This window comes from Schistocerca americana, chromosome 8, assembly GCF_021461395.2.
Source record: "Schistocerca americana isolate TAMUIC-IGC-003095 chromosome 8, iqSchAmer2.1, whole genome shotgun sequence".
NCBI classification, from domain to species: Eukaryota; Metazoa; Arthropoda; class Insecta; order Orthoptera; family Acrididae; genus Schistocerca; species Schistocerca americana.
Genome location: NC_060126.1, coordinates 43,761,920 through 43,894,058, shown reverse-complemented (window position 1 = coordinate 43,894,058; position 132,139 = coordinate 43,761,920). Strand labels below are relative to the sequence as shown.

The 132,139-nt window shown below is 43.6% G+C and overlaps 1 protein-coding gene and 1 long non-coding RNA gene across 2 annotated transcripts; both read right to left on the bottom strand.

Moving 5' to 3' along the window:
- Positions 1-34,162: 34,162 nt before the first annotated feature.
- Positions 34,163-34,549, bottom strand: LOC124545513 (cytochrome P450 6k1-like). The gene is made up of 2 exons (XM_047124459.1): positions 34,531-34,549; positions 34,163-34,470 (listed from the first exon to the last, which is right to left on the bottom strand). The coding sequence occupies exons 1-2, from the start codon at positions 34,547-34,549 to the stop codon at positions 34,163-34,165; spliced, it is 327 nt and encodes a 108-aa protein (XP_046980415.1).
- Positions 34,550-79,614: 45,065 nt separating this feature from the next.
- LOC124544604 lies at positions 79,615-125,660 on the bottom strand. The gene is made up of 3 exons (XR_006967549.1): positions 125,574-125,660; positions 108,018-108,128; positions 79,615-79,635 (listed from the first exon to the last, which is right to left on the bottom strand). It is a non-coding gene; the product is annotated as an uncharacterized LOC124544604 (long non-coding RNA).
- Between the last annotated feature and the right edge of the window lie 6,479 nt (positions 125,661-132,139).

Below are 132,139 nucleotides of genomic sequence, written 5' to 3'. Positions count from 1 at the left end.
TTGACCATCGCAAAGACTCCCGTCTGGACAACATAGTAGTAAGCATCCCTGGCGCAGAGATACAACTGATAACTGAAAGAGTTGAAAACAAATAAGCCGTCATGTCAAGACGGAATCCCAGTTCGATTTTACGAAGAGAACTCTGTTGCCCTGGCCGCTTACTTAGCTTGCACTTATCGCAAATCTCTCGCCGAGCGCGATGTCCCGAGCGAATGAAAAAAAAAATGCAGGTGACTCTGCTGTGTATACGAAGCGTAAAAGAACAATGGTTCAAATGGCTCTGAGGACTATGGGACTTGACATCTGATGTCATTACTCCCCTGGAACTAACCTAAGGACATCACACACATCCATGCCCGAGGCAGGATTCGAACCTGCGACCGTAGAGGCAGTTCGGCTCCAGACTGTAGCGCCTAGAACCGCTCGGCCAACCCGGCCGGCCTGCCATCTGCAGCTCCCTCTAGTACTATGGAAGTCATTCCCTCATGTCTTAACAGATGTCCTATCATCCTGTCCCTTCTCTTTGTCAGTGTTCTCCACATATTCCTTTCCTCTCCGATTCTGCGCAGAACCTCGTCATTCCTTACCTTATCAGTCCACTTAATTTTCAACATTCGCCTGTAGCACTACGTCTCAAATGCGTCGATTCCCTTCTGTTCCGGTTTTCCCACAGTCCGCGTTTCACTACCATACAATGGTGTACTCCAGTCGTACATTCTCAGAAATTTCTTCCTCAAATTATGGCCGATATTTGATATTAGCAGACTTCTCTTGGCCAGGAATGCCCTTTTTGCCAATGCTAGTCTTCTTTTGATGTCCTCCTTGCTCCGTCCATCATTGGTTATTTTACTGCCTAGGTAGGAGAATTCCTTAACTTCATCTAGTTCGTGACCATCAAACCTGATGTTAAATTTCTCGCTGCTCTCATTTCTGCTACGGAGGTATGAGGTTTATCTTCGATTTACTCTCAATCCATACTCTGCACACATCAGAGTGTACATTCCGTCCAACAGATCATGTAATTCTTCTTCACTTTCACTCAAGATAGCAATGTCATCAGCTAATCGTATCATTGATATCCTTTCACCTTGAATTTTAATTCCACTCCTGAACCTTTCTTTCATTTCCATCACTGCTTCCTCGTTGTACAGATTGAAGAGTAGGGGCGAAAGGCTACAACCTTGTCTTACACCCTTTTTAATATGAGCACTTCGTTCTTGAACGTCCACTCTTATTATTCCCTCTTGGCTGTTGTACATATTGTATATGACCCGTCTCTCCCTATAGCTTACCCCTACTTTTTTCAGAATCTCGAACATCTTGCACCATTTTACATTTTCTAACGCTTTTTCCGGGTCGACAAATCCTATGAAGGTATCTTGATCTTTCTTTAGTCTTGCTTCCATTTTTAACAGCAACGTCAGAATTGCCTTTCCCGTGCTTTTACCTTTCGTAAAGCCAATCTGATCGACATCTAGCGCATCCTCAAATTCCTTTTCCATCCTTCTGTATATTATTCCTGTAAGAAACTTGGATACATGAGCTGTTAAGCTGATTGTGCGATAATTCTCACACGTGTCAGCTCTTGCCGTCTTCGGAATTGTGTGCATGATGCATTTCCGAAAGTCAGATGGTATATCGCCAGACTCATATATTCTACACAATACCGTGAATAGTCGTTTTTTTGCCACTTCCTCCAATGATTTTAGAAATTCTGATTGAATGTTATTCATCGCCTCGGCCTCATTTGATCTTAAGTCCCCCAAAACTCTCTTAAATTCTGATTCTAATACTGGATCCCCTATCTCTTCTAAATCGACTCCTGTTTCTTCTTCTATTACATCAAACAAATCTTCCCCGTCATAGAGGCTTTCAATGTATTCTTTCCATCTATCATCTCCCTCCTCTGCATTTAACAGTGTAATTCCCGTTGCACTCTTAATGTTATCGCCCTTGCATTTAGTGTCACCGAAGGTTGTTTTGACTTTCCTGTGAGCTGAATTTGTCCTGCCGACAATCATTTCTTTTTGAATTTCTTCATATTTTCTCTGCACGCATTTACTCTTAGGTTCCCCTTACTTCCTATTTATTTCATTCCTCAGCGACTTGTATTTATGTATTCCCGTGTTTCCCGGAAAAATTTTATACTTCCTCCTTTCATCGATCAATTGAAGTATTTCTTCTGTTACACACGGTTTCTTCGCATTTACTTTCTTTGTACCTACGTTTTCCGTCGCAGCTTCTGTGATGGCCCTTTTTAGAGACGTCCATTCCTCTTCAAATGTACTGCCTACTGAGCTATTCCTTATTGCTCTATCTATAGCCTCAGAGAACTTCAAGCGTATCTCGTAATTCCTTAGTACTTCCGTATCCCACTTCCTTGCGTATTGATTCTTCCTGACTAAGGTCTTAAACTTCAGCCTACTCTTTATCACTACTGTACTGAGATCTGATTATATATCTGCTCCTGGGTATCTGATTTCGGAATCTCTGTCTGACCATGATGTAATCTAACTGAAATCTTCCCGTATCACTCGTCCTTTTCCAGGTATATCTCTTCCTCTTGTGATTCTTGAACAGAGTATTCGCTGTTACTAGCTAGAACTTGTTACAGAACTCAATTTCTCCTCTCTCATTCCTTGTCTCAAGCCCACATTCTCCTGTAACCTTTTCTTCTACTCCTTCCCCTACAACTGCAATCCAGTCACCCATGATTTTCATCTCCCTTTACACACTGCATTATCCTTTCAATATCCTCGTACACTTTCTCTATCTCTTCGTCTTCACCTTGCGACATGTATACCTGATCTATCGTTGTCGGTGTTGGTTTGCTTTCGATTCTGATAAGAACAACCCTATCATTCAACTGTTCACAGTAACACATTCTCTGCCCTACATTCCTATTCATAACGAATCCTACTCCCGTTATATGATTTTCTGCTGTTTTTGATATTACCCTACACTCATCTGGCCAGAAACCCTTCTCTTCTTCCCACTTCACTTCACTGACTTCTACTAGACTGAGCCATTGCATTTCCCTTTTAAAATTTTCTAGTTTCCCTACCACGTTCAAGCTTATGACATTCCACTCTCCGACTCGTAGCACGTTATCCTTTCGATGGTTATTAAGTCTTTTTCTCATGGTAACCTCCCCCTTGGCATTCCCCTCCCGGAGATCCGATTGGGGGACTATTCCGGAATCCATTGCCAACGGCGAAATCGTCATGACAAAAAAATGGTTCAAATGGCTCTGAGCACTATGGGACTAAACATCTGTGGTCATCAGTCCCCTAGAACTTAGAACTACTTAAACGTAACTAACCTAAGGACATCACACACATCCATGCCCGAGGCAGGATTCGAACCTGCGACCGTAGCAGTCGCGCGGTTCCGGACTGAGCGCCTAGAACCGCTAGACCACCGCGGCCGGCCTCGTCATGATACTTCTTCAGTTACAGGCCACATGTCCTGTGGATACACGTTACGCGTCTTTAATGCCGTGATTTCCATTGCCGTCTGCATCCTCATGTCGTTGATCATTGCTGGTTCTTCCGCCTTTAGGGGCAATTTCCCACGCCTAAGACAAGAGAGTGCCCTGAACCTCTGTCCGCTCCTCCGCCCTCTTTGACAAGGCCGTTGGCAGAATGAGGGTGACTTCTTATGTCGGCAGTCTTCGGCCGCCAATGCTGATTATTAATCAAAATTTAAGCAGTGGCGGGATTCGAACCCTGACCGAAAGTCGTTTTTTCAATAAGAATCAAAGACGGGTGCAGACTACTGTCTCACCAATATGAAAACGAAGGTATCACCATCCCCTTTGCTCACAAAGAAGTTCCACTGACAACACACAAAATAAAAAACAAAATGTCTCCTGGCCCTGATGGCATCCACCCCGTAACCGTCAAACAAGCTGCTCCACTTATCGTACCATACCTGACAGACTTACTGATTGATGCTCTCCTAGAAGGACGAATACCGAACATATGGAAGATGGCAAATGCAGTTATAATAAAGAAAACGGAGGACAAAGACCCGACTAAGACATACAGACCAATAGGCCACATCAGTTTGGTTTTCGAGCACATAAATCCATCGACGAGGCAGTAAATAGGGTCATAGAAATGACACAGACAATACAAGACAAATACATAGTAGTAATCCTAATTGACTCATACTATGAGATCAAAAGTATCCGGACACCCCAAAAACATACGTTTTTCATATTAGGTGCATAATGCTGCCACCTACTTCTAGGTACTAAATATCAGCGACCTCAGTAGACATCGTGAGAGAGCAAAATGGGGCGCTCCGCGGAACTAACGGACTTCGACTGTGGTTAGGTAATTGGGTGTCACTTGTGTCATACGCCTGTACGCGAGATTTCCACACTCCTAAACATCCCTAGGTCCTCTGCTTCCGGTGTGATGGTGAAGTGGAAGCGTGAAGGAACACGTACAGCACAAAAGCGTACAGGCCGACCTCGTCTGTTGACTGACAGAGACCGCCGACAGTTGAAAGGGTCGTAATGTGTAATAGCCAGACATCTATCCAGACCGTCATACAGAATTCCAAACTGCATCAGGATCCACTGCAAGTACTATGACAGGTAGGCGGGAGGTGAGAAAACTTGGATTTCATGGTCGAGCGGCTGCTCATACGCCACATATCACGCCGGCAAATGCCAAACTACGCCTCGCTTTGTGTAAGGAGCGTAAACATTGGACGATTGAACAGTGTGGAGTGACGAATCACGGTACACAATGTGGCGATCCGAAGGCAGGGTGTGTGTATGGCGTTCACCCTAAAATGGTTCAAATGGCTCTGAGCACTATTGGACTTAACTTCGGAGGTCATCAGTCCCCTAGAACTTAGAACTACTTAAACCTAACTAACCTAAGGAGATAACACACATCCATGCCCCAGTCAGGATTCGAACCTGCGACCATAGCAGTCGCGCGGTTCCCGACTGAAGCGCCTAGAACCACTCGGCCACCGCGGCCGGCGGCGAATGCCCGGTGATCGTCATCTGCCAGCGTGTAAAATTTGGAGCCGGTGTTGTTATAATTTTGTCGGGTTCTTCATGGAAGGGGCTTGCTCCTCTTGTTGTTTTGCGTGGCACTATCACAGCAAGGCCTACATTGATTTTTTAAACACCTTCCCAATTTTGTAGAGCAATTCGGGGATGGCGACTGCATCTTTCAACACGATCGAGCACCTGTTCATAATGCACGGCCTGTGGTGGAGTGGTTACACAACAATAAAATCCCTTTAATGCACTGACCTGCACTGAGTTCTGTGGAGCACTCCGTGAAGAATTGGCTGCCATTCCCCAAGAAACCCTCCAGCTCCAGATTGAACGTATGCCTGCGAGAGTGAAAGCCGCCATCAAGGCTAAGGGTGGGCCTGCACCATATTGAATTCCCATATTACCGATGGAGGGCGGCACAAACTTGTAAGTCTTTTCAACCAGGTGTCCGGATGCTTTGATCACACAGCGTAGGTGGTGCTTTCGACAACCTTTGGTGGACGGCGCTCTTTGGAAGACTTAGAGAGATGAGTCTTCCACTGACTCTGTACAATAGCCCCACAGATTATTGTAAAAACATAATAGTGAATTGGAAGACTGGTTGTCAAAAGGTTATAAAGAAGGTAACAAAATGTTTTCCGCAAGGATCAACATTCGGACCGATTTCCTGGGACATAGCCACACAACCACTACTGAATGCACTGGAAGACAACGACATGTCTAGCGGGCTGACCGCGTACGCTGATAACCCTACGGTCATAGTATCGGCAACCTCCAGGTCCCAACTAGAATGTAAAGCCACGCAGCTCCTCGCTTGCATCGGGGAATGGTACATGAACCACAAACTCACAATAGCAACAAACGAAACTCTTTACCTACCTACCTAAGAGGTATGCTGAAAGGAAATGCAGTTATGAATTTAAAGAACATATCTATAAAAAGAAAAGCTGTGACAAGATACCTTGGCGAACATTTGCACTTTAACGAACATGCCAGACTGACAATTAACAGAGAGACGAAACTCATGCATAAAATTGCATGACTGAACACTGTAAGATGCAGACTACCCCTTCAGACAATGAGGACATATTACACAGCACTCTTTGAGACAGCAACTTGTTTTCCGGCTAGTGCTTGGGCACATCGATTGTGCTTAGGTACGCATAAAACCACTGTGAGGCGCAGCCAGAGGAGTGTTCTACTTCAGAATCTCGGGATTTTTCGGCACTACCTCGATTGAGGCACTGTGCTTGGTACTGGGAGTTTTCCCTATAGACATTACAATTCAACACGGAGCAGCTGTATACTGGCTGAAGAGGGGAAGACGCGACAAAATAAGAGAAATAACTGGGCAAGACATAACCGACAAGCGAAAATTAAACAAGTGGAGAATTGATACATGGCAGATAGAATGGGACACAACTGATAAGGGAGGGTGAGTCTACTCTTTCTTCCCTACTATATGAGAGCGGATGAATCCAACAGGGGAATGGTGCACTTTCTCACGGGCCATAGCCCGTATTCTGTGCATGTCCACAGGTTTGAAATAAAACAGACTCACACTTGTGCCTGTGGTGGGAATAGGACATCTGGACACGTAGTGCTCATCTGTGATGCCCTAGTGCACGTAACACCGTGTTTCGGAAACTAGGACATACGACTGTTAATACGCAGACAAGGTGACTGGAACTCTAGAAATAACATCGCAGACGAAGTATCGCGAGCACTGTATGAGTCATACAAACAGCAGAGACCATACGCTAGAGTAAGGCAGGTTTCGCATCGGACAGATCAACAGTACCTGGTAAACTCCACAGACACAAGTACAGACATGGGATGGGATGCTCTATCACACACAGGAAGTGAAGACAACATATGCATACAAACATAGCAAAAGTAATCGGAGGTTCTACAACACTAAACCGAATCAGTCTGAAAATGTAACTCCCTATGTAACTGTTTGTTGTATAATTTCATAGTATGTAATACTATCTGAAAATTTGACATTTCTTCTTCTTTCTCTGCATCAAGTGTGACTGGCTCGAAGTTTTGCCGACCCCTCGCACATGATGTAGCTGACTATGACGTTTTAAATCTACTCCAAATCCCCACTGCTACCGCAAGCTCGGGAATAAATTATGACCTAACTAATCAATATAGTGAACTGAGCTTTACCACTACTAAGACAACGTGTGTAACAGATGTAACCATACACGCAGAAGGTATAAAGGGAAAAACTGTTGGATCATATCCAAGTCAAACTGCTATCTCCTGTTCCTTCCATTAAATACACGTTTAATAAATTTAAAATACATCCACAACCTATTATGTATCTTATTTATTATCATAATCTAAGTTAGCACAAGTTTAAACAGAATTGTGTATATGCATTTGTACTTATTTTACATAAATATTTTTTCTGTTTTTTTTTAATTTGTCCTTTTGTAAAATTTTCATCAAAAAATGTACTAGTAATGAAGCTGAATTTGTATCACATAACATGTAAAATCACACGATGTACGAACTGCTATATAAAACGAGCAGCATGTCTTTACTTGAGAAATAAATAAATAATAAATAAATAACCCCCGTCCCCCCCAGACGATTCATCGCTTCTCTAAAGACACCATGTGGCGTCAAACGCAGTGAACATGATCTGATGCACACGAACTTCTAAGCTGTGGCGGGCTTTTTTTTTTAAAACAGCCCTAGGTACGTGTCAGAGGGTACGTCCCACTTTACCACTTATTAGGGTTTCGTCCCGTTCCATTCACGTACAGAGCGCGGGAAGAATGATGGTCTGAATTCCTCTATGCGAGCACTAATTATTGTAATCATCTTCTCACGATCCCTAAATGAGATACTTAGGAGAATGTAGTATATTCCTAGAGTCATCATTTAAAGCCGGTTCTTAAAGCTTTGTTAAAAGCCTTGTAGTATATTCCTAGAATCGTCATTTAAGCCGGTTCTTGAAACTTTGTTAACAGGAGTTCTCGGGACAGTTTACGTCTACTTTGAAGAGTCTTCCAGTTCAGTTTCTTCAGTTTCTCTGTGACACTCTTCCATGGATCAAATAAACCTGTGACCATTCGTGCTACCCTCCTCCGTATACGTTCAATATAACCTTTTAGTTCTATTGGTAAGAGATCCACACGCCTGAGCAATATTCTAGAAGCGGTCGCACTAGTGATTTGTATGGAATTTGGAATCTCCTCTGTAGACAGATTACACTTCCCCAGTATTCTACCAATATACCGATGTCTACCTCCCTCTTTACCCACGCCTAAGCCCATGTTGCCATTCTATTTCATATCCCTGCAATGTGTTACACTCAGGTATTTGTATGAGTTGGCCGATTTCAACAGTGACTCATTGATATTACAGTCATTGGATGCTATGCTTTTTTGTTTTTTTTTTCGTTGTACGAAGTACACAGTTTTATATTTCTGGACATTGGAAGCAAGTTGCCAATCTTTGCACTCAAGATCAGATTCAACATTTATGCAGCTTCTTTCACATAATACTTCATTGTAGATAACTGCATCATCTGCGAAAAGTCAGAGGTTATTATCAATATTGTCTACAAGTTCATTAATTTACAACATGAACAGCAGTGGCCTCAAACACTTCCTCGGGGCACACCTGAAGTTATTTCTACATCTGCTGGCAATGCTCCACCCGAAACAATATGCTTGGTCCTCTGTATCAAAAAACCCTCAATCCAGTCATATTCCGTATAATGTAGCGATGCGTCTCTTTTGTGTCCTTAAATTCGCTAAATGTAGTCAGTCGTGACTGTTCAGAGACTATTGCGAACGAAGTATCACATAAAACAATTTCACGTAAAAGGTGCAACAGACGAAACAATCAATGGTTGGTAGAGACCGGCCGCTTATGTGGTGCGAAGAAATCAGATCGCAGGCAGAGAAGGTGCTGCGTGTGGCCTGCATCGGCTAATGGAAGAAGACGGTTTTCCACAGAAATGGGTTTCCGGTATCGTCGCCAAGTTTCATCCGTCCGGAAGAGTGAATCGCCATGACGAGCTTTCTTTCAGACACATAACACATTCGTGATTTATCTAAAGTTAACATCTTCCGTTCTCTGTCCTATTCAAACATTTACGGACCATTTTTTCTTTGCGGAGATACTTCTGGCTGTTTCGTGCACATGAACATGCTGCAGCAGTGGATAGTGCGAGAAATACAGCAAGGTAGTGGATACTTCGTTTCACAACAAGAGGGTCTCCACCATAGTTTCTCACAGACGCTAGTGATTATCTTATTGCTGAACTGGCTCACTGTTGGTTTGGACGAACTTCCTATTGTGACTTTCCTTTTCCTAGGTTGCCTCCACCGTCACCTTGTAGTGTAACGACGTAAGTTTTTTTTATTATAACTGATTTTCTTTGGACATATGACCATGTGCAGACTTCGTCACCTACGTCAGTTACAACCCATATGCTTTTTAAATTGTCATAGAATGGTTCTTGAACGAAACTGTAAAACATCAGTTGAGTCGTATGCAAAGAATTACATCACTTGGGCCAATTGGTTTTCGTAAACTTTTTCGATTTAAATTTCGTTTTTTTTCTCCTCAGAAATTATATTGACACACGTTATCTTGATCTAATCGATATCAGAATCACACATTAAATAAACTTTTGAGATTCAAAGTTTCGATGAACGCTGTCAGAATCAATAATCTTGTCAAATATATTATTAATCCGTTCACATAATTCTTCATAAATAAATCTTCAAGACACGTGTTTCAACTTTAGTAGCATACACTATTTTATTAGCTTCCTACACACACAGATGTGAACTTGACCGTTGACAGACAGAGACTGATTTTTCAATAAGATTAAGCTCTATATGACGTCATTGTTGTACAAAAAGAATATAAAAAATTCATTTTTAATTTTTAGAAGCACGACGCAACAACTCGGTTCCAGGATCTTCTGTTGCTCCTTGGCTGTCGACCCGCGAGGTATAGCGGCCAGCAATTTCCTCTCTGGTCGCGGCAACGAAGATGCTGTCTCCGTTCGTTGCGCCGCCCTCTCCGTACATGAAACACATAAAAAAATTACAAAACTTTTAGATAATTCACAGCTATTACAAATACTAAGAAAAATACATAAACAAAACTAAATTAAACTAATAGTCACCTGCAAACTGGGCTGACATTGGTGGATGGGTGACGCTTAATTTCGTCCCACTACATACCCCACCCACAAGCTCAGTTTGTCAGGTTTTAACCGAAAATAAAACTTTTCAATATACAATATTTAAATGTTAATACGTTTTCCTCACATTTTACGTAATCTAGAGTCCTTGCTCTTGGATAGATTTAATCCTTTTAATACGATATTGTTGTGGCTATTTGTCATTTACTCTTTATTGTGCTATTATGGTAATTCATAACCGAATATATGGAGATTACTCCTCTTCATTTAATAGTTGCTAATAAATACTAACTTAGTACGTTCTTTAACGTTGTCACATTAGGACAGAGCGTTCAAATTACGATAAATTAGTTTCAGTTTTATTCACTTACTAGAGTTATTCTTTCCAAAATTGTATATTACTAATAAGTTTCTCACAATAACTAATGGTACTATTTACTATACGTCATTCTTTTCCCTAATCCCTTATTTATGCCTGAGGTCGAGAAGAAATCAAGCAAAACTTTCTTAGAATCTCGGCACGGCTTTCTTTACCTTCGTACACCTTGTTGGGTAATGCCAATTTATTTAGGAGAAACGAGCGAGAGAGCCCCGTTTGGTGTGTTCTATATTAACACTATTACAAACCTCTATTAAAGGCACTCTGCTATGTTCTCGTGAGCCATATAGCTCTGGACGCCCACGGTCCCTAAAGTTATTAACCATCCCCTTTGGTTCCTACTATCCGAGTAAATTTAAAATATATAAAATTCCTTTTGACCTAATAGCAAAATTTCTTCCATATAAATCCCCCTTTTGGTTATCTTTCTCCTTTTGAAGTACCAGTAGATTATTGTAGAACACTTGTTTAAGCTTTCTGTTTCATTCTTTAAAATAATACATGACTATCACGAAAAACTTCACATGAATAAACTATGAACGCTCTTCCGTGTGTAATATATACTAAATATTAACTTATTTAGGAATGAAGGGTTTCATTTGATCAACACTATATAATCCTTTAATTACACCTGATGAATGTTCCATAAGAAGTAATGCTTTGGGAAGTACAATCTTATGTACAACATATGGACCTTCGAAGATAAAGAAGAATTTTCTACATTCCTTATCGATCTTAGAACTTTTAGGATGAGATCGTACTAACACAAGATCTCCTACCTGAAATGAGGGTTCTATAGCCTGTTGATTATAACTTTTAATTCTCCGTTCGGCATTTTTTACAATCTGTTCGCAAACTTTTTCGTCTGGAATGCATTGCTGGATCTCATTTACCGGTGGCCGAGGTAGAGCAGCTAGTAAAGGCTCACCTATAATTCGTTGCCTAAAATTTCTATAGCTGATAATCCCGTCGTTAGGTGAGGCAATTCATTTAATATCTTTTCGAATTCAGGCATTAGTTTGGCCCACCGAGTATGTTTATGTGCACAATAAGTTCCACATAATCGTCCTAATTCTTTCATGACTCTTTCTACTAAATTACTTTGAGGGTGATATTTCGAAATTAAGATATGTTTGATTCCATATTGTTTTATCATATCTTGAAATCTTTGACTAATAAAGGCACTACCGTTGTCAGACATAAGTCGTTTAGGAATGCCCCAGTTAACAAAGTAATTTCGGGTGAGGCAGCGTATAACGCTTGCTGTATTTGCGCGTTTCAAAGTATATAGCTTCACATGTTTGGACCAACATTCCATTACAACAAACACATAAGTTAATCCTCCTGAACTACGAGGCAGAGGGCCGAAAAAATCTAATGACAGTAGATCCCACAAACCTCGAGGAATTACAGCATATAATTTATAACGCTTAGATTTGTTATTAACTTTAACCTTTTGACAGGTTTCACAAGCCCTAATAATACTTCTCACAGTACGGGACAAATTTTTGAAATAATAATACTTCATTAGATGTTTAATACATTTATGAATTCCAAAATGCCCGTAACCTTCATGAATATATGTAATTAACTCGTACACAACAGTTTTCGGAATGCAGATTTTCCATCTTTGGTGTTCCCTCTGTGCTTTCCAATACAACAAGTCGTTAAAATATAACCACACGCCCCGGGTGTTAATTGTTTCGTCCCCATTATTAAGGTTTTGTTAAAGAATGGTTTTTGATCTTTAATCTTAAGTTTACAAACGTAATCTTTAATTCTCCCCGGTTCATCTGAGAAGACGGCTCTAAATTCTAACAACAAAGATTCCAATCTTCCTTTTCTTGCTCGGATAGACAATTCGTAGAATAACATTTTTCTTTCCTTTATGTAATACGGTGACCTACTAATTAGGACTCGTATTAGATGACTTTCAATAATTGGTTCTTCAATTAATTGAGCACAGTTTAGATTCCATTTGAAATAATTCCTATAACCCCCCCCCCCCCCCCCCCACCGTTTAGAATATGGAGGAGGGTCTAACAATTCTAAAGTTAAGTGTTGTTGTTTTCCTCTTGACCAATAATTTTGTTTAAACTGCTTAACAAAATCATCCCAGTCCCTAAATACAGTTCTATGCAGTACTGCCCATTCCGCAGCTTCTGCTTCTAAATGTCCTATTACAAATTGAATGCGTTTTTCATTACTCCATTTAGGAGATAATGATGTTTCAAAAGCTTTTATAAAGATTATAGGGTGAAGTTCGCCTCCTGGTTTGAATACAGGAAATCGACTTGCTACATTTGAATTTGTCGTTATGTCATCCAAACATTCTGCAAGAGAAATAGTCGGATTTTGTTTAGATTGCAGAGACGGAGTTGCATCGGATTGGCTTGCCGTGATTTCTTTATTCATATTGTTGTCGTCCGAGCTAGCAAATTCTATACGACTGTTGTCTCTGATTACGTTATTGCTTCTACTACTTGAAATGTTTCCATTATTATCTAATTCCGATAACCGTTTAGTAATTTCCTGTATTCGCATTTCTGTATTGGATACGCGATTAGCTAATATCGATTCTTCACTGTGTTCACGATGTGAACGCTCTGTACCTTCGTCAATGTTATTATCTTTGGCAGTCTCAAGGTTACTGCATATTTCAGTAATTAAAAATTTCATGTTTTCGATTTCGGTATGATCCTTTTCTACTTGATGAGTTAATGTCTCTAATTCTACATTATCTATTGAAGAAATCTCTACCGGTTTGGTAGAGACCTCTTTAATAGATTCCAATAATTCTCTACGAACAGTTTCTGTTTGCATAGAAAATTCATCTCGTAACATATCGTTATTTTTCTGTATTTCATTTACAACTAAGATAGTGACACTATCTAGTCTCTCGGTTAAGTCAGTAATATCGTTTCGCATGCGAGCTTTTTCCTCGCGCGATTCCTGGATACGTTCTTCTAACCTTTTACAATCATCAGCAATCTTATTACTAAGTCCTACTAATTTTTCCTGCATTTCAACTTTAGAAGACTCTATTTTATCACTTAATTCTCGACTGGTTTCATTAAGATGTTCCTGTAACCTGTCTGCAGATTTTTCTAGCTCCCCTTTTAATCTAGCAGTAGATTCCTCGTTAGACTGTTTTAATTCCTGTTTTAGTGCCTCTTTCAATCTAGCAGAAGATTCTTCGTTAGACTGTTTTAATTCCTGTTTTAGTTCCTCTTTTAATCTAGCAGTAGATTCTTCGTTAGACTGTTTTAATCTAGCAGTAGATTCTTCGTTAGACTGTTTTAATTCCTGTTTTAGTTCCTCTTTTAATCTAGCAGCAGATTCTTCGTTAGACTGTTTTAATTCAGCTAGAAAATCCCCGTTAGATTGTTTTAATTTAGCGATCGCCCTAAAAAGGGATCTCATGCTCCTATTGAACATAGAGTGCTCTTCGTCTGACATTTCACTTCCCGACATTATTGTAAGAAATTAACTATTTACACACGCAGACTTGTAATCAACAATCCTGTAAAAGCACACTCCCTATGTACAACACTCCACTTCCAACTTGAAACAAACTCACCGGGCACTAATATTGTAATTTGTAGATCTCGATGATCAGTGTGCTGCTATGGGCTGCAGATGTAACAGCCGTCGATGCAGCCGCTGAGATGCTCCGACCCCGCTTCCGCAACCGGCAGGACGCTGAGTCGAACACCGGAGACGTCACTAGCTGCAACCACGCCCGGCACCGCCGTAGACAGGCGAAGCCCTCAGCAACACCTCTAATACCAGCCGGAGGAACACCCCGCAGCTGACGTACTGGGCCTATTAGCTTAGGGAGAAAAAAGGTTGTTGGGGTTTGCAGCGTTCAGCTGCTGCCCAACAGATGCGCCTTCTCGTGGAACAACTGCGTGACCGTACTGCTTGGCTGCGCTCCGTCAGATGCCCACACCCGCGAAGTCCCCGCTGGCTGGTGAAGGCTCCACGAAAACTCGCGTTGACTTTCGAAGGACTCTTGATGTTTTGTTTCGTACCTGTGTGCCTTAGTTGCACACAAGTCCTGTTTCTAAGGTCGCCACGGTGTAGTGTAACGACGTAAGTTTTTTTATTATAACTGATTTTCTTTGGACATATGACCATGTGCAGACTTCGTCACCTACGTCAGTTACAACCCACTTCAAAATGATTCATATGCTTTTTAAATTGTCATAGAATGGTTCTTGAACGAAACTGTAAAACATCAGTTGAGTCGTATGCAAAGAATTACATCACTTGGGCCAATTGGTTTTCGTAAACTTTTTCGATTTAAATTTCGTTTTTTTTCTCCTCAGAAATTATATTGACACACGTTATCTTGATCTAATCGATATCAGAATCACACATTAAATAAACTTTTGAGATTCAAAGTTTCGATGAACGCTGTCAGAATCAATAATCTTGTCAAATATATTATTAATCCGTTCACGTAATTCTTCATAAATAAATCCTCAGAACACGTGTTTTAACTTTAGTAGCATACACTATTTTATTAGCTTCCTACACATACAGATGTGAACTTAACCGTTGACAGACAGAGACTGACTTTTCAATAAGATTAAGCTCTATATGACGTCATTGTTGTACAAAAAGAATATAAAAAATTCATTTTTAATTTTTAGAAGCACGACGCAACAACTCGGTTCCAGAATCTTTTGTTGCTCCTTGGCTGTCGACCCGCGACGTATAGCGGCCAGCAATTTCCTCTCTGGTCGCGGCAACGAAGATGCTGTCTCCGTTCGTTGCGCCGCCCTCTCCGTACATGAAACACATAAAAAAAAACTTTTAGATAATTCACAGCTATTACAAATATTAAGAAAAATACATAAACAAAACTAAATTAAACTAATAGTCACCTGCAAACTGGGCTGCCATTGGTGGATGGGTGACGCTTAATTTCGTCCCACTACAACCTGACGTATGTGCACATGAGCTTATGTCTGAGATAGTGCATTTCTGCCTCCACTGCAACTTAATAAGAAAGAGTCGCAAGGAAGGATAGTGGAGCAGTCTCTAATGTCGACCGTGTCAAAAATTTGACTATCGCATTGACATCTGTATTGTCACAAAAGGTGTCCTTGATCGCCTGTAACTTGAGTTAAAAACTGTATCCACAGACATGTGTCTATTTTCTGCTTGTCTTGCAGTTTTTGGGCAGAGGTCTTGTGAAAAACGTGGAGGTGCGGCAAAACTGAAATCTTATCTACTTGATACCACCCTCTGAACCATTTACATTGCCGTTGGTGGGGCGGCTTTCGTGCCTCAGCGATACAGATAGCCGTACCGTAGGTGCAACCACAACGGAGGGGTATCTGTTGAGAGGCCAGACAAACGTGTGGTTCCTGAAGAGGGGCAGCAGCCTTTTCAGTAGTTGCAGGGGCAACAGTCTGGATGATTGACTGATCTGGCCTTGTAACACTAACCAAAACGGCCTTGCTTTTGTGGTACTGCGAACGGCTGAAAGCAAGGGGAAACTACAGCCGTAATTTTTCCCGAGGGCATCCAGCTCTACTGTATGGTTAGATATAATAATTCCAATCCCAAAGAAAGCAGATGTTGACGGGTGTGAAAATTACCGAACTATCAGTTTAACAAGTCTGGTTGCAAAATACTAACACGAATTCCTTACAAACGAATGGAAAAACCGGTAGAAGCCGACCTCGGGGAAGATCGGTTTAGATTCCATAGAAATGTTGGAACACGCGATGCAATACTGACCCTATGAGTTATCTTACAAGATAGCAGACAGAACAAGGTTGCTATAAACCAATTTCAGTATCATCTCATTTCGACACATCCTGTCTCTCTCCCGGGAAGCCAGAATCTACAAGCTTCCAAAGAGCTGTAGGTTCACAAGAGAGCTAAACATTGGTGAATTGAGTTGACATAGTAACAATAAGTTCCCATGCTTACGGGTTCTACTATTATTCAAAAATTATCAGTGCAATCTATCATTAACAACCGATATTGACACTGCAACAACCTTTCTACAAGCCTAGTAATTTAGCTCTTTTACTTTCAGTTTAGTTAAGTGACATAAATAAAAAATATAAATAAATACATTGTTTAATTCATAGAACATGTCTTCAGTATTTCGATTAACTACCACAGTAGCACAGTAAAGTCAAAAAATTTAAGCCGGCTGATACTGCACGATTCTCCCCTAAATCTGATTCCTGATGACTTACAGGGAAGGGGAGTTCCCCATAAGATTATGAAAATTTAAGAAAAACTGTATCACGTAGCAGAAACATCGTATTGCAGAAAGATTACTCAGGGTGGACCAGTAAGGACGAAAATATGACAATATGGGTACTGCATCACACATGGATATATGTACTACAGGTTCATATAAACTACGAAAGAAACTATTACCATAAAGCAACGAACAAACGAATCAGCCACTGAGGTAAGAACATAACACTGGGTGTTGTGTGATGTCCTTAGGTTAGTTAGGTTTGAGTAGTTCTAAGTTCTAGGGGACTGATGACCATAGAAGTTAAGTCCCATAGTGCTCAGAGCCATTTTAACAGAACGTAACCATTTAATAGGTGGACAAAGGAATGCAATTATGGAGTATAGCCTTGACACAGGTGGATGGACATGTGAAAATATAACACTCACATTTATAACAAAAATGGCTCTGAGCACTATGGGCCTTTACATCCGTGGTCATCAGTCCCCTAGAACTTAGAACTACTTAAACCTAACTAACCTAAGGACATCACACACATCCATGCCCGAGGCAGGATTCGAACCGGCGACCGTAGCAGTCCGGCGGTTCCAGACTGAGCGCCTGAACCGCTAGACCACCGCGGCCGGCGAAAATATAACATGAAACTCTATTGCGGATACGGCCAATGACTGAGGGAATGATTGGAGGTTAAAGAACGAACCAAAAAAATTAAGTACAGACCCCAGAAGAATTACAAAGAAGCGTAATGGAAGTAACTAGTTGGCTGTTAATGGTAAAACTGTGCAACAAAACCTGTTGACAAGTCTTGGTTGCCCCTCGATTCTGTGATCTCATTACCTTCTCTTACCACTCCTATACGGTATTAATGTGAAAGACGGAGGCGGTATTGGCTGGAAATTATGAGTGCTGGTCGACTTCTGTGCTCAGTTCTAATATGGAGACATCCATCTGCGAGATCCCTAAGCAGCAATAGTGCACTCTCTTCGACCATCTGGTAGCAAGGATTTACCCATCAATGGTCTGGCATCGAGTGGCTTCTGACAACTCTCTGAAATTGCGCTGTTTCTGCCAGCGTAGGAATCTCACTGGCCAATTGGAATAGACCTTGCGAATTCAGAACAATAATAATTATCTAAATAAGCTGAACTCCTACTTTCACGGACCCTTTCTCATGGTTAACCAGTAGTGGTCTGACGTGAGTAGGAAGCCATAAAATCTCTACCACTCCACGATAGCTTTCGAACCATGGCCATTTGAGGAACTTATATGTAGACACGTGCGGGAAAGCGTGCCTTCTACAGAAAAAACTATTGTGAGCCAAACAGAGTGCTCTTTACTAAGATTTTAAGCGAACATTCTTTCATGGCACGATCAGTGGTCAATGGCCAGTCTTACGTTTCCCCCGCTCTGGTGCCTACAGGTAGATTCATATGTTGTCCTTTCCAAAAGGATTCGTAGTGTCTCACACAATAGAGTTTTGTTACAGACAGGCTGCCCTACATTGGCTGCTCTGCTGAGATGGGTCGTAGTGAATTCTGCATCTTCTCCTGCTCAGGAAGACAGCTTTCAGCCATGAGCACGTTTATGACATCTCCTAGTCCTTTTAAGTAACATATCGTGTTGTATGGGCCTGCTAGAAAGAGCTCCAAGGCTGCAGAAAATAACAGGTTCCTCTCACTGTCATAAAAGATGAGGGAAGATAAAAAGTAATTAGATGTGCAATCACTGGCCATATTAAATATTGGCTGCAGTTATGATGCAGTGTTAAAGGACTGACTACTCTGACTATTGGAGTGCACGTGTTACGTCATACAGTTTGTTGCAGATTGTTTGGTCATAAACAGCTATGTAAAGTCGGTGCCACGTTTTGCGCTGTATATACCCTACAAATATAATCATATACTCTTCCTACTAAAGTGTACATGCATAAAATTAAAATTTAGGTATTTCCCGTCAAAACTGACTTTACAGTTTCAGTGGCCGGCAGTTTATCATCCAAACGTGGTAAGTTGTTAAGCAGGTCAGCCTGCCACTGCATATACTTCTATGAGCCCGATTACTCAATTTTACTACATATTTCATCCATTTACACTTGAATAATATGTTTACAATTGTTATCTACATCTATACTCCGCGAGCCACCTTACGGTGTGTGGCGGAGGGTACTTATTGTACCACTATCTGATCCCCCCTTCCCTGTTCCATTCACGAATTGTGCGTGGGAAGAACGACTGCTTGTAAGTGACCGTATTTGCTCTAATTTCTCTGATCTTTTCGTTGTGATCATTACGCGAGATATATGTGGGCGGTAGTAATATGTTGGCCATCTCTTCCCGGAATGTGCTCTCTCGTAATTTCGATAATAAACCTCTCCGTATTGCGTAACGCCTTTCTTGAAGTGTCCGCCACTGGAGCTTGTTCAGCATCTCCGTAACGCTCTCGCGCTGACTAAATGTCCCCATGACGAATCGCGCTGCTTTTCGCTGGATCATGTCTATCTCTTCTATTAATCCAACCTGGTAAGGGTCCCATACTGATGAGCAATACTCAAGAATCGGACGAACAAGCGTTTTGTAAGCTACTTCTTTCGTCGATGAGTCACATTTTCTTAGAATTCTTCCTATGAATCTCAACCTGGCGCCTGCTTTTCCCACTATTTGTTTTATGTGATCATTCCACTTCAGATCGCTCCGGATAGTAACTCCTAAGTATTTTACGGTCGTTACCGCTTCCAATGATTTACCACCTATGGCATAATCGTACTGGAATGGATTTCTGCCCCTATGTATGCGCATTATATTACATTTATCTACGTTTAGGGAAAGCTGCCAGCTGTCGCACCATGCATTAATCCTCTGCAGGTCCTCCTGGAGTACGTACGAGTCTTCTGATGTTGCTACTTTCTTGTAGACAACCGTGTCATCTGCAAATAGCCTCACGGAGCTACCGATGTTGTCAACTAAGTCATTTATGTATACTGTAAACAATAAAGGTCCTATCACGCTTCCCTGCGGTACTCCCGAAATTACCTCTACATCTTCAGATTTTGAACCGTTAAGAATGACATGTTGTGTTCTTTCTTCTAGAAAATCCTGAATCCAATCACAAACCTGATCCGATATTCCGTAAGCTCGTATTTTTTTCACTAAACGTAAGTGCGGAACCGTATCAAATGCCTTCCTGAAGTCCAGGAATACGGCATCAATCTGCTCGCCAGTGTCTACGGCACTGTGAATTTCTTGGGCAAATAGGGCGAGCTGAGTTTCACATGATCTCTGTTTGCGGAATCCATGTTGGTTATGATGAAGGAGATTTGTATTATCTAAGAACGTCATAATACGAGAACACAAGACATGTTCCATTATTCTACAACAGATTGACGTAAGCGAAATAGGCCTATAATTATTCGCATCTGATTTATGACCCTTCTTGAAAATGGGAACGACCTGCGCTTTCTTCCAGTCGCTAGGTACTTTACGTTCTTCCAGCGATCTACGATAAATTGCTGATAGAAAGGGGGCAAGTTCTTTAGCATAATCACTGTAGAATCTTAACGGTATCTCGTCTGGTCCGGATGCTTTTCCGCTACTAAGTGATAGCAGTTGTTTTTCAATTCCGATATCGTTTATTTCAATATTTTCCATTTTGGCGTCCGTGCGACGGCTGAAGTCAGGGACCGTGTTACGATTTTCCGCAGTGAAAAAGTTTCGGAACACTGAATTCAGTATTTCTGCCTTTCTTCGGTCGTCCTCTGTTTCGGTTATGTATACTTACCACACTGTCTTGCACTGGCATGGCAAAACCCTCAATATTATTATTATTATTATTATTATTATTATTATTATTGTTATTATTATTATCTTTCCTTTCTCAGACGTTATGTCTGGTTAAAAATGGAAAGTGATGCAGACCTTGATCAAGCGTGACTTCCTCTTAACTGTATCTTATATGTTACATTGCATTTAAGAACTTTCGGGTAACTGAACATGTATCAATAATTACAGACATCTGTAGTTGTATATATACGTTTGGATGTAGCTGTATTGCGTTGATGTACTGGTGGATATTGTGTGGTATGACTCCTGTAGTTGATAGTATAATTGGTATAATGTCAACTTTATCCTGATGCCACATGTCCTTGACTTCCTCAGCCAGTTGGATATATTTTTCAATTTTTTCTCCTGTTTTCTTCTGTATATTTGTTGTATTGGGTATGGATATTTCGATTAGTTGTGTTAATTTCTTCTTTTTATTGGTGAGTATGATGTCAGGTTTGTTATGTGGTGTTGTTTTATCTGTTATAATGGTTCTGTTCCAGTATAATTTGTATTCATCATTCTCCAGTACATTTTGTGGTGCATACTTGTATGTGGGAACGTGTTGTTTTATTAGTTTATGTTGTATGGCAAGTTGTTGATGTATTATTTTTGCTCCATTGTCATGCCTTCTGGTGTATTCTGTCTTTGCTAGTATTGTACATCCGCTTGTGATGAAATCTACTCTTTCTATTTGTTGTTTGTAAAGTCTAGTTTTATCTGTCGTGGTATTGGGATCTTTAATAATATGCTTGCTGTAATATCTGGTGTTTATTGTTTCATCCTGTATTGCAATCATGAATCCTTCCATCTCACTGTATATATTGCCTTTTCTTGGCCCTGTGTTGGATGCGTCTTGATAGATGTGTGGCTGTGTTAGATCATACGGGCGCTTGCCATGTAGTGTTTTCTTTTTCCAATTTACTTTCTTCGTATCTGTTGATGTTATATGATCCATAGGGTTGTAGAAGTGGTTATGAAATTGCAGTGGTGTAGCCGATGAATTTATATAAGTGATTGCTTTGTGTATTTTGCTAGTTTCTGCTCGTTCTATAAAGAATTTTCTTAAATTGTCTACCTGTCCATAATGTAGGGTTTTTATGTCGATAAATCCCCTTCCTCCTTCCTTTCTGCTTAATGTGACTCTTTCTGTTGCTGAATGTATGTGATGTATTCTATATTTGTGGCATTGTGATCGTGTAAGTGTATTGAGTGCTTCTAGGTCTGTGATACTCCATTTCACTACTCCAAATGAGTAGGTCAATATTGGTATAGCATAAGTATTTGTAGCTTTTGTCTTGTTTCTTGCTGTCAATTCTGTTTTCAATTTTTTTGTTAGTCTTTGCCTATATTTTTTTTAGTTCTTCTTTAATATTTGTATTATCTATTAATATTTTTGTTTATATCCTAGATATTTATAGGCATCTGTTTTTCCATCGCTTCTATGCAGTCGCTGTGGTTATCCAATTTGTAACCTTCTTGTTTAGTGTGTTTTCCCTTGACTATGCTATTTTTCTTACATTTGTCTGTTCCAAAAGCCATACTTATATCATTGCTGAATCCTTCTGTTATCTTTAGTAATTGGTTGAGTTGTTGATTTGTTGCTGCCAGTAGTTTTAGATCATCCATGTATAGAAAATATGTGATTTTGTGTTGGTATGTTCCAGTAATATTATATCCATTATTTGTATTATTTAGCATGTTGGATAGTGGGTTCAGGGCAAGGCAGAACCAGAATGGACTTAATGAGTCTCCTTGATATATTCCACACTTAATCTGTATTGGCTGTGATGTGATGATATTTGAATTTGTTGGGATATTAAGTGTGGTTCTCCAATTTTTCATTACTACTTTTAGGAACTGTATCAATTTAGGATCTACTTTGTATATTTGCAATATTTGTAGTAACAATGAGTGGGGTACACTATCAAAAGCGTTTTGGTATTCAATGTATGCGTAGTGTAGCGACCTTTCTTTAGTTTTAGATTGATATGTGACCTCTGCATCTATTATCAGTTGCTCTTTACATCCTCGTGCTCCTTTGCAGCAGCCTGTTTGTTCTTCATTTATAATTTTGTTCTGTATTGTATGTGTCATTAATTTCTGTGTAATGACTGCAGTTAATATTTTGTATATTGTTGGAAGTCATTTTATGGGGAGATATTTTGCTGGGTTTGCTGTGTCTGCTTGATCTTTAGGTTTCAGATAAGTTATTCCTTGTGTAAATGTATCAGAGAATGTGTATGGGTCTGTAATGTAACTGTTAAATAATTTAGTTAGATGTGAATGTGTTGAGGTGAACTTCTTTAGCCAGAAATTTGCTATTTTATCTTTTCTAGAGGCATTCCAATTGTGTGTAGAATTAATTGGTCAGGTGACTTCATGTTGCAAAATTATCACTTCAGGCATTTGTGGTATCATCTTGTATGTGTCTGTTTCTGCTTGTATCTACCGTGCATGTGTGTTATGTTGCACTGGGTTTGACCATATGTTGCTCCAGAAGTTTTCTATGTGTGTAATGTTTGGTGGATTGTCTATTTTAATGTGTTTGTTATCTATTCTCTGGTAAAACATCTTTTGGTTTGTGTTGAATGTTTGGTTTTGTTTCCTTCTATTTTCACTTGTTTTGTATCTTCTAAGTCGTTTGGCCAATGCTTGTAATTTCTGCTTCTTTTCATCTAATAACTCTATTGCTTCTTGTTGTGAAATTTTACCTAGCCTTTTTCGTTTTTTGTCTGATATTTCATTTCTTATAAATTGTGTTAGCTGTCCGATGTCTTTTCTCAGTTTCTCTATTCTGATCTGTAGTCTGTGTTACCATGCTAGTTTTGTGAGTTTCTTCTGTGTGTTGGTTGGTTCTGATCTCTGCCTATTGTGTATATTTAGTGTTGTGAGTGCTCCTATATAAACCACTAGTTGCAACTCTTCCATAGTTGTATTTTCAATTATTTTGTTGTGTATGATTGTGTTGATAGTTATTATTGTTGTTTAGACTTGTGGGTTATTTGGTGGTCTATGCAAGAATGATCTAATGTCTGTATTTGTGTCTTTGTATTCTATATATGTCAGCTATAATTTTTCTTCTATATCTAACATGCGTGTCACTTCGTGTTCTACACTCCTGGAAATTGAAATAAGAACACCATGAATTCATTGTCCCAGGAAGGGGAAACTTTATTGACACATTCCTGGGGTCAGATACATCACATGATCACACTGACAGAACCACAGGCACATAGACGCAGGCAACAGAGCATGCACAATGTCGGTACTAGTACAGTGTATATCCACCTTTCGCAGCAATGCAGGCTGCTATTCTCCCATGGAGACGATCGTAGAGATGCTGGATGTAGTCCTGTGGAACGGCTTGCCATGCCATTTCCACCTGGCGCCTCAGTTGGACCAGCGTTCGTGCTGGATGTGCAGACCGCGTGAGACGACGCTTCATCCAGTCCCAAACATGCTCAATGGGGGACAGATCCGGAGATCTTGCTGGCCAGGGTAGTTGACTTACACCTTCTAGAGCACGTTGGGTGGCACGGGATACATGCGGACGTGCATTGTCCTGTTGGAACAGCAGGTTCCCTTGCCGGTCTAGGAATGGTAGATCGATGGGTTCGATGACGGTTTGGATGTACCGTGCACTATTCAGTGTCCCCTCGACGATCACCAGTGGTGTACGGCCAGTGTAGGAGATCGCTCCCCACACCATGATGCCGGGTGTTGGCCCTTTGTGCCTCGGTCGTATGCAGTCCTGATTGTGGCGCTCACCTGCACGGCGCCAAACACGCATACGACCATCATTGGCACCAAGGCAGAAGCGACTCTCATCGCTGAAGACGACACGTCTCCATTCGTCCCTCCATTCACGCCTGTCGCGACACCACTGGAGGCGGGCTGCACGATGTTGGGGCGTGAGCGGAAGACGGCCTAACGGTGTGCGGGACCGTAGCCCAGCTTCATGGAGACGGTTGCGAATGGTCCTCGCCGATACCCCAGGAGCAACAGTGTCCCTAATTTGCTGGGAAGTGGCGGTGCGGTCCCCTATGGCACTGCGTAGGATCCTACGGTCTTGGTGTGCATGCGTGCGTCGCTGCGGTCCGGTCCCAGGTCGACGGGCACGTGCACCTTCCGCCGACCACTGGCGACAACATCGATGTACTGTGGAGACATCACGCCCCACGTGTTGAGCAATTCGGCGGTACGTCCACCCGGCCTCCCGCATGCCCACTATACGCCCTCGCTCAAAGTCCGTCAACTGCACATACGGTTCACGTCCACGCTGTCGCGGCATGCTACCAGTGTTAAAGACTGCGATGGAGCTCCGTATGCCACGGCAAACTGGCTGACACTGACGGCGGCGGTGCACAAATGCTGCGCAGCTAGCGCCATTCGACGGCCAACACCGCGGTTCCTGGTGTGTCCGCTGTGCCGTGCGTGTGATCATTGCTTGTACAGCCCCCTCGCAGTGTCCGGAGCAAGTATGGTGGGTCTGACACACTGGTGTCAATGTGTTCTTTTTTCCATTTCCAGGAGTGTATTTGTGCTTGTTCTGGTGGCTGTCTTAAGATTTCGTTTTCCTCTAATTGTTTAATTGATGTGTGTTGTTCTTTGTCTGTTTGTTCTGGGATGTTTGAGTCCATTACTGTATTTTCTTCTTCTTCTGATTGCACATTATTTTGTTCCAGTATTTGTTGTACTTGTTGTTTGATGTTTTCTAATTCTGGGGTATCCTGTTATTTTTGATTATTACACGGGTCTGATCAACTAGTCATTGTTCTGTTAAAAATGTTAATTCTGGGTATCTGGTAATAAATGTTGTGTATACTTGTGATCTGTATCCAGTTGTGTTGGTTCCTAAGTTTGTTGCTTGGTAATAACAGAACATGATGCGTCGGTTAACTTCATCTGACCATCTCATCCTCTGTCTTTGTTTTCCTTCTAGAGTGGTTGCAGGAAGGATATCCTACAAAACATCTCTGTTTGGATTTAAATCATTTTCCGTGTTGTTACCATTGTGGATGCGCATAGGGTTCAAGTGTTGTCCCCGACCATGACAGTGCTTGTCCGAGGCTTCATTAGTTCTGTCCTGAACCAACTAATCACACTAAAAGGGGGGTTAGCCCTATTAGTGGTTTGTTCTTTTCGTCGCCTTTTACGACTGGCACAACATACCGGAGGCCTATTCTTTTCCCGGGCCTCCACGGGGTTTATTATTATTATTATTATTATTATTACTATGCCTTTTATGGTTATTACTTTAATTATAACCAATATTATTGTAAATGTCACACATATTTTACTGAATAGCAGGTATTTATAAAAATCAGATGGCTTCAGATGCTAAATTGAATAATGACCACAAAGTGTAATGTTATGTAGATAATTACACCAATAGATAACATACCATAAATAACTGCCAGTAGACGCATAAATGGGTTGAAAACATGGTATGCAAATTGTAAGAGCGGCAGGGTTTTTGTTTCCAGAGTGACATGATGGAAGCAGCCGGAAAGTTCAGTGTTCATAAAACGAGGGGCTTTCCTGTGATGAGAGCTGTGTAGTTATCACTGTGAATTTTGGCAATACTCTGTCCATAGTGCGAGGAAGGAAGTAAATGTGTGAAAAATAGATTCCTAAGTATTATAACTTTATTATTACAAAATGAAACAATCATATGTTACTACCGCACAATAGGCAGGCGATTAAGCCATGTACAGTCTTTAAAGATCCTCTTTATGTCATGTTAGCGCGCTAGTGAATCTCCTAGCATCGTTCCACAAATTGCAGCTCGATTTCCTTTGTGGGCAGCAGCAGTACATTTCTGGTGTTGTAGGTGACATGCCTGGTTGTGTTCTTCATGGTCGCACGCAACACTTGGACAGGATGTTCGCAAGACCCACTTTGGTCTGCAGCAAGCCGAGTCTCATACCTGCAAATCGAAAAGAGGGTGTCACCCTGATTATCAAAAACTTTATTACAGCAGATCAAGATTCCATGGGGTTTCACAGTGAAGCACTTCAGATTGCACATTTCGCCTTTGTTTAACATTCTGAAAAGTGTAAAATATTTAAGAACATTAATGTTTCTGAAAATGCGGAACTAAGAAGACTAAATGTGAGTGAAGTACACTTGACATCAGGAAGTAGGTACAGGGAAAAACTAGTTATTAGAGTTACACAACTGTTCATGATCCGTGATTTTGGGAATTCATTACCGTACGAAGAACTCTCGCTGTACTGTACTTCTTAACCACAGTGCACGTCAAGAGGTTCTGATGACATTCCCGGTGATTTTTTTCGCCGTCTGGTTTGTGTGCAAGTTCAGGAACATTCTAGCGCTGTTACTGGAGGATAAAACTTTTGATGGAATACAGTAGCTCAATGAAGATACACTAAAATGAAGGTCGACGGAGAGAATGTTAAAATACTAAATTTAATCTTCAGAAATTGAGTAGTCGACAAAAATTATAGTGAGATGATCATTCGCCGGTGAGAAGCAAGGGTAGGATCGTCATGATCCCACTGACAACACCTGTCGTTTCCCACAACAGATTGTCTCCACAATCTGCTGGGCAGCGCCCCGAGGGCAAGCGGGATGGGGTTTCGGCGTCCTCCTACCCCGCCACTGTGCGAAGTGGCATAGCGGTAAGACACTGTACTCACATATGGGAGGACGGTAGTTCAAATACAGATGTGCACATCCAGATTTATGTCTTCCAAGGTCTCCCCAAATATCTTTGGTCCAATGCTTCTTGTGAAATATAGTTAGACTACTTGTCACACCATCTCCTTTTCCTTGCCTTCCGAGAGGCATTCGTCACAGTTCTGCAGTGTCGTTTAGCGATCATAACACGAGCCTACCAACACTCAGACCATATTAGTGGCTAGATTCGGAGATTCGTTGCAAAGAGATCACTACATGTCGTTCTTAACGGAACAAAATGTACAAATGTGACTGTAAATTTGGGAGTACATCTAGCGAGTGTTAAGGGTCGTTACTGTTTTACAATGTAATCCCACCAGACTAGATGTTTGGCGCCCACACAAAACAGCGCACTGCCCGTTTTGGAGTGCTGTAGGCCGGATACCTGGCAGTCATGTGACCCTCGACCCACGACATAAGTAATGGTAGTGGTGTGATGTGTACGTTAGAGCCGCTTTTCTGGATTAGAGCACAACCAAGGAACCTCTTGAGTGCGAAGTAGCAAGCTCAATCTTCGGTAAGTGTCATTTGAAATTGTTGTGTTAACAGTTATGACAGGAAAAATATTAGCTGACAATGACTCACCATGTGCATCGTGAGGGCGACAGAAAATGAGTGTCCAGGAGGTGCAGAGATCAACCTTCTACGGGATATATGTACCACACTTCACAACATGGACATAGTTGACACTTAAGAAATCTTCGAAACAAATCATTAGCTTGCACCATGAACGCGGAATGAAGTCACATGCTACAGTGATCACAAAGGTTCGCACCATCAGATTCGAAGGCGATCTCCTTGGGAGTTACAAACCGAGGAGGACTTTCAGCCAGGTGTCCACTCTTAAAGAATGCATATAGAATCATACTGGTGTAACAGGGTGACGAGAACTGATGGAATGTGATGACATGCAACGGAATACGAAACGGCTTGTAGTGTATCATGAAACTGGCTATCTTTTAAGGCGCAGCTGCAGACAATGCGATAATGTGCTTTATAGGTGCGGAAAAAACAGACATCCAGAGGCTGAATTTATCAAGTGGTGCCAGGTGTATGAATTGCAATGTCACACACTTTTCAGGAAGGATAGTTTGCTCTTAAGGAGTATGATTTTTATATGCAGACCAGGATTCAAGCAGAAGCAAGTTATTTTGACCAATTACGGGTCAGAGACAGTGGTCATACCATAGTTGTAGTTCTCTTACGCCCATTTTCCCACTCTTGCTTGCTGTGACGTAAATATTCCCTAATGCCCTTGCAAGCTCACGTACACGAGAATGAATCGTAGGGGCAGAGCACCACCAACCTCTCTCAACACAATAAATAACTTTGCAGTCAATTTACCACCCAGATTAACAGTCAGCATAATTGTATGCGAGTGCTTTGTGGCATTGATGTTAAACGATCTTCATACAACTCTCTTGTACCTCTTATTTCCAGGGCTCCTTTCATATGCATTTCCTCTTCAAATCCCAATTCGTCAGAGTTGAAAACTTTTTCCTTATGATCAATGGGATAAATTTGTTTATCTCTTCAACAAATTTTTGGGGTGATTCCGCAGTTTGTTGTGCATCGTCAAATTGACGCTTTTTTTGAAGTTTCTTGATGTTACGTCTTTCCATTCTGTAGCTCTGTTTGAAGTTATGCAACCATTCACTGCTTCCTTTGAAATCATTACACTCAGTGACGCGCGCAGTCTGATGTCCATAAAGTTGTAGATTACTAACACACACATCCTGTAAGCTGTATCAAGCATCCCTGAAAAGCGGAAACACTGGGTTTCGTAAGACGTGCATCTTGTCCTCGCTTGAATATCGGTAGTTTTTCTTTCATACTACACGATGATACTGCTGCTGACTTACTCGAAAACTACTCCTTTTTTTTTCTATGCAGCGGATGATCTTCCATGTACGTGATTACATTTAGTACTCGCTGCTTGGACACTGATGCCGGCCGGAGTGGCCGAGCGGTTCTAGGCGCTACAGTCTGGAACCGCGCGACCGCTACGCTCGCAGGTTCGAATCCTGCCTCAGGCATGGATGTGTGTGATGTCCTTAGGTTAGTTAGGTTTAAGTCGTTCTAAGTTCTAGGGGATTGGTGACCTCAGATGTTAAGTCCCTTAGTGCTCAGAGCCATTTGAACCATTTGATGAACTACCTGTTTCAACACCACTCTCACTTAAGCACGTACCGTCATCATTGTACTCCTCATGTACATTGTCCCCACAGTCGATTATATACGATACCACACATTTCACTGATTCATTTTACATATACGCTAATCTTTCATCTGCTACTTCTTTCTCACTCTGCGTTTCCTCAGGTTCCTTTGTGACGAAATGTCAATTTCGGCAACTGTTATTACAGATAAAATGCAATGTTTGCTTTGTTTATCGTTTCCATTGCTCTGCTTTGTACGAACAGCACTAGCACTGTGAGGTACTCGCCTCATGCTGCGCTCACTATTGGATTCCTTCAGTACCGCCCCTTTTGCCATTAGCTGTCAATATTGTGATCGCGTAGTAGTCAATACGTGGGGCGTCGCATGCCGTAAATATTGTTGGCCTTTTACGACCTCACAGCCAAGAAGTTCCTTGTAAATCGACACAGAGAGATACACAGTGACAGAGAAGAGCTATCGTGCTTTGACGTGATCGCGACCACACCGTGTATACGGTTGCCCGATTTGTTGGTAGCTCAGCGCGGACGGTGGAACCTGTCTACAATGAATGATGTACCAGACACAGAATATGCAGACGGCGTCAGAATAGTGGTCGTGAGAACATCCTAACAGATAGAGACAGGAGGTGAATGTCACGCCTTGTCAATGACAATCGGTCGCAGAACTGTAACGTTTCCATCTCAAACAGCTTACGAACGGACAACACGTCATCATCAGGGGTAGTCCGGTGTTACACGGTATTACAGCGCGACGTCTCTGAGGGGGTGACTGATCTTTTGCCCAGCGTCCTTGTTGCATAAAATATTTCTAACAAATGATATTATTACTGTGCCAGTTCTCACCGTTGGAATTCACACTCACGTAAATTCGCAGAGCGGCGCACGAAATGTGTTACCAATTGTTTCTTTCACAATTTACGACACACATCAGATATCCCTCTTGGAGCTCTACAGTAGTACCAGTAGAGCTTAGTAAAACAAATGAGTTACGAAACGTAATTCACGACACTGCCGCTAGGAGACTAGTAAGCAGCAATGGCTGACAATCGAAGACTGACGACACAGCAACGATCGGTAATTGTGTTACTTTTTCATGAAACGAAAAGCCTTGTTGTGACTGTTTTCGACAACACGATGGGTCATTTGCAAGAAGACCATCCACAGATTGTGCGACAAATTTGTACAGGAAGGAACAGTATTGGAAGCGAAGCGACCTCGGCCTAAGACCGTTTGTTCGCCGCCGAAGAATATTGAAGCGGTACGAGTTGCTGTACAGAGAAGTCCCGGGAAATCGTGCAGAAAGGCAGCCAGTGCAACTGGGAATATCCAGACGCTCCGTTCAACGCATTCTTGAAAGTGACCTTCATGTGTACCCATACAAGCTGACGTGTGCACAGAAGCTCACTGAAGAACACAAGCAGCAGAGACTACTGTTTGCTCAGTGGGCGGAGTATAGGGACGAAACTCTCAACGTTTGGTTTTCAGATGAGGCGCATTTTCATTTAGACGGTGTGGTTAACAAACAAAATGTACGCTTTTGGGCCTCTGAAAACCCACAAGTGCTTCATGAACGACAACATTATACTCCGTGGATTACAGCGTGGGCAGCAATTTCCAGTCACGGACTTACTGGACCCTTTTTCTTTGAAGAAACTGTGAACAGCGAGCGTTATTTGAGCATGCTTCGCAATAGCTTCATTCCACAGCTTCTTGCTACTGCCTTGCCCTTCAGCACGCAGTGGTTCATGCAAGATGGAGCAAGGACACATACTGCAAACACTGTGTTGGAGTTTTTACACGAACATTTCGACATGCGGATCATTTCACTCAGGTTTCCAGGTCGCTTCAACGACGGACAAAATTCGCCCCCCAATAGTCCAGACTTCAATCAATGTGACTTTTTTTCTTTGGGGGTACCTAAAGGAAAAAAATTTCCCGAAACGTCCACGTGATTTAATGGAGCTCATAAGACTTATTCTTCAAGCTTGCAGTGAAATTACGGAAGTCATGTGCCATAGGGTAATCACTAACTTCCGTGTTCGTTTGAAGGAAGTTAGGAAACGAAATGGTGGACATATTGAGCATGTGCTGAGTTAGAACAAATCTCCATGGACGGCTCATCATTGCAGTATATATTCCTTTCAGATAGTATTGACAACAGAGTTTATATTCAGAAACAAAATGGTAACACATTTGTGCGCCACCCTGTATGATCTCTTTTAAAAATTACGGTATTATATCCTCTGTCGTAACGTTGGAAGTGGTTTACTTCTCATCACAAACAATGATAAGTGGGCCTGAATACAGCCGTGTAAGTAGCAATCAAGTAGGCTAATGAAAGTAACGCATTGTAAAGTGTATTAAGTCGTGTCTCCCTACCACTTTCGCGCAACGACGCTCTGAGCCTGTTTTTTAGGGAATTGACTAGTTTGAACCTGGGACCTGTTGCTGGTAAGGAGACGCCAGACCATACATGATATGTAGAGTTCAGAAGAGTTCAGTGAGACTAGCGATGATATAATCAAATACTTAATGATTTCAGCGTCAGCTCCACTGCACTCCCTGTAAAAGAATCTTAATACTAACTAAATTTAGTGGAAGGGGTTCAAGGCTTTCCTACTTTTAGTTAGCTGGTAAAATAACGTCGAGAAAGTAGTTAAGTTCAACATTGGAATTTTTATTCTACTCACAAAACATTGTTTATAAATTGCACTATTGATAAAAGGAAATATTTTGATACAGGATGATAAAAACCAACTGCATTCAACAAAAATGTGAACGAATATTCTCTGAATGGGTTTCCAAGTTCTATAATGGATCGAAGGATAACCTGTGCCATATCACATCTATAATCTAGGTTTAAGTTTCATAAAAGAGAAAACTATCAAAACAGTCTACAGTGACCCTCAATTATCTTCAATTACTTATTTAACTTGTCGTAAATTACGGTGGCTGATGTGGCTTCTCAATAATTATATAACAGAAAAATCATCGCGTTTCAGATTTTAACTTCTAGTAGCAAATGTGAATACCATGAGCTGTAATTGACGATCGACACTAGTATTACGCAAAAAGGGGATGTAACAGATGAGACTTCTGCAGTTCTGATTGAAGCCTTATGACTCTTATGCGGCGTCGCGTGTGTTCATTACCTTGTCGGTGGTTAGTCAGCGTCAGGGGGCGGCGGGCGGCGCAGCTCCACACACATCGCCGTCTCGGAAGCAACTCTTTCTAACTTCTCTTTACTACAATTTACTGAAGTTGGTTTAAGAAAAGCTATCTGGCTGTGTTTTCAACTGACCAATCAGGGTCTCAATGTTAACCTTAAGCTCCGCCTACAAAAATTCTGTCTATCCAATGAGAAACGTTATGCTTTTCATGGTGGGGCAATGTTTTTAATGTTTGTGTAGTGTGCGTACTGTAAGACCTTCGATACACACACCATCAGATTATTTGACTTGTCGCTCTATGCGAGTGTCAGCAATATGTCTCATGGTCTTATCGTGGTGTGTTTATCTTCCACTGTTAGGTCAGACGATAGAAATGCCACTTGCACGCATAGAGTAGCAGATTGACGGTGACCAACTTTAAACAGAACTTGATTAATTTTCACACACATTTATTAAAATAATAACAAGCCTAAAAACTACTTAACTTGGTTCTGGATGCTATTTTCAATTGACAATCGGAAGTTCCTTTGGCCTTGGCATGTTAGTCTTATTCTCACATATCTCTGATACTTGACAAAGTGTCTATTCATTTATCCTCATGACTATGTACAGGAATATGATAATCTTATTAGGCGCAGACTGAAACTTGACTATAGACTGGTACAGACTAATGCAGTCTGGCTAATCTGAGGTCTGTACACTCGTTATGATACCTTGCGGGTTCAGGTATCACTGCGCGAGTGTGATCCGCAAGGAGAAAAGGTTCTACGTTAGCAGCAATCTCATTGGCTGCATTACATATTAATATGCGGATCGGCGGAAGCAGAATTTGGTCCGTCTCTAAGGCAGCGCCATCTCGTAGTGCGGACACGGACGAGCGCTGTGCCTGCGCTGTTGTGCTTAGCGGGCCGCGCTCTAGTGGGAAAGCTGTGTACACGCTGACTACACGGAACTACGTACACAACAGTTTGCTACGTAACAGAGACGCGTATATTCTCACGCTAAAACTTGCAGCTGGTTTGGCCCTTTTAGTGTTATCGTAAGATCTATGCTGTTCTTCTGGAGGGCTCTATCTTTTAACATGGGCTGGGGGGTGGTCTTGGCGGTCGGCGGGTGATGTGAGTGTCCCTTATCGTAAGGCCTTCTAGCTTACACGACTCTGCTCTCAGCTTCTGTTCTCGTTTCTCCCCTCGGGACTGCGTCTGTTTCACGCTGGGAAGGTATGACATGCATTTAGGCGTTCTTGTGTTAGTGGTATTCCATTTGCTCACTCGTTGATCGTATGACTTTGGTTAATTTAATGTCAGGATTTATTCGGAGCTATGTCACATAGTGCCGGATTTGCCTATCATGTCAGGGTTTTCATGGAAGGTGTGGGATTTGCTTGACACCTTACAACCTAACAAACTAAACTTAATTGTAGAGTATACTTTTTCGTCCACGTTTCGTTGCCTACTCTACTCCGGCTTCTGACTATAGTTGTATGCCTATATTAATGTGTATCACGAACAGCAGTAGCCAATACAAATCTATGCAGATGTGAGGCCCGTCGCCGAACGGCAGGTACACGTAGGGGTGCCTCTCGGCCTTCTGCTCCTCGGAGAACCTCTCGGGGTCGTAGCGCTCTGGATCAGGAAAGTGCTCCGGGTCGTAGTGAAGGCCGAACAGGCTGACGACGACTGCCGTTCCTTTGTCCACGACGACGTCGCTGTCCGGGATCTTGTAGGGCTCCACGCAGTCGCGGTTCAGGAAAGGCAGCGGAGGGTACTTCCTGAGCGTCTCTGAGAGAAAGTGGGAAGAGCGGACTCAGTCTGAAGCTGCTGGAACACACCTCAGCTCACCACTGGCGTGGAAGCTCATACATGTTGGAGGACTCAACTGGATCTGGTATAGTATGGACTACGATTTATAATTATTTATACGTCAAGTTCCGTAGGACCAAATTGAGGAGCAAATCTCCAAGGTCATGGAACGTGTCAGTACATGAAATTACAACATAAAAGTAATAACAGATAAAAATAAATGTTTATTAACCCCAAAAAAGGTCAGTCAATAAGATTAAGTAAATGCAGTCAACAATTCAATAAGAATCAGCATAATATAAACGATTTGCCCTCTAGTATTAAAGGTAACTCTCAAATGTTTCTGTTTGCTGACGACACTAGCTTGGTAGCAAAGGATGTTGTGTGCAACATTGGCTCGGCTTCAAATAGTGGAGTACACGACCTAAGTTCGTGGCCTGTAGAAAATAAACGCTAAATCACAGTAAGACTCAGTTTGTACAGTTTCTAACAAACAATTCAGCAAAACCTGACGATTTAATTTCACAGAACGAGCATATGATTAGTGAACCTGAACAGTTCAAATATCTAGGTGTTCAGATAGATAGTAAGCTTTCGTGGAAAGCCCACGTTCGGTATTTTTACTGTTCGAATGATATCTGAAGTGAGTGACCGTTCGACACGAAAATTAGTCTACTTATTTTCATTCGCTTATGTCGTATGGTATTATATTTTGGGGTAATCGTCCCATTCTAAAATGATATTTTTGCCTCAGAAACGGACGGTTCGGGCAATAAGTGGTGCAAGTTCACGAACCTCTTGTCGACCCCCGTTTACGAGTCTGGGCATTTTGACATTGGCCTAATTCAAAAATTTAAGGAGGAATCCAAGCGCTTTCAAATCGAAACTGAAGAGTTTCCTCATGGGTCATTCCTTTTATTCTGTCGAGGAGTTCCTTGAAAAATCAAGCTGGTTCTTATTGTATTCATGATTGCATTTACTTAATCTTATGGACTCACTTTTTTCGGGTTCATAAATATTTATTTTTATCTGTTATTACTTTTATGATGTAATTTCATGTTCTGACACATTCCATGATTTTGGAGATTTGCTCCTGTATTTGGTCCTTCGGAACTAGATGTGTAAACAAATAAATCCGTAATTATGATTGTAAACGTTCAAAATGGTACATACATAATAATCTATTCCACAATATATTAATACACATTTTCATGAACACGACCACAATGCTGTTGGAATATCTATTATTCCGCAACTACTTTAATTAAATTTACATCATTATCCGACAGACTTTCGACTTTATAGTGACATATATCAAATGCATAATTTTTAAAAATATGGTACATATCAAGTTGATTCTTTGGTTATAAGTAGATCTGGAGTATGCCATGACATCAAATAGTCTAAAAGTCTGCCGGATGATGAAAAAAAGCTAGTGGCAGCCTATAACGTGATGATGCGTCGGTCAATCAGAACATGTGGTGGCATATTCTGTTCGTCCTACACGGTGGGACACCTTACCGCGCACCACAGCATCATCAGCAAACAACCTCAGATTGCTGCCCACTCTGCCCGCCAAATCATTTATGTATAGAGAGAACAGCAGCGGTGCTATCACACTTCCCTAGGGCACTCCTGACGATACCTTTGTCGCTGATGAACACTAGCCGTCGAGGATAACATACTGGGTTCCATTGTTTAAGAAATGTTTGAACTACTCATATATCTGTAAACTTTTTTCATATGCTCGTATCTTCGTTAACAGCCTGCAGTGACGTACTATGTCAAACACATCTGTCTGTTGCCCTTCATCCACAGTTCGCAGTATATCATGTGAGTAAAGACTGAGTTTCGCATAGCCGATGCTTTCTAAAACCATGCTGATTCGTGGACATAAGATTCTCGGTTTCAATAACATCTATTATACTCGAACTGACAACATGTTGTGGTTCTGGACCTTGATCTACCTCGCTGCATGTGGAGGATGTGTTGGGCGGCCTCGATTATTATCCAGGAAGATTCTGATCATGATTCAGGTAACGTTGGTGTCACTAGCCTAAGGCAAATTCATTCATTTATGAGTTCGTGAGTGCAGATCCATATCGTCTTTCTGGTTTCCTGTGGTTGTGGGATAAGTCATGATCAATATCGTATGACATTCATTAACTATGTCGAGAAATGTGGGTGGTTGTTTGTCTATGTAAAAATTAGTTTTATAGAGGCTTAGCGCATTTCATTTCGTGGAAGTATTTTCTGTGTGTGGAAAATCAAGGATTAGTAGAATAAGAGTTTTAAGTATATTGTTTTATTATGGTGCTTTTTCTGAAATTTGTATTTGCACATAAAGTTGTGGAGGTATATCCATTTAACTGCTTAAAGTTGTTTATTGTGACACTATGGGACTCCATGGGTATTGTTTTTTTTTTAAGGGAAGGTTTTAATGTAATAAAATATGCAATCCATTTTGAAGGAAAGCATCATACCCATCTAGACCTAGCGCTACGACCCACTTATTACGTCCCACGTACACAGTTTGATTTTTATGTAGTATAATCTAAAAAATAAGATTATATCAATATGACAGTGTAATTCAGTCAGCGACAGCAAGAGGACTTGGAAGAGCAGTTGAACGGAATGGACAGCGTCTTGACATCAACAAAAGCAACACGAGGATAATGGATTGTAGTCGAATTAAGTTGGGCGATGCTGAGGGAATTAGATTACGAAATAAGACACTTAAAGTAGTAAAGGAGTTTTGTTATTTGGGGAGCAAAATAACTGATGATTGTCGAAGTACAGAGGATATAAAATGTAGACTGGCAATGGCAAGGAAAGCGTTTCTGAAGAAGAGAAATTTGTTAACATCGAGTATAGATTTAAGTGTCAGGAAATCGTTTCTGAAAGTATTTGTATGGAGTGTAGCCATGTATTGAAGTGGAACATGGACGATAAATAGTGTGGACAAAAAGAGAATAGAAGCTTTCGAAATGTGGTGGTACCGAATAATGCTGAAGATTGCTGAAGATTAGATGGGTAGACCACATAACTAATGCGTAGGTACTGAATAGAATTGGGGAGAAGAGACATTTGTGGCACAACTTGACTATAAGAAGGGATCGGTTGGTAGGACATGTTCTGAGGCATCAAGGGATCACCAATTTAGTATTGGAGGGCAGCGTGGAGGGTAAAAATCGTAGAGGGAGAGTGCAGATTCAGAAGGATGTAGGTTGCAGTAGGTACTGGGAGATGAAGGAGCTTGCACAGGATAGAGTAGCATGGAGAGCTCCATGAAACCAATCTCTGAAGGCCACAACAACAACAAATGTGGTATATGAAAAGAGCACTACAGGTCAAAATATTTTTGGTGACTTATAACAAGTAAGAATTTGTGGATACAACAGGGTTAGGGATTTGAATATTACATCGTATTGTCGTTCTGATTATAACATGTAAAGACCAAGCACCTCTTTTGTGTATTTGACTGATTGTTCACATGGAGCGGCGCTGATAATTGTCCACAACAGCAATGAATCCCCTTTACATAACACAGTTCCTTTTGAACGGGCCTCATTTCTTCAGCTGTCTGCCTAGCAGCCAGTTCACATTCGTTTACAGTACATAGTGTCCATCTAGCATTGAGTCTGTATAGCTGATCAGATTCATACCTCCTACTGGGCCGGAAGTGGGACATTGGAATTGAAAAACGTGCTGTAATTGTAGCTCTGCATCAGAAAGGCTTTTCTAGTAGGACAACAGCACAATCTACAGTGGTGTACACATTCCAGCACTTCACGCAAACTGGTGCCAACACAAACGTTTCACCATCTGGAACACCACGAGTAACATCACACAGGAAAGGTCAGTTCAGAATAAACGTGAGAGGACTCGTACTGCACCTAAAATTCGCGACGAAGTACGAGTGTGTGAGCAGTTCCAATTAACACTGCAATGCCGTCTACCTGAACCTGGTTGAAATGGGTGCATAGAGGCCAAAAACGTTAATACGCTAACAAAATAAGGTGAAAAGATCGCAATGGGCAGAGCAACATAAAAACTGGAGAGTGCAGCAATGGTCCAAGTTGTCGTTCACGGACGAATCTAAGCCTGAAGTATCTGAAAGGCATCATCGAATGTTCGTTCGGCGACTTCGTGGATAACATATGGGTGGTCAGGGTGTGATGCAAACGGTAAAGCATCGCGGAGGGTTGGTCATGGTGTGGGGATGATTTGCCGGTAATAAAATCGATGATTTATGGAATATTTAACAAGTAAGACTATCAGAGGATACTGGTGAGCCGGCCGCTGTGGCAGTGCGGTTCTAGGCGCTTCAGTCTGGAACCGCGTGACCGCTAAGGTCGCAGATTCGAATCCTGCCTCGGGCATGGATGTGTGTGATGTCCTTAGGTTAGTTACGTTGAATTAGTTCTAAGTTCTAGGCGACTGGTGGCCTTAGAATTTAAGTCGCATAGTGCTCAGAGCCATTTGAACCATTTTGATACTGCTGAACAACGCAGTAGCACCTGGCAAGAGGCTTACTGGTAGTGAGTTTCTTCAGCTCCAGAGCAGTGATCCCAAAAACGCTTCTAAGCTGCACAAAGGGTACGTCAATAGGAAAATAAATGTCGAAAACTGAAGAATATTATTTGGCCAAGTCAGTCACCTGACTTATATCCCACTAAACTCTTGGACTGCAGCATCTGCAAGAAGACTACAAAATCTTATCTCCAGAACTCCAAGAGTTTGTGCCGTTGCTCTGAGGGCAAAGGATGACTACTAAGACCGAGATAGGTGGCGCAGTGGTTAGCACACTGGACTCGCATTCGGGAGGAAGACGGTTCAATTCCGCTTCCGGCCATCCTGGTTTAGGTTTTCCGTGATTTCCCTACATCGCTTCAGGCAAATGCTTGGATGGCCGACTTCTTTCCCCGCCCTATGCCGGGATGGCCGACTTCTTTCCCCGTCCTTCCCTAATCCGATGAGACCGATGACCGTGCTGTCTGGTCTCCTCCTCCACAACAACCAAGTACTTGGTTCGAAGACATGTCAAAGCGGTAGGTGGATCAAAACAAAATGTCCAGACACTCTGTGACCAAAATCGTACTGAAACAGAGGATGACAGACTAAAGGCCGAAATACTAAATGTCTTTTTCCAAAGCTGTTTCACAGAGGAACACTGAACTGTAGTTCCTTCTCTAGATTGGCGCACAGATGACAAAATGGTAGATATCGAAATAGACGACAGAGGGATAAAGAAACAATTAAAATCGCTCAAAAGAGGAAAAGCCGCTGGACCTGATGGGATACCAGTTCGATTTTACACAGAGTACGCGAAGGAACTTGCCCCCCTTCTTGCAGCGGTGTACCGAAGGTCTCTATAAGAGCGTAGCGTTCAAAAGGATTGGAAAAGAGCACAGGTCATCCCCGTTTTCAAGAAGGGACATCAAACAGATGTGCAGAACTGTAGACCTATATTTCTAACGTCGATCAGTTGTAGAATTTTGAAACACGTATTATGTTCGAGTATAATGACTTTTCTGGAGACTAGAAATCTACTCTGTAGGAATCAGCATGGGTTTCGAAAAAGACGATCGTGTGAAACCCAGCTCGCGCTATTCGTCCACGAGACTCAGAGAGCCATAGACACGGGTTCCCAGGTAGATGCCGTGTTTCTTGACTTCCACAAGGCGTTTGATACAGTTCCCCACAGTCGTTTAATGAACAAAGTAAGAGCGTATGGACTATCAGACCAATTGTGTGATTGGATTGAAGAGTTCCTAGATAACAGAACGCAGCATGTCATTGTCAATGGAGAGAAGTCTTCCGAAGTAAGGTGTGGCACAGGGGAGTGTCGTAGGACCGTTGCTATTCACAATATGCATAAATGACCTTGTGGATGACATCGGAAGTTCACTGAGGCTTTTTGCGGATGACGCTGTAGTATATCGAGAGGTTGTAACAATGGAAAATTGTACTGAAATGCAGGAGGATCTGCAGCGAATTGACGCATGGTGCAGGGAATGGCAATTGAATCTCAATGTAGACAAGTGTAATTTGCTGCGAATACATAGAAAGAAAGATCCCTTATCATTTAGCTACAATATAGCAGGTCAGCAACTGGAAGCAGTTAATTCCATAAATTATCTGGGAGTACGCATTAGGAGTGATTTAAAATGGAATGATCATATAAAGTTGATCGTTGGTAAAGCAGATGTCAGACTGAGATTCGTTGGAAGAATCCTAAGGAGATGCAATCCGAAAACAAAGGAAGTAGGTTACAGTACGCTTGTTCGCCCACTGCTTGAGTACTGCTCAGCAGTGTGGGATCCGTACCAGATAGGGTCGATAGAAGAGATAGAGAAGATCCAACGGAGAGCAGCGCGCTTCGTTACAGGATCATTTAGTAATCGCGAAAGCGTTACGGAGATGATAGATAAACTCCAGTGGAAGAGTCTGCAGGAGAGACGATCAGTAGCTCGGTACGGGCTTTAGTTGAAGTTTCGAGAACATACCTTCACCGAGGAGTCAAGCAGTATATTGCTCCCTCCTACGTATATCTCGCGAAGAGACCATGAGCATAAAATCAGAGAGATTAGAGCCCACACAGAGGCATACCGACAATCCTTCTTTCCGCGAACAATACGAGACTGGAATAGAAGGGAGAACCGATAGAGGTACTGAGGGTACCCTCCGCCACACACCGTCAAGTGGCTTGCGGAGTACGGATGTAGATGTAGATGTCTAGACCACGAAATAACGCCTGATATGAACCCGATGGACCCCTTCTGGTAGACTTCATCTCCACACCCACGTTCCACCTGTCCGTAACTTACCGAATTGCGTGATCTGTCCGTAGACAACTGGTGCCACAGACCTTCGGACTTGTCGAGATGCTGCGATGCAAATTTACCATTCTACTGCGTTCCAGAGATGGAATAACACGGTATTAAGCAGGTGCTCATTGTGATGCAAAATAAATTGACGAATAATGAAAAATTTTACCAAGACTGGCATTAGAACGCAGACCTGCGCCTCAGGAGGCAGATGCGCTAACCAGTACACCACCTTGGCGAAGCGGCTTTTCATAACTGCATGGACTACCCTAGCACCGCGTCCTCCTCAATTCAAACAGCTACTCACGCCTCAGCCATAAACTCTAAAAGGATCGCTGAAGCTCTCCAGCTGTATCCGGACCTTGGTACGAATTTTCATTCATCACTTCAAACTGCATATCATAGTTGTTTGAGACTCTGGAACCATATAATTACATATGATTTAAAGCACCTATGCCTGGGCTTCAGGGTCCGGCCGGGGTGGCCGAGCGCTTCTAGGCGCTACAGTCAGGAACCGCGCGACCGCTACGGTCACAGGTTCGAATCCTGCCTCGGGCGTGGACGTGTGTGATGTCCTTAGGTTAGCTAGGTTTAAGTAGTGATAAGTTATAGGGGACTGATGACCTCAGATGATAAGTCCCATAGTGCTCAGGGCCATTTGAACCATTTGAACCTGTGTTTCAGGAAGGATCTCCCATTTTCGTTCGATGGTGTTCCAATACAATTGGATAGTTTCTGTTATACTGTTTGAGTATTGGAGGAGTACCAATTGGAGTGAGGTGTGAATGGGAATTTGCACTGACGAGTGAGGCGTGCTAGATTCGTCCGGTTAGCACCTGTGTTCGATTCCTGGCCTTGGTGCAAATTTTTATTCGTCGCTTCAGTCTGCTTATGTACATCATAGATGTTTGAGACTTGAAAAAGTCTCTCGAATCATATGGTTCAAAATGGTTCAAATGGCTCTATGGGAATTCACTGCAGAGGCCATCAGTCCCCTAGAACTTAGAACTACTTAAACCTAAGTAACCTAAGGACATCACACACATCCATGCCCGAGGCAGGATTCGAACCTGCGACCATAGCGGTCGCGCGGTTCCAGACTGTAGTGCCTAGAACCGCACGGCCACTCCGGCCGGCTCTCGAATCATTTCATTTGAGTGATCATTATGTTTTGTCCCATCAGTGCATGTTCAGTGTTTCCTCTGAGACAACTATTGCTTCTGCAATGGCAGCGGACAAGCGACCACGTCCACACTCAGCGACCGTGCGGGACAGTAGTTACCTCACACGAACGGGGCTCCTTCTCGGTTTTTGTTCCTCGTCTTATTAGAGCTGTTGATGTTTGAGGGAAGCTCGAGTGTACTGACAAAAGAAAGCAAGAAGGTAGTCCACAGTTGCAGTTCCAGCCACCTCTGAAAGGAATACTTTTGATGGTGACTACACATACGTTTCCGAGTAGCCTGAGTTTTGTTCCCTCTCCAACAAGAGTCAAGGCCACTGGTTTTCTGCTCTTTTTAGCTGCTGTGTCATCGACATCAGAACCTTGAAACCCTCCTGGAAACTCGGATTTCACGCAGAAGTCGTTACCGCCGCTATACTAATTGAGAGTGTACCGGATGTGGTGATTGCAGGCAGTAGTTACAAGAAACCTTTTTGAGTGCTGCTGAATACATAAGTTTATTAGGGAGACGATTAAAAGCCCATAAACCGTGACGCTGTTTTTTTTTTATGCTGTACTCCTCAGCTTCCATAATAATCGTAAATCCTCCAACACAATACGAGAACGGAAAATTCCGGGAGCATCGCGAGTGAGATAACAATGTTGCCCTCGAGCTGAGCACAGCCTGGCTTCCTAAGCGTTCGCTGTGAGCTGCAGTCGGCGCCGCTTGCTGGTGTGCTTGTCACCGTGTGAAGTCCAGCTGGATAAACCTTAACTTGCAACTCTCCACCAAGCGCCTCGTTTGTACTTTTTCGCTGTGGGGATATAACGCTTCAAGGCAATCAACAATTTTCTCTCTGGTCGTTAAAGAACACAATTTCTTGCTCCTAAAACCGAGTCGATACAACCTCTCATTGTTGGGTTTAACAGTCGCATAGAACATTTTAAAGGAGATCTCATTCGCCGTTGAGTGTAAAGATGATTTATTTCACAATTACAATCTCGGCTTTAAGGTCATTATCAAGTGGTACTGCAAAACCTAATAATCGAAAAATGAAGGAAGAGTGTGCAAATACAACTGCACGCACATACCATGTACACAGTACCACATTTTGCTTCAATAAATGTCAAACTTTTAAAACTTCGGACGTGTATACATATCTTCGCCAGAACTGCCTCTTTGCACTGTAATAATACAGCAGCATTGCAGGAGAGCTACGTTCCGTACATAGTCAGATGATAAAATTTCATAAAAAATTGCATTAACGCAGCCTGTAGCTATTACGGCGCCTTCGATTACTACCACAAGTCCCACGGAAGATCAGGTGAATGTCCCCCACTGCCACAGCCGACCTCTGCCAGTGGCGTGATACACGTATTGAGCACATGTCCGCGTGGAGGGGGTCATCTGCTGTTGAACTCCATGTTCAACGGTGCGGGCTGCATGGTGTGCTACGAAACACTCGTGCCTGCACCAGCACTGTGCTCTGCCATAGATCGCCCTCCGTCCTGCTTTACGAGGGGGACAAGCCTCCGATCCCCGCGATGAGGCGTCGTCTCACCTTCCTTCAGCCATTTCCCACAGACGTTCCTGGCAGTCGCATGCAAGCACCCAACCGGTTTCTCTTCTCCCGAGATGCTTGTCCTCCTTTTTTTTTTTTCTTTATTGTATTTCAATTCCCCATCGGGGCGGGCTGACAGCAGCATATGCGCTGCTCTTCAGCCGAAAGACATAGAACAAACAATAGAAGTTAAAATTATACAAAGGAGAGAATATGATGAACATAGATATAAAAAAGGGGGAACATCATGGAAAGCAATAGTCAAAAAAAGGGTGACTATAAAATGGAGACAAAAGCCGTAAAAAAGTAGCACACATAAAAGACCACAGACTGGAACAATTAAAAGAACACAAGGCACAGTATGACCAGAGCATAAAAGTATTGACGGATGGCGTAGTATATAACAAACACTGACAGCGAGCCTCAAGGCAGCACACAATTAAAATCACACCTCTTGACACACAGGAGAAACAGCACTAAACACAACACTGACGTGGCACACTGATGATGATCAAAATGGAGGATCTGCCAGGCACAAGGAGATGGGGGAGACTGGAAGAAGGGAGGGAGGAAGGAAGGGAGGGAGGGGAAGAAAGGGAGGAGATGGGTGGGAGGCGTACTGAAGAGGGCCAGGTAGGGAGGGATGTAGGAAGGAAAGAGGCAAGGATGAGGTGCAGGGTCTCAGGGGGGGTGGGGGGGAAGGAGGAAATCCGCTCTGGGAGAAGGAGGGGAGAGGAAAAAGGGGGGCCTGGGGAGGGGAGGAACAAGGCCGGGTTATAGTTGGAAGGAAGGAGATGGAGGGTGTGGAGGTGGAGAGGAAGGAGGAAACCAGAGGGTGGGGGGGATCAAGCCTGCGGACAATGTATAGGATGTGGAGATGTTGGAGGAATAGGAGGAGGGGGAAGAAGGGGATGAGTTCATACAGGAGCTGTGTGGGGAAGGAAGGCAGATATGGAAGGCAAGGCGAAGCACATGGCATTCAAGAATTTGGAGGGCCTTGTAAAACCGGGTGGGTGCGGAGATCCAGGCAACACTGGCATAGCAGAGGATAGGATGGATGAGGGATTTGTAGGTGTAGAGGATGGTAGAAGGATGCAATCCCCATGACCAGCCACACAGGACTTTCAGAAGGCGGAGGCGGGAATGGCGTTTCTGCTGGATGGCCTGGAGGTGAGGGGTCCAGGTGAGGCATCAGCCGAGGGTGAGGCCAAGGTATCTCAGGGTGGCGGTGAGCTGTATTGGACGACCATAAAGGGTGAGGTAGAAATCATGGAGATGAAAGGAGGAGGTGGTGCAGCCTATGACGATTGCCTGGGTTTTGGAGGGGTTGAGATGGAGGAACCACTGGTTACACCAAGTGGTGAACTGGTTAAGGTAGGTTTGGAGGGTACGTTGGGACCGTTGAAGGGTAGGACAGAGAGCCAGGACGGCGGGGGGTGGCTTGGGCATATCAGCCGTGTACAAGAGATGAAAGAGAGGGGAGAGGACAGAGCCCTGGAGGACACCAGCAGTGGCATAAAAGATACAGGAGGGTGTTGTGGAGGGTGACATAGGAAGGACGGTGCGAGAGGAAGGAGGCGACCAGATGGACAAAATTGATAGGTAGGGCATAGGTTTGGAGTTTAAAGTGGAGACCGGGATGTCATACATGGTCATAGGCATTTTGGAGGTCAAAGGAAACAGAAATGGTGGAGCAACAGGAGTTGATCTGGAGGGACAGAAGGTGTATGAGGTTAAGGAGTTGGTCTTCATCGGAGAAGGAGGGTCAGAAGCAACACTGGGTAAGGGGGAGGAGGTGGAGTTGAGTAAGGTGCTGATGGATACAGCGGGAGATACGGGCTTCGAAGACCTTAATGAAGATGGAGGTGAGGCATATGGGATGATAGGAAGAGGCGGCAGAAGGAGGCTTGTTGGGTTTGAGGAATAAGAGGACACGGGAGGTCTTCCACAGGTCAGGGTAGAAGCCAGTAGAGAGGATGACATTATAGAGATGGGCGAGGACAGTCAGGAAGGAATAGGGGCTTTCTCGATGGTGGCAGTAGGTGACACAGTCGTGACCAGGGGCCGTATTGCGTTTGGACCAGAGGATAAGTGTAACATGCTTGTCCCTTAAGCTGACACTTATCAACATCCCTCTCCCAAAGCCACCTATCTCTGTACATATTCGCATATGGAATCCGTATCGTCGTTACAACAATTTCCCTTTCTTTTCTGCTTCGCTTATACAGGGTGGGCCATTGATCGTGACCGGGCCAAATATCTCACGAAATAAGCGTCAAACGAAAAAACTACAAAGAACGAAACTCCTCTAGTTTGAAGGGAGAAAACCAGATGGCGCTATGGTTGGCCCGCTAGACGGGGCTGCCATAGGTCAAACGGATATCAACTGCGTTTTTTTTTTTTTTTTTTTTTTTTTTTAAATAGGAACCCAAATTTTTTATTACATATTCGTGTAGTACGTAAATAAATATGAATATTTTCGTTGGACTTTTTTCGCTTTGTGATAGATGGCGCTGTAATAGTCACAGCCGTATAAGTACGTGGTATCACGTAACACTCCGCCGGTGCGGACGGTATTTGCTTCGTGATACTTTACCCGTCTTGAAATGGACCGTTTACCAACTGCGGAAAAGGTCGATATCGTGTTGATGTATGGCTATTGTGATCAAAATGCCCAACGGGCGTGTGCTATGTATGCCGCTCGGTATCCTGGACGACATCATCCAAGTGTCCGGACCGTTCACCGGATAGCTACGTTATTTAAGGAAACCGGAAGTGTTCAGCCACAAGTGAAACGTCAACCACGACTTGCAACAAATTATGATGCCCAAGTAGGTGTTTTAGGTGCTGTCGCGGTTAATCCGCACATCTGTAGCAGACACATAGCGTGAGAATCGGGAATCTCAAAAACGTCGGTGCTGAGAATTCTACATCAACATCGATTGCAACCGTATCATATTTCTATGCACCAACAATTGCATGGCAACGACATTGTACGTCGTGTACAGTTCTGCCACTGGGCACAAGAGAAATTACGGGACGATGGCACGTGTTCTGTTTAGCGACGAAGCGTCATTCACCAACAGCGGTAACGTAAACCGGCATAATATGCACTATTGGGCAACGGAAAATCCACGATGGCTGCGACAAGTGGAACATCACGACCTTGGCGGGTTAATGCATGGTGCGGCATTATGGGAGAAAGGAAAATTGTCCCCCATTTTATCGATGGCAATCTAAATGGTGCAATGTATGCTGATTTCCTATGTAATGTTCTACCGATGTTACTACAAGATGTTTCACTGCCTGACAGAATGGTGGTGTACTTCCAACGTGATGATATCCGACACATAGCTCGCGTGCGGTTGAAGCGGTGTTGAATGGCATATTTCATGTCAGGTGGATTGGTGGATTGGCCCGTACGTTCACCGGATCTGACGTTCCCGGATTTCTTTCTGTTGGGAAAGTTGAAGGATATTTGCTATCGTGATCCACCGACAACGCCTGACAACTTCAGCGCATTGTAAATGGATGTGCGAACATTACGGAAGGCGAACTACTCGCTGTTGAGAGGAATGTCGTTATACGTATTTCCAAACGCATTGAGGTTGACGGACATTATTTTGAGCATTTATTGCATTAATGTGGTATTTACAGGTAATTACGCTGTAGCAGCATGCGTTCTCAGAAAGTTCACAAAGGTACATGTATCACATTGGAACAACCGAAATAAAATGTTGAAACGTACCTACGTTCTGTATTTTAATTTAAAAAACCTACCTGTTACCAACTAAATTGTGATCCATGTGTTTGTGACTATCGCAGCGCCATCTATCACAAAGCGAAAAAGGTGGTTCAGCTAAAACATTCGTATTTCTTTACATACTACACGAATATGTAATAAAACATGAGGTGTCTATTTTTAAAAAACGCAGTTGATATCCGTTTTACCTATGGCAGCGCCAACTAGAGGGCCAACCATAGCGCCATCTGGTTTCCACCTTCAAGCTAGACAAGTATCGTCGATTGTAGTTTTTTAGGTTGACGCTTATTTCGTGAGATATTTGGCCTGGTCGCGATCAATAGACCACCCTGTATACGTGGAGAATTCAGTAAGTAATTTAACACATTTTTTTCTAAAAGCAGGCTGGTTTTATGAATCATTCCAATACAACATATCATTTCCCACTCTTCTGGCATCAAAACCCTATTTTTCAACAAAGTTCAGTCCGACAACCTTACGCCACCTTTCTGAGAGGGCTTGTGTGTCGGTATTGTACCTCTCCACCGGTCGACGTCGGAGCCAATGATTTGCTGCAACAATAACCTCCCCATCATCCACGTACTGCTGCCCACGGAGTGCATCACCCACTAGGCCAAACACATGGAAATCGGGAGGTGCGAGATCCGGGCTGTAGGGTGGATGAGGAACAACATTCCGACGAAATTTTGTGAGCTCCTCTCTGGTGCATACACTTGTATGAGGCCTTGCTTTGTCATGGAGAATTTCGTTTCCATTTTTGTGGGGCCGAACACGCAGAAGTAGTTTCTTCAGTTACCTGAAGGTAGAACAGCCGAATGCGGCCGGCCGGCACGCGGGATATCTGAAAGGTCTGCGCGAAGTTGTTGTTGTGACTATAGACACCTCGCCCAACGACTCACCGTGCTTTTGTTCACTGTCAGGTCTCTTTAGACATCTTCAAGCGCCTATGGATATCTGCTGTCTGGTTTTGCGTCAAAACTCAATGACAGCGCTCTGTTCAGATCACACCTCCGGTACAGACGCCATTTTGAAGGCTACGTAAGCGCGGCCACCTAGCGATACTTCTTAAACTATAGAGGCTGAAGTGGGAGTGTTCCACGATGTCCCACAACAAATTCTGCATTTTTCTACCGAAACTGGTCGACAGGAAACAGTGCGTTCCGTTATTCAGTGAACGCCCCTCATACTTCCCCTGCCTCAGCATATGCAGTGGTCATAATGTTTTCACTCATCAGTATATATACTGCAACAGAATCATGGTTTAAAAATTTGGGTCATTGTAGAGGATCAAATTTTGAACTTTTCCATATAAGAAACATATAGATGGAAACATAAAATAAAGCTTCTACACAATCTGTCCGAGAAGTTACCACGTGAGATTGTGAGTGAACGTTTGGGCTAGAATACGTGGGGTCACTTTATTGGACCACGCACTTTACCAGATCGTTTGAACGACGAATGGTATTTGTACTTTCTGAGCAATGCATACCTGAACTTTACAGACATTCCCTTCCAGCTGTTGTTTGTGGTTTCAGAACGATGGTGCTCAAGCGCACTATGATCGTCAGGCCTGGTCATAGCGTTGTAAACTCCAGTAAGGAGCAATACCTGTGCTTACTGAGGACATCTTTACAGCATTTGATACCCTCAGAGGAGAGCGCGAGATCTTACAGAAAACAAAATGCGTCGTCCCACATCGTGTAACGAAGTTCATGGTCGCCATACTGAAGTAATGAAGTCACAGATTCGGTTTATAGTATTGGATCGTACTTTACTGTCGATAAACCTTTTCGAAATTACAATACTCTAGTATTTCGAGTAGCCGACCGAATGCATGGAAACTGCGTAGTTCTGTAAAAATTTATTTTACATTTGCGGCTATAGGTTCCTCAAAATTTCATCGCCTACAATCTTCCAGATTTTTAAAACTTCACTCTATTACACCTTGCGTAACACCATATGTCAACTCCCTTAATTGATGTTGAGTTACTTGATGTTGTCCTTAGATGATAATGCGTGGTTTATGAGATCAATCTCGTATGAGGCTGGGGTTTGCATTCAATCCTGGACAAAATATAATCACGCTGTGGCAGATAATTTTGTAATTGGCAGTAACTATGATTCTTTTGATCAAAGCACTGCATATTTCCACAAGGAAAAGCTCGCCTCGTACACATGTGCATCTACGCAGTCGTGACAGCACTGACAATTTATTACCAGTATCATTGTAGGGATGCCTAATTAGATATTCAGTGGAATTATCCGACTGGTGCCACAGGCAGCTCTTTGAAGTTCGCCGCCCAAGTAAGTGCGGCCCAGTCATCCACTTGCTGATTGATCTGTGCTTGCGGTTGGTGGCGAACTCAAAAGCGCCGCCCGTGGCGCCAGTGGGAAACTGACTCAGTGCGCCAGCTCCGGTTGCGTCCACTGGCGAGCGCCTAACAACATTGTCCAAAAAGACTCAGATATTACACTGAAGAGCCAAAGAAACTGGTACACCTGCCTAATATCGTGTAGGACCCCCGCGAGTACGCTAGAAGTGCCGCAGCACTACGTGGCATGGACTCGACTAATGTCTAAAGGGGTGCTCGTGGGAACAGACACAATGAACCTTGCAGGACTGTCCATAAATCCGTAAGAGTACGGTGGGTTTACATCTCTTCTGAACAGCACGTTGCAAGACATCCCAGGTATGCTCAATAATATTCAAGCCTGGTGAGTTTGGTGGACAACAGAAATGTGTAAAGTCAGAAGAGTGTTCCTGGAGCCACTCTGTAGCAATTCTGGACGTGTAGGTTGGTCACATTGTACTGCTGACATTGCTAAAGTCCGTCGGAATGCACGATGGGCACGAATGGATTCAGGTGATCAGACAGGGTGCTTAAGTGCGAGTCACCAGTTGTCAGAGTAGTGTCTAGACGTACCAGGTGTCCCATATCCCTCCAACTGCACACGCCCCACACCATTACAGACGCTTCGCCAGCTTGAACAGTCCCCTCCTGACATGCAAGGTCCATGGATTTATGAGGGTGTCTGTATATCCGTACACGTCCATCCGCTCGATACAATTTGAAACGAGACTCGTCCGACCAGGCAACATGTTTCCAGTCATCGACAGTCCAACATCGGTGTTGACGGGCCCAGGCAAGGCGTAAAGTGTTGTGACGTGCAGTCATCAAGGAACACAAGTGGGCTTTCGGCTCCGGAAAGCCCATATCGATGATGTTTCGTTGAAGTTTTCGCACGCTGACGCTTACTGATGGCCCAGCATTGAAATCTGCAGCAGTTTGCGGAAAGATTGCACTTCTGTCCCGTTGATCGATGCTCTTCTATAGTCGTTGGTCCCGTTCTTGCAGGATCTTCTTCCGGGCGCACTGATGTCGATGTTTTACCGGATTCCTGATATACTTGCAACATGGTCGTACGGGAAATACAGCTCATGGTGAGATACCCTTAACGAAACATAGTAAACGAGAATTTTGTGGCTGTGTCAAGTGTCTTACACGTGAATTTGTGTTGTCCATTACCTAGAGTTTTTACGTTTATTTAATGTGTTGTTAACTCATCGACTTTAGCCTTTCCGTTAATGTCACCGTGGTGAGCCGATATTTTTTAAGTACTAGACTCCAGATTCTGTGACGCTGACATTAGCAGTCACATTGTTTAACCGTTGTTGCTATGTGACTTAAGTGTGTTATCCACTATCACTGCAATTATTTTTTACCTGCATATGTGGTAACTACTTAGGTTGTCATATGCAGCGCAACTTGTAACTTTACTTCTGTATATTTTTATAACTTTTAAAATTGTAATAAGTTTACAATTATGTCTGCAGCTTTCTATAAATTACAAAATATCGTCAAACAGCAATTTATTGCTTATCAGTTTGTGGAAATTGCACCAAATTGTAAAGTAGCTTCTACATAGGCGCACTTGTGCGATATTCACCTCGTCCGTCTTATACCCGGAACTTTTTTAAAAAAGCGTGCTTGGACAGCTGGTATAGGAGACATGTAATAACCTTTCATCAAGGTATCTTGTACCACAGTTTTGTTATTACAGTGCACCTGCTATTATACTTAATTTTATCTCTGTATAATTTGATATTGTATCCATACTTACTGAAACTGGTAATCGACAATAAAGGTCGTTTACAGGCGATATTAGTTTAGAAGTTCGGCGTCTCTCAAGAAATTATTATAGATCGCCCATTACCATTCAAGATCACTAAACTAATGGGGCAGATTTTGATAGAAGATGTCATTGCATGGTGATTTTTGTTACAGTTTTGCTGTGATGTCAGTTTGTGGAGAATTTGTTATAATTTTGCTGTTATAATGTGAATTTGTTGCATTTCTGGTGTAATGTTGTTATATATTGGGCTGTTTGCTACAATTTTCATTAATGTGCTGATGTATGGAGGCTAAAGAGTCGTGTAGTCTTTATTGTGTGATAGTGTAAGCCAGCAGTATAAGCGAAAGATGAAAAACATTTTGTACTGGTGGGTGAACTAAATACCCTACCATGGGAGCCACTATAACGTTTGGCTGACTTTGATAACGGTTTTATCTTAAGTAAGTTTTTGTCAATTTTAGGCAAAGGAATGCCACTGTTTACTTTCCTAAAAAGATCAAACCGTTCTCATCAATATGTCCATTTTCAGCTGAAAGTTAGAACAGAAGCAGTGCTCATGTGTGTTTAGTAATATTGGAGATCAAATTTTTGTGTTATTTGATAAATTTAATGCATGGCACAAAGATCGAACAAAGCTCGTCGACAAGCCGACAACAAACCGATAATTCTTTCAGTAGTGCGAATAAGCACTACTATGTTGATAAGTAATACAGACAATTTAGAAGTGTTAATATTTAATTTGAGGGTCTATTGCACCTTGCAAAGCTATGTACAATAATCGAACTTCGGCTGTCGCCAGTGTACCTTAAGGTGTAAGTGTAATCAGCCAATATGCAAGCCATATGTGTTTTATATGTTACAGAACAACGAAGTTATGACAGTAGAACCATGCACGTTTTGTGCTCGAAATCTCACTATTTTGAGAAACAATTTTATTTTGGTGCAAAGAACACATTTTCATTTGATATTAGAGATATTTAATTACGTATTATGGCAAGGTACCTGTGTGTAAGTTTTTCTACTCGATATCTTTTCTTATTTTGATAAACAATTTTATTTTGGTGTAACAATCAAATTTTTGTTTGCAACCAGAGATCTGTGGTGCAAAGGAATATCAAGTGTGAAAACTTGTTCCACTATTGTCTTTGGCCATTCTGTAGTCTATACAATACAAAAGTGTTAACAACGGAATAGAGATTTCATCAAAATGCCTTCTACCCATACGTTTCTTGGTCAGGTTGTTTATCTTTGGTTATGTTGTGTGTTTACATCTCTTTTTTGGGAGCATTACAATTATGTTTTGTTATTAGGTAGTAGCTGGTTGCGAAAATACATTTTATAGATGTTTTAGAAAGCCTTGATACCATTGGGCCGATTGGTAAATGTCGCAGCCTTCAGCAAAACTTCGTTTTGTACTTTATCTCTCGTGGGGTTAGAACAAATGCCATAAAAAGTAATAACAGTCAGACAATATCATCGATTGCATTTTTGCAGCATAGAACACGAGAAGACGATACAGGCGCTGATACTTCGTTCTTCGTACCAACACTAACCTAGCCTTTGACAGGAATGCCAATTTCCTTTACGCAGTCTGACATACACTTTAGATGTGGAGATATCATTGTAACTCTTAAATGTGTGTGTGTGTGTGTGTGTGTGTGTGTGTGTGTGTGTGTGTGTGTGTCTGTGTGTGTGAATTGATGATATATTATTTATAAGATGCGAAAACAACGTTGACATAAACATTGTATTGATGTTGAAGTTTAAGTCTTCTTGCAGATATGTTAGACGTTGAATTAACATTGTAACTCTCGACAAGCATCATATGTTTTATGGAACAATATTTAATTGTACCATACATCTATATCTTCACACATACTCCACAAGCCACGATATGGTGTACGGCTGGGGGTACTACGTATCATTACTACTCATTTCCTTCCTTGTTTCCCTCGCAAATAAAGGAAGGGAAAAACGACTGCCTATATACCTCCATACGGGTTCTAATTTGCCTTATCTTGATTTTCTAATCCTTACACGAAATACACGTCAGTGGCAGTAGACATGTTGTGCAGTCCACTTCAAAAGTTTGTTCGCTAAATTTTCTTACTTTGTATCACAAAAATAACATTGTCTTCAGCATCTGTGAACCTTATTGGAGTTCATAAAGCATCTCCGTAGTACTCACATGTTGATCGAACCTACCGGTAACAAAAAAAATGGTTCTGAGCACTATGGGACTTAACATCTGTGGTCATCAGTCCCCTAGAACTTAGAACTACTTAAACCTAACTAACGTAAGGACATCACACACATCCATGCCCGAGGCAGGATTAGAACCTGCGACCGTAGCAGTTGCGTGGTTCCGGACTGCGAGCCTAGAACCGCTAGACCACCGCGGCCGGCTACCGGTAACAAATCTAGCAGCACGCCTCTGAATTGCTTCGATGTCTTCCTTTAATCCGACATGGTGGAGATACCTCGAGCAATGGGATAGATGAGCTACACGTCTCAAAAATTCTCCTAATAAACTGGAGCTGACAGTTCGCTTCCCTGCTACCGTCCTTACGTGCTCATACCATTTCATATTGCTTTGCAGCGTTACAACTAGATATTTAATCGACGTAACTACGCCAAATAGCACACTACTAATGCTGTACTCGAATATTACAGGATTGTTTTTCCTACTCATCTGCATTATCTTACATTTATCTACATTTGAAGAAAGCTCTCATTCATTACACGAAATATAAATTCTGTATCCTTCAATTGTCACTCGATAGCGATACTATTGCACATACCATGGCGTCATCTACCAAGTGTTTTGGATTGCTACTCACCCCATCCATTTGATGGAACACTTCCCTGGGACACTCCTGACGATACCCCTGTCTCAAGTTACACTGGTATTATCAGTATCTTTATGTATTTGATTAATAATAGGACTCTTTCAAACATGGCGCCAACTTAAGCAAAATTCAGGTAAAGCTTACATATTTTTGGCCTGGAAATACCGCAGTGTTATCAACATCTTTCTTTATTTTTAACATAACGCGAACTACAGACAGATGGTATAATTTCGACCAAGGTGTCATAAAGGCTGTTAGCACATGTGAGCTAGTTCAGCAATCTTGTATTTTTTCAGTTTGTTATTTTTTCCCAATTTCTCATTAGAAATACCGTGTTAGATGCTCCATCTTGAATTTTTAAATTTCCCGCCTCCAACATCTTGCTGGCATCAGGCATCCAAGGTAATTGACGACGTCATTGCCCCTGACATGTAGGCAGCCTACATGCCTCATGCTAGTCGAGTGGATCTGGCGCTGAATCACTTTTGCATTTCTTCTGCCTGATATTCGTTTCACAACATTATCTGCAAGAAAGTTTGTAGAACATTTTTCCACACGAGGAGCAAATCATTTGGGGCCGAACCTTGTACCCTCCTTCATACATTAGCTGATGTTCCTTGCGCTTTTGTTAAGGCATTTAAAAATAAAGCAAGATCTATTGGGTGTGGTACTGAGTTGGTTTCGTTACTAATCATCATCCATTTCATGTACAGATTTGGACTAGGACACCTCTGGCACTGCTCATAACTTGGCTCTCCCAATAGCTGCTTGCGTAGTTTGAGCTTGATGCCGGCCTTGTGTATCAGTGACGCAAGCTGTCGTACACTCGGCGCACAACACTCGGTGAGCATCCAGGCAGCACTCTAGTCAACCTTCCTAATCTTGATGATACTAGTTCGTCGCTGCCGTCGTTGTGGTTACAAGAAAATGCCATGTGATGGACTGAGGCGATCCGAAAAACCATTCTCGATACAAGCATTGACCAGCTCCACCATTATGTACCACACCGTGAAATGGTAGTGTTGAAAGTCATCCGATCTTTAGAATTACCCTACTGGCTATTAAAATTGCTACACCAAGAAGAAATGCAGATGATAAACGAGTATTCATTGGACACATATATTATACTAGAACTGACATGTGATTACATTTTCACGCAATTTGGGTTCATAGATCGTGAGAAATCAGTACCTAGAACATCCACCTTTGGCCGTAATAACGGCCTTGATACGCCTCGGCATTGAGTCAACAGTTTACAGGTACAACTGCCCATGCAGCGTCAACACGATACCACAGTTCATCAAGAGTAGTGACTGGCGTATTGTGACGAGCCAGTTGCTCGGCCACCATTGACCAGACGTTTTCAATTGGTGAGACATCTGGAGAATGTGCTGGCCAGGGCAGCAGTCGAACATTTTCTGTGTCCAGAAAGGCCCGTGCAGGAGCTGCAACGTGCGGTCGTGCATTATCCTGCTGAAGTATAGGGTTTCGCAGGGATCGAATGAAGGGTAGAGCCACGGGTCGTAACACATCTGAAATGTAAAACGTCCACTGTTCAAAGTGCTGTCAATGCGAACAAGAGGTGACCGAGACGTTTAACCAATGGCACCTCATACCATCAGGCCGGGTGATACGCCAGTATGGCGATGACGAATACCTGCTTCCAATGTGCGTTCACCGCGATGTCGCCAAACACGCATGCGACCATCATGATGCTGTAAACAGAACCTGGATTCATCCGAAAAAATGCCGTTTTGCCGTTCGTGCACCCACCTTCTTCGTTGACTACACCATCGCAGGCGCTCCTGTCTGTAATGCAGCGTAAGGGGTAACTGCAGCCATGGTCTCCGAGCTGATAGTCCATGCTGCTACAAACGTCTTCGAACTGTTCGTGCAGATGGTTGTTGTCTTGCAAACGTCCCCATCTGCTGACTCAGGGATCGAGACGTGGCTGAATTTCCGTTGCAGCCATGCGGATAAGATGCCTGTCATCTCGACTGCTAGTGATACCAGGCCGTTGGGATCCAGCACGGCGTTCCGTATTACCCTCGTGAACCCACCGATTCCATATTCTGCTTACAGTCATTGGATCTCTACCAACGCGAGCATCAATGTCGCGATACGATAAACTGCAATCGCGATAGGCTACAATCGGACCTTTATCAAAGTCTGAAACGTGATGGTAGGCATTTCTCCTCCTTCCACGAGGCACCACAACAACGTTTCACCAGGCAACGCCGGTCAACTGCCGTTTGGTATCTTTCTTCATGTCAGCACTTTGTAGGTGTCGCCACCGGCGCCAAACTTGTGTGAATGCTCTGAAAAACTAATCATTTGCATATCACAACATCTTCCTGTCGGTTAAATTTCACGTCTGTAGCACGTCATCTTCGTGGTTTAGCAATTTTAATGGCGTACGACAATGGTACGACGTTCGGTGATTTTAGCGTCAACTTGATCTAGGTAGCAGAAAATTACAATGTATTATCTTTGAAAGAATAAGTAAACTCTCTGAAACTAAGTGCATCTGCAAAAGAGAGGTATTTTTATGTTACGCACTCGCTCTGTGCTGATGGCAGGAGCTGATTCCAAACTCATGCAACACACAATCGCTTCTTTATGGAAATCATTTTTTTTACGGCTTGAATTTTGAGATCAGCAGAAAATATAAAAAAGTACAGTACTGAGCTGCAGAGAGCAAAGCATAAGTAGAAGCTCTTCACAAAAAATAACTTGTCCTTACTGAATCAGGCGTCCCCTGAGATTGTGCACGTCGGCTTCTCCTTTTCCGATTTAATTTCCTTGCAAATATTTTTTATCCATACCTTGCCACTGTACCCAAAAAAGGGTCTTTTGACACGATCTTCTCACTGGAAGTCAAGCATTGTAAAATGATTCAGCTAAATCTGATTTACACATCTGTTCCTCTGTTTTACTTTCTGCTGTTATTTCATTAAAAAACAATCATGGCCCCTCTTGAGCTGCTGATCTGTTTCAAATAAAGAAAACACAAGGAAAACATTCTCCCACGTCGTCAAGCCTACGAGGCGTAATTCATTCAAAACCATAGAAGTTCGTTCTATCGATGCAAATGCAGTCATTGCGATACTTTATCAACATTTCGCGTCGAACACTATCCGTAATAATGAGAACAAAGTCTTCTCTCTTTAGGAGTCAACGAGTTGGGCTGCTTACGTCTTGTGGCTTGACGCACACAGGTTATCGTAAGTGCTGCTCTCGTTAATCCACGCTTCTACACTGGTACCATCGTCGTTCCGTCTCATGACATCTCGATGTAGTTTATTATATTGCTCAGTGTGTTACAAATGTATCTTGTCGCCACATGAATTTGCTAGATTTTGGAATCAGATAGTGTGTCTCTTATTGTGTTATGTATTCCATGGAACCGAGTGTGTTACAAATGTATCTTGTCGCCACATGAATTTGCTAGATTTTGGAATCAGACAGTGTGTCTCTTATTGTGTTATGTATTTCATCGAACCGAGTTCCGTTTGCTTTGTCAATAGCTAGCAAGTTTCTTCCAGTTTCTGTCATTCTGATAACTCACATGAGTAGTCACGTTTTTGTTGTTGCAGCTACCATCTCCAGACTTTGTTACTTCGGTGCTTGTAGGACAGGCACTTTGTATTTTGTTGCTCCCTTGAGTTTTCACACGGTATAGGTATCATGTGATATTATCTGGGAAGTACATTACGATCCACGCTTTTTTACGTTAAGTGACCACATTTTTCCCCCAGACTGCTGCTTCCTGTTACTGATTTTCTGCAATAACTCAAATTCAGTCCCTTCTGAGGAGATCGACACGTTATTTGTCAATGCCAAGCGACCAGAACAGTATTCCTTGGCAACGAGTGAAAGATCGCGCAAAGGATAGTTTATTTTCTTACTACAGCCATTCTTTTATTCAACATAAATGCATGAGATGATGGTTAGACGGTCCATCTGCAGAGAATAGTTACTTATTTAAATGGTGATGTTATTTATATTTCCAACTTTGGACTTTTCTCCATTAAGCTAACGCTGTGCACACATTTCCACTGCAACAACAGTACGAAAGATCTCTGAACTGGTACTTCCAACACAATAGGCTGTCTTCTTGCTACACACTTACCAACGTTTTTGTTCTTTCTTTGAAATCAGACAAACAATCGAATCATCATTGCCGACATATTCGTCACTAGAGATTCCGCGTTACAATTGCAATATAATACAAAAAATTTTCGCATTTCTGTTGTCCTCTTGCATCCAGAATACGGTTTTTTCGCTGGGATATTTTATGTGTGATATTTTGATATCTGGTTCCATATGGATATGATTGGTTGCTTATGCAGCTGAGCAGATCTATAGATTATTGAATACTGATCTAAACTAGCCATCATAAAAATCGATCTGCAACTAAGAGGGCGAACTTTAAACCAAACAAATCTCATTGTCAGACCCAGAAATCTTCTGAACCTTGATTGATCTCAGAAACGTATCAAAATTATAATCAGCAAGAAATAAAACTGGTACATCCGAAAAAAGGATTTTATCAAGTCGGTCTTCTCTAATCTGCCTTATATTTTTGTAATTCTGCAAATATTTTGTTATGTCACGACAAATGAAAGTTTTGCCTGACCGCTTTACCGAAGAATAGGAGAAAACATACAGTTTGGATGACTCTTGGGACTTTATCAGACAGGGTAAGTGAACTGGCTGGGTAGCAGCAGGAAAACAGTAATCAGACAGGAACAGTAATTTCGATTAAACTTTATTTTCGGAAGAAAGTCTACTTAATACGAAGTTATGAGGGCTACGTGAAGCATAGAAGCTCCGAATATTAGTATCGATGTTTGAGGCTGAGTCTTGCAGTAATCGCAGTGTGCGAAGCCATCTTCATTACGGAAGTGGTGGAGCTGGAATCTCTTTGGTTGGCTGATCATTTCGCTGGGAATTTTCTGGGCATTCTTTGTCGTAGTATACCTGCAAAAATGAAGAGACTGTTTTCATTTACCCTACTAAAAACCAAATGAAAATATATAAATATTTGTAAAAAGTGGCTCATAGGATTTAAAATGCGAATATATTTTTTCTATATCTCAAAAAGAAAAGCTGGTGTCATAACTAGACAAAATCTGCCTTATAAGTATACAGAAATGAATGTATCATTTGTGGGACCAAAACGTACAATGTTCACTGAAGTTAAGGGTCTCTGAAGTATCGACATTGCTGTTGTAGTAGTTGTTGTTGGGGGGGGGGGGGATATTAGTGTTTAACGTCCCGTCGACAACGAGGTCATTAGAGACGGAGCGCAAGCTCTGGTGAGGGAAGGATGGGGAAGGAAATCGGCCGTGGCCTTTCAAAGAAACCATCCCGGCATTTGCCTGAAGCGATTTAGGGAAATCACGGAAAACCTAAATCAGGATGGACGGAGACGGGATTGAACCGTCGTCCTCCCGAATGCGAGTCCAGTGTGCTAACCACTGCGCCACCTCGCTCGGTGTAGTAGTAGTTGTTGTTGTGCTCTTCAATACAAGGACTGATTTGATGCAACTCTCTACACAAGTCTATCCCGTGCAAGCCTCTTCATCTCTGAAAACTGCAGCCTACATCCATCTGATCCTGTCAACCAACCCCTTCTTTTATTCAAGTTGTACGACAAATTGCTTTTTTTTCTCTGTTCGATTCAGTACCCCTTAGTAAGTGATACCCTCTGCCCATCCAATATTCAGCAGTCTTCTGTAACGCTACAGTTTAAAACCTATTCTCGTCTTGTCTAAACTGAATACCATTCACGTTTCACTTCCGTACAAAGCTACACTACAAATACCCTCAACTACTTCACTGGAGTAGCGTATTTTGTTCGGTTGCCGAGAATAAAATTCAGAGAATAACATTAAGCAAGTGAATGTCATCTCGTATAACTTACGATTGCAGGGAAACTATTGGTTAAAAAGTTTGATTATTTCAAATTGTAAGTCTCATATCGCAGCATGACGACGAGGTGGTTATCTATTCGTTATTCTTCATCCTTATTACGATACTTCAAAACTGAGTAACTCTCTGCCCGTTGTTCGAATAATTTGCAGTTAATTAAGAATCTGAATTACGACAGCTAATCTGAGCGAAGCAGAAATTGGCAGTCTGAAATTGTCGTCATATTTCTAAATGCGTCTCTCAACGATCTGTACAAGTGTTTTAAAATTTTGTATATTACTCCTCAAGAAATTTCTGTATGCCATTCAAGGAGTGGTACCTGGTAGGTAGGTGGTCAGAGAGCGCACAGGATAAGGTTAAGGTTGTGGATGGGGCCGTAAACAGTTACTGTGAGTTGCACAATCAAACATATAAATTTATTTTTCTAATAACCAATGACTTACACATTGGCTTAAAAGATGACAATTAAACAATACGGCTGAGGGCCTAGTTTAAAAAAACTTGAGATGCTTTCTGGGCTGAAGGCCCAAAACCATACAGGAAACCGAAGAACGGCTGAAGGCCTGGCTTAGAAATCGAAAACAATTAAAAGTAGAAGGTAAAAAAAATTGTAAAAACATGCAATGAAAACAATTAATGGCTGAAGGCCTACACTACATGTCTGAAGGACAACTAAAATTAAGGCACATTAATAAACAATTTTTTAAGCAAGAAAATTTCTTTTAAAACTACACTACATGTCTGAAGGACAACTAAAATTAAGGCACATTAATAAACAATTTTTTAAGCAAGAAAATTTCTTTTAAAACTACAACAGAACGGCCGAAACCTGATTAACTTATTGCACGGATGAAGGCCACAAACAAATTTGAAACAACGGCTAAAGGCCTGAACAACAAGTCAGATAAATAATTTAGAATAAACCCCTTGCTTCTTATTAAAAAAAATTCCTTTAGAGAATACACATGACTGAAGGCCTTATTAAGGGGTTCACGCCAATCCTCGGCTGAAAGCCACACATAACACATGGAAGAACTAACGGCTTAGAGCCTGGATTACAAACAATTTCAGATAGAACAATTTCTAAGAAAAATTTTTTTTCTCTAGAACAGTCATTGCTCAAAATCTTAATTTAACACGGATTAAGGCCTTCATGTAAAATTTAAAAAAACGGAATTAATACGCGGCCAAAGGCCTTGTACAATAGTTAAACGAAAATGAAAATCAAAATTTAAAACAAACAGAACAAATGGTGCTCAGAAGTGTTCCAAGGGTCGGCCTGGGAAGGTAGCTCAAACGTGAGGTGAGACAGGCAGTCAAGAGTTGAAGTTAGGTAATCTGATGCCAACCCAAACTAGGGACCGCCCAAGGACCGACCAACAATTTAACCAATTTCCTTCTGTCCGACCAACGGCACGATGATGGAGAATGTCGGCCGAGGACGAGAATACGAACAGCACTACGCCTCTAGAAATTGGCGTCAAAAAACAGTGAGGGGAACAATAATCACTCCAAGCGAATACGAACCAAACAACTTAAAGGGCTGTCGAACTACAAGCCGTGCTGGACTGCAACAACGCGACGAGGAAAAGGGACACTGCCTACAAACTACGCTAACGACCATGGCAGGAAAGTGGGGCGTTAACGGCCACAGGGCATAAAATACTGCTAGTTCACTTCACTGATAAGTAACAGTCAATTTAGTAATTAGTCACGACATAGGAAGATGTCTGCAAGATTTCGCTGACTCCAACACATCATACGACGCTGCTAGCCCGAATGGCCAAGGAGACAACAACCCGCAAATGAACGGAGAGGTGTCACAATAGTTGAGGTTTCATAACAGATTAACTGATCACTCAACTTCAGCGTCCAGGTTCCGTGGGCAACGAACTAGTCGCTCACGCAGCTAGCGGCTCACGATCCGACAGCGTGTGCACACCGCCAGCGGCCCTCACTTGGCCCCGCGCCACGGAGACTTGCTTGCTCCTCCGTCCCAACCGACTCACTGCATCCAACACGCAGACATCGTTACAATAACTTGTCGGTCGAAACCTCAAGCTGCACACGGTTCCGTGGGAACACTTCCACAAACAACTCGAACGATACTAAAAGCAGTCACTGAGGAACAACAAGGACGAATCAGAAGTCGACGCGCGCGGAGAACCCAGAAACGGTCGGCGACCAAATACACGTCGAGCGATTAGACTACCGACCGAACGACCCACCAAGGTCGTCCCACTCAAGTGATGTTTGTCGACAACGGTCGGGCGAGTCATGGCTGTCCGGACCTCACTCTTGCTGCTTCCCGTCTCCCTTCGGACGCACACCGACCCAGAGACACTGGCTACGACCCAACCATGCAGAGGGAACACTTGGCCATTGGCCACCTGACATCTCCGCACAAGCAAGGAACCGTCCCACGTCCCACAGGATGACCAACTGAAGGGGACGGGAAACGGTCGGGCGAGTACTTGCTGTCCAGACCTCACTGGTACTCAACCCCGACTGAACTCACTGCACACGACGGCCCGGAAATACTAGCGTTCGCATCAAAGATAGTACGACAGCGCTCTTATCGATAATCGCTGCTGCTGCCACTCACGGGCAGGCAAGCCAACAACTCAGTGGCGCCCGTAAATCGAATAAGAAACGAGACGACAATACCGCAAAGACAAGATGTCAAGTAATAAACGGCACGAACACGAGTCGCGGACGGCTCAAGGAGATCGTGTCCATGTCTATATGATCTTTAAAAGACCTTTACCTATTTCTCGCTAGTGAAGACTCGTTTACCACTCTTCTGAATTATATCGAAGTATCTAAAAAAATAACATCTTTCGCCCTACCACGCAAAGAATCGAGTTCCAATGCATGTTTGATATTGACTCAAGGGAAAAAGAAACCTGGAAGTTGAGTCGTCTGCTGCGCCGCTGTAAAACTTTCTTTGTACGTACGAAATAAAACTGCATACCATGCTGCGTTTAACATTACACATAAATAATTGAAACCCACGGATTTCGGATTCATATTTTTTTTTTCGCTTTGCAGTTGTTCTGGAACGATTGTAACCAACTGGATGTTACTCAGTCGACCTGCATGTCCCTAACCACTTATCCAGCCGGCGAAGGGGAGCTCGAATGCGAGCCACGTTTCGTTTCTGGCGAACCTCCACATCGCTAAGAGGTGAATACTAGGTTAAAAGGCAAAGTGAAAAACAAGTGACCGTGCCAGGATTCGAATCTACAACCTTTCAGCTTCTACCATCAGACCATCACACGAGATGCGAATTTGGTAACGCTTTGTACTGCCACAAGACACTGCTACTCTCTCGAGTAATGGCGGCAGTTCACTGGGCCCCAGTGGTATCACTTTCACAATTCAACTATAATCCGTCATAATTCTTTCAACTTGAACTAAATATTTATAAATAATATACAAAACCAATGCTCGTGAATCACGGTATCTATCAATCAAAACCGGATCACAATCCCGATATTTGTTTCCACAGGTACGTACGGACGAGGAAGCAAGTTCAGTTTACATACACATAGCGATGTCAAGAAATTCCTCTTTTTCATAAATTCGTTTCTTGCGATAGTTAGTCTACATATTTTTATATCCTCTCTTTTTCGAGTATCATCAGTTTTTGCCGTCCAAACAGCTAAACTCATCAACTACTTCCAGTATTTCATTCTCAAGCTAGTTCCGTCATCACCGTCTGATTTATATGGACTACATTCTTTTTCATTCTTTTAAATTGCTACTGCTTTCTGAATCGCTGCTTCCCCTTCAAGTACTTCGATTGTTATAACTGTAATCTGGTTCCTGTAGAAGCTGTAAATAACCTGTATTTTTCCCCTGCTACCTTTAGAATTTCAATGAGTGCATTCTAGTCAAAAAAGTCAAAAGCTTTCTCTAAATCTACAAACGCTGTAGACGTAGGTTTTCCTTTCTTCAACTTATCTTCTACGGTAATACGTAGGGTTAGTATTGCCTCATCTGTTCCTACATTTCTCCAGAATCCAAACTAAGTTGCCCACAATCGGCCTCTGCCAGGTTTCCCATTCTTCTACAAATAATTAAATAATTAGTATCAGCATTTTGCACCCATGCCAAATTAAACTAATGATTCGGTACAGTGCCACAGTGTAACGTGAGCGGCCCAGCATGGCACCGCGGTGTAACATGAGCAGCCCTGCATGGCACCACAGTGTATCTTGAGCAGCCACAACAGAGACAAGAGCGTTGAGAATAGGAAGACTAGGAGAAAGAGATTAGTGTTTAACCAACCATCGACAACGAGGCCATTAGACACAGAGCACAAGCATATTAGGGAAGGCTGGGGATGGAAATCTGCCATGTTCTTTCAAAGGAACCATTCCGGCATTTTCCTCAAGCGATTTAGGGAAATCATGGTAAACCTAAATCAGTATGGCCAGACATGGGTTTGAATAGTCCAGAATGCACCTCGAGAATTTGCTGGGGTAGATGAGTCAGCGTGTTCCAAGGCTGCATGCTGCGTCCACTGCCCTTACGGTCACGGAGATGATTTTATGGTAACACTTAAGTGGAATAAATGTATGTCTCACTCATGCCATTTCATTAGTGAGCAGAGCGCCAACAGGCCTTTACCACCAAACTCCTCGCTTTGAAATCCTGCAACCCTAAAGGTCTCGGCCCAGGACCTTACAAGTCCTAAAGAGTATCTGATGACTGCTAAGCAACTCCATTTCGAGGGCGTTGCTCATTTAACCATTATCTGCCTGAAAATACAAAGAAAGTTGGAACTAAAGGTGGTTGCGGTAGTACAAACGGAAATTTCTTGTCGCGCACATACAAGGCTCAGGAAGAGATACAACCATTGACAGCTGGCGTAGTTGTGTCCGGCATGGCAGGACCTTGATCAACTTGAAACTGACTAAAGGGAGACTGCACAAGAATAAACGCGAAATTCCTGCTGAGCTCCTGCCCAATAAATACAGAGAAGTTGAATTCAAGTTTGCTTTGTTTAACAAGACAATGTGTATGTGTTTTACGTTCCCCTGAAGTCTCACTGTTTAGTTCTAAGATAAGCAATGTTGACATATGTGAAGATACAGGTGCGTCCAAAAAAATGTGAATCTATAACTGCACTAAGGGAAAGCTGGACGTGTGCGAGCATCTGTGCAACGCGTAAAAGAAGTACATGGCCCCTCGCTGTGTTCTAATTTTTTAACGTCTGCTCATTTAAGTCTTATCTCCTTCACAAAATTATCCCAATAAAAAGATAAAATAAAAGGATATTTCTTAAGGAGGTTAATACTAATATGTAATGGAATGATTCTCAGGCAATTAGCAATAGCTAAATAGCCCATACTATTAGAGAGGATGAAGTTGTGTCTGATGGGTACAGAAACAAAAGCACCAAATCAGCAATAGCAGGAGGAGCATCAAAAACACGAGGAGATACGAACTGGGCCAAATATTGCAGAAAATAAAGTGACGTCACACTGCCCTTAACATTGTGTGCTACTTGTAGGGGAAGTGTGTGCGAAACGCTTCCCAAAAATGTTGATCAAACTGAGGTATTTTGATGCTACAAAACTTTTGGGCTATAATTCGTACACACTGTTTACGTACGGTACTAGTACTTCCTTTATTTTGCACGTAACGTGTCATTAAGTTCCAATGAGTAAATGCTGCCTGTGTTTAAAGAACTCAGTTTTTTAATTGTTTCCTTTTTATTAACGAACAATTGTTCTTATTGACTAAAAATATAGTTTTAAATAAAATTACATAAATATAATTTCGAATATATACATAAACATAAAACATCTCCCAAGTGGAGCACAGTTGTCAGAAAAGAGAGCGGCAAAGTTGTGAGAGACCAGTGGCAGATCACCTGAGTGCTGAATGTTGTTAAACCTTCTACACCCTTCATCCCTTCAGCATCAAGTTTTCAAAAAGCATCAGACCAAAACGACATGCGGAAGGTATAAAATTACCTCAATTCTGGAGTGGATACGTACATAACGTAAAAACACACGAAAGTGAAGAACCAGAGAGCTTCCACATACAGAAGGCAAACAAGTTTTAAATGAAAACACTACAGTATGTAAAGGCACATTATTTAACACATTGAAGGGACTTTAGAGAAAAGGCAACACCAACAGCTAAAGGAAATTAAAACACCCACACACACAGACACACACACACACACACACACACACACACACACACACACACAGAAATGGAGAAAAGAGAGAGACAAAGTAAACAAAATTCAAACTCGATGCCAAAATCTCTCGGGAACTAATGAACGCCGACGGAGTTAGGAAACACAACAACATAGTGCTTACCGCGTTTTGTGAAGTGAAAATGCATTTGTAAAACCGAAATTACGCAGCGTACATTAATATGTATGTGCAGTGCCCTCAGAGCGCGTAGGAACAAGGATCAGGCACAACAAAACGAATATATACGCAAAACATTTTGCCATGCCAAAATCATGTTTCTCAAAAAAAGAAGGGATGTGTTAACTTGCCAGTGAAATTCACATTTCCATCGCTTAAGTTTACAGACGACAAGGTATCAGTGTAGGACACCATACAGATGGTCCTGCAAAACCATATAATGTAGAATCGCGGTAAGAAGAAAAGCGAACAGAACCTTTCTTTAGGTCTCACTTTTTTAGACCAGTTACAACCCAAAATATGTTCACTTTTTACAGTTTTCTATAAGCAAAACTCACTGGTGATGGCACAGAGGTGCCAAAACATGTTTCGATAACAAGAAAAAATAGTGTTTTTGTATAACAGGTGGAACCTATAACCAGTAACCATAAGAGGGACTTCTAAGCTACATGTTGAATTCGCTTGTTAGTAAGAAAGGTTTGGTTTTTGTACTGCTCCATTAACCATCAAGTAAAGTGATTTGTTTACAAAAATGTGTTTTAATTTTTTTTTTTTCTATTTACAAAAACCATTTAAAAAATATGTAACCTTATACTTCACTTACTTAATCATTTGCATCAGAAAATTGCTTGCACCCAACCAAAAAATTATCATACGATGTTTTCGTACAATTGTTGCCGGCAGGATAGTGGGGTGGCGACTTTAAACTCAACATCAGGTGCCAAAATACAGCAGGTTCGCCCCTGAATGCGATTTTGGTTAATGCTGCAAGGCCACATGCGTCACTCATGAAAACTGTTTCTTTGCGTCTCCTGCCAACTGTGGTTACACCCACAGTACATCTGTCTGTGTTGATGCGCGTTACAAACTCCTCTCAATGAGATGTGTGCTTCATGGCGGGGCGGCATAAAAATATTATTAAATTATCAAGATGAGTTAAAATGTGTTTTCTATTTTTCCTACATATTTTCAATTTTCCTTGGACAGATTACTATTGTAAAGAAGTTAATAATGAAACATGTCAGAGTTTATTTAGGCACATATATATTAATTAATAACTGCTTTAATATTCACTTCGCCCGAAGCGTAATGTCCCCCTCCAACTATGATGCACAATTTGGTATTGTAATAAGTCAAAGGTTAGATCTTGTAGTCTTGGGTTGCCTTTGCTGAAAGTATATTGCATACGTTTGGCATTCAATAAGAAATATGCGGAATTTGTTGTGGGACGTCGTGGAATATTCCACCCTCCAACCCTGTAGTTTCACGGAGTTCCGAGAGATGGCGGTTCTATACAGTGTGGTCCATAGATCGTGACCGGGCCAAATATTTCACGAAGTAAGCGTCAAACGAAAAAACTACAAAGAACGAAACTTGTCTAGCTCGAAGGGGGAAACCAGATGGCGCTATGGTTGTCCCGCTAGATGGCGCTGCCATAGGTCAAGCGGATATCAACAGCGGTTTTTTTTTTTTTAATAGGAACCCCCATTTTTTATTACATATTCGTGTAGTACGTAAGGAAATATGAATGTTTTAGTTGGACCACTTTTTTCGCTTTGTAATAGATGGCGTTGTAATAGTCACAAACATATGGCTCACAATTTTAGACGAACAGTCGGTAACAGGTAGGTTTTTTAAATTAAAATACAGAACATAGGTGCATTTGAACATTTTATTTCGGTTGTTACAATGTGATACATGTACCTTTGTGAACTTATCATTTCTGAGAGCGCGTACCGTTACAGCGTGATTACCTATAAATACCACATTAATGCAATAAATGCTCAAAATGATGTCCGACAACCTCAGTGCATTTGGAAATACGTATAACGACATTCCTCTCAACAGCGGGTAGTTCGCCTTCCGTAATCCTCGCACATGCATTGACAATTCGCTGACGCATGTTGGCAGGCGTTGTCGGTGGATCACGATAGCAAATATCCTTCAACTTTCCCCACAGAAAGAAATCCAGGGACCTCAGATCCGGTGAACGTGTGGGCCATGGTATGGTGCTTCGACGACCAATCCACCTGTCATGAAATATGCTATTCAATACCGCTTCAACCGCACGCGAGCTATGTGCCGGACATCCATCATGTTGGAAGTACATCGCCATTCTGTCATGCAGTGAAACATCTTGTAGTAACATTGGTAGATCATTACGTAGGAAATCAGCATACATTGCACCATTTAGATTGCCGTCGATAAAATGGGGGCTAATTATGCTTTCTCCCATAATGCCGCACCTTACATTAACCCACCAAGATCGCTGATGTTTCACTTGTCGCAGCCATCGTTGATTTTCCGTTGCCCAACAGTGCATATTATACCGGTTTACGTTACCGCTGTTGTTGAATGACGCTTCGTCGCTAAATAGAACGCGTGCCACCGTCCCGTAATTTCTCTTGCGCCCAGTGGCAGTACTGTACATGACGTTGAATGTCTTTACCATGCAATTCCTGGTGCATAGAAATATGGTACGGTTGCATCGATTTTGGTGTAGCATTCTCAACACCAACTTTTTTTAGATTCCCGATTCTCGCGCAATTTGTCCGCTATTGATGTGCGGATTAGCCGTGACAGCGGCTAAAACACCTACTTGGGCATCATCATTTAGCGCAGGTCGTGGTTGACGTTTCACATGTGGCTGAACACTTCCTGTTTCCTTAAATAACGTAACTATCCTGCGAACGGTACGGACACTTGGATGATGTCGTCCAGGATACCGAGCAGCATACATAGCACACGCCCGTTGGGAATTTTGATCACAATAGCCATACATCAACACGATATCGATCTTTAACGCAATCCATTTTAACACGCGTAATGTATCACGAAGCAAATACTGTGCGCACTGGCGGATTGTTACCTGATACCACGTACTTATACGTTTGTGAATATTACAGCGCCATCTATCACAAAGCGAGAAAAGTGGTCCAACTAAAACATTCATATTTCTTTACGTACTACACGATATGTAATAAAAAATGAAGGTTCCTATTTTTAAAAAACGCAGTTAATAGCCTTTTGATCTATGGGAGCGCCATCTAGCGGGTCTACCATAGCGCCATCTGGTTTCCCCCTTCAAGCTAGACGAGTTTCGTTCGTTGTAGTTCATTCGTTTGATGCTTATTTCGTGAGATATTTGGCCCGGTCACTATCACTGGACCATCCTGTATATGGCTTTGAAAATGGTGTCTGTAGCGGATGTGCGTTCCAAGCAGAGACGTGTCATTGTATTTCTTTCAGCGGAAAACAAGAGCACTCAGATATTCACAGACGCTTGCAGAGTGAACCGCTGGGTGAGGCGTGTGTCGTCATCGCAAAAAAGGTTGCGCAAACCAGTCCATCTCCCGTGCGCCCGCCGGCTGCGCACAGGTGTGGCTCCAGCAGTGCTGGAACGTGCGGCAGTGTGTCGCGTGCAGGGAGCGGTACAGACACTCAGTGCACTGGAGACTGGAGAAGGTACGTCCAGTCAACTAACGTGGAGGTGGCTAACGGGAAGTGTGAAAGAGTTATAGAACGCTGACGGGTAATAATCGAGCAAATGTAAGACTTGAATAATTGCAGTCTTTAATTGCTCATCTGAGTCACTTTGGATAATGACTTGGATGAAATTACACTAGTTCTGATTGCAAAGTCCCATGGAGAGAGGTACACGGCTACGTATGAGCGTGAGGAGAGCCAGCGCAAATACAAAAAGTCCAGCTCCCAGGCCAGAGCTATACAGGTCCCTCTTGGACCGCTGTCTTTTCTGAACTGTCCCACGAGCTACGCCACCTCCGCCGTTGTACTGTGCGGGCAGACCACACTGCTGGCGCCTCTGGACACTGTCCTGTGCGGCCTCTAGTGCGACCACATCATGGTCACCGCCAACACACTGCGGGCATCGCGGCTCAACAAGTCAGCTCACGTGATACCTCGTGAGTGTACATAACATTTATGGCCAATGCCCAAACCCACGCCCTTCCTGTGGCGTCTCCTTTGAACTCTCAGAGCTTTCAAGGTAAGTTATTCGTTCTGGCTACTATTCGGCAGCCTTCCAGGAGTTGCATTTTTTAAATATGCGACCTCATTCGAGGTGATCAACTAATCACGACCAAACACCTCGCTGCCGGCCGGAGTGGCCGAAAGGTTCTAGGCGCAACAGTCTGGAAACGCGCGACCGCTACGGTCGCAGGTTCGAATCCTGCCTCGGGCATGGATGTGTGTGATGTCCTTAGGTCAGGTTTAAGTACTTCTAAGTTCTAGGGGACTGACGACCACAGCAGTTCACCTCGCTGATCTACTGGATGTCTCTGTTGGCAGTGCTGACACATTCGTCCACAGTGGCGGCTCATAGTTGTATACTCTGATTTAGCGTGTGCTCTACATGGTTCATATGACTCTAAGCACTATGGGACTTAACATCTGTGGTCATCAGTCTCCTAGACATACAACTACTTGAACCTAACCAACCTAAGGACATCACACACATCCATGCCTGAGGCAGGATTCGAACCTGCGACCATAGCAGCAGCGCGTTTCCGGACTGAGGCGCCTAGAAACGCTCGGTCACAGCGGCCTGTCATGTGCTGTATAATAGTTATGCTTATCAACATATTTGTACAGCTTCAACTGCTGTCAATAATAATAATTATAATAATAATAATATAATTATAATAATAACATTAATAATAATGTTAGTAATGTCTATAAATAGTCTGAAAAAAGGATGAATTGTTTTGTAGAATTCTGTTGTTTTGAACATAATTGAGCCGTGGCTGGCTCGCGTCGTGACTTGTTTTTTATCATTGGTTGCACTCCAGTCGTGCCTTATTTCTTCTTCGGTACCGCCATCACGTTGCTGTCTTCTCTCCGTGAGTGCCAGCAGCAGAGTGTATCGATACTAGTACTGCCGTACTGTCTTTGGTGTGGCGGATATATTTTCCGGCTGCGCGGTGTGTGGCAGTCGGTCTGTTGGGGCTGAGCAGCGAGGAAGTCTCCGTGGCGCGTGGTCAGACCGGAGCCGCTGGCGGCGTGCTCGCGCGGTTGGAGTTGTGAGGCGCTTCTTGCGAGGGTTACACAAATCGTCGCCCAGCGATCCTGGACACGAAGGTTGAGTGCTCACTCATCCTACTATCAAGCCACAGCTGGTATCACATCTCTTCGTTTGAGCCTGGTTGTCGCTATCTGTGAGATTCCCGCGATCAACAACGTGTTTGCATTAAAGTTGGCTAGAATTGCAGCCGTCTTCCTGTGTGGTTTTTAACTTAATTTAATTCATTCCTTCATTAATGAAGTTACCAGCGGTATCTTCTGACTTGTGGCCGTTGACGTTCCGGTGACCTGCCCTGGTCGTTGATGTAGTTTTTGACAGTGTATTTTCCTCGTCGTGTTGATGCTGTCGAGCACGGCGTGTAGTTCTACAGCTGAGGTGTTGTTGGTAGTTTTGGGCGTTTATTCTGACTTGGGTGGATTGAGCACCAATATCCAGAACGTTGAGCTATTGACATCTTGTTGTCGTTTTGCTGGTCTGGTGGAGCAGAACTGATATTGTTAGTTGGTTCGTCCACTGGCTTTTGGTTGGGTTGCCTTTCGATTAAGAGGTTGTCGGTCTGGCTGCCTGTCTCACCTAAACGTGCGTTAGTGTTACTTTCCCATGCCGACCCTTGGAACTTTCTGAGCGCCGCTACTTGTGTTTCACATAGTGATTTCCTTTATAGTACTCCGTGTGGCCTTCATCCGAGATTTAGCTTATTAAAATTGCAAGGCATTTCTTCTTAGGCCTTAATCTCTAAAAAAATTGTTTCTTGTTTGATATGTGGCCTTCAGTCGAGTTTCAGCCTTTCAAAATTAAAATTGAAAATTGCTTGTGCCTAGGCTTTAAGCTGTAAATTGGTTTCAATTTGGTATGTGGGCTTCAGCCGTGTTTTCAGCCTTTTCAACTCTAAAGTTGAAAAATTTTGTCTAGGCCTTAAGCCGTAAGAAATATTTTCTAGTTTTAATGTGGCCTTCAGACGAGTTTTCCAGCTTAAATTGAAAATTGGAAATTTCTTTGTCTGGCCTTTAAGCCATGAGCTTGTTTGGGTTTCGTATGTGGCCTTCAGCTGAGAGTTATGTGAAACATTTTAGGATAAGGCCTTTAGCATATTTTAGTTGAAATTTAGAAGCTCTTCCCATTAGGCCTTTAGACATAAAATTGTTTTCAGCATGGTGTGTGGCCTTCATCCGAGTTTTAACTCTCTTAAATTAATTGCCGTTAAGTCATAAGATTCTTATTCCTTAGTATGAGGCCTTCAGCCGAATTTCACACGAAATATTTCAAGATAAGACTTTCGGCCTTTTCAAATTGAAAGCTCTTCTTCCTAGCCATTAAATTCTTTTGTTGATATCCGCCCTTTAGCCAAGTTTTCAGCCTATTTAAAATTTGAAAATCTTTGTCTCAGCCTTAAGGTGTAACACATTTCTTGATTAATGTGAGGCCTTCAGCCGAGTTCTACGGAAAAAATTTAAGCTAAGGCTTTCCGCCTATTTACATTGAAGATAAAAAAAATTCTAAAGAAGTGAAACCTCCAGAAGAATTCCGGTATCTCAGTTCCTTGCTCAGGCCATGTGCCTTGCATTTTTTATGTGGCCTTCAGCTGATCTAAATTTAATCGAAGGAGGTCTTTCGTTAAAACTTTGAGTACCGGGAGTGAGTCGTCCTTCGGTAGCTCAGATGGTAGAGCACTTGCCCGCGAAAGGCAAAGGTCCCGAGTTCGGGTCTCGGTTGGGCACACAGTTTTAATCTGCCAGGAAGTTTCATATCAGCGCACACTCCGCTGCAGAGCGAAAATCTCTTTCCAGTTTTGATTCTTGCTTGTGTGATTGTGTGTTTTAAGAAATAAAGTTTATATGTTGAGTGCAACTGACAGTAACTTGTTTTGGCCCCTTTCCACAAATATAACCGCATCCGCTCTGTCCTGCTAGCCCAGCGATTTCACTGAACAACAACAAAGACTAATCACAAGTCGACTCACACACAGAGCCGATAGTCGGTCGGCGACCAAATACATGTCGTCTGATCAGAGGACCGAACGAACGGCCAAGCAAGGCCATCGCCACTCAGGTTATGTGTGTCGGCAACGGTCGGGCGAATCATGGCTATCCGGGCCGCACTGACGCTGCGCCCTGACTCGATGTCCGTTCGGAACTCGGAGACACGGCGACCCGGCCACACTGGTTCGGCTCCACCATGCAGAGGGAACACTGGCCCACTGGCCACCCATCATCTCTGGACAAGGGAGGAACCGACCCACGTCTGGCAAGATGACCAGCTGACGAGGCCCAGAAATGGTCAAAAGACCAAATATATGTCCCCCGATGAGACGACCGACCGAGCGACCAACCAACTGTCGTTCCCGCTAGAGTCTCCTTCCGTCGGACAGTGCATGTGTGTGGCCAGCGGCAGGCAAGTACTGGCTGTCCGCACCTCACTGGCGCTTCGGCGCCGACTGAGAAGACACCAACGTTATGGCAGTAGCCGAAGAAGAAATACGGGCAACCAATGATAAAAAACACGGCATGACGCGAGCCAGCCATGGCTCAATAATTGAGTACAGTTTATGCAAGAACGAATTAATTTTTAAACTTTCGTTTTTATCCGTTTCGCACTTTTGTGTAAGTGGCAATTTACGTCCTGTTGAGCAATCTATACTTAACCCTTTCTGCGTCTGCGATTCCAAACGGCATCATTAAATATTCCTGGTTATTTCTTGAGCTTCTCAATGCTTCAGGACACCGTTTGGCATCGCTTCACGTAGTTCCAAGTTTGGCCAACAGATGACAGTGGCGTTTCCTTTCATGACTCGCCGTTTGTTTGAAGTGCAGAACAGAGAAGTGTCGTGAGTTGTGCTACTGCATTTGTGAGTGAACAATAACTGTTGTGTTTAGTTTTATTCTGTGTATACTGAAATTCTTGGTTGTGGAACCAACTTTATGTAGTTCCTCAAGGGCAAGGGAATGAAATACGGTAAGTTTACAATACAGTTATGTATGCATTTCTTTGAGTAATTATTATGTAATTTCTAATGATGCCATTTGGAATCATTATTTTATTTATTAACCAATAGCTTTAAAAGAACTTTTGCAATGGATATGGCATATGAGCAAAATACACAGCAAATATTCATCACAAAAAAATTTTCCCCAATTTTTTTCTAAATGTGACGCACATAGGGTTAAAAAAGTTTTTTTTTACAGCTATCAGTTTTAGGCTGAAATTCGTCCAGGGAGCATGGCACAGAGCTTCTTCCGGAGAAATATTACATACGTAAAACGGAAGACACACATTCTGGAACACGAAGAACACACTTAAACAGTTCGTCCATCGCCTCACAGAAACACAACCGTCAGTGGAATCAGGGAACCGACAAAAGTGCTGTGTTGTGCTGTGCTGTACTGGACTGTCTAGGCACGGCCGCTTAACCAAAGGTGTTAACATGTAAACATCCTGCTCGGCATCTGTCTACTGCAGTATTTCGATTGTATGCTATCATATTCGTTTCAACCAAAGCTAATGACTTAGGTGCGAGAGTCTGAACCGAAAAATATGTATAGATACTAGCTCACCTTAACAGTAGAACGCAAGAATTACTTACAATTATTACGCTGTGAATACATAAATGAAATATTCTGTTGAACGGACTACAGATATAGCAATCAAGCGGAAAAGACACCATATAGTTATTCAGTCAATTAACAGAAACTTCGTACAAACAAAAGTATAACACAACCACTATGTACAACACAAGAGGAACTAAAACCAGTGCTTACAAAAAGTCGTATCGTCGTTACACAAGTAAAACAGTAAGTAACTGCGATAATACAGAACTCTCATGATTGTTTGATATAAAAAAGAGAACTACAAGTATCCTGTCATCATTACGTATGTAAATAATTTGAATCACACAATTTCATGGGTTCAGTCGTCTCTTTAAAAACAAAAATAGTGTAGACACTCTTATGTACAATATACCGGAAACAGTAATCATCCCGACTATTGAATAAAAATGGGTGTAAAAATCATATTGTCATTACATCTGTAAAAATATAAACGCACCTGAAATACAGTTGTGTTATTCACAACTGAATAGAAGCTCCATGGCCAAGAACAAAGTGGGCCTTACTGTTGTCAACAGTAAGCACCGTATCTGAATGTAAAAACCCAGTTTTCAAACAAAAAACACACTACATACCGTCGATTTTTCTACATCTACATGGACACTCTGCAAATCACATTTAAGGGTCTGGCAGTGCTTTTTAATCTTTTCGGAAAAATGTACAAGGTCTCTAATTCATGTATTACTTAACGAAGTAACTTCCGGGCTGAAAATCAGGCACTCTTACATTGTACCCACACAACAAATTAGTCTTATCATACACTTCTTTGTTAAATGTTCGCTGGTACTCATGCTTATTTGCAGTACAGATAAACTTGACCCACCATGAGATCAACAGATGTCAGAAGCATGAATAAATGCTACAGTCCCACAAGCGACGATGATGTGCTTTATGGTTCTCACCGCCTCAAATGGATTACTGTATGATAAATTTCAAAACTTAATGTACTATATCTCTTTTATAATCCCACAATATAGGTTTAAGTATCAGTGTAATTATAACATATACTGATGTCTAATGTTACTATGCAGTGAGTGAATCGGAAATCTAGTGGGATTTATGACAAGCGAACGTGGATAAAAGTCTGCTGCAGTATGCTGCCCCCTGGTGGCACTGACGTAAACTTGTAGCTGAGTGTTGAGGGCTAGCTGTGCACGCCGTAAACCGGGCACATTGCTTATCAAATCCGTATATATTTGTCCCGTAAGGTAATTACGTCACGTCAATTGCGCATGTGCACGAACTCCTTTACAATGTGCACAAGGGAAGGTGTGCTCACGACCCTGATGCGAAGTTTCACCGAGTCTAGAGGAGCTGTAGTGCGGTAGGTTTAAGTGCCGTATCTTTCAGATTGCAGAATCTGCGTTACTTTTAACAGGATTCAAAGAAAAATAACTAATAAAATCGCAAGGTGTAAAAGTTAGGGGGTTCACGTGCTCTTACACAACAGCTGGCCCTGCTCGACCACCAGATGGGGTACTCACAGGCGTGTGCCAGCCGAGTTCCTAGCTGCCTTACAGAAGACCATAGAGAGCAACGAATGACCATCTGTGCGGAATTTCTTGCACGTATATTAGGTGGATAGTGCAAATTTTTTATCGGACATCGTTACAGGCGATGAAACCTGGCTTCATCATCTCGAACCAGAATCAAAGCGGCCATTTATGGAATGGTGCCACTCCGCCTCTTCTCTGAAGAAAAACTTCAGAGCCACACCCTCAGCCAGTACGCCATGGCGGCGGCGTTGTTGGACTCTGAAGAGGCTATTCTGTTTGATGACCTTCCTCATAGTGCAACAATCAAATCCGAAATATGTTGTACTACCCTCAGGAAACTTAAGATATCACTTCAGTGTGCTCGTCGCCGCAAAAATGCAAAAGAATTTCTCCTTCCGCATGATGACACAAGGCCTCACGAGACTCCAAACCAGAGAGGAGCTCACAAAACTTCGCTGTACAGTTCTTCCTCATCCACCCTACAGCCCGGATCTCGCAGCTTCCTACTTCCATCTGTTTGGCCCAATGAAGTATGCTCGCCACAGGGGGCAGTAGGTGGATGACGGAGGAGTTACTGAAGCAGCAAGATGTTGGCCCTGACGTCGACCTGTGGAGTGGTACCATGCGCGCGTGCAGGCCCCCACAATAAGGTGGCGTAAGACCAGGCATTGAACGGAGATTATCTCGGAAAATTGGGTTCTGTAGCCAAAAGAGTGCCGTCCACCAAGCCACCTCTATACCACTTTCAACAGAAAAGCTTAATGAGGAGATTAATTTACTTAAAACCATAGCAGTCAATAATGGACGATATCCTCAAAAAGAAAACTGCAAGAATTAATACGCTCAACACCTCACACGCTGAACTTACCCAAAAAAAAACAAAAAAAAACGCTTTTCTATTCCATTCGTAGGACCCATTTCCTATCATATTCAGCGCGTGCTTCGCAACAAATACAACTTCAATGTTGCCATCTCTATTAATAATAATCTGAAGAGATACTTAATTCATAATTTGAAATCCATTCGCTCCCCTACAGAGAGTTCTGGCGTTTATAAGATCATCTGTGATACCTGCTCCTCCTATTATATAGGGCAAACTGGACGTGCTTTCGCCATCAGACATAAAGAACATCTTTTGAGAAAGAACGGCACCAGTCCTCTAAATTCATCCTTTGCCGATCATCTCTTAGTTACTGGACACATGCCTAAAGCCATTGGCGATAGCAATACTCTGCATACCGAAAAGAAGGGGCGTAGGTTAGATGTTTTAGAGGAATTGGAGATTATCAAACATCTATCTCATCATAATGGCCTCATTCTCAAAGAACAGCTGCAGCTGCGAAATAAAAACTTTTTCGATTGTATAAAGCCATTTGCTTGATCTTTGATTCAGATTTCCTCATGCAGTTTGCCGAAATGTTATTTTCCTGTTACGTTTTTGCCGTTTTCTTGTATGTCATAACTGACGTTTTTTTACGTTACAAAATGCATCTCTGTTTAAAGCACATAAATATTAACTTCATCTTATTATTATTAGTGCTTACGTTATACCTGAATCTGCTTCATTACAATTCCATGTGTCTAATTTTGAATGTACAGTAGCCTAGTTGTTTCTGCGGCTACTAGATGGCGCTCGTAGCAACACCATGTTTACTTGCCCACACTTTCTAACGTGGGCACCTCAGTCTTGTTGCAACCCGTGTTCACTCAGGTACGAGCAGCCCTTAGCGGCTCGCCATCTTATCTTATTTACAACTTTTCATGACGTCGCCTTTCAGGCTTAGATTTTTTAGAATGTCACTAGTAAATACCGCATCTCTTTCCAGTCAGTACACACTTTAGTTTATTAATGTCTTATATACCTATTACGTTTTAGAACAGTTAGTTTAATTCTGAAGACGACGCTCATAGTAGCGTCGAAACCTGGTCAATTTTGACTTAATTTTTGTGACCGAGGGCTTATTTGTTCTAATATAATAATATGGAGTATTGCGATCCTGCTTTCAGAAAAAAAAAGTGTTGCATTACTTATTTAAAGCCCATCGTATTATGATCGTTGCTTCTCAGTAGACTTCCCACCTCTCTCTCTCTCTCTCTCTCTCTCTCTCTCTCTCTCTCTCCTCCCTCGCTACATTTTAATCATTCATTTTTCTTCTCGAATGCCTGATAAACCGATTGTGATAGATATGTTAAGCTTATAATTGACATGTAACAAGAAGTGAGTGAGTTACCGTTTTGTGCGGCCAGTGTCTCGGCTGCTCTTGCAGTTACTGCTGCGCCGGCCACACTCCTTGGGTTCCACCGTACAGAGCCAGCGGCACGTCTGCTTCGCCTTGCGGTCGCCATGTGTCATCCCAATCAGAACGTTTGCGACCACTGAAACACATCGCGCGACGGCCGAAAAATATGAACACACTTATAAAGTGGCACGCAGAGCTAACGGAAAGTTTGAGCACTCTAGTGAGAGTCAAGAAAGCCATAAACTTTAGTCCTCGACGCACTCACTCACACACACACACACACACACACACACACACACACACACACACACACATAGGCTCCCAAACGTGTACGCACACACACAAGCCTTGCCTACACTTTCTTTGTAAAAACTGCAACATCCAGAAATAGCAAGCACACTACACATCCTAAGCAAGTAATCGGCCCTACGCACATGTATAAGATACAAACACGTTCGCAGACACACAATAGCATTTATATCTTTGGCTACGACATGGTATAAAAGAGCTGGGCTTTGACGGAGCTGTCATCTGTACTCAAGTGATTAGTGTGGAAAGGATTCTGACGTGATTATGCCCACACGATGGGAATTAGCAGACTTTGAACATGGAATGCTACTTGGAGCTAGAGGCATCGTCCCTGAAACCTAAGAAACATTCAGCACTGCAGTTTCTGCTGACTGCACAGGTGAATGCCAGAAAAGGGAAGCCCTTCGAAACATTTCCAATCGAGACTCTCCCCCCACCTACTTCCTAACTTACTGTCGACTCGTCAGCCACGTGGCTGGAAATGCTTGGGACTGGGACTCGAACAGTTCACTCTGCTCTTTGATGCAGAGAATTAAACGTGTAAAAGACTCACCTGACCGTCTGGTTTTGACCTTGGAGCAGATCTAAGCAGGTCTAAGCCAGAGACTGAGACAATTCTACTAAGGTATCAGATGCGAATTTGTCGATCTCCGCTATCAGGCAAAGAATTTTAGGGTTCACCATAATAGGTCGGGCGTGCACTACACGCAGAAAGTGCCTACTGGGGTAGTGGATTACGTGTGGCGTGCACATGGAGGTTTCTTGGGTTACAGAAGTCCCCCTTCCCCTTTTCGGATTAGAGCCGAATTGCCTACCGAATTCGAAAATACATCCGCAACAATGTCCTCAGAGAATTCTTGTCATTGCAGATCCAATGTAGAGCGGACTGATATTATATTACTAAACTGCAGTTGCATCCAGGGAAAGGTGCCAGAATTAGTATCGTGTATTGAAAATTATAATGCACATTACACTGCGCTGAGTAAAGACAGGGGACACCCCCTAATACCATGTCGGACCTCCTTTTGCCCGGAATAGTGCAGCAACTAGACATGAAAAGAATATTGGCCCACTCTTCCAACGTCCAGGTGGCATGTTGCCAGCTCCCTCTAGACGTTCCCTTCAGTGAAGACGCGTCAGAGGCACACATACATTAAAGTGCACTCTGCCGGAGCCTTCTGTACACCGTTTTCCTCGATACAACTCGTCCAGTGGATGCTGGGAGGTCAGATGCCAGTTGCCCTGCAGAACTAAGGCAGTACCGTCGTGTCCGTACAGCCAAATAACGATTTTGTCTTTCAAATGTTACACGTGGTCGGCCACAACCAAGGTCTTCGGGGTAGTTTCGATCTCTATAAACTGTCGCCACATCCGAAAAATAAGAGGACGGCTCCCATTAAGCCATAGGGTGGTGGGGTTTCGGGTTCCAGTAAATGGGTCAGGTGTCCATTACACACAGGAGGCGGCTAAACGTGCAGCAGGGGCTGTGTGGCGTGCACTGGGCGGTTTTTTAGGTTAGAAAGTCTTGGGAAAGATTAAAAAGGGCCCCAGTCTCAAAGGGTACAGGGCAAAGAAACGACGAGAATCGACCAAGCAACTGTCCGTATTGTAGTTGTAAATTGTCGTTGCTGTGTTGGGAAAGCACCAGAGCTTCAAGCGCTGATAGAAAGCATTGAAGCCGAAATCGTTATAGGAACAGAAAGCTGGCTGAAGCCGGAGATAAATTCTGCCAAATTTTTTACAGAGGTGCAAACCGTGTTCTGAAAGTATAGAGTAAATAAATTAGGTGGTGTTGTGTTTGTGTCTATTGGTAGTAGTTTATCTTGTAGTAAGGTTGAAATAGATAGTTCCTTCGAATTACTATGGATAGAGGTTATACACAACAGCCATAGCTAAATAATAATCTACCGACCCCCCGACTCAGATGATATAATAGCTGAACGCTTCAAAGGAAACTTGAATCTCATTACAAATTACTACCCCACTCATACAGTTATAATTGGTGGAGACTTCAATCTACCCACGATTTGTTGGCGAAAATACATGTTCAAAGACGGTGGTAGGCAGGAAACATCTTCCGAAATTGTACTAAATGCTTTCTCTGAGAATTACTTTGAACAATTAGCTCATGAGCCCACACGATTTGTAAATGTTTGCGAAAACAGACTTGACCTCCTAGCCACAAATAATCGTGATCTAATAGAGAGCGTCACGACGGATACAGGGATTAGTGAACACAAGGTCATTGTAGCGAGGCCCAGAACCATGTCAACAAAAACCACTAAAAATAAACGCAAAATATATCTATTTAAAACAGCAGATAAAAGTTCGCTTGATGCCTTCCTAAGAGAGAGTCTCCATTCCTTCCAAGCTAATTATGTTAGTGTAGACCAGATATGGCGCTAATTCAAAGATACAGTATCGACAGCAATAGATGTATTCATACCTCAGAAGTTAATAAGAGACGGGACTGATCCACCTTGCTACACAAAACATGTCGGAACACTGTTGCAGAAGCGAAGAAAAAACATGCCAAATTCAGAAGAACGCAAAATCCCCAAGACTGGCTAAGTTTCACGGAAGCTCGAAATTTAGTGCGGACGTCAATGCGAGATGCTTTTAATAGTTTCCACAATGAAATATTGTCGCAAAATGTGGTAGAACAGCCAAATAGATTCTGGTCGTATGTAAAGTACACCAGTGGCAAAAAACAGTCGGTACCGTCACTGCGCGATAGCGATTGAAATGTTACCGATGATGGTGTCACTAAAGCGGAGTTACTAAATACAGTTTTCCGTAATTCCTTCAGGAAAGAAGACGAAGTAAATATTCCAGAATTCGAAACCAGAACAGCATGAGAGGCATAAAAGTAGATACCTTACGTGTTGCGGAACAACTCAAATCACTTAAGAAAGGCAAGTCTTCCGGTCCAGATGAGTATACCAATCAGGTTCCTTTCAGAGTATGCAGACACAATAGCGCCTTTCTTAGCAATCATATACAACCGCTCACTTAACGAAATGTCTATTCCTAAAAACTGGACAGTAGCACAGGTCATACCAATATTCAAGAAAGGAAGTAGGAGGAACCCATTCAATTACAGACCCATATCACTAACCTCAACTTGCAGTAGGATTTTGGAGCATATACTGTACTCGAACATTATGTATCACCTTGAAGAAAATGACTTATTGATACATAACCAACACGGATTCAGAAAATATCGTTCTTGTGCAACACAGCTAGTTCTTTATTCCCATGAAGTAATGAGTGCTATCAACAAGGATATCAGATCGATTCCATATTCCTAGATTTCCAGAAGGCTTTTGATACCGTTCCTCACAAGCGACTGTTAATCAAATTGCGTGCATATGGAGTATCGTCTCAGTTGTTTGGATTCGTGATTTCCTCTCGGAGAGGTCACAGTTCGTAGTGATAGACGGTAAATCATCGAGTAGAACAGAAGTGATATGTGGCGTTCCGCAAAGTAGTGTCATAGGCCCTCTGCTGTTCCTGATTTACATAAATGATGTAGGTGATAATCTGAGCAGCCCCCTTAGACTGTTTGTAGATGACGCTGTAATTACCGTCTAGTAAAATCATCAGACGACCAATTCCAATTACAAACTGATCTAGAGAGAATTTCTGTACGGTGGGAAAAGTGGCAATTAGCACTAAACAAAGGAAAGTGCGAGCTCATCCACATGGGTACTAAAAGAAATCCGATAAATTTTGGGTATACGATAAATCGCACAAATCTAAGGGCTGTCAATTCGACTAAATACATAGGAATTACAATTACGAGCAACTTAAATTGGAAAGACCACTTAGATAATATTGTGGGGAAGGCGAAATAAAAACTGCGCTTTTTTGGCAGAACTCTTAGAAGATGCGATAAACACACTAAAGAGACAGCCTACATTACACTTGTCCGTCCTCTGCTGGAATATTGCTGCGTGGTATGGGATCCTTACCGGGTAGGACATCGAAATATTGCAAAGAAGGGCAGCCCATTTCGTGTTTTCGTGCTGTAGGTGTGACAGTCACTGAAACAAAGGCGGTTTGCTTTGCGGCGAAATCTACTTACGAAATTTCAATCAGAATCATTCTCTTCCGAATGCAAAAATATTGTGTCGACACCTACCTACGTAGGGATAAATGATCATCATAATAAAATAAGAGAAATCAGAGCTCGAACGGAAAGATTTGGGTGTTCCTTTTTCCCCACGCGCCATTCGAGAGTGTAATGGTAGAGAAGTAGTATGAAAATGGTTCTCTGAACCCTCTGCCAGGCACTTAAGTGTGGATTGCAGAGTAACCATGTAGATGTAGATGTAGATCAGGCCTCATCAGTTAGCGACTGTCCTACTTCCCTGCGTTCTAGGGCTCTACACCGTAGGAAGTCTGGTAAGGATCTTCTCTGCGCCATACTGCACCGTCAGTGACTGTACACAGCGATTGTGGATGTGGGACTTCTAGGCAAACACCATCGCGTTTGATTGCTGGCCTGATGTCATCCCTGGGGTGGTTGTATGTAGACCAGAATGCTATCTTTCGTGCAGGACACGATCGTATGGACACCTGTTGACAGTTTGTATGATTATATCGTGAATGAGACACAGGACGAGGAAATAGTGGTTTGTTGCTTTAATTTTGAACACCAGTGTATGTTGTTGGAAGCTGAAAGTGACGACACGTGTTTCCCTCACCCTTTCCGTGTAATCCTTTGTGAAACTCTCGCTAGGCAGTAACGCTTAGTTACCATAACAGAGAACAATTACGCATGAAAACATAACAGGAAGTCACAAACTCTATATTCCCTTACTGTTTTTACACTCTACAGCTCCCTCTACTACGATGGAGGTTACTCCCTGATGTCTTGATATATATCCTATAATCCTGTCCTTTCATACCATATCGCAAAAACTTTGATTTGCTTCTTTTTCAGTTTCCCCTAGTTAATAAATTACTTTCTTATATTGCTGTACTTTTGACATATAAGGGAGAGCACAATGAAAACAAGACAGTTCGAAAACAGAAACTAAACTCTTCATTATTTGAAAAGTAACTGAATAACTGTTAAAATATTTATCCCAACGTGAGACAAGGTGGTCGCCTTCTGTATCCGCCTTCTGTCCCCATATGACTCCACAGTGGCCTCATCCCCTTCCCCCACCTCCTCCTTTTCCTCCTACATTTCCACTCCCTTTACACTGTCCACAGGCTTGATCCCCCCCACCCCCTGGATTCATCCTTCCTGTCCACCCCTCTCCCATTGCTGCACCTCTATCGTTGTATTCCTCCCTCTCTCTACCTCCACACCCTCCATCTCCTCCATTTCCAACACCTCCCCCTCACGGATGAAGAACCTTGCCAGGATCTCGACCCTCACTACCAACTGTAGCCTGGCCTTGTTTCCACCCTCCCTAGGGCCCCCTTTCTTCTCCCCTCCTCCCCTTTGAGTTGTTTCTCGTCCTTCCCCTCCCCTGAGTCTCTGCATCCCCTCCTTGGCGCTGTCTCCCTCTTCCATTCTTCCCTTCCAGGCCCCCTTCAGCGCGCCCCCTATCCCGTCTCCCCTTCTCTCTCTCCCCTCTCTAACACCGCCTATTTCCCCCTCCCCCACACTCTTCCCTTCTCCCTTGTATCCATACTGCTGGGAGATCCTCCCAGTTTGTTTTTTGTCACCAGTGTGCTATGTCAATGTTGCGTCTGGTGCTGTTCTACAATGAAATCAAGTGCTGTGACTTTAATCATGTGCTGGACTTGTACATAGTGTTGCTGTCTGTGATTGTTTTGTGATATACCACCCGTCGCCACTTTTATGCTCCAACTGTACTTTACCTTGTGTTTCTTAATCGTGACAGTGAGTGGTTATTTTAGATTTTTATCTCCATTTTTACAGTCATCCCCTTTGTATTTTATATTCCATTATGTTACCCCCTTTTTATATCTCTGTCTCACCATATTTCCTCTTTATGTTTCCATCTTCTGTACTTACTGTCTCTCGGCTGAAGAGCAGCGCCTATGCTGTTGCCAGCCCCCCCCCCCCCCCCCCCCCGCCGCAGATGGTGATCTGAAATGCAACAAAGAGGAAAAAAGAGGCGGACATACCTCAATATTCGATTTCCTTATTTTTGGAGTTGTCAAGAGGAACATTTGAGGCTATAGATTTGCTTCAGACGAAAAAGTGCGCTCTTGGGGACTATCATGATTCCGTAGACAAGTGCAAACTTTTTCCATGAAGGCACTGAACACCACAGTTTGCTTAGTTTTTTTCAATGTTTCTCCTTTTCATTCGACTGCCCCTTATATACTGCACTGTTATTGTTATTAAAATAGTATGCATGTCGCATATTAAATGTGGGGATGACAGCAAGATAAATGTCGAAATGGGGGAGGGGGTAAAGGGGGAAAGAAACAATAACAAAGTATGAACGCTCCTTCCCCTCCCCAGAATCAAACACTTGATCTATGGCTACTGGTTTTAGGGTAAATAGTAGTAGATAAAGACAGGAATAATGTTTTTAGCAAAGTTAGGTAAGGAAACGAATTGTAAATTCATTGCTTCTGATAATACTAATTAAAAACAGAAAACAGACATCTGCGAGTAGGATTCCTGCTCTGAGGGTTCTGTGCAAACTTAATTTTATGTATATAGATAATAATAATAATAATTTTTGTTATTATTATTATTATTTCGTGTGGACCAGTATGCAAGTTTTCCTGTTGGAGACGACATCGGCGACCTGCGAGTCCTTAATCTACGCCAGTTGCCCACGTGGTGAAAGTTAACAGAGTAACGTGGAATCCGAACCACGTGTCGTTCCTGGCGACGTCTCACATTGTTGAGAGGTGAAGGATAGGTTAAAACGAAGACTGAACAATTCGTGGTTCGACCGAGATTCGATCTAGCTACATCTCAGTTTCCAGGCACGCCCTTTTCCGCCTTTTCTTTTGTTAAAAGCTAGAGTGTAAAAAAGTGACCCAGGTAGCGTTCGATCCAACAACCCTTCGTTTGCTAGCCAGACATTTTACCGTTTTTCTATGCTAGGTTAATAAGCAGAGAGAAAAAAAGTGACACAGTCCATATTCGATCCTACAACTTACTGGTTTCTGACCAGACGTTTTTCCGTCCTTTTCATTATTATTATTATATTATTATTATTCGAGCCAAAGCAGCCTTGTTTATTATGCAGAGTTAAATTATACGTAAAATAAAAAACATTATACCCAGACCTGTAAGTCAACTATCCAACTCGAGCCCTCCAACGCAAAACTCTACTCACTGCACTTCAATTATTTATTTTCATTTTATTTTACTGTTTAATGCTGAACATCTGTCCTGTTACGTATCCACTACCCATCAGACAGCACTGTAAGTCAAGTCATCTCTCACATGAGTGTTCGTAGGCAGTTGTGCTACAGAGCATGGCATTACAAGCCTGTAGCATTCGCACCTGGCCTCAGCCTATGCCCTGCCGATGAAACGTAGAGGTGAGCATGTCAAAAGAGTCCTGAAAGCGTCTGGCTGCTCCAGTAGGCGGAATACATGTACTGGTGAAACGCAAATTGATGGTTCCCCCATCACCAGAGACCACGGAATGTACAAAATAACCGAGCAGCCAGATTACTGCATTGTTTTCCGTTTTCTGAAAAAATAAAGTTGAAAGTCTCCGAATGATATCAGTGGTGTAGAGGGAGGCAACAGACCTGGTATGGAAAGCCAAGTGTTCCGGAGCCAGTACGAGTTTGCCAAATGCAGGTAAGTCGATGCTGGATGCTGTCTATAAGAGCACGTTTCCTACATTTGTCTGTGTTACCGATTCAGTCCGATGCAAACGGTCATCATTGGGGATCAAATTATTTACCGCTCTGTACAGAGAAGAGACCACTGTCATGGAAAGAAACGGGAAGCTAATACTGTTCCACACTGTCTTCCAGAGGATCCGCGGCGACAGCAGTTCTATGGGATTGGGACAGACAATCCTTTCCGATAGAGCGAGCAGAGACCGGCTCGCAGGTACCGGCCGCTGCAGTACATCGGAACCCGAACAGCCCACGGCAAGGTAACATTCTCCAGCGTGTCGTCGTTTAAAATCAAGGCGTCCAATATAAGCAGGTAGAGCAAGACAAGGTGGACGCACATGTCTGAACAGCAAGTCTCGAAAATATATGATTCCTGGATAATAATCAAAACCGTGTGCTGAATGTACAAACTAGAGGGAACCCCCATAAGATACGTAAGTGCTTTTCGTGTCGTGATCGCATAGCGCAACGTAAATGTGTAACGTCTCCATAAAAACCGGCCAGACAAGAGCGGAATTTTTTTTTACCATCTTTGCAGGAATCAGGACCAACTGGGCAATGTAAAATAACTTACACAAGACATATGCATCCAAGATGCGAACGTTTTGGAGAACTGTGACATGGGGACAGTCGTGCTCCAGTGTGCCCCCCTAGACTTTGTCAATTTTCCAGTTATGTGTCGCTATTTTAAGAGGGTAACAATCAACGATGGCACCCAATGGCGTACGCCAGCCTACAGCAGTAGCCCACGGCCCAGCAACATCATCGAAGCTCGCTAGTTTGAGAATTTTACTTTTGCCCCCGTCAGGAACTCAAAAATAATTTTACATTGGAAACTCACTACGACGGAGAAGGACCACCACGTCTGGATACGCCTGAACAGTAAGGGTTGCACCAGAAACACTCATTCTACGTAACTGCAATGGAAGACGGCGAAGCAGTAGTTCCAGAGCCATGACAAGTAAGGAAACGGAAAGCGGGCTGCCTTGGGGCACACACCGGTTGATCGCGATCGGCGGCGTCAGCTGACCATCGGCAAGTGTCTTTGCAACGATGCCTTATGTGGGAGAGAACTACACGAGCCTGAGGGTGAAACCGATTGCCTGCAACACACAGGCAAAATAACTATGAGAAACATGATGAGATGCCATGTTAACATGTTGAAAAGTGTGGCACAGTGGGCAGAAATGGCTGCAGAAGCTGAAATCACTTCTCCGATACTGGAGTCAAAATTGAGCGACCAGAAAGACGACTGTCAGTCACATTCGCCAACGCAGAAGATAACCTGCTATTTATTGCCGTCGCTACAGATTTATAGTTAAAATTAAGCAAAGTGAGAGGACGAAAAGAATTCACAGAGTCACGGCCGTGTTTTTTAGGTATTAACATTAAAGTCTACAGGCACAGTTCTCCCCTGCGTAACCTCGTTTAACATCGTCGTAAACGTAGCACCCAAGAGGGCCCAAAAGTGCGCATAAAACTGCTTAGAGAGACCATCCGGGCCGGCCAGGGTGGCCGAGTGGTTCAGGCGCTACAGTCTGGAACCGCGCGACCGCTACGGTCGCAGGTTCGAATCCTGCCTCGGGAATGGATGTGTGTGATGTTTTCTCTAGGTTAGTTAGGTTTAAGTAGTTCTTAGTTCCAGGGGACTGATGTCCTCAGAAGTTAAGTCCCATAGTGCTCAGAGCCATTTGAACCATTTGAGCCAGACACCTTTCGGACCAGGTGATTTGAGACAGGAAGAAGCAGCTCTTTTGAGTAAACACCTCATCTGCCTGAAGGACAGCCAGAAAGTCAACATTCTTATCACTCCTGATCCTCCCACACAGGTCTCCATTAGCATCATGGGGAAAGGGCCTCGTATCGTTATTAATTGCACATAATTCTGAGTGCTATTGGTGGAGAGAGCTAACGTCATCACCTCGTTCAGTCAGTTGATGGCCTGCAGCAACTGTGAGGGGCGTAACGAAGGATTGACGACGTCGCGACTGGTAGCGGAGCAGGTGATACAGTGATGTCAGTGCCCATTCAACCAGCGACCGAGGCTTAGACCTGAGCTGTAAACCCTCCATCTAATACCTCTTGACCTGCAGCAGCTTTAATTCGCTGAACGTCTTGGGAGGGGAGTGTAACCCTCCTCTTTATGTAATTGATGCGAAAGAAAGTAACAAACGTCGTAAGTTTTCCTAAAGTCCCTTTCTCGAACAGCACAGTATGATACTAAGGACTGACGGAGCTACGGTTTCGCTAGATCTGTGCACCAATCCAACAGTGAAGAATAACGCCCAGCGGAAAGGGCAACGTTCACACACGGCGCCAGACCCCATCATCCAGCGCGCTATCCTTGAGATGGGGGAAGATCAGCATCCATTGTGATCTAAACATTTTCGCAGGTTCCCGTTCAAGGTTAACAATAGCAGCCACAGCACAGTAGACAGAAAATGAAATGGTGATAACGTCAACCATAGAAATCCTATAACATAAATAATCAAATAAAACTTGTCGACACTACAATAAGTGGCGGTAAGAAACGTGTATCTAATCAATGTGCGATTTTTCTGGTCCCACAGGTCGCGCAAACGTATTGAACCAATTCACGTAGCCGTCCGGAGTGGCCGAGCGATTCTAGGATCTACAGTCTGGAACCGCGCGACCGTTACGGTCGCAGGTTCGAATCCTGCCTCGGGCATGGATGTGTGTGATGTCCTTATGTTAGTTAGGTACAAGTAGTTCTAAGTTATAGGGGACTGATGACCGCAGCAGTTAAGTCCCATAGTGCTCAGAGCCCCTTTGAACCAATTCACTTAAATCGGGACAAAAATTATAATGTGGGGTCTGATTGCTTGGACGTGCAACACAATTAAAATCACCCTCAGTAGCTCAGCATTTGCTTGCTGGTTAAGGGCTCTGGCGACCCCAGGGTTCCTGAGGTGGGGACTCGCAAACCGCGAAGCTCTGGGCATGTTTCAGCGATCACTGTCCGGTGAGACGGTGGAACGTCGTGTACCACAGGGAATGGGGATCTTGGCTTGACCGCCGAGGTCGCGAGGATTACAAAAACTCTCAGTCTTACGATGTCCTGCGTGCCAGTGTGATACATACTTGTTGTGGTGGAACAGTCATTAGCGGGCAACCTCTGGTGCACCTGCCGCGCCTTAGTTATATAAGGTTTACTCAGTCATGCTTTGTCTGGGCGAACTGTTCTTTTCTCAACTGCTGGTGGGCTCACTATGGCATCCACGACTTTCTATGAACTTCCTCCAGAAAATTTTGGTTGTCTGTTGGGTAGTACTCACAATCATCCTTCAAAGCGAGACAGGAGATAGACCTCGTGAGAAATCTCCCTCAAACGTTCAGGCACTGTGTCGTAACACGGAGCACCCAGAGTGTCAAAATGTCTGTTGTGATCAGGGGACAAGATGGTTGGGAAGGTATCGCCCTTCTATACCCAGAAGGACCTTGATGTATCGGCTGCAGTCTCAAATCTGTTGAACATTTGCGTAACGGCACACTGCTGTTGGAAACAGCTGCATCACAGTGAGTTAACAACCTCTTGAAGTTTTGGGTGTCCTACTGCAGCTGGACAGCACCGCGCCCTTAACTACAGTCAAGCAGTGGTCACATGCAGTGACATCATGCACATGGACACTGCAGAACTACAGGAGGAATGGGCTGACGAAGGGGTTACTGAGGTGAAGCAATTAATGCTCGTGTGGATGAAAAACTGGGAAAATCAGACTCATTTACACTGGCGTTCAGTTCGCCGACTTTGCTGGATCATATTAAGGCGGGGTTTTTAATAAAGCCATACCGTACTTCCCCAACCCTATGAAGTGTTTCATGTGCCAGAAATTCGGGCACACGACTCTCGTTTGTAATGGAAGAGTTACATGTGGTACAGTGTTGTATGGACACCCATGCTGATGGAACTATGTACACCTTCCCTGACATTTGTGTCAATTGTTCAGGTCTACATACAGCTTGGAGCAGAGACTGTATGGTGTACAACCAAGAAAAGAAAATCCAAAAGTTAAAGGTGACTAAACGTGTATATACGCTGGAGCGAAAATGATGTGCAAATCACTTCAACCCCAAAGTCTGTCACATCATTTGCTGCAGTACTCGCGAAGAAACAATAGATTATGTGTTTCCACCCAGACGTCACCTGTGGACCCTCATACCAAGAAATGCTTTTGCAAGGACATCTGTGGCAGCGACAGTTCAGATGAAACTGTTGCCGTCTTCACGCTGTAAGGGATCCGTGATCCCACAAACATAGATGCTACTATCCGACACCCAGGTCGATAGCAGACAGGAGTCGATTGTCGAGCGCTGCAGGAGGCAGTAAGACTAGTGTGTAGAGCGAGGAGTGGTACTGGAGAGACGGGCTAGAATGGTGGTCGAGTGAGTAGTAAACGGTAAATCCACCGGAGTATGACAAATGAGCGCGCCCCCCTGATCGTCGTGGGGTGGGCCCTCATCGATACCGATTCGCAAGTGATATGAAACCAAAAGTGACAAGTGCCGAATTACGTGTTTCGCGTCAACCGCGTCGGCCAGCAACAACCATGGATTGCAAATGGTTCAAATGGCTCTGAGCACTATGGGACTCAACTGCTGAGGTCATTAGTCCCCTAGAACTTAGAACTAGTTAAACGTAACTAACCTAAGGACATCACAAACATCCATGCCCGAGGCAGGATTCGAACCTGCGACCGTAGCGGTCTTGCGGTTCCAGACTGCAGCGCCTTTAACCGCACGGCCACCTCGGCCGGCCCATGGATTGCAGTGAGGATTGTTGTGATGAAGTACTTGAAATCAGCAACCAATAAAAAGATATAACCGTAATTAAAAGTGTAAGGCGAAGGTAGCAACTGCTTCAGAATTTGTGTGTTAGTAGAAAATTCATATCAGTTTGTACATCGCAACCTTTATGGTCTTTAGTTATAGACAATCTTTCAATCATTAACTATTCCGTCTCAGAACAGCCGCACTCGGTTGAAATACCCCCGAAACCACAGCAGAAAAAAACCGATAGCCTTTCAACCATTAAGCACACAGTCATATAGTTATAATAATCAACTGTTTGGCGGCTTTGGTAAATCACGCAAAACCCAATAAAGGAATTTAAACGGGGGTGTTTCAACGCACACTCCTACGGTCACCACTGCTTCAGTTCCCGCTGTTGCTGTCTCTACCCAAACTCCAACGGTGAACACAACTTCGCTCATGATGTTGCTGTCTTCACGTGAACTCCAACAGTGACCACTGCTTTCTCTCCTGGCACTACCAGCTTGGCAGGGCACGTGCTGCACATTGGGATGTCACAGCATACCTCACGTCGTCGAATTTGAAGCAGAAGACTAAGGATAAGCGTACTATCAAGAAGGCAGAATCGAAGCAGATCGTCACATCCAGGAACACTTAGAGGATGACGGCCGTGAACTTAGAACTTTGCTTCGATGAACCCTTGAGTCTACTGGGCTTTCTACCTTCTGAAGCGGGTTCAAGCGAGAGGAAACCATAAATCCCCCAGACAGATGGCTCCTGGGCTTCAGTGGAACATGAACACAAATGGAGGAGCTGAGACTGTTGGCACAGGAGGAGCCCCGTTGTCTGCGTCTACAGGAAAGGCACTTTAAACATCCCTATGCTCAGGGATACAGTCCTCATCGGAAAGATTGTGGTGGAGACAGAGCTAAAGATGGAGGGGCTGTCTTTGTGAATGACACGTAATACTCCTCTCTCCCTCAGTGCAGCTTCTCAGGTAGTTGTTCTCACGGTGCATATTCCATTTGCTCTTACCATCTGTAGTGTGTATCCGCCGTCCAACGAAATTTGGGATAGGGTCGGTCTTTCTTAAATGATTTCACAACTTCCTTCACCCTTCCTACTTGTAGGAGATTTTAATGCTCACAATGTGCTATGTGGATCTTCATCAACATGCCTCAGGCGTAGGGTTGTGAAGTGCCTTACTATGTCAGAGGAGTTATGCCTATTTTAATGATGGTGGTAGTACATACTTTTGGACTATCATGGGGTCTTCTCGGCCATAGCCTTTGCTTTCTGTTCTCCAGCCTTTGTCGATGCTGCACACTGGAAAGTGGTCGCTGACTTGGATTCCAGTTGCCACGCCCCTATGTGGATTCACCTCTCAGATAGAGCTGTCCCTGAAAGGAAGCGCCAAGGTGTATGTTTAGCAGAGTGGACTGGAGACTGTTTTTGAACGTCGAGGTAGGGTCCAGGACTGGATGGCTCACTGGATGGCTGATGCGTCCATCCCCAAGTCTTCAAACCAACCTCGGAGGCGGCCTGTCCCACAGTCCAAAGATGAGTGTTGCTCCACCGTCAGGGAGAGACGTATGGCCCTGTGACGATTCAAACGTCAACCTTCTGCTATGAATCTCGCAGCGTTCTGAATCGTGAGCGAAAAGGCACGACAGAAAACACTGTTCTACAAAAAAAACCTTTTTTCTATTTCTGATAAAAAAAATATTGTGATCCTAGTTGTATTTTGAGTGCTGAATTGAAAACTGTTTTTGGTTTTTTTATGTCAGGGATAGTTTATGAGTAATCGCAATTTTATTTCTCTTTTCAGTTTCTGATATAGTGCAGCAAACGTGAGGTGAAATTCGACAAACGAATGCACATCTTTATGATGTAATAAGTTCATCACATTAATGGAGGGTGGTATCTAACATATAACACAGTAACCTCTGTGTATACACTTTGAAGCATTTATTTGAGATGAGAAATTACAGAAAATTGACAAACAATGAGCCACTGCCTTGTAATGCACATCATTTTTTTCTCTTGTATTGCGAATGTTTCTTCTCACGAATGATATTCCAGCAATAATCTGCTAACAAAGAAGGTACCCACTTCCCTTCATAGCGCCTTTCTATGGTAGAAATGTCTTTATGGAATCTTTCCCCATGTTCATCCGATACGTCACTACAACTCTCTGTGAAGTAGTCCAGATGAGAGTCCATCATATGTACCTTCAAAGACATATTGCACCCCAAATCCTGATATGCTTTGATCGTATCCTTCACCATTGCTTTGTAGTTAGTAGCTCTTCTTCTTCCGAGGACGTTTTCCGACACCATCTTAAACCATTCCCATGCGGTTTTTTCTTTATCAGTTAAACATGCTTCAAAATTTGCATCTTTCTGCAGCTCCCTGATTTGTGGGCCCACAAATACACCTTCCTTTATTTTTTCAGCTGAAAGACGGGGGAATTTGGTAGCTAGATATGCAAATCCGCAGCCTGTTGGATCCATGGCCTTCACGAAATGTTTCATCAGGCCAAGTTTGATGTGAAGCGGTGGAAGTAGTATATATTCAGGAGCTACCAGACTTCCACATTGTACATTCTTTTCGCCAACTTTCCATCTTCGCCTAGACCATTTCTCTTTCATGTAGTGAGAATTTTGGTCTCGACTATCCCATTCGCAAAGAAAACAGGCATACTTCGTGTAGCCTTGTTGCATTCCCAGTACCATAGCAATTACCTTGAAATCTGCACATATTTTCCATTTGTGTTCATTGTATTTTAATGAATTTAGCATCCTTTATACGAATTCGTAATTCTCTTTTGTCAAACTACCGTAAGCTACTGGAACAGAGGGTATTTTATTTCCGTTATGGAGCAAAACACCCTTCAGACTTGTTTACGATGCATCTATGAAAAGTCTCCACTCCTGTGAAATATAAGTGAAGTTCAGCACTTTCATCAGGCCAGCAACGTCACTGCAAAATTTCAGTGCTTTGTCAGTTGAAAAATAATAAATAAAGACATGTTCTCTGTGCCTGAACACACTGATTTTAGTACTTTGGTGCAGTAGATTATACTCTTGTAATCTTGAACCAAGCAGCTGCGCCTTTTGTTTACTTAGTCCTAGATCACGTACTAAATCATTTAAATCTGCCTGTGTTAACAAATGTGGCGATGACCCACTTGTGCAGTGATATAAAGAATCATCTGTGATTTCTTCAGTACTACTTATTTCACTGCCACTCGGAATTTGACCTCGAGCACTTGACGGTACTGGAAGGTTGTCGGAATGCTGCACTGGCATTCTCGCGGAAGGCAGAACTGGGTAAACAATGTGCCTCTTCCACTTTTTATTTGTAAAACCCTGAATTTTTGTTAGACAGAAATAACAATCGGTAACATGGTCCTTAGACACCCTTCACACCATGGGAACAGCAAACAACGCCATATTCTCTTTACCTTCCCACCACTGAATTAGTTTGCAGTAACATGTAGCACAACAGAAATGTGGTGCCCATTCTTTATCTTGGTCTCCTACCTCTACTCCAAAGTAATGTTTGTATGCTTCCTTTATGACTGAAGAAATTTTCTTCCTATTTCTGGTAAAAGTGAACTTCCCACAGATGTAGCAGAAGTTGTCCGGCTTATGTTGACATCCACGACGACGTGGCATTTCTGCAAATTTAAAAATACCACTTTGGTAATACACCTGTATTAAATTAATAGTAGGGAACAAGAGGAACACTGATGTGTAAAAACAAGCAGTCGTTTTACCTTCAGCACCAGGCTCAATCAGTTTACACACAGGAACTAAAAAATTCAACCGTGCTCGGAAATATGACAGTTACTTGTCAGCCAAAACACCCACTCGTTAAGACTGACACAAATTGCGGCTAACACAACTGTTGAAAACTCGATGCACCTGCCCCTAGGAGGCGTGAAGCTTTACTGCCGAGGCAGCGACCGGCTGTCGCCGATCGAGTTGATGAGATGTTTCAGGTGGTCTTAATGACAGAGGTGTTGCGGGGGATAACCTAATGATATCTGATTCTTCCCACCTGCTGTTGCACAAGAAATTGTCACGTTCTATCACTACTGGATGCGGCAACATACCCGTATTTCTCTATAACGTCTCTGTGTTTGCCATGAATTGTGAATATACATATATATACATATTACATAAAAAGTATCCCTGACAACGGTATTTTGTTTACATATTTGAATTTCCCACGGTAAAATGGTCTAGAAGCACATACTTTAATATCAGAGGAGGAGGATATTAGTGTTTAACGTCCCGTCGACAACGAGGTCATTAGAGACGGAGCGCAAGCTCGGGTGAGGGAAGGATGGGGAAGGAAATCGGCCGTGCCCTTTCAAAGGAACCATCCCGGCATTTGCCTGAAGCGATTTAGGGAAATCACGGAAAACCTAAATCAGGATGGCCGGAGACGGGATTGAACCGTCGTCCTCCCGAATGCGAGTCCAGTGTGCTAACCACTGCGCCACCTCGCTCGGTCTTTAATATCAGAAATAGAACCCATGTCGAACAGTGAAATCAGCGAGAACAAGGCAAGTGTTTCTGGGCTCGATCAATCGTTCCGCTAACTCTTCAAAGGTATGGGAAGCCATACAGAGGATATCTGGCAAATGTTCCAGACGACCTGTAACTGCTGTATTTCGGCAAGGGTATCTACAATCTACACGTGGAAACAGCGAATGCCATAGCGGATAATTGTGGTTCAGTCACTGCCAATGGAAATCGACATTCAGATTTCCGCTGCCATCGAGCATTGGTGGAGAGAGCTGGTTGAAATTTTAATTCTACCGACACTGAAGATTACAATTGCCCTTTCTCCTTGTGACAGATTTAGTGTACCCTGTCTCGGGTCAAGGATACTGCCCCAGGTAAGTATCGAATCCCATACAGCATGTTACAGCACCAGGACATAAACGGAATACTCTTGTCCCTTTTCAATGCGACTCGGTTGACCAGGGACTTTCATGACTCGTGGAGGATAGTGTCCCTTCTAAAACTAGGGAAAGGCCACATGTTGGCCCCTACTAGATGTATAGGAAAGGCACGAGAACACACGGTCAACTGATTTGGGTCCTAGAAACGCTGAACCTACTTAGTCGCTCCCAGTGTGGATTTCGGAGGTATCGTTCAACCTTTGAAAACAACATCCTGCTGAAGAAGGAAATCCAACAATCCTTTCTACACAAACAGCACCTTGTACAAGTCTTCGTCGATCTTGAGAAATCGCATTATAGAAGCGACGCATTCTGATGAACAAATCCAGTTCCCTAATCTCACTACAGTTAAAGCAAAACACTACGTTTAAAGAATTCCTTGTGACCCTGTCCTAATTACAACTGTGGTTCCCTAAACGTTACGAAGATATTATCAGTCTTACATCTGTTTTCAGTCTATTTTCGAAACCGTTCGCCGTTTCACGTGAAAGAGCGCCACGCATGTGCAGATGGAACTGATTGACCTGGAAGGTAATTCCCGTTTTAATGTCAAACTCTTTTACATTAAAAATTGCCAGGACTTCTGCATACCTTTTAGAGTTTCCACGTCTCCATAATGATGCTGCAAACGAGCTGCACTATTTCGATCGACATATGTATGAGAAAGATCTTTTATCGACTATGAAATTAAATAAGTGATGACTACGTGGCAACTAAAGTGCCATAGTCTGCGGAATTGTCTGCATCTGTCCTATACCGACGGTTTGAACCAGATAAAAATTATATTATGTCTTCTACACGCCAAAAATAATTAAATAACATTGAAAATTTCTTTCACTGTCTTCTATGTCGTTCCGAAATGTGAAATGTGAAACCAAGTCTTATGTAGTGAGACTGCACTGCCATTTACATTCGTCACGTTCGCAGTTTTCCCTTCTCCGCCCTACAATCGCTCAGGCAACGTGGCATGATAGTGGTGGAAATGTGCAGCGGGTATAAGTGCCAAGGCACTGGCTGGCTGCGAGTTGAAATTTTGGCCGCCCTGACCTATGGCTTTTGTTGGGTTTGTTTGTGAGTATCAAAGTCCCTATTTAGTGATTTATTTATGGCTTATTTGGCCCAGCTACATTACATCTGGCCAGGAACAACATATACAAAAGATATTGCACATTCACAGAAATAATAATAGTAGTACTACTAGTAGTAGTAGTAATAAAAATAATAAGTGACAATAATAACGATAATAAAAATAATAGATAACACTAATAGTAACCATGATAACAACAGCAGTAGGCATTAAGAATGATACAGATTGATTTAACACCTCTGAATGCTTAGTATTATAGAAGAAAAAGGGACAAAGAAAGAGAAGAAGATTCGAATGACAGTGACAGCGGCTATTAGGAGAGAACAGAATTTATATAAAGAACTATGTCAACATGTGTGAGGGAAGATCTGTGGGGGAGGGGGGACTGACAAGTCTAAGCAGCAGACCAGTATATTTGAGAGATAGCTATTGTAGCAGAAGGTAGTCATTAACTGTGTTTTGAATTTTTGAAGGAATTTAATTTCTCCTGTTTTTTGAGGAATATTGTTCCGAAGTCGGGTTCCTGACACAGAAAATCATGGCAGTGTTATGTGGTGGTACAGAGAGGAGTTGAAGCTAAATATGAGCGAGGGCAGTGGTTGAGAAGACGATAGAGCAAACGTACCGTATGATAGTCTCTACGCTTATCGGCATGAAACCATGGTAACGGTTCATAGGCAGGGGTGATAAGGTCGAAATAGCGTACATCACAACTATGTTGTACACAAGCATTAATCGCCATTCTAGGCTGCTTCAGCTTTCGTACGGAACTCCTTGCACAATAGCGTCGTCATAGTCTGACGGGTATTAGCGACTCACCCATCTTCTTTTTAACTTCTAAAGAAAATACTTTTTTATATTTCTGTAGTGAACGAAGTGATTTTGAGTCTTCATACAAATCAAAGTTGTGTTATCAATGCAGTCTAAGTGATTGTCCAGGATTAACCTGAAGTTCTTTGCAGAAGAGCAAAAGGTTATTTCTGTGCTGTTCAGAAGTGAGGGTGGAGAACATTCTGAACTGGTAATAAGTCTTTTGTATGCGACTAAGTTTGCTTTTTCGGCGCTCATATAGGTAAGGCAAGTAAATCAGCGTTTACAAGATGGATGGCTGTATTGAACTTGTTGGACCCATTTAGATATAACTGTAGGTCGTGAGAGTGTAGGTGATTCTGCAGTAGGAGAGAATGGTTGACACGTCATTAACACATAATGAGAAAAGTTATGGTCCCAATACTGATCCTTGTGGAACCTCTGATATGACATCCCTATATTGCGACCTTTTAATTCCAATCATTATATACTGTATATATGTAAGGTGCGAGTGGAACCATTGCACAGCACTAGAATAAAAATACTGAACTGAGCAATATGAGCGTCAAAATCGACAGTGGTGAAAGCATCGCTGAAATCCAAAAAAGTGCATAATTGTAGCTGTTGTTCGTTCATTGCTTGTTTCAGTCCGTCAGTCACTATTATAGGAGTGGTCGTAATGTTGCGATTTTTCCGGAAACTCGACTGGTATACGCCTTACAAGGTTATTTGATGTTAAACCTGTTGGTAGACTGTATATTCTAAAACCTTGGATAATGCAGGTAGAATGTAAATGGGTCTGGAGTCGGGAAGTTGTTTGGCAGATTTCTTCTTGGGTAATGGTTTCATGAGTCACTGCTTCAGGGACGGGTAGTAAAAAAGTAGAGAGGAAAGATTAGCACAACATAACAAAAGTAGAGTAGAGAGTAAAACGTTCAAAACGTATTACTGTTAGAAGATATTGGGAGTAGTAGTTAAATACGGACTAAAAGCTTAGCAAGATAAAGAAAAGATTCAGGACAGTATGAAACAAAGTGAAAGAATTATTTCTTTTAATGTTCCTTAACTCTTAGAACAATGATGCCTATACAGAGCGTTTCACGAGGATGAGTAAATATTTTAGGAAATGGTACTATACACTAATAAAAATGAAAGATTACATGTAACATGTGATGCATTTGTTATTGGTTACAGAGTTTACAGCTGGTTGCACAGGAAAGTTTGTTGTTATAGGTTTATTTATGGAATGGCGATTTTGTTTCGAAGTTTCAAGTAGAGGATTTTTCATGTGCGACTGTGACCTGTTGGCCACTTCTGCTGTATCATTTAAGCATATCACGCGTCTTTAGAATTACTTGTTCGCTGATGTAACACAATACCTGTCACACGTGTGCGAGTTTGCCAGTGAAAACGCTGCTTTTAGAGAATACAACAGATGATTTCCTTACGGCAGACTACCAGATTTCTCGTAGTTTGATAATTAGAGTGAGGTTGGTGCACTGCCCTACAGTCATATCTCACCTGAACGTGGTGTGCGTGAAGTAGACGACGTTATTCAACTGGGTGAACGTACTCGAGGTCCGTCAGCAAGCACACACAGAACTACTAGACATACCAGTGTTCCACATACATCTTTAGAGAGGAACTTAAAAGGTAAACGATTAGGATTCTGTCAGTGCCTAGTTGTAAATCATTGAGGAGTCTCATGAATACTGCTAACTAATGAGGCTAGTGTGGTGTGCATACTGTAAGACCTTCGGTACACACACCATCAGATTATTTGACTTGTCGCTCTAACGAAGTAGGCGAGTGTCAGCAACATGTATCGTGGTCCTATCGTGGCGTGTTTATCTTCTGCCGTTAGGTCAGATGACAGAAATGCCACTTGCACGCTTAGAGTAGCAGATTGACGGTGACCAACTTTAAACTTGATTAATTTTCACACACATTTATTAAAATAATAAAAAGCATAGACATTACGTAACTTGATTCTGGATGCTGTTTACAACTGACAATCTGAGGTTCCTTTGGTCTTGGTACGTTAATCTTATTCTCACATATCTCTGATACTTGATAAAGTGTCTGCCTCGTGATGACTGGGTGTTGTGTGATGTCCTTAGGTTAGTTAAATTTAAATAGTTCTAAGTTCTAGGAGACTGATGACCATAGGTGTAAAGTCCCATAGTGCTCAGAGCCATTTGAACCATTTTTTGAACTTGACAAAGTGTCCATACATTTATCTTCATGGCGATGTACAGGAATATGATAATGTTACTAGGCGCAGACTAAAACTTTACTATAGACTGGTACAGACTAATGCAGACTCGTACAGGTTGGTGCAGACAAATGCAGACTGGCCAATCAGAGGTCTGTACACTCGTAATAATACCTCATGCGTTCACGTATCACTGTGCGAGTGTGATCCGCGAGGAGAAAACATTCTATGTTAGCAGCAATCTCATTGGCTGCGTTACATATTAATACGCGGATCGGCGGAAGCAGAATTTGGTCCGTCTCTAAGGCGGCGCCATCTCGTAGTGCGGAGACGGACGAGCGCTGCGCCTGCGCTGTTGTGCTTAGCGGGGCGCGCTCTAGTGGGAAAGTTGTGTATGTGCTGACTCTGCGGAACTATGTACACAACAGCTAGTTTCACTCCTGACTCTATCAATAACACCCGTAACTCACTTAGATAGTTTGATGTACACTGAGATGGCAAAAGTCACAGGATAGTGATATACTCATTTACAGAAGCTGGTAGTACAGCGTATACAAGGTACGAAAGGGCAGTGCATTGGCGGAGCTGTCATTTGAACTCAGGTGATTCATGGGGAAAGGTTTCCGGCGCGATTGTGGTCGCACGACGGGTATTAATAGACTTTGAACGCTGAGTGGTAGTTGCAGCTAGACGCGTGGGACATTGCATTTCGGAAATCGTTAGGAATTAAATATTCCGCCGAGATCCACAGCGTCAAGCGTATACCGAGAATACCAAATTTCAAGCACTGTCCCACACCGCTCCCAGCACAATGGCCGACGGCCTTAACGATCCGGAGCGGCGGCGTTTGCATAGAGTTGTCAGTGCTAACAGACGAGCAACGCAGCCTGGGGTAACCGCAGAAGTCAGTGTACAACGTACGACGTACGTGTGCGTTATGAGTGCCTATGCTAACAGAACGACATCGCCTGTAGCGCTTCTCCTGGGCTGGTGACTACACAGTTGGACCCGAGACGACTGGAAAATCGTGGCCTGGTCTATTGAGTCGCGATTTCAGCTGGTGAGAGATGACGGCTGGGTTCAAGTGTGACGAAGACCCCGCGAAGCCATGGACCCAAGTTATCAACAAGACACTGTGCGAGCTGGTGATAGATCCATAATACTGTGGGCTGTGTTTACGTGGAATTGATTGGGTGCTCTGGACCTGCTGAACCGATAATTGACTGGAAATGGTTATGTTTGGCTACTTGTAAACAATCAGTTTCCCAAACTACGATGGAATTTTCGTGGATAACTACGTGCCATGCCACCAGCTAAAAACTGTTCCCGATTTGTTTGAAGAAGGTTCTGGCCATCTCGAGGGAATGATTTGGCCACCCAGATCGTCGGACATAAATCCCATTCATGTGGCATAATCGAGATGTCAGTTCGTGCACACTTGGGTAGTTATGGACGGCTATATAGGTAGACGGCTCAGTATCTCTGCAGGGTACTTCCAACAACTGTTGATCCATCCCACCTCGAGTTGCTGCACTACGCGAGAAAAAGCACATCTGACCGATGTCTGGCGGTATCCCATGACTCTTTGCACCTCAGTGCACAAGAATATGGCGTACACTATGGATACAGAGCCTCCGTCCTTATCATTTACAGCAGATTCAGCACCTTAGATAAGGAGATAAAGTTAGTCGATTAGAATTATGTCACTGGCTAATTTGAAACTGACGAGTTGTCTCATGAATATTGTTAAATGACGAAACCAGTTTCACTTGTGAAGTTGTCAGCAACATTCGTAACGCACATCTATAGTCTGACGTAAACCCACGAGGCTTTGTCGACATATTCACTGGGTTCCAAAATTAAAACAACAAACCGCTATTTCCCAGTGTGGTGTCTAGCTCACCATATAATCATACAAACTGCCAGCAGGAGTCCGTACGATCGTGTCCTGCACGGATGATGGGATTCTGGTCAATGGACAACTACGCCAACAATGATGTCAGGGCGCCTATGTGTGCTGTGTACGCCCACATCCACACACCACAGCGTACACAGTCACAGACAGTGCTGTATGGCACAGAGAAGACGCTTACGAGGTTCTCTATGGTGGGGGGCCATGGGAAGAATGGAAGCAGGACAGTAGCAAAATGATGTAGGCCGATGGCTTAATGTTAATTGTTCTGTTGTTTTTCGGAGGTGGCGACAGTTTTTAGAGATCGAAACTGTATCCCGAAGACTGAACGGGGCCGACCACGAGTAACATCAGAGAGAAAGAACCGTTATTTGGTTGTAAAGGTACGACAGTACTGCCTTAGTACTGCACGGCAACAGGCATCTGAGCTCACAGCATCGACTGGACGTGTTGAAGCGAAGCAAACGGTGTACAGAAGGCTTCGGCAGTGACCTTTATTCTCAGAGACCTGCTGTATGTGTACCTCTGACGCGTCTTCACAGAAGGGAACGTCTAGAGTGGAGCCGTCACTACGCCACATGGACTGTCGGACAGGGGCCAACGTTCTTCTCACAAATGAGTGCCGAATTCGTCTGGACAGTGATTCTCGACGGTGGAGGGAACGTGGAGCAGGATTTCTGGAACCAATCATTATGGAAAAAGACCGATATCGAGGATGATCCTTAATTGTGTGGGCAGGGATTATGTTGACCACTTACCCTCCTCTTCCTGATACTCTATGTTTAAATCGACAAGGTTTAACTGCTGTCAGATATCGTGACGAGATTTGGGACCTCATGTACCGTTGTTGTGGGGTGCTGTAGACCCAGACTTCGTATTGATGAAGGATAATGTTGAACCCCATAGAGCACGGGTGGATGATGTTTTCTTGAAAACGGAAGATATTGAACATAGGGCTTAGCCTGTACGCTCCCATGATTTGAATCCCATAGAGCACGGGTTGCATCACATCCACCAACCTCTCTCCAAGACTTGCGAGCAGCTACACAAAAAGAAGCTGAATTATTGTCTCAACAAGAGACTGACCACATCATTCACAGAATGCCCTGTCTCTACTGCTGCCAGAAGCGGTCTCACACCATACTGAGCGCTTTAACTAGTTGTCGGAATGTGTGTGTAAATCTGCTGGGTTGGATTAAAACGAAGAACATTTTTGTCCTCCGTTATGCATTTTTTAATATTGTTTCTGCTTTACTTTCACCTGATTTACTGTTTGTGGCAACCTAGCAAAATTTCGGTTTCTTACTTTACTTTTGGACACCAGTGTACTATCAAGAGCACTTTGCTTTATGTTTGTTGTGTGATATGACAGGCAATCGGTTAATTCGGCCTGCTGTGTTACCGTGTCGTCTTACAGGGCGCCGTAGTATGGAAGTCCTCAAAAACGAGTTCTCATGTTTATCGGGGAAGGCGCTTCTGGCTACAAGAATCGGTATGTTCTTCCAGCGTTTTGGTTGTCAGTTAACAAATCGTCTAACTCCAACATTCCTCATAAGATGTATTTGGAAAAAATGGTAACGTTTCTTGACTGCAAAGGTCCTCGGGCCTTACCCTTTTATATCAATGCCTGTTAGGATGATTGAAAGGCGAAGTTTGCGAAGAAAATTTAAATGCGACAAACGAATTTATGATTCGGATTATGAATACTGCTCCTTGATAAAAGACGTCAGGCGACACCAGAAGAGCTACACATTGCCAAGAGAATGCAGTAGTTCATTGAAGTTGTAAAAGTGAATTTACAAAAGTCAACTTGCAGCTTAATCATTTGCATAACACCTTCTGTGTGCGATATCACGTGTTGATACCACCCTACTGGAGTCTCAAAGTTGGCAAGGGCAACGTAAGTTTACGTCAGATGCCGCTAGGGATCATGCAGTAACTGGTGCACCCAATGGTGCACGCACACTGAACCACTCCTCCAATGGCTCCGTACGATAAGCGCCCCCCAATATACAATGGCTAGCAGCAGCCACACAGCCCACCCACACTCGGAGCCACTTTGCTACTTGACGCTAGACAGACGCGGCCTAGTCGCGACTCCGACACCACCTTTTGTTCAAAAATGTCTCTGAGCACTTTGGGACTTAACTGCTGAGGTCATCAGTCCCCTAGAACTTAGAACCACTTAAACCTAACTAACTTAAGGACATCATACACATCCATGCCCGAGTCAGGATTCGAACCTGCGACTGTAGCGGCCGCACGGTTCCAGACTGTAGCGCCTAGAAGCGCTCGGCCACCCTGGACGGCCCCACCTTTTGTGCTTTGGTTCGTAGTACCTCTTACTTGTTGACATTGAGAGCTGGACCCTATTTTGTGCTGCATTATTTGTAATGAGTCTTTGCACACTTGGAGATAGACAAGTTAAGTAAATCTCATATTTACTGTGTTAACTCGTTTAATGATTATGTAAGATGGCAACGACCTTGCACCTTACATGAGTCCATTTAACGTGACACTAGGTTTTGTTGGAGTAATACTTTAAATTACGGTGTAGGAAATCTATGTGGAAAGGCATCGGCACGCGAGAATTCCGCGATTTGGTAATTATAAGATTTTGTGGAAAGGCAGTACGCGGGACGGAGCTCGGCAACGTCCCCACCTAGCCGCCGAAGGCCACAGCCTAACGGTATGAATGGTGAACTGGGGGATTTCTGTAATCCGTTTAGACGCGCCACAGCGGCCACCAACCTCTGAGGGACGTGCGGCGGCAGGTGTTCCAGTGTTTACCAAAACAGAGCAGTGGATAGCTGGACGGACTTTCCTGTGCGTGCTCTCGCCTATGTCCCACTAATTTTACACCTTCGAGTAACTCAAGTGGGGCAGGCCAGGAATTGCAAATAACAAACATTCAATGCAAGAATCTGTGGTCGCTACGACGGGAATCTTGCCGGGAAAATCTCGAGTGGTCTCTTGGGAGAAAACTTCCAGTAAACGTGTTATTGCCCACAGCTGTGGTTCTTCCCAGAGCGCGAGGGCGGAGTTTACTCGTGAAATTTTGTAGAAATAAAAGAACTGTGGAAAAGAGTTCTATTCTCAGGCCGTACATTGGTTGGCACTGGCAAACTGGGTATTTCAAGAGCTTCTACTGATGTGATTCGCTCAGTAAAAGTTGAGGTGAGAAAATAAGGATGAAGAGCGATCTTGCTGGTCTCTTGGTAGAGGCCTTCCGTTCTGGGCTGTCGTACTGAAAGGTCGTTAGCCAAGTCGTCTCCCCTCTTGGTCTTTCGTTCTGAGAGGACGCTAGCCGCGCCAACTCATTGCTGGCGGAAACATTGTCGCAATTAGGGAAGTTTACGGACAGCAGTCTGGTGTTCGAATAGGGTAGGATTGTACTTTGCGAGACGCCACACGCCGATCGCACGGCTGCGCCGTCGCCGTCAGAGACCGGCGCTACAACAGGAATGTTACGGTGAGATCGCTCCCGCTTCAGCCTGTGTTAGGAGTAACGTTAAATAGTTGGATCAATTGCAATTGCTGTTTCCACAGAGGTTTCACAGTACTTTGGAGTGTTATAAGAGATCGCGTTTTGGACCGATTTTAACACAGTTACTGCCAATGCCAGTTAGGAGGATAATTTGTAAATTGTTCATTATGTTTTATTCAGCATTGATCTTAAGGTTATAATAAAATTATTGTGATTCAGTAGAGCCTTTACTTTCAGTAGTTGATCCTGAATTCAGCATTTTGCTTTATTTTATTTTGTGTATGTGTTTGATGTCATTGAACACCCTAAGTGTTCGTAATCGTTCATGTTCGGAAGTAAAAATAGGTGTGATTTATCGTCAACACTACCACCGCAGATTAATTAGGGGTTACAGGGCCACATTTAAATCTAGCGTTATCCATTTTTGCGTATAGTTCCACTCCCAATTTCTCTGTAAGTTGTTTGTCAGGGGCGAACACACGCAAAAATCGGACAAGCACCGGTGGGGTGTTACAATTATTCTGCTCCTGTCCAGCTTTTGTATACGACGGTTGCCACACAACTTTGTAGCCCACCAATGCTTACCGTTGTGTAGGAAGTCGTACACAACTCTACGACACTATGAGTATTCGAAAGTTCCTGGCAGATCAAAACTGTGGGCCGGACCGAGATTCGAACTTGGAACCTTTGCCTTTCGCGGGCAAGTGCTCTACCATCTGAGCTACCCAAGCACGACTCACGCCCCGTCCTCCAAACTTCACAGGAGTGCTAGTTCTGCAAGGTTCACAGAAGAGCTTCTGTGAAGTTTGGAAAGTAGGAGACGAGGTACTGGTGAAAGTAAAGGTGTGAGGAGGGGGCGTGAGTCGTGCTCGGGTAGCTCAGTTGGTAGAGCACTTGCCCGCGAAAAGCAAAGGTCCCGAGTTCGAGTCCCAGTCCGGCCCACAGTTGTAATCTGCCAGGAAGTTTCATATCAGCGCAGACTGTGAGTATTCCTTTGGGTTATATTCTGACGGCTGTACCTCTGTAACCAGTAACAGTGGAACACATGTTATGTGGAACGTTTTCGTTTATTAGTCTGCACTACAACCTCCTAAGATGCTTACTATTCCTCGTGAAACGTTGAAAGTATCGGCGCGGCACTCACACGGCCCTGGGGTCCACGACGCCCGCGCCCACGGGCACGGTGTGGCCCATCGCCTGCAGCGCCACCAGAGTCTGCAGCTCCGCCAGCCGCTGGTCCGACAGCCGCTTCCACCTGAGCACACAAACAGACGTCAGCGTTACATAGCTAGCTGCCCGCCTGTAGCGACCGCTTACTGCAGAAGGGCAACGTGTCCACATATCCTACTATCAATTACAGACAAAAAAAACTAAATAAAACCCATTTAATGTAATTTATATCCTGACATGCTTTTCTGATTTCTTTATGTAGGTAATTTTCCTTATTATATACACTACTGGCCATTAAAAAGGCTACACCAAGAAGAAATGCAGATGATAAACGGATATTCATTGGACAAATATATTATACTAGAACTGACATGTGATTACATTTTTACGCAATTTGGGTGCATGGATCCTGAGAAATCAGTACTCAGAACAACCACCTCTGACCGTAATAACGGCCTGGGCATTGAGTCAAACAGAGCTTGGATGACGTGTGCAGGTACAGCTGCCCATGCAGCTTCAACACGATACCACAGTTCATCAAGAGTAGTGACTGGCGTATTGTGACGAGCCAGTTGTTCAGCCACCATTGACCAGACATTTTCAATTGGTGAGAGATCTGGAGATTGTGCTGGCCAGGGCAGCAATCCAACATTTTCTGTATCCAGAAAGACCCGTACAGGACCTGCAACATGCGGTCGTGCATTATCCTGCCGAAATGTAGGGTTTCGCAGGGATTCGGATGAAGGGTAGAGCCACGGGTCGTAACACATCTGAAATGTAACGTCCACTGTTCAAAGTGCCGTCAATGCGAACAAGAGGTGACCGAGACGTGTAACCAATGGCATCCCATACCATCACGCCGGATGATACGCCAGTGCGGCGATGACGAATGTGCATTCATCGCGATGTCGCCAAACACGGATGCGACAATCATGACACTGTAAACAGAACATGGATTATCCGAAAAAATGACGTTTTGCCATTCGTGCACCCAGGTTCATCGTTCAGTACACCATCGCAGGCGCTCCTGATGCAGCGTCAAGGGTAACCGCAGTCATGGTCTACAAGCTGATAGTCCATGCTGCTGCAAACGTCGTCGAACTGTACAGATGGTTGATTTCCTGCAAACGTCTCCTTCTATTGACTCAGGGATCTAGACGTGGCTGCACGATCCGTTACAGCCATACGGGTAAGACGCCTGTCATCTCGACTGCCAGTGATATGAGCCCGTTGAGATTCAGCACGGCGTTCCGTATCACCCTCTTGAACCCACCGATTCCATATTCTGCTAACAGTCATTGGATCTCGACCAACGTGAGCAGCAATGTCGAGATGCGATAAACCGCAATCGCGATAGGCTACAATCGGACATTTATCATAGTCGGAAACGTGATGGTACGCATTTCTCCTCCTTACACGAGGCATCACAACAACGTTTCACCAGGCAACGCCTGTCAACTGCTGTTTGTATATGAGTAATCGGTTGAAAACTTTCCTCGTGTCAGCACGTTGTAGGTGTCGGCACCGGCGCCAACCTTGTGTGAATGCTATGAAAAACTGATCATTTGCATATCACATCATCTTCTTCCTGTCCGTTAAATTTTGCGTCTGTAGCACGTCATCTTCGTAGTGTAGAAATTATAATGGTCAGTAGTGTATATACATGTAAATGTCATCAGTGGCATAAGGCGAAAGAGAGAGACGAATCTGTTGATTGGACATGTTTCCTTTCTGCAGTACACTGGGTGTTCAAATTAATTTTAAGACTGAGTTAATTGTTTTACAGCAGAATCGTTAATATAAACATCTTTTACTGTAAGACAGATTTTTGGCACTAATTTCTGAATAATACGGCCTTGCCGCAGTGGTAACACCTGTTCCCGTCAGATCACCGAAGTTAAACGCTGTCGGGCTGGGCTTGCACTTGGTTGGGTGCCCATCCTGTTTGCCGTGTGCTGTTGGCAAGCGGGATCCACTCAGCCCCTGTGAGGCAAACTGAGAGCTATAAGGGGCGTTCAAAAAGAAACGAGCCGGAGGTGTAGTTACAGAAATCACTACCTGTATTGACCCTGGCTGTTGAGACGCTTTCCTAATTTGACACAAGGCGGTGAATGGCTGCCTCATAAAATGTGATGTTAACTAGTTCCGCACGTACAGCTGGACGTCGTCGTCTGAGGTGAATCGTTGGCCCCTCAGAGCCTTTTTAAGGGGACCTAAAATGGCCCCCTTCTCATTCACTTCCTGCAGCATGGGACAACAGTGAACGTCCAGCGTCACTCGCAATCCTTGACCACCCTTCGCCAAGCTATTAAATCAAAACGACCACGCAAACTCACCCGTGGGGTCATTCTGCTCCACGACAGTGCAAAGGCTGATGCGGCCAACACAGCCGCGGCACTCCTGCAGAAATTCGAAAGGGATGTTGACGGGCACCCTCCGTTTAGTTCGGACCTCTCTGTCTGTGATTACGACATTTTTGGTCTCCTTAAAAAGGCTCTGAGGGGCAAACGATTCTCCTTGGACGACGATGTCCAGCTTCGCATGCGGAGCTGGTTAACATCGCAGCCCCGGAAATTTTATGAGACAGCCATTCACCGCCTTGTGTCACAGTGGGTTCAAATGGCTCTGAGCACTATGGGGCTTCACTGCTGAGGTCATCAGTCCTGTAGAACTTAGAACTACTTAAACCTAACTAACCTAAGGACATCACACACATCCATGCCCGAGGCGGGATTCGAACCTACGACCGTAGCGGTGGCGCGGTTCCAGAGTGTAGCGCCCAGAACCGCTCGGCCACTCCGGCAGGCTGTGTCACAGTGGGACTGGTGTCTCAACAGCCAGGGTCAGCCTTATACTTGACAAGTAGCGGCTCCGGTCTCGTAAACTGACATATGGCCAGGAGAGCGGTGTGCTGACCACTTGCCTCTCCATATCCGCCTGTAGTCTGGAGAAGCCTCGGCGGCCGGTCGGTACCGTTGGGCCTTCGAAGGCCTGTTCGGACGGAGTTTTTTTCTGAATAATACTAGACGTTTTACAAGGTTGCATTACTCAATCATTTTCATCTACATCACGAGATGCCGTTGTTGTTCGCCATGATGCGACTGAACTCTAAAACTATATCTAGTCTTGAGGGATACAGTCTAAATATTTCGCAATGTCATCCATTTTGTTGTTATATGTAGGCAGTAAAGATATGTTGACTTTCTCTGAAGGGAGTTCCAAAGTTTGTACAGCTCATGGTATTTTAGAACCCTTTTCAGGTGTCTATGAACGATTTTACCGTACAAATCAACGCAATGTGGGCCATCAGGAACCGTAGTCGGTAAATTAATCCACTTGCATTTGAAGAAAACTTATCATTTTTTTAGGAATGCTTCACCAGTTCAGCTACGTCTGCCACTGTATACTATCTTTGCTCCTTCTTTAGCTTCCTGCTAACAATCCCGAGATCCCTGTCATTCGGCATCAACGAGTAATTGGAAAAGACTTTAATTTCATTGAATCATATGATCTCACACAGTGCCGTCATCATCCTAACCAGAGTATTAATTTTTGTTCTGTATAACATTTTTACATTCTTGCCTATCATATTTTTGATGCACCAGTTCAAAATCGCACACACATTGTTTGAACTCTTTCCTCTCTTACCGTCATCCCGCCATCCCCTGATGTGTGGTTAAGCACAGCAGAAACTTCCACGTAAATTGTCTGAAATAGTAGGTGTCTTCAACAGGAATGTGAGGTAAAGAGATGTTAACCATGGCATCAATTTAAAAAGTGGAAGTCTCTTTCCGGATGAGAATGTGAAAAGAGTGATCGTCGCCGAACTTCTAGTGCATAAGCGCAGCGCCAAAAAGTTTTAGACTTCCAACATTTTGTTTAGGCTCCAACACAGGTTTGGCAATGATATCGTTAATGGAAGTCTAAAACTTTTTGGCTCTGCGCTTATGCACCAGAAGTTCGGCGACGCCACTCTTTTCACATTCTCATCCGGAAAGAGACTTCCACTTTTTAAATTCAGTTCCTCGCATGTTACACAGGCATCCTTCACAGATTTATCAAAAGCAAGGACGTAGTTTACATTGCAAAGAGTCATAAATATTTATAAGAAAGTTTCTTCCCGTTTTCTAGAGTTTTGTTAACGAAGTCATCTTCTTTTTTCATAAACATGTTACGTATGATTTGCACATAAAGGTTGAAACTTACATGATTTTACTTGTTAACTTAAAACTTCGTGTGACAAAGTCTCTCGCTGGCAATGGCAAAGCAAGTACTTTTAAATTCCGACTACAATGTCGTTAGTGTACACTAATCAGCCAGAACATTATGAGCACCTCCTACCTAATAGCCCATATCTCCACCTTTGACTCGGATTCAAGCCGCGACACATCGTGGCTTGCCGGCCGGAGTCGCCGTGAGGTTCTAGGCGCTACAGTCTGGAACCGAGCGACCACTACGGTCGCAGGTTTGAATCCTGCCTCGGACATGGATGTGTGTGATGTCCTTAGGTTATTTAGGTTTAAGTAGTTCTAAGTTCTAGGGGACTGATGACCTCAGAAGTTAAGTCGCATAGTGCTCAGAGCCATTTGAACCATTTGAACGTCGTGGCTTGGAAGCAGTGAGGCCTTGGTAGGTCTGTGGAGGGAGTTGGCGCTCCATCTACACAAACACAAGTCTGCTAATTCTCATGAATTTCTGGGAGGGGAACGGTGAGCACCTTCTCGGGGGAGGGGGGGGGGGGGAGGTACCATATCAACTGGAACAACTCGCACTGTGTTTCTCGGACCACACCATCACACTCTTCAACCAGTGTACGATACCCCTTGGCCGTCATGGTGTCTTGCACGAGCTCCACTGCAGCCATGGATGCCCACGTGAATTTTTCTCAGATCATAATGGAGTCGCCGCCAGCTTGTCTCCGTCCTGTAGTACAGGTATCAAGGAGCTGTTCCCCTGGAAGATGACGGGATCGCGGTCTCCCGTCGGCATGATGAAGAAGGTATCTAGATTCATCAGACCATCCAACGCTCTGCCGCTGCGCCAACTTATACTGCCGATGGTCACGTGCCCGTTGCAGTCGTAGCTGCCGATGTCGTAGTATTAACATTGGCACGTGAATGGGTCGTCGGCTGCGGAGGCCCATCATTCGTAGCCTTCGGTACACTTTGTGTTCAGACACATTTGTACTCTGCGCACCATTAAACTCTATTATTAGCTGCGTACAGCTCGCCGCCTGCCCTATTTAACCAGTCTGCCCAGCCTCCGACGTCCGACATCCGTAATGAGAGGTGGCCGCCCATCCCCACGACATCTGTACGGGGTTTCACCCTGGTTTCGCCACGTGTTGAAGACACTGACCACAGCACTCCTCGAACACCCGACAACACGTGCAGTTTCCCAAATGCTCGTGCCGAGCCTCCGGCCCATCTGCCCTCGGTCGAATTCAGACGGATCGCGCTCCTTCCACATTCTACAGGGTGAAAAGTATTTAAACCGACTGGGAGGTTGTAGGGGACATCAAAACAAATACTTTTCCCTGATGTCATTTTTTCCTATGAGGTGTATTTAAACCGGTAGAGCAAGATTTCTCTGGCGGCAAATTAATTAAACCAACAAACACTTTTCCATTTTTTTATCACCAAGAGACAACACATTAACACAACCCAATTTCAATTACAGTATATTTTCAAAAATATCTCCGTTGACACGTAAACAAAGGTTACACCGTCGGATCATGTTGTGTCTGACACGGGCAAAAACCCCAGGAGTAATACTGAATTGTTCCTGCTGGTGCTACTATCCGGGCAACAAGATCATCTTCTGATGCAACAGGAGTTGCGTAAACAAGGTTGTGCATCTCTCCCCACACAAAAAAGTCCAGAGGGGACATATATGGGGATCGAGCAGTCCATGGTACAGGACCACCTCTGCCAATCCATGTTTCTGGGAACCGTCGGTCCAGGAATGTCATGTTGGAACCACATGCGTTGTCTTGTAGAGAGCGGGACGTCTTCCAGCAACTCTGGCAATGCAATTGTAATAGTGTCCGCCATTTAATGGTCTAGGTAGCAGATACGGCCCAATTAAACAGTCCCCAACAACACCGATCCACACATTAACGAAGAACCGCACTTGAGGGCTAGTAATTGTGGCATGTGGGTTATCCTCACTCCAAACATGCGAATTGTGCATGTTGAAGGCTCCATCACGCCCGAACGTTGCTTCATCGGCAAACAACACAGAGGATGTAAATGTAGGATGCATTTCACACTGCTCCAGGTACCATTGCGAAAACTGTGCTCTGGGTGGATAATCAACTGGTTTCAGGTTGTGGACACACTGTAAGTGAAGTGGACGTAACAATTGCTCTCGAAGGACTGTTCTTACATTCGTCTGATTCGTCCCCATGTTACGTGCAATTGCACGAGTGCTGATTGAAGGATCCCGCTCCACATGCTGCAAGCAGCGTTCTTACCGAGCGACGGCGTCCCTGTCCAGGTAATCTGCTAAATGACCCGGTCTCACTCAGACGTTGGTACATAGCAGCAAATGTCGTATGATGCGGGATACGGCGATTAGGATATTATTGTTGACAAACCCGCTGTGCAGCTCGTCCCTTGTGGTGCGCTACGTAGTACGCACGAACCAGGTGTATCGCTCCATTAGTAAACAGAGAGAATGCACTACTATACTGGTGGACAGCAGTTGCCTACAACTGAAGAGCCTAATACGCCCTCTAACAACTGAAGATCGTAATACGAACTCTAACAACTGAAGAGCGTAACACGACCTCCACCGGTTTAAATAATCCTCATAGGAAAAAATGACATCAGGGAAAAATATTTGTTTTGATGTCCCCTACAATCTCCCAGAGTTTGTCGGTTTAAATACTTTTCATCCTGTACACACGGACAGCACGCCCACTGACACTGCATATATCGTAGGTGTGTCTGACTAGCAGTCATTGCTCGACAGGTGAAGCTGCTAATGTCTGAACGGTTTTATGTCGATAGTATGTCGGAGGCCATAATGTTCTGGCTGATCAATGTATTTTTATCTAGAATAGTCTTAGCTATCACGCTTCCCAATTTAATCTAAAGTTAATCTGGCTATCTGCAAATTAAATTAAATGTAGAGAATAATTGTCAATAATACTCAGACTGGCTTTGTCATAATCACACATTGGCTAACTGTTGCATATCGAAAACTAAACGACGTTAGAAAACGGCTCTACTGAATTTATATGAAACTTTTGTAGATGGAAACTGTTTCTAATTTTCTCCCAAATATTCGTTTAGACCCTACAGCTGTTTGCTACCTCGCAACGGATAGTTGGGCTCTACTCTATTTGCGTATTGCAAAAGTATTAAGTGCGTAATGCTTTTAATGCCGCACAAGTAACTTGTACAAACATGCCCTATAATCTTTTCTCAACACTGCTATACGCCACAAAAATTATTTTTAAGCACGATATTAAATAACGCAAGATTTACTCTTTGCTTTCCTAATGGAAATATTTTTGACTAACAGTGGAAGTAGAAAGGTAATTTGAATGCTGAACACATGACTGATAATTCACCCTGGATACCAAGTAGTAGATACTGTTAAACAACTATGACAGCGAAAGAATACGCATCACTCATGAATTCGGGTGTGCAAAGATGCTAACAGTGGCAAACATACCTAACAAACTGAATACTTTGAAATATATCGAAAACTACACATCGGATTAAAAAAGTTATAATTCCAATTTGTTGGTCTCGGATGCGATATGCAACGATACCACACTCGACCTGTGCGTGGGTGATGGTGCCCAACTTTGAAATCTTCACTGGAAACCCTCGTTTATTATTACGATTCTACATGAAAATCTGCATCCGTTTTGTCTGAAGCATTTCCTTCGTTTCGCCGCAGTTGGCGCTGTAATCGGAGGAGTAGAAATGGGTACACAATCGTAATTTCCGACATGCTACTCAATGACCACTGAATATCCAGTGGCACGTGGGACACCACCTCTATGCTGCGAGGGTAGGACAGACCAGTTTTTCATATCTTGCAACTGCAAACCCCATTCGCAATTCTGTATTACTCCAATATATCGAACAGGGGACCACTCGTCACGCCACGGTGGCCGTGTAGACAACTACGACTATCATAACAGGCAGTACACTGCGACCGGAGCTCACGTATCCTGCAGACGTAGCGACTCTAAACATTACAGTACTTGCCCAGTTTTTATTGCCTCCACACCTACTTATCATTTTGAGAACAGACGTGCAAGTGGATGTTAAATGTTACAATCACAGAAGAAAAAATTGAAATAATGCTGATTTATGGAGGATGTAGGAGAAATGTTGAGACTGTTGTTGCCTCGTATGCCGAGTGCTTTCCAGAGAAAGCTCTCTCTCGTTGGTTTTTTTAAGTGAACGCCTTTATGACTGATGGCAGCGTACACACCTGCAAAAGGAAACGAAGCAAACGGTCTACAGGAGAAGCTAATGAAATAGCTGTACTAGCGGCAGTGTAGCAGAACCCACGGATAAACGCCCGGCTACTACACCGTGATTCCGGTATGTTCGTAGGTAGTGTTGTCACAATACTGCTTCGTCATAAGTATCATCCAACCCACGTGTTACTGCATAAAGAAATACATGACGCCGATTTCCATAACTGGGTAGTGTTTCGTGAATGAGCACGTCTACAAGTGCAAACGAGCCCCACTTTCTTTGCTGAGGTACTATTTTCCAATGAGTCTACATTCACAAACCATGGTAGCGTTAACCAGCATAAGGTGCATTACTGGAGTGTGGACAATCCCCACTGCTTACGGCAAGTTGACCATCAACGTCTTCGGTGGGTTAATGTATGGTATGTCATCATGCGGAACAAACTTAATGGTCCGTCTTTTATAGACGGCACGTTGAATAGACGCAGATATCGACTTTTTGGAAAGGAACCACCGGTACCACTGCAGGACATCAGAAACACGTGTGCTGACATTTCCGTAGATATGCTTCTCTCCTGTGATGGTCATTTGAAAAGCGGATCACTAAGTACACTGAAGTTGGCGGCGCTATGTTTGAACAATTACTGTAATTGGAAAAGCAGAGTAGCTTTCGCCCCGAGCCATGACCACAGTGCTACGTCGAGTAGTCCCCTGTTCGATATGTCTGAGGAATACAGCGTTGCGAATGGGGTTTCCGGTTAAGAAATAATGGCCTTTTCTACCTTCGTAGGATGGAGATAAAGTCTCATGTCCCATTGGATATTCAAGGGCCATTGAGTAGCATGTTGTAAATTACGATTGAGTGCCCATTTCTGTTCCTCCGATTACAGTGCCATCTGTGACGAAACGAAGAAAATGCTTGAGACAAACGTATGTAGATTCTGCAGTAGAATCGTAATCTGCAATAAAAAACGAGGGTCCCATTGTATATTTCAAAGTTTCCCCGAGCCTCGGATACACGGGATGGGATGAGGGCGGCGGGGGTCGAGAGTGGTATCATTGGCTGTCCGCCTCCGAGTTTAAACATATTGGAATTATAACTTCTTTTAATCCGCTGTGTGGCTTTTGAGATATTTCTGTGTCTTCAATTAAAGTGAACATCCTGTATTCAACTTTCAAAGTTAGCTGCAAATGTAATGTATTGCGAATACATAGAAAGAAGGATCCTTTATTGTATGATTATATGATAGCGGAACAAACACTGGTAGCAGTTACTTTTGTAAAATACCTGGGAGTATGCGTGCGGAACGATTTGAAGTGGAATGATCATATAAAATTAATTGTTGGTAAGGCGGGTACCAGGTTGAGATTCATTGGGAGAGTTCTTAGAAAATGTAGTCCATCAACAAAGGAGGTGGCTTACAAAACACTCGTTCGACCTATACTTGAGTATTGCTCATCAGTGTGGGATCCGTACCAGATCGGGTTGACGGAGGAAACAGAGAAGATCCAAAGAAGAGCGGCGCGTTTCGTCACAGGGTTATTTGGTAACCGTGATAGCGTTACGGAGATGTTTAGCAAACTCAATTGGCAGACTCTGCAAGAGAGGCGCTCTGCATCGCGGTGTAGCTTGATGGCCAGGTTTCGAGAGGATGCGTTTCTGGATGAGGTATCGAATATATTGCTTACCCCTACTTATACCTCCAGAGGAGATCACGAATGTAAAGTTAGAGAGATTAGAGCGCGCACGGAGGCTTTCAGACAGTCGTTCTTCCCGCGAACCATACGCGACTGCAACAGAAAAGGGAGGTAATGACAGTGGCACGTAAAGTGCCCTCCGCCACACACCGTTGGGTGGCTTGCTGAGTATAAATATAGATGTAGATACTTCTTTTCTGTGCCGATATCGTGATCACTTTTCGTTGGCTGTGCACTCTCAAGTAAGTTAAGACGGATCCACGTATGGCATTGCCAGATGTTTTTACTTTCATCTCTTGTCTTTCAGTGTTTTATTGAGCTGTAAAAGGCGTGAAAGGCTATAACACCACTTCGATGTGTAACCACCCGCTTCGAAGTGTACCCGTACTTTTTCAGATATGCTTTGCTAGATACGTTTCTGCGTCTACTATTATGCTGTGTGTAGTTATTCACATTGAAAGCTCTGGTCTCCATTGTAGAAGACCCTGTTCTAACCGACATGTCGCAGACTGATTCCCTGCCTGCAGTAAATACAAAACTGAAGGCGCTGCCAGACCTGTGATATCGTGCAAACAGGTTTCTTTTATGCGCCGTTTCCGACTTATTTAGCATTGAAATTAGGCAATAAGGTCGTTGCGTGCACAAATTCATACACTCGCACGTGCGCGTAACACATCTAGTGGTCTGTGAGTTACCACAATTCACATTACCAGCTAAAATATGCCTTTTTTTGAAAATGATAAATTTAAGCTAGTTGAGCGAAAGATACGTTTGTTCGATTTGCGGAAAGCGAACGACACTGTTTCCGGCAGGCTGCAGCAACTTGCACGTACGGCGACCTGATTCGCTGACTTCGATGCTAAATAACTCGATAACGGTGTGACTTATCGATTTTTTTCTTATTATTACTCAGCACTCAGCTTTTTAGATAGTTTCCGACCACCCTGCGTACACAGTGTATGGTGAGCGCCTGATGACTCTGCAACACGCGAGGCAGCACTGCCCGGCGGGTTGCCGCCAACCCGACGCGGCTACATTTCTCTGCGACATTCCGTGCAATGGCGTTTATCTTAAGGCATGTGGATTTTCTGATGACAATATTTGTGGATTTTGGGAATTAATGTAGCCAGATAGGTGAAACCAAGCCTCATAAGTCAAAAAGGTTCGATCTAAAACACCATGTCGGTTTATAAGTCCCTGAAACCATGAACGACACCCTATTCGCTTCGCATGGTCCATACAGCGTGACTTTTGCACAGCAGTAATTTTATACGGACACAGCCCTAGCTCTTTGATTACGGCATTCAGAGCTACCGTACGGCAGCCTTTAGGCTTTTGCGATAATCTTCTCACGAATTTTGATGGACTCTGCAACGTTACGTTCGAAATATCGTAAAACCTCCGTTCTGTTGAACTTGTGAACCTACCAGTTCGTGGTGCATCATGAACTGAACCTTTTGTCTGAAATTTGCAAATTAAATCACATATAGTGTCACGATGTGAACGTCTCGAAGCAGGAAAACGCAATCTAAATTGCCGCCGCACCGTAAAGTTACCTCCTGTACGGAAAACCCCTTCCATTAAAACCGCTCTCTCTGCAACAGAAGGCATTCGGACTAGACTCAGGTCATACAAGAAGTAGACGATAACACGACTAACAGCAGCAGTGACCGCGTAACACTACTATCTCCAACCTACTACTGCGGGTCCACGGAACACGAGCAGGCGAGATTTGAACGTGCTGGCAACCTCACGCGCCCCGCAAAGCGAAACACGCGAGGATCGCGCTGTGCAGAGACGTAAGTGTAGTCAGCACAGTAACAACGATGGCAGCTTGAACTGACAACAGTAAACAACGGATACCCATACCCATTCGACCACTCAGCTACTATCAGGCAGCGTTCAGTAGTGAACGGGCGGCCGAAGTATGTTGACGTTGTTGTGTCACAAATCGCAGTGGAGCAACGATCTGAACGTTTATAAATTATCCGTTGAAGATATTGCTAAGAACATTTTCAAGAAGAGAAAAGTTTGTGTTTGCGCCAAGTGCGTCCCGTACACGGTGATTCCTCAACAGAAACGACGAGACGTGGACGCCTGAAATGAAAGATGCGGAAAATCTTTCCCGGAAAATATCATCGCCGATGGCAGGACTTGGTGGTATAACTACGAATCTACCACGAAACGAGAAACTGCAGAAAACGTCTCTGGTGGTTCGCCAGGACCGAACCAAGGTCGATATTCATGCGTAAGTTGAACAACATCTGGAACCGGACTGTTCATATGTATAAACGAACGTTCCTTGCACTGTAGTCAAAAACCACCATTTTAACTTTTCTCTATTTTTATTACTCCAAGTAGGAATCTTCAAAAAGAGTGATGAGGTATGACCTGTTGGCAGCTAGACGTGAGGGTACAGTACCCTTACACATTATGATTGTACAGGATGCGAGTGCGTAGTAGTTGTTGTGATTTCAGTACAGAGACTGCTTTGATGCAGCTCTCCATGCTACTGCATCCTGTGCAAGCTTCTTCATCTCCCAGTACCTACTGTAGCCTACATCCTTCTGAATCTGCTTAGTGTATTCATCTCTTGGTCTCCCTCCACGATTTGTACCATCCACGCTGCCCTCCAGTACTAAATTGGTGATCCCTTGATGTCTCAGAATATGCCCTACCAGCCGATGCCTTCTTCTAGTCAAGTTGTGCCACAAACTCCTCTTCTCCCCAATTCTACTCAATACCTCCTCATTAGTTATGTGATCTACCCATCTAATCTTCAGCATTCTTCTGTAACATCACATTTCGAAAGCTTCTATTCTCTTCTTGTCCAAACTATTTATCGTCCACGTTTCACTTCCATACATGGCTACACTCCATACAAATACTTTCAGAAACGACTTCCTGACACTTAAATCTATACTCGATGTTAACAAATTTCTCTTCTTCAGAAACGCTTTCCTTCCCATTGCCAGTCTACATTTTATATCCTCCTTACTTCGACCATCATCAGTTATCTTGCTCCCCAAATAGCAAAACTCATTTACTACTTTAAGCGTCTCATTTCCTAATCTAATTCCCGGAGCATCACCCCTTTTAATTCGAGCACGTTCCATTATCTTTGTTTTGCTTTTGTTGGTGTCTATCCTGTATCCCGCTTTCAAGACACTGTCCATTCCGTTCAGCTGCTCTTCTAGGTCCTTTGCTGTCTCTGAGAGTGTGCATTATACCCTAGAACACAAAGTTTATCCCTGACGCCAACAATGCTTGTCAGGAAGCACAGCAGTTAAAGAGGACAAGTGCGCCACCTCCTTGTGAGCGACACCCCTGTCAGGAGGTAAATGTAGCTTCTCTCTGCTGTAATAATTTCGTAGTAGCAACTCGCAGCAATAGTCTGGATGTATTTTTATACGCCTTGCCGCAGTGGTCACAATGATTCCCATCAAAGTTAAGTGTTGTCGGGTTTGGCTAGCATCTGACTGTGTCTGCCAGGTGCTGTTCGCAAGTGGGGTGTACTCAGACCTTGCGAGGCCAATTGAGGAGCTACCTGACTGAGAATTAGCGACTGCTCACAGAAGCTGACAACGGCTCCGGGAGAGAGAGGCACTGACCACATGCGCATCCAGTGGATAAACCGGCGATCGGTCAATAGCGTTGGGTCGTCAAGGCCTATTTGGAAGAAATTTGAGTTTTGTTTCATAATGCTTGTTGCATTCTTCACTGAGATGACAAAAGTCATGAAATAGCGATATGTACATATAATGGACCTGTATCCACGGACCCAACCAACCAACCAACTCGCGCACGCGCGCCCAGACCGTGACATCGCTGGCCACAGTTCCTGTCGCGGCCGTCGGCGTCTCAGGGCGTTACCGCCGACGGAAGAGGTCGCGCCATGGCTGAGCTCGGGTCCGCAGCGCCCTCTGCCTTTTGCGTATGAGGAGGAGCGCTGGCCCCGAGGCGGACAGTCTATTGCTTATAGTCTATAGTCAACCTTCCGTGGAGTTTATAGCGGAGCCATTGCAGTGTGGTATTTGCTATTGTATTCGACTAGGCTCAGTACACGGATTACTCCTGGATATTACTTGCACTTGTATTGCTGGTGCACGTTTCGTCAGAAATAAGGATAAGTTATCTCTTCATTCTAGCTGGCGCAATTGTTGTCGTTAATTATTTTTCAGCCAACAGACATAGCTACATCCTGGTCACTACCCACGCTTTATACAATTTATGGTGGCTGCCCCAAAAGTACCGCCGAGGACATCGGGTTAGGGAGGCGTCACAAAAAAGATGGCAGTAGCATCGCATACACAAGGTAAAAACGGCTGTCTATTGGCAGACCTGCCATTTGTACTCATGTAGTCATGCCCGCATGAGAGGAATGAACAGACTATGTGCGCAAAATGGTAGTTGGAGCTAGATGCATCGGACATTCCATTTCTGATATCGTTAGGGAAGTCAATATTCCGAGATGCACAGTGTCGAAGAGTGTGCCGAGAAAACCAAATTTCAGGCGCTAGGTCTCACGACATAGAGGCCGTTGGCCTTCACTAAACGACCGAGAGCAGAGGCGTTTGCGTAGACTTGTCAGTGCTAACAGACAAGCAACACTGCGTGAAATAACCGCACAAATCAATATGAAAGGTATGGTGAAATTTGGTGTTATTGGCTTATGGCGCGAATTCCTTTGCTAACATCGCCTGCAGCCCCTTTCTTGGGCCCGTAGACGACTGGAACATAGAGGCTTGGTCAGATGAGCGCCGATTTCACTTAGTAAGAGCTGATGGTATTGTTCGAGTGTAGTGGAGATCCCACGAAGCCATACACAACAAGGCACTGTGCAAGCTGTTTATGGCTGGATAATTGTGTCCTGTGGGGTGAACCGATTATTGACTGGAAATGGTTATGTTCGGCTAATTGGAGGCCCCTAGCAGCCTTTCATGGACTTCATGTTTCCAAATAACGATGGATTTTTTATGGCTGGCAATGCGCCATGTCACCAGGCAACAACTGGTTCCGAGTGGTTTGAAGAACATTCTGGAAAATTCGAGCGAGTGACTTGGCCACCCTGATCGTTCGACATGAACCCCATGAAACATTTATGAGACATAATCGAAAGGTCAGTTTGTGCACAAAATCCTGCACCTGCTACACTTTCGTAATGATTGACGGCTGTAGTGGCAACATGGTTCAGTACTTCTGCAGGGGACTTCCAACGACTTGTTGAGCCCCTGCCACGCTGAGTTGCTGCACTACGTCGTGCAAGAGGAGCTCCGACACCATATTAGGAGGATCTAATGGCTGCAAAAAGGTGGGAAAAGGAAGGAAAATTCAGTGAGCAAGATGTATGAGACAGGCGAAGTTCCCTCAGACTTCAAGAAGAATATAATAATTCCAATCCCAAAGAAAGCAGGTGTTGACAGATGAGAAAATTACCGAACTATCATATTAATAAGTCACAGCTGCAAAACACTAACTTGAATTCTTTACAGACGAATGGAAAAACTGGCAGAAGCCAACCTCGGGGAAGATCAGTTTGGACTCCGTAGAAATGTTGGAACACGTGAGGCAATACTGACCATACGACTTATCTTAGAAGAAAGATTAAGGAAAGGCAAACCTACGTTTCTAGCATTTGTAGACTTAGAGAAATCATTTGACAATGTTGACTGGAATACTCTCTTTCAAATTCTGAAGGTGGCAGGGGTAAAATACAGGGAGCGAAAGGCTATTTACAATTTGTACAGAAACCAGATGGCAGTTATCAGAGTCGAGGGACATGAAAGGGAAGCAGTCATTGGGAAGGGAGTGAGACTGTTGTAACCTCTCCTCGATGCCATTCAATCTGTATATTGAGCAAGCAGTAAAGAAAACAAAAGAAAGGACGGTATAAGATGAACATCAACAAAAGAAAAACGAGGATAATGGAATGTAGCCGAATTAAGTCGGGTGATGCTGAGGAATTAGATTAGGAAATGAGACAAAGTAGTAAATGGGTTTTGCAATTTGGGGAGCAAAATAACTTATGATGGTCGAAGTAGAGAGGATATAAAATGTAGACTGGCAATGGCAAGGAAAGCGTTTCTGAAGAAGAGAGATTTGTTAACATCGAGTATTGAATTAAATGTGAGGAAGTCGTTTCTGAAAGTATCTGTATGGAGTGTGCCCATGTATGGAAGTGAAACATGGACGATAAATAGTTTAGACAAGAAGAGAATAGAAGCTTTCGGAATGTGGTGCTACAGAAGAATGCTAAAGATTAGATGGGTAGACTACATAACTAATGAGGAGGTATTGAATAGAATTGGGGAGAAGAGATATTTGTGGCACAACTTGACTAGAAGAAGGGATCGGTTGGTAGGACATGTTCTGAGGCATCAAGGGATCACCAATTTAGTAATGGAGGGCAGCGTGGAAGGTAAAAATCGTAGAGGGAGACCAAGAGATGAATACACTGAGCAGATTCAGAAGGATGTAGGCTGCAGTAGATACTGGAAGATGAAGAAGCTTGCACAGGATAGAGTAGCATGGAGAGCTGCATCACACCAGTCCCAGGACTGAAGACCACAACAACAACAACACATGGCTTTTGTCATCTCAGTGTATTTTTTTAGTTAAAATCATATTTCATCATTTGAGCCAGTCATTTTCTGACTCCAAAATAGATCAACATAAGGAAATATGCAGTGGCACTGCAGGAGGTGTAAGTGTAAAAGGATGAGGTACACGTACGCAGGGGACAGGTCTTGTAATTGACAGGCACAAAAAATATTAAAAATAAGTAGAAGTTTAGATGTCAACGACCTTGCCATAGTTGTAACACCGGTTCTAGTCAGATCAGCCCAAGTTAAGCGCTGTCGGTCTGGGTTATCAGTTGGGTGGGTGACCGTCCGGTCTGCCGAACGCCGGCCAGGATGGCCGAGCGGTTCTAGGCGCTACAGTCTGGAACCGCGAGACCACTACGGTCGCAGGTTCGAATCCTGCCTCGGGCATGGATGTGTGTGATGTCCTTAGGTTAGTTAGGTTTAACTAGTTCTGAGTTCTAGGGGACTGATCACGTCAGATGTTAAGTCCCATAGCGCTCAGAGCCATTTTTTTCTGCCGAGCGCTCTTTGCAAGTCGGGTGCACTCAGCCCTTGCGAGGCAAACTGAGGAGCTACCTGATGGAGAATTAGCGACTCCGGGAGAGCGGTGTGCTCCACACATGCCCCTCCATATCCGCATCATATGTGGGCTGAGGATGACACGGTGGTCGGTCGGTGCCTTTCGGCCTTCATGGCTCATCCGGGAGGAGTTTGGTAGAAGTTTAGATGTCCACCACCTTTCGCTAAGCTGGACTTAGAGTTTCAAGCCTTGCGCTGTAATCAGGATCGAGAGAGATTGTACCTGTGGGACGGGTGAGAGTCGCTCGCAGAGGCGGAGAGAGCTAGGAGCGCGACCACGGCCAGTGCTGCAGTCGAGGGTGCCATGGCTGCGGGCAGACTACGCGGCATCTGGCGCACACAGCGGCCTATATACCCTCCCGCGAGCGGCTGGCGCTATTACGGCAAAGTAAACGGCCGCGGCGCGCGCGGTCCATCTGGCTGATTGGGCGCTGCAGGCCGACATCCCGTCCCTGCCTGGTGCCAGACGCCGCGCTGCTGTGTCAACAGAGAGGGGTCCCGTGTAGCGCTGGCCGGGCCGTGAGTGCCCTCCTCCACCTACCGCTGGACAAGCGGAGGAGGGGCCGCTCTTAGTTTATCACTCCAACCGCTTCCGCAGGACGGTTTTATAGCTTTCTGTTAGGCCGCAGTATTGCCTCTTCAGCAAAAGTCCGGTGTGTTTAGCCGGTAACCGAGGCACGCGCACATAGAAGTAAAACTGACTCCTTTCCACACAAAAGAAGCCACGTCAAGGTCACTTACTAACATTTTACCCCTGGAGGGTCTAGACGCACTGCATTATTTTCTCACCAAGTAGCTATTGTGCTTACAGTCATTCGTTGACCAGTCTGGAGTGGCAGTTGAAGACAGCAAAACCAAAGCCGAAGTTTAACGTACCCCATTTAAGAGATCGTACACGCAGGAGAATCGTACAAACGTACATATCATCGTTTGACCATCGCAAAGACTCCCGTCTGGACAACATAGTAGTAAGCATCCCTGACGCAGAGATACAACTGATAACTGAAAGAGTTGAAAACAAATAAGCCGTCATGTCAAGACGGAATCCCAGTTCGATTTTACGAAGAGAACTCTGTTGCCCTGGCCGCTTACTTAGCTTGCACTTATCGCAAATCTCTCGCCGAGCGCGATGTCCCGAGCGAATGAAAAAAAAAAAAATGCAGGTGACTCTGCTGTGTATACGAAGCGTAAAAGAACAATGGTTCAAATGGCTCTGAGGACTATGGGACTTGACATCTGATGTCATTACTCCCCTGGAACTAACCTAAGGACATCACACACATCCATGCCCGAGGCAGGATTCGAACCTGCGACCGTAGAGGTCGTTCGGCTCCAGACTGTAGCGCCTAGAACCGCTCGGCCAACCCGGCCGGCCTGCCATCTACAGCTCCCTCTAGTACTATGGAAGTCATTCCCTCATGTCTTAACAGATGTCCTATCATCCTGTCCCTTCTCTTTGTCAGTGTTCTCCACGTATTCCTTTCCTCTCCGATTCTGCGCAGAACCTCGTCATTCCTTACCTTATCAGTCCACTTAATTTTCAACATTCGCCTGTAGCACTACGTCTCAAATGCGTCGATTCTCTTCTGTTCCGGTTTTCCCACAGTCCGCGTTTCACTACCATACAATGGTGTACTCCAGTCGTACATTCTCAGAAATTTATTCCTCAAATTATGGCCGATATTTCATATTAGCAGACTTCTCTTGGCCAGGAAAGCCCTTTTTGCCAATGCTAGTCTTCTTTTGATGTCCTCCTTGCTCCGTCCATCATTGGTTATTTTACTGCCTAGGTAGGAGCCTTCCTTAACTTCATCTAGTTCGTGACCATCAAACCTGATGTTAAATTTCTCGCTGCTCTCATTTCTGCTACGGATGTATGAGGTTTATCTTCGATTTACTCTCAATCCATACTCTGCACACATCAGAGTGTACATTCCGTCCAACAGATCATGTAATTCTTCTTCACTTTCACTCAAGATAGCAATGTCATCAGCTAATCGTATCATTGATATCCTTTCACCTTGAATTTTAATTCCACTCCTGAACCTTTCTTTCATTTCCATCATTGCTTCCTCGTTGTACAGATTGAAGAGTAGGGGCGAAAGGCTACAACCTTGTCTTACACCCTTTTTAATATGAGCACTTCGTTCTTGAACGTCCACTCTTATTATTCCCTCTTGGCTGTTGTACATATTGTATATGACCCGTCTCTCCCTATAGCTTACCCCTACTTTTTTCAGAATCTCGAACATCTTGCACCATTTTACATTTTCGAACGCTTTTTCCGGGTCGACAAATACTATGAAGGTATCTTGATCTTTCTTTAGTCTTGCTTCCATTTTTAACAGCAACATCAGAATTGCCTTTCCCGTGCTTTACCCTTCGTAAAGCCAATCTGATCGACATCTAGCGCATCCTCAAATTCCTTTTCCATCCTTCTGTATATTATTCCTGTAAGAAACTTGGATGCATGAGCTGTTAAGCTGATTGTGCGATAATTCTCACACGTGTCAGCTCTTGCCGTCTTCGGAATTGTGTGCATGATGCATTTCCGCAAGTCAGATGGTATATCGACAGACAATACCGTGAATAGTCGTTTTTTTGCCACTTCCTCCAATGATTTTAGAAATTCTGATTGAATGTTATTCATCGCCTCGGCCTCATTTGATCTTAAGTCCCCCAAAACTCTCTTAAATTCTGATTCTAATACTGGATCCCCTATCTCTTCTAAATCGACTCCTGTTTCTTCTTCTATTACATCAAACAAATCTTCCCCGTCATAGAGGCTTTCAATGTGTTCTTTCCATCTATCATCTCCCTCCTCTGCATTTAACAGTGTAATTCCCGTTGCACTCTTAATGTTATCGCCCTTGCATTTAGTGTCACCGAAGGTTGTTTTGACTTTCCTGTGAGCTGAATTTGTCCTGCCGACAATCATTTCTTTTTGAATTTCTTCATATTTTCTCTGCACGCATTTACTCTTAGGTTCCCCTTACTTCCTATTTATTTCATTCCTCAGCGACTTGTATTTATGTATTCCCGTGTTTCCCGGAAAAATTTTATACTTCCTCCTTTCATCGATCAATTGAAGTATTTCTTCTGTTACACATGGTTTCTTCGCATTTACTTTCTTTGTACCTACGTTTTCCGTCGCAACTTCTGTGATGGCCCTTTTTAGAGACGTCCATTCCTCTTCAAATGTACTGCCTACTGAGCTATTCCTTATTGCTCTATCTATAGCCTCAGAGAACTTCAAGCGTATCTCGTAATTCCTTAGTACTTCCGTATCCCACTTCCTTGCGTATTGATTCTTCCTGACTAAGGTCTTAAACTTCAGCCTACTCTTTATCACTACTGTACTGAGATCTGATTATATACACTCCTGGAAATTGAAATAAGAACACCGTGAATTCATTGTCCCAGGAAGGGGAAACTTTATTGACACATTCCTGGGGTCAGATACATCACATGATCACACTGACAGAACCACAGGCACATAGACACAGGCAACAGAGCATACACAATGTCGGCACTAGTACAGTGTATATCCGCCTTTCGCAGCAATGCAGGCTGCTATTCTCCCATGGAGACGATCGTAGAGATGCTGGATGTAGTCCTGTGGAATGGCTTTCCATGCCATTTCCACCTGGCGCCTCAGTTGGACCAGCGTTCGTGCTGGACGTGCAGACTGCGTGAGACGACGCTTCATCCAGTCCCAAACATGCTCAATGGGGGACAGATCCGGAGATCTTGCTGGCCGGGGTAGTTGACTTACACCTTCTAGAGCACGTTGGGTGGCACGGGATACATGCGGACGTGCATTGTCCTGTTGGAACAGCAAGTTCCCTTTCCGGTCTAGGAATGGTAGAACGATGGGTTCAATGACGGTTTGGATGTACCGTGCACTATTCAGTGTCCCCTCGACGATCACCAGTGGTGTACGGCCAGTGTAGGAGATCGCTCCGCACACCATGCTGCCGGGTGTTGGCCCTGTGTGCCTCGGTCGTATGCAGTCCTGATTGTGGCGCTCACCTGCACGGCGCCAAACACGAATACGACCATCATTGGCACCAAGGCAGAAGCGACTCTCATCGCTGAAGACGACACGTCTCCATTCGTCCCTCCATTCACGCCTGTCGCGACTCCACTGGAGGCGGGCTGCACGATGTTGGGGCGTAAGCGGAAGACGGCCTAACGGTGTGCGGGACCGTAGCCCAGCTTCATGGAGACGGTTGCGAATGGTCCTCGCCGATACCCCAGGAGCAACAGTGTCCCTAATTTGCTGGGAAGTGGCGGTGCGGTCCCCTACGGCACTGCGTAGGATCCTACGGTCTTGGCGTGCATCCGTGCGTCGCTGCGGTCCGGTCCCAGGTCGACGGGCACGTGCACCTTCCGCCGACCACTAGCGACAACATCGATGTACTGTGGAGACCTCACGCCCCACGTGTTGAGCAATTCGGCGGTACGTCCACCCGGCCTCCCGCATGCCCACTATACGCCCTCGCTCAAAGTCCGTCAACTGCACATACGGTTCACGTCCACGCTGTCGCGGCATGCTACCAGTGTTAAAGACTGCGATGGAGCTCCGTATGCCACGGCAAACTGGCTGACACTGACGGCGGCGGTGCACAAATGCTGCGCAGCTAGCGCCATTCGACGGCCAACACCGCGGTTCCTGGTGTGTCCGCTGTGCCGTGCGTGTGATCATTGCTTGTACAGCCCTCTCGCAGTGTCCGGAGCAAGTATGGTGGGTCTGACACACCGGTGTCAATGTGTTCTTTTTTCCATTTCCAGGAGTGTATCTGCTCCTGGGTATCTGATTTCGGAATCTCTGTCTGACCATGATGTAATCTAACTGAAATCTTCCCGTATCACTCGTCCTTTTCCAGGTATATCTCTTCCTCTTGTGATTCTTGAACAGAGTACTCGCTGTTACTAGCTAGAACTTGTTACAGAACTCAATTTCTCCTCTCTCATTCCTTGTCTCAAGCCCACATTCTCCTGTAACCTTTTCTTCTACTCCTTCCCCTACAACTGCAATCCAGTCACCCATGATTTTCATCTCCCTTTACACACTGCATTATCCTTTCAATATCCTCGTACACTTTCTCTATCTCTTCGTCTTCACCTTGCGACATGTACACCTGAACTATCGTTGTCGGTGTTGGTTTGCTTTCGATTCTGATAAGAACAACCCTATCATTCAACTGTTCACAGTAACACATTCTCTGCCCTACGTTCCTATTCATAACGAATCCTACTCCCGTTATATGATTTTCTGCTGTTTTTGATATTACCCTACACTCATCTGGCCAGAAACCCTTCTCTTCTTCCCACTTCACTTCACTGACTTCTACTAGACTGAGCCTTTGCATTTCCCTTTTAAAATTTTCTAGTTTCCCTACCACGTTCAAGCTTATGACATTCCACTCTCCGACTCGTAGCACGTTATCCTTTCGATGGTTATTAAGTCTTTTTCTCATGGTTACCTCCCCCTTGGCATTCCCCTCCCGGAGATCCGATTGGGGGACTATTCCGGAATCCATTGCCAATGGCGAAATCGTCATGACAAAAAAATGGTTCAAATGGCTCTGAGCACTATGGGACTAAACATCTGTGGTCATCAGTCCCCTAGAACTTAGAACTACTTAAACGTAACTAACCTAAGGACATCACACACATCCATGCCCGAGGCAGGATTCGAACCTGCGACCGTAGCAGTCGCGCGGTTCCGGACTGAGCGCCTAGAACCGCTAGACCACCGCGGCCGGCCTCATCATGACACTTCTTCAGTTACAGGCCACATGTCCTGTGGATACACGTTACGCGTCTTTAATGCCGTGATTTCCATTGCCGTCTGCATCCTCATGTCGTTGATCATTGCTGATTCTTCCGCCTTTAGGGGCAATTTCCCACGCCTAGGACAAGAGAGTGCCCTGAACCTCTGTCCGCTCCTCCGCCCTCTTTGACAAGGCCGTTGGCAGAATGAGGGTGACTTCTTATGTCGGCAGTCTTCGTCCGCCAATGCTGATTATTAATCAAAATTTAAGCAGTGGCGGGATTCGAACCCTGACCGAAAGTCGTTTTTTCAATAAAAATCAAAGACGGGTGCAGACTACTGTCTCACCAATATGAAAACGAAGCTATCACCATCCCCTTTGCTCACAAGGAAGTTCCACTGACAACACACAAAATAAAAAACAAAATGTCTCCTGGCCCTGATGGCATCCACCCCGTAACCGTCAAACAAGCTGCTCCACTTATCGTACCGTACCTGACAGACTTACTGAATGATGCTCTTCTAGAAGGACGAATACCGAACATACGGAAGATGGCAAATGCAGTTATAATAAAGAAAACGGAGGACAAAGACCCGACTAAGACATACAGACCAATAGGCCACATCAGTTTGGTTTTCGAGCACATAAATCCATCGACGAGGCAGTAAATAGGGTCATAGAAATGACACAGACAATACAAGACAAATACATAGTAGTAATCCTAATTGACTCATACTATGAGATCAAAAGTATCCGGACACCCCAAAAACATACGTTTTTCATATTAGGTGCATAATGCTGCCACCTACTTCTAGGTACTAAATATCAGCGACCTCAGTAGACATCGTGAGAGAGCAAAATGGGGCGCTCTGCGGAACTAACGGACTTCGACTGTGGTTAGGTAATTGGGTGTCACTTGTGTCATACGCCTGTACGCGAGATTTCCACACTCCTAAACATCCCTAGGTCCTCTGCTTCCGGTGTGATGGTGAAGTGGAAGCGTGAAGGA